Raw genomic sequence first — 144179 nt, 5'->3', positions numbered from 1 at the left:
TGTAGTATAAATAATAGTATAAATAATAAGATTAAAATCGCATAGAGTACTAGGTAGATTGACACTACACTTATAATTAAATGCATTCTATGTGTATCCTGGACACATTAAGAAATTAAAAACATGTATACAGAGATTATAAATATGCAGAAAGACACATAACCAGAATGACAATGTAATAGAATTTTAGTTCCAACAATCGCTTCTAAAATTTATGAGATCATTAAGACCTACTGTGTAGTTGCCATCCCAAGGACGGATTGAGACAGTATGAGGAGCCAGTATTACCACTTATGATTGGTTCGCTAGAATAAAAATAGCATGAGACCTTGATACGGTAACTACGACAGCATATGTTGCATCAATATAAAAAGCATCTTTGGGACTTAGAGGCAATGTGTATAACAATTGTATGTGTATATATATATGTATATACACAGACACAGTCCAATTGGCAGTATAATAGTTTTCTGTTCTGGTACTAGTTTTAGAGACCTTTCTCATGTAGAAGAGTGGATATAATTGTGTTAGTGGCATACTCGGCTTTAGATGTTTACTTGTGTTACATCTGACGGTGGGGAAGGGATCATTTTCTAGTATGTGTGTAATCCGACAGTTATAGGAGAGCTGTGGAAATATTCAGGACGAGGGAAGGGGGGGATTTGGAGGGGAAGGGTAAGAGGGGGAGGGGGGGGGGCGAAGAGGGAGAACGGGGGGGAGGGGGGGGGAGATAGGGAAATAGGGAGGGGGTAGTAAGGGAGGGGGGGGGAGGAAAGGGAGGGTATGCGGTGTGTGGGGGTGGGGACGCTGGGGGGGGGGGGGGGTTAGGACCGGGAGAAGGAAGGGGGGGGGGAGGGGAGGGGAGAGTGGGAGATAGGAATTCTGGAGGTAGAGGAGGAGGCCAGTGTGGGAGTCATGTTACAAGTTGTGCTCGAGGCAGATGTTTAGCCCCTCAGGATGCAGGGTCCTGAGTTTAAAAACCCAGTACATTTCTCGTGCTTTGAGTCTTTCTTTCCTATTCAGGACATCTGGAGGTATATGTTCAATTGGACAAACTTTTATCCCTTTATGGTCTTGATTGTGGGCTTCCTTGCAGTGTCTGGATAGTCCATGTTTGGTGAAACCCTTGTTGATGTTTCGTCGATGTTGTCCCCATCTTGTTTTGAGTTGTTGTGTGGTTCGCCCTATGTATTGTAGGCCACATTCGCATGTTAGTAAGTAGATGATGTAGTCAGATGAGCAGTCCATTTTCTGTGTAATGTTATAGATGTCACCTGTGGCCGTGGACTCAAAAGTCTTTTGGTGGTTGTGTATCGTCTGGCAGCACAGGCACATTTTTTGTTTGCATTTTTGAACTCCTGGGCTTTCTTGTTGTATCAGAGGCCCCTTAGATTGCCTATTTTTCAGTTTACTTGGGGCCAGTTCATTTTTCAGGGTTTTTGCCCTTCTAAAGATGCAATGCGGTTCTTCGTCTATTTCTTTCTTGAGATATGGATCATTTTTTAGTAATGGCCAGTGTTTTTTTAGGATATTTCTCACTGATGTGTGATTGTTGGAAAACTTTGTAATGAAATTGGTTTGGTTCTGGATCTTTTTTGTATCTGACAGTTCTTCTTTTTTCGTTAGAAGTAACGGTCTTTCCGCATTTCTCGCTTTTTTCCTAGCGGCTGTGATTAGTCTTGTTGGAAAGTTCTTTTCTTTGAATTTTTCTGTGAGAATTTTTGCTTGTTGATCAAAAGATTTTATATCAGTGCAGTTCTTGCGAATCCTTAGGAATTGTCCAAACGGGATATTGTTTTTCCACGGCTTGTGGTGATTGCTCTTGTAGTTGATGTATGCGTTAGAGTCTACAGATTTGAAATAGTTCATGGATTTTATTTCTTCCTTTTCTGTGTAGAGGGTTACATCTAGGTACGCGATCTTTTTTTCATCGTAATTTGAGGTGAAGGATATTCCCCAGTCGTTATTGTTCAGATAATTGACAAAGTTATCTATTGATGTTGTGTCGCCTCTCCAAATCAGGATCAAGTCATCTATGTATCTTTTGTAGTAAACAATGTTGGATGTGAAGGAATTTTCTTGTTGTATTAGTAGGAGTTCCAGGAGGCCCATTGTCAAATTTGCATAGCTGGGAGCCATGCTCGATCCGATGGCTGTTCCCCGTTTCTGTATATATATGGTATCCATGAATGTGAAATAATTGTGTGTTAATATGAACTTGATTCCTTCAATGAGGAAGATTTTTTGTTTCATTGGGATCTTATCGTTCGTCATCAGGAAGTACCAAACTGCTTTGAGGCCGATTTTATGGTGTATATTGGAGTAAAGAACAGACACATCTAGGGTTAGCCATTTATAGTCGGTAGTCCAGGGTATCTCTGTAAGTTCTCTGAGTAATTGTGTGGAATCTTTTAAGAACGAGGGTAGCTCTCTTACCATTTGTTGTAGATGATGATCTATTAGTTCTGACAAATGTGAGGATAATGAATTTATGCCGGCTATAATCGGTCTGCCGGGTGGGTTAACGATGGATTTGTGGATTTTTGGTAAGTGATAAAAATGAGCTATTGTTGGGTCTTGTATGAGTATAAAATCTTTTTCAGATTTGTTCAGGATTCCTTCTTCGAGAGCGTCCATCACTAAGTTTTTTAGTTCCTTGTTGTAGTTCTCGGTGGGATCTTGATCCAGGGTGCCATAATATTCAGTGTCATTCAATATTCTTTCAGCTTCTGTGATGTAATCTCCTTTGTTCATTACAACGATTCCTCCCCCCTTATCTGCTGGTTTCACGATGATTGAGGTGTTGTTCTTGAGGCTTTTTATCGCTTGTTGTTCTTTCTTGGTCAGATTTGAACTGTGGCTCTTTTTATCTAGATTCCTGAAGTCTTCAAGAACTTGATTGTAGAAACCCTCGATGTGGGGTCCTCTATACATGGTGGGATAGAAATTTGATTTGTTTTTTAGTTGGGTGTGTATATATTTTTCCATTTTTAGTTCTTCAGGGTTGTAGAAAAAGTTGGATGTGTCATCATTGTTCAGGATTATCGGTAACTCTCCCTTCGTGTTGTGATTTTTTGTGTTTTGGCCCTTTGATTTTTTTAGGGCGAAGTATCTTTTTAACGTCAGTTTCCGAGTAAATTGATTCAGATCTATAAATAGGTCGTATGTCTGTCTATTGTGCTAAATAAACCTTCTTAATCGTTTACCACGTGGAGTCTCTCTGTACAAAGAGAACACCTGATATACTACACGGGCGCCTCCTATCCTCTTCGGGAACCGATCTTGTATTACCCCACCCGTGGGGTTCTTCGCGACGCACGAGAAGCGAAGCCTTTTTTTCTAAGGAGCCGCGACCGACGACCATAAAAGACCGAGTGGGGACGGGACTTCCCTACACGCCTGTACAAGTGGTTGCCTTCAAGCAACCTACACTTGTGAGTATATCTACTCTTAATTTATTAATTTCATTATCTGAAGATAATACACCATAAGGGCTCCTGGTACCCCTGCGGGTTTTTTCTTTCCTTTTTTCTATACCGACCAGATCGTTTTACGGCGACATCCCTAGAGGACATCACCGTCACCGCAGAAGTTTCAAGTTGAGACCACAATCAAAAAAATACAAGATGGACCTAATTGAAGACCGCACTGCTCTTCGAGCGAGACTTCTCCAACAATTTAAGAGAACCAACTACAAACCACAAGAAGATCAGCAAGGTGGAGACACGGAAACAGCAAGTAGTGACATTCACACGACTCCTGATCTAAGCCCACTCTTCTTTGCTCTAGAAAGACTTTTAAAGACAGAATTTTTTAACATTGCGGATACAGAAATGCAATCCACATACATAGAAGAAGAGATCTCCCCAAATGGCCTGAGAGATCTCACAGAATCCCCTTTCCCTAATGATGAAACTTTCTCTAAAGAATGGTATGAATACCTAGAATCCTGCTCTAGAGGAAAGATGGAGCGCATTATAAAAAAACGTAAATCAATTATAACAGAACTACAACCACAGATAGCTGCCATAAAAACAGAACTTTCCCAATACAATAAAACTAACGAGTACAAATCCTTCTCACACATATTACATAACAAAATTACCAAGTTTGAGGTAGATATATCTGAGAACAAACTAGGTAAACTCAACAGAGACAGGGACCTATACATCCATAACAGACAGAGGATATACAATAAAAGAAAACCTAAACCCATCACCAACCCAACTGATGAAACCCCGACCATTACAGAAAATCGAAAAACCCAACTGCCACCTGTGCAGATACCCAAACACCAAAGAAGTAAACCTGGGAGAAGATACTCCTATAAAAGACACGACCCAAGACTTACAAACCTCCAAAGAGAGAGAGATGAGAGTGAAAACGAAGAACAGGAAAAACAAGCCGAACTGAGAAACAAACTATCATCAAAAGATCCAATCAACCGAATCCGAAACATAGAACACCATAAAACGCAGCAAAAAAATCCCAAAGACGACAGAATAGAAAGACATACAGGGACCCCAAAAAAGAGATGTAGATCAGCGGAGGAAGATGATATATTTAGTACCCCACTTACAGATCACAAAAACAAAGAAACAATACGTAATGATGAGCTATCTGTCTCACCCGATGATCTCCTGGATCTGAGCATCTATAACACACAGGAAGAACCCCTCACGTCAGAAGGAATGATATCGCAGTCACGGAAAAACACAGAGACTACACAAAAACCAGGAAGTAAAACAACTCCGAAATCTAGAATACCCCAACCAACAAGAGGGAATAAGAGAGCAAAAACTCATCAGACCAAAGAGATCAGACACATAACTGAATTTTTCACACCAACGCAGGAACCACTGAATCACAGCTCGGATTATAACACCACAGAAGGACCAACCACAAGCTCATCCTCTTCTTTTTTAGAGCTACCCACCATACTGGGGGGGACTACACCGCTGAGACCCATGATACCCTATGCCATAACCCACCTGGCAGCCCCGATAAACTCCTCACCACGGAAACCGCCGGGAGAAAATATGGAAAGCCGAGAAAGAGAGGGAAAAGAGGAGGAAGGAAAACCAAACGAAGAACGATGACTGACAGTGGAGAAAGAACTGATACCAAATCGATTTTCAACCTATCCTCTCACATATTGAACGAAGCTGAGAAAGCTGTTCTAGGCCGAGGCCTCTCCTTTTGCCCCACTAAACAAGCAAACCTATACGACCTATTTATAGATCTGAATCAATTTACTCGGAAACTGACGTTAAAAAGATACTTCGCCCTAAAAAAATCAAAGGGCCAAAACACAAAAAATCACAACACGAAGGGAGAGTTACCGATAATCCTGAACAATGATGACACATCCAACTTTTTCTACAACCCTGAAGAACTAAAAATGGAAAAATATATACACACCCAACTAAAAAACAAATCAAATTTCTATCCCACCATGTATAGAGGACCCCACATCGAGGGTTTCTACAATCAAGTTCTTGAAGACTTCAGGAATCTAGATAAAAAGAGCCCCAGTTCAAATCTGACCAAGAAAGAACAACAAGCGATAAAAAGCCTTAAGAACAACACCTCAATCATCGTGAAACCAGCAGATAAGGGGGGAGGAATCGTTGTAATGAACAAAGGAGATTACATCACAGAAGCTGAAAGAATATTGAATGACACTGAATATTATGGCACCCTGGATCAAGATCCCACCGAGAACTACAACAAGGAACTAAAAAACTTAGTGATGGACGCTCTCGAAGAAGGAATCCTGAACAAATCTGAAAAAGATTTTATACTCATACAAGACCCAACAATAGCTCATTTTTATCACTTACCAAAAATCCACAAATCCATCGTTAACCCACCCGGCAGACCGATTATAGCCGGCATAAATTCATTATCCTCACATTTGTCAGAACTAATAGATCATCATCTACAACAAATGGTAAGAGAGCTACCCTCGTTCTTAAAAGATTCCACACAATTACTCAGAGAACTTACAGAGATACCCTGGACTACCGACTATAAATGGCTAACCCTAGATGTGTCTGCTCTTTACTCCAATATACACCATAAAATCGGCCTCAAAGCAGTTTGGTACTTCCTGATGACGAACGATAAGATCCCAATGAAACAAAAAATCTTCCTCATTGAAGGAATCAAGTTCATATTAACACACAATTATTTCACATTCATGGATACCATATATATACAGAAACGGGGAACAGCCATGGGATCGAGCATGGCTCCCAGCTATGCAAATTTGACAATGGGCCTCCTGGAACTCCTACTAATACAACAAGAAAATTCCTTCACATCCAACATTGTTTACTACAAAAGATACATAGATGACTTGATCCTGATTTGGAGAGGCGACACAACATCAATAGATAACTTTGTCAATTATCTGAACAATAACGACTGGGGAATATCCTTCACCTCAAATTACGATGAAAAAAAGATTGCGTACCTAGATGTAACCCTCTACACAGAAAAGGAAGAAATAAAATCCATGAACTATTTCAAATCTGTAGACTCTAACGCATACATCAACTACAAGAGCAATCACCACAAGCCGTGGAAAAACAATATCCCGTTTGGACAATTCCTAAGGATTCGCAAGAACTGCACTGATATAAAATCTTTTGATCAACAAGCAAAAATTCTCACAGAAAAATTCAAAGAAAAGAACTTTCCAACAAGACTAATCACAGCCGCTAGGAAAAAAGCGAGAAATGCGGAAAGACCGTTACTTCTAACGAAAAAAGAAGAACTGTCAGATACAAAAAAGATCCAGAACCAAACCAATTTCATTACAAAGTTTTCCAACAATCACACATCAGTGAGAAATATCCTAAAAAAACACTGGCCATTACTAAAAAATGATCCATATCTCAAGAAAGAAATAGACGAAGAACCGCATTGCATCTTTAGAAGGGCAAAAACCCTGAAAAATGAACTGGCCCCAAGTAAACTGAAAAATAGGCAATCTAAGGGGCCTCTGATACAACAAGAAAGCCCAGGAGTTCAAAAATGCAAACAAAAAATGTGCCTGTGCTGCCAGACGATACACAACCACCAAAAGACTTTTGAGTCCACGGCCACAGGTGACATCTATAACATTACACAGAAAATGGACTGCTCATCTGACTACATCATCTACTTACTAACATGCGAATGTGGCCTACAATACATAGGGCGAACCACACAACAACTCAAAACAAGATGGGGACAACATCGACGAAACATCAACAAGGGTTTCACCAAACATGGACTATCCAGACACTGCAAGGAAGCTCACAATCAAGACCATAAAGGGATAAAAGTTTGTCCAATTGAACATATACCTCCAGATGTCCTGAATAGGAAAGAAAGACTCAAAGCACGAGAAATGTACTGGGTTTTTAAACTCAGGACCCTGCATCCTGAGGGGCTAAACATCTGCCTCGAGCACAACTTGTAACATGACTCCCACACTGGCCTCCTCCTCTACCTCCAGAATTCCTATCTCCCACTCTCCCCTCCCCTCCCCCCCCTTCCTTCTCCCGGTCCTAACCCCACCCCCCCCAGCGTCCCCACCCCCACACACCGCATACCCTCCAGGCATGGGCTTCCGAATTCCGCGGAAGCTAAAATTCCGAAATTCCGCCGGAATTGGGGTTTCCGCATGGTTCCGCGGAATTCGGAATTTGCAATCCGGAATTCGGAATTTGCAATCCGGAATTCGGAATTCCGGCAAAATCGGAATCGGAATGAATTGACCAATCAGGAGATGCGGAATGAGTTGACCAATCATAATCAGCGGAGAGTTACTGCGCTAAAATAACGGTTTCAACATTTTTTTTATCCAAATTTACAAAATACAAATCAACTTTATTAACAATAGATATTTCAAATGAGCGATTGAGTGTTTCCTCCTAAATTTACGGAAATCTGTTTAAAAATTACGGAAGTCCGTTTAAAAATACGGAAAGTGCACGTGGCGGAATACCGCGGAATTCCGCGGAATTCCGCGGAATTCCACCGGAATGTAGCGGAAGCGGAATTTCGGTAGTGGCGGTATGCGGAATTACCGCGGAATCGGAAATTGGCTCTTCCGACCATGCCTGATACCCTCCCTTTCCCCCCCCCCCCCTCCCTTACTACCCCCTCCCTATTTCCCTATCTTCCCCCCGTCCTCCCCCTTCACCCTCCTCCTCCCCCTCTTACCCTTCCCCTCCAAATCCCCCCCTTCCCTCGTCCTGAATATTTCCACAGCTCTCCTATAACTGTCGGATTACACACATACTAGAAAATGATCCCTTCCCCACCGTCAGATGTAACACAAGTAAACATCTAAAGCCGAGTATGCCACTAACACAATTATATCCACTCTTCTACATGAGAAAGATCTCTAAAACTAGTACCAGAACAGAAAACTATTATACTGCCATTCTGCCAATTTGACTTTGTGTCTGTGTATATACATATATATATACACATACAATTGTTATACACATTGCCTCTAAGTCCCAAAGATGCTTTTTATATTGATGCAACATATGCTGTCGTAGTTACCGTATCAAGGTCTCATGCTATTTTTATTCTAGCGAACCAATCATAAGTGGTAATACTGGCTAGTGATGCTCAAATACCCCTTTTTAAAATTCGAGTTTGGTCGAATTCGAATAGTAAATTATTCGAGGTCAGTCGAATATTCGAGTCGAATAATTTTTACTATTCGATTCGACCTCGGACTTCGAGCTCACTATTCGAGTCGGTATTCGAGCTAACTATTCGAGCTGACTATTCGAATTGGCCTTAAATAGCTTCCAACACTTGTTTTGAGGGTGAATGATGCAAGAAACCTCTTTTTTTCCAAGTAACAACAGCAAGTGATTATGTGGGGATGTTCCTTTAAAAAAAAATGTGGAAAGAGAAGTTGTGTCCTTAATTTTGTTCAGTAGTGTTACTGTATATACTTGTTCTTCTTCTTCTTTATCTTTCTTCTTCTTCTTCTCGATCTTCTTCTTCTATATCTTCTTCTTCTTCTTCTTCTATATCTTCTTCTTCTATATCTTCTTCTTCTTCTTCTTCTATATCTTCTTCTTCTTCTTCTTCTATATTCTTCTTCTTCTTCTTCTTCTTCTTCTTCTTCTTCTTCTTCTTCTTCTTCTTCTTCTTCTTCTTCTTCTTCTTCTTCTTCTTCTTCTTCTTCTTCTTCTTCTTCTTCTTCTTCTTCTTCTTCTTCTTCATCTTCTTCTTCTTCTTCTTCTTCTTCTTCTTCATCTTCTTCATCTTCTTCATCATCTTCTTCATCTTCTTCTTCTTCTTCTTCATCTTCTTCATCTTCTTCATCTTCTTCTTCTTCATCTTCTTCATCTTCTTCTTCTTTTTCATCTTCTTCTTCATCATCTTCTTCTTCATCTTCTTCTTCTTCTTCATCTTCATCTTCTCCTTCCTTTTCAATATCGTCTTCTTCTTCTTCACGTATTTCTCTTTTCAATTTTTTTTTTAAAGAAATGCAGCTATTTTTGAGCGTAACAAATAGCTGGTGGGCGCATGCATGTTGGAAGCGCCATTGTATGTGCTCCCTGGCAGTGGAAACACAAAGACAGCAGGAGGTAAATTCAGCAGCAGGAGGAGGAGGATGAGTGTGTGGCAGCAGGCAGTCAATGAGGCAGGCAGCTCGCCGTGACATAATAGCCCTGGTACCTAGCGGTGATACCAGGGCTGTAAATAAACACAACAGGAGGTCCCAGACAGCGGTCGTGCAGCCCACATTGTGTCCAATACACAACTGGGACAACACAGTTTTCAACCCGGGCACCTCAGAAAAATTAAACCTTTTTTTTTTTTTTAATGGTTTGTTTGGTTTTGGTTTTGCAACCAATATAGCTATTGTTTGACGTAATAGCTGGTGGCAGAGTGGCAGCAGAAGGTAATTCTGTGTACCCTGGCAGTGGGAAACACAGACAGACAGCAGCAGCAGGAGGAGGAATGGAGGAGTAGGCGAGCAGCTATTGTTTGACGTAATAGCTGGTGGCAGAGTGGCAGCAGAAGGTAAATCATCTGTGTACCCTGGCAGTGGGAAACACAGACAGACAGCAGCAGCAGGAGGAGGAATGGAGGAGTAGGCGAGCAGCTATTGTTTGACGTAATAGCTGGTGGCAGAGTGGCAGCAGAAGGTAAATCATCTGTGTACCCTGGCAGTGGGAAACACAGACAGACAGCAGCAGCAGCAGGAGGAGGTATGGAGGAGCAGTGTGAGTGTGGCAGCAGGTAGGCAGCGTGACATAATAGCCCTGGTACCTAGCGGTGATACCAGGGCTGTAAATAAACACAACAGGAGGTCCCAGACAGCGGTCGTGCAGCCCACATTGTGTCCAATACACAACTGGGACAACACAGTTTTCAACCCGGGCACCTCAGAAAAATTAAACTTTTTTTTTTTTTTATGGTTTTTTGGTTTTTGGTTTTGCAACCAATATAGCTATTGTTTGACGTAATAGCTGGTGGCAGAGTGGCAGCAGAAGGTAATTCTGTGTACCCTGGCAGTGGGAAACACAGACAGACAGCAGCAGCAGGAGGAGGAATGGAGGAGTAGGCGAGCAGCTATTGTTTGACGTAATAGCTGGTGGCAGAGTGGCAGCAGAAGGTAAATCATCTGTGTACCCTGGCAGTGGGAAACACAGACAGACAGCAGCAGCAGCAGGAGGAGGTATGGAGGAGCAGTGTGAGTGTGGCAGCAGGTAGGCAGCGTGACATAATAGCCCTGGTACCTAGCGGTGATACCAGGGCTGTAAATAAACACAACAGGAGGTCCCAGACAGCGGTCGTGCAGCCCACATTGTGTCCAATACACAACTGGGACAACACAGTTTTCAACCCGGGCACCTCAGAAAAATTAAACCTTTTTTTTTTTTTTTATGGTTTTTTGGTTTTTGGTTTTGCAACCAATATAGCTATTGTTTGACGTAATAGCTGGTGGCAGAGTGGCAGCAGAAGGTAATTCTGTGTACCCTGGCAGTGGGAAACACAGACAGACAGCAGCAGCAGGAGGAGGAATGGAGGAGTAGGCGAGCAGCTATTGTTTGACGTAATAGCTGGTGGCAGAGTGGCAGCAGAAGGTAAATCATCTGTGTACCCTGGCAGTGGGAAACACAGACAGACAGCAGCAGCAGCAGCAGCAGCAGGAGGAGGTATGGAGGAGCAGTGTGAGTGTGGCAGCAGGTAGGCAGCGTGACATAATAGCCCTGGTACCTAGCGGTGATACCAGGGCTGTAAATAAACACAACAGGAGGTCCCAGACAGCGGTCGTGCAGCCCACATTGTGTCCAATACACAACTGGGACAACACAGTTTTCAACCCGGGCACCTCAGAAAAATTAAACCTTTTTTTTTTTTTATGGTTTTTTGGTTTTTGGTTTTGCAACCAATATAGCTATTGTTTGACGTAATAGCTGGTGGCAGAGTGGCAGCAGAAGAAGGTAATTCTGTGTACCCTGGCAGTGGGAAACACAGACAGACAGCAGAAGGGCAGTACACAGCAGCCCACTGTAGGTGTAAAATGTGTGGCTGCAGGCGACGTAATAGTCAAAGTGAACCAGGCTGGCTTAGTGAGCAGGAGCCAGGAGGTGGTAAAGGGTGGTAAGGCACATTAACGATGGTTCCGGCAGCCAGTTCATGTCCCCCTCTCGCCGACAACAGGGGCCAGGAACTCGCCTTCCACCCACGCCTGGTTCATCTTGAGAAACGTCAGTCTGTCCACAGACTTGTGAGACAGACGTGAGCGTTTCTCGGTGACCACGCCACCAGCTGCACTGAAGCAGCGCTCGGACAGCACGCTGGAAGGGGGGCAGGACAGCACTTCCAGGGCGTACTGCGCAAGCTCGCTCCAGATCTCCATGCGCTTGACCCAATACTCCATGGGATCAACAGGGGCATCGCTGTCAAGCCCGCTGTACGACCCCATGTAGTCAGCCACCATGCGGGTCAGGCGCTGGCTGTGACCGGAGGAGGATGCTGCTGCATGCATCTCCTCTCTAGTCACTGCTGCCGGAGCCTCTACAGTCCTGTAGAGCTCGTGGCTGAGAGACAGCAGGTCTGTGGGGCGCTTGCTGCTGCTGGATGCAGGCACCTGCTGCTGCCTCTGTGCTGGCTGCTGGACAGTGGGGGTGGAAGGCTGGGGGAAGGCTTCCTCCAAGCGCTCAACAAGGGCCTGCTGCAAGCTCCTTATTTGTTGCGCTGGGTCTCCTCCTGCAGGCGGCAGGAACTGGCTCAACTTCCCCTTGAGGCGTGGGTCCAACATCATGCTGATCCAGATGTCCTCCCTCTGCTTCATCTGGATCACCCTGGGGTCCCTGCGCAGGCACGTCAGCATGTGCGCTGCCATTGGGAAGAGGCGGGCCACGTCTGCTGGCACATCGACGTCAGTGCTGTCCTCATCCTCCTCCTCTGCCGCCTCATCCTCTCTCCACCCCCGCACCAACTCAGCTGCGCTGTGCTGATCCCCCTCATCAGCAGCCAGGTCAGGGACCTCCACCAAGTCCTCCTCCTCCTCCCCCTCAGAGGTGGACTGCGCAGCTGGTTGCCGCTCCTGCTGGTCCAAGGCTGCCGCTCCCTGTTCCAGCAAAGCATCGAGGGCCCTGTTCAGCAGAGAAACCAGGGGCACCCACTCGCAGACCATAGCATGGTCCCTGCTCACCATGTTTGTGGCCTGCAGGAAGGGAGCCAGCACTAAGCACACCTGCTGCATGTGCCTCCAGTCATCATCGGGGACGATGGACGGGATTAGGGATGGTCGGAATGCCAATTTCCGATTCCGCGGTAAATCCGCATTCCGCCATTGCCAAATTACCGATTCCGCCTTCCGCTACTAATTTCCGCATTCCAATGCGGAATTTCCGTCGGAAATCGCGGAAATTCCGCCCGACTTTAACATCGATTTTCTCAAAAACTATAAAGTCTTTTTGAATACTTTTTTTTGCATCTTGTTCAAGAGATTCTGTTTAATAAACCCTGAAAATTTGGTGTTTCTAGGACTTACGGGGGCTTTGCTATTAACTGCTAAAATCGGCGGATTTTTACTGTAATGTAAAATGCAGAAAATAGGCAGATGCAGATTTTCTGTATTTTATATTACAGTAAAAATCCACCGACTTTAGCGGTTAATAGAAAAGCCCCCTTAAGTCCTAGAAACACTAAATTTTTAGGGTTTATTAAACTGAGTCTTGTGAACAAGATGCAAAAACAAGTTTTCAAAAAGACCTTATAGTTTTTGAGAAAATCGATGTTAAAGTCGGGTGGAATTTCCGCGATTTCCGGCGGAAATTTCCGCGATTTCCGGCGGAAATCCGCCTACCGCACTGGAATTACCGATTTCTGCATTCCGATGCGGAAATGCAATTTCCGATCGGAATTTCGGAAATTGCATTTCCGTGGAATCCGAATGAGCATCCCTAGACGGGATGTTGCTGGTCTTGTCCCTTCTCTGAGCTGCGGAAACAGTGGCCAGGGCAAGGTACTGTTTGACAGCGCGCCTCTGTTCAACCAGACGCTCCAACATCGCCAGGGTGGAGTTCCAGCGAGTCGGAACGTCAAGGATCAGCCGATGGCGTGGCAGATCCAGCTCCTTTTGCACGTCTTCCAGGCTCGCACAGGCTGCAGCCGAGCGCCGGAAGTGACGCACAACATTCCTTGCCGTTTCCAGCAGTTCGCCCATCCCCTGGTAGGTGCGCAGGAACTTCTGCACCACCAGGTTCAGCACGTGGGCAAGACAGGGGATGTGGGTCAGGTTTCCCCTGTCTATTGCGGCAACCAGATTGGCCCCATTGTCGGCCACCACCTCTCCGACTCTGAGGCCTCTGGGGGTCAGCCAAATCCTCTCCTGCTCCTGGAGTTTGGCCAACACATGGGTTGCCGTCAGCTTGGTCTTCCCAAGGCTGACCAAGTGCAGCAGCGCTTGGCAGTGGCGGGCCTTCACGCTGCTGCTGAGGCGGGGGGTTTGGCCAGGTGTGCCGGAGGATGGCAGAGGATCGGAGGAACCTGCTGCAGTTCCCCTGAGCCTGCGGGGTGGCACCACCCACTGTGTTGCTGCTGCTGCTGTGCCCGCTGCTGCTCTCCCATCCTCACCCCCTTCCACCAAGCTGACCCAGTGGACAGTGAAGGACAGGTAGCGGCCTGTCCCGAAGCGGCTGCTCCAGGAGTCCATGGTGACGTGGACCCTTTCACCAACCGCGTGCTCCAGCCCTCGCTCCACATTGGCCATCACAAAGCGGTGCAGTGCAGGAATGGCCTTGCGGGCAAAGAAGTGTCTGCTGGGGAGCTGCCAGTCTGGGGCTGCGCAAGCAAGCAGCGCACGAATGTCGCTCCCCTCCTGCACGAGCGTGTACGGCAGGAGTTGGGAGCACATGGCCCGTGCCAGCAAGCCGTTCAGCTGCCGCACGCGACGGCTGCTGGGAGGCAGAGCCCTAACCACCCCCTGGAAGGACTCGCTCAAAAGGCTCTGGCGTGGCCTTTTGCTGACACGGGAATCAGCAGACACAGCAGAGGAGGCCACTGAGGACTGGCTGCCAGAACAGGCCTCAGTGTCGGCGGCAGGAGTTGCAGAGGGGGGAGGAGCAGTGCGTTTCCGCACTCCTGCTGGTGCTGCTGGAGGAGCAGGAGGGCGGGTGGCTGCTGTTGCTGCTGCTGCTGCTGAAGGCTGTGCAGTGATGGGTGTGGTGCCACTGCCAGCAGCAGATGCCTTCAGCCTCTGGAACTCCTCATGCTGGTGGAAATGTTTAGCCGCAAGGTGGTTGATGAGCGAGCTGGTGCTGAACTTTAAGGGGTCTGCACCTCTGCTCAACTTCCGCTGACAGTGGTTGCAAGTGGCGTACTTGCTGTACACAGTGGGCATGGTGAAAAACCGCCAGATTGGTGACAGAAACTTCCCCCTACGGCATGGAAGCGCTGCTGCCTGTCTCCCTGTGGTGGTTGGGGGGGGGGCTTGGGTGCGGCTGGGGGTGGTACTGGCTGCTGCTGCTGCTGCTGCTGAGCCTGAGACACCAGCAGGCTGTGGGACGCTGTCAATGCTTGCAATGATGCGCCTCCTTGCAAGGCCCACAAGCGCATCCTCCTCCTCCTCCTCAGAGCTGCTGAGGACGACATCCCCTGGAGGTGGTGGCACCCAGTCTCTGTCTGTCACCGGGTCATCATCATCCTCCCCCTCCTGAAACATGTCCTGCTGGGATGAGGACCCCCCAAACTCCTCTCCTGATGCATGGATGGGCTGCTTGACTGTCGCCACAGTCTTGCTGTCCAATCCCTCATCCCCCAAAGTGCCCATCAGCATCTCCTCCTCAAGATCGCCAACAACAGCAGACAATTTACTCATGATGCCTGGGGTCAAAAGACTGCTGAATGACAGGTCGGCGAGTGACGGTGAACTGGCCTCCTCCCCAGACCCTGCTGGGCGGCTGCTGCGAACAGGGGTGGTGGTGGTGGTGAGGGTGGAGGCCTCGGATGCAGAGCTGATGGCGGGCTGCTCATCCTCCGTCATGAGTTGCACCACAGTGTCTGCATCCTTTTCCTCAATGGGACGTTTCCGACCCGGCTGGAGGAAAATGGGAGCAGGTGCTACACGCTGCTGCTGCTGTGTCTCTGCAGCGTGAGTTGCAGATGCTCCTGCTGGGCGGCGCCCAAGGCGTCCACGGCCAGTGGCTATGGGAGGAATGTTAGCCACTGACGCTGCTGCTGCTGCTGCGGAACTGTGCATGGTGGCGCGCCCGCGGCCGCGGCTTGCCACAATGCTGCTCCCTCTCCTCCTGATTCCCTTGCTGCCCTTCCCCTTGCCCAAACCGCGCTGGCTGCCACTTCCAGACATCTTAAATGTTTTGGGCGTATAGACAAAAGTTTTGTAAAAGGGCGGGTGAAAAGTGGGGTACTTTAATGGAGTGGGTTGGTTGGTGAGGTGACTGAGTGAGTGTCCCCTAGTACAGTAAGTAAGTAGTAACAGTCAGGAAGTACAACTAGCAGTTACAATAATCAGTAGTAATCACAAGTAAATTTAGTGTGTGTACACTCAGACAGTGAGTGCACGCACGCAGGAGCTAGTAGCCTATGGACAGTGACTGAGTGTCCTAGACTCCTAGTACAGTAAGAGTAAGTAGTAACAGTAAGTACAACTAACTAATTACGATAATCAATCAGCGATCAGAAGGAAATGGAGTGTGGGTGTGTGTACACTCAGACAGTGAGTGCACGCACGCAGGAGCTAGTAGCCTATGAACACAGTGACTGAGTGTCCTAGACTCCTAGTACAGTAAGAGTAAGTAGTAACAGTAAGTACAACTAACTAATTACGATAATCAATCAGCGATCAGAAGGAAATGGAGTGTGGGTGTGTGTACACTCAGACAGTGAGTGCACGCACGCAGGAGCTAGTAGCCTATGAACACAGTGACTGAGTGTCCTAGACTCCTAGTACAGTAAGAGTAAGTAGTAACAGTAAGTAGAACTAACTAATTACAATAATCAATCAGCGATCAGAAGGAAATGGAGTGTGGGTGTGTGTACACTCAGACAGTGAGTGCACGCACGCAGGAGCTAGTAGCCTATGAACACAGTGACTGAGTGTCCTAGACTCCTAGTACAGTAAGAGTAAGTAGTAACAGTAAGTAGAACTAACTAATTACAATAATCAATCAGCGATCAGAAGGAAATGGAGTGTGGGTGTGTGTACACTCAGACAGTGAGTGCACGCACGCAGGAGCTAGTAGCCTATGAACACAGTGACTGAGTGTCCTAGACTCCTAGTACAGTAAGAGTAAGTAGTAACAGTAAGTAGAACTAACTAATTACAATAATCAATCAGCGATCAGAAGGAAATAGAGTGTGGGTGGTGTGTGTACACTCAGACAGTGAGTGCACGCACGCAGGAGCTAGTAGCCTATGAACACAGTGACTGAGTGTCCTAGACTCCTAGTACAGTAAGAGTAAGTAGTAACAGTAAGTAGAACTAACTAATTACAATAATCAATCAGCGATCAGAAGGAAATAGAGTGTGGGTGGTGTGTGTACACTCAGACAGTGAGTGCACGCACGCAGGAGCTAGTAGCCTATGAACACAGTGACTGAGTGTCCTAGACTCCTAGTACAGTAAGAGTAAGTAGTAACAGTAAGTAGAACTAACTAATTACAATAATCAATCAGCGATCAGAAGGAAATAGAGTGTGGGTGGTGTGTGTACACTCAGACAGTGAGTGCACGCACGCAGGAGCTAGTAGCCTATGAACACAGTGACTGAGTGTCCTAGACTCCTAGTACAGTAAGAGTAAGTAGTAACAGTAAGTACAACTAACTAATTACGATAATCAATCAGCGATCAGAAGGAAATGGAGTGTGGGTGTGTGTACACTCAGACAGTGAGTGCACGCACGCAGGAGCTAGTAGCCTATGGACAGTGACTGAGTGTCCTAGACTCCTAGTACAGTAAGAGTAAGTAGTAACAGTAAGTAGAACTAACTAATTACAATAATCAATCAGCGATCAGAAGGAAATGGAGTGTGGGTGTGTGTACACTCAGACAGTGAGTGCACGCACGCAGGAGCTAGTAGCCTATGAACACAGTGACTGAGTGTCCTAGACTCCTAGTACAGTAAGAGTAAGTAGTAACAGTAAGTAGAACTAACTAATTACAATAATCAATCAGCGATCAGAAGGAAATAGAGTGTGGGTGGTGTGTGTACACTCAGACAGTGAGTGCACGCACGCAGGAGCTAGTAGCCTATGAACACAGTGACTGAGTGTCCTAGACTCCTAGTACAGTAAGAGTAAGTAGTAACAGTAAGTAGAACTAACTAATTACAATAATCAATCAGCGATCAGAAGGAAATAGAGTGTGGGTGGTGTGTGTACACTCAGACAGTGAGTGACCGCACGCAGGAGCTAGTAGCCTATGGACAGTGACTGAGTGTCCTAGACTCCTAGTACAGTAAGAGTAAGTAGTAACAGTAAGTACAACTAACTAATTACGATAATCATTCAGCGATCAGAAGGAAATGGAGTGTGGGTGTGTGTACACTCAGACAGTGAGTGCACGCACGCAGGAGCTAGTAGCCTATGGACAGTGACTGAGTGTCCTAGACTCCTAGTACAGTAAGAGTAAGTAGTAACAGTAAGTAAAACTAACTAATTACGATAATCAATCAGCGATCAGAAGGAAATAGAGTGTGTGTTGTGTGTGTACACTCAGACAGTGAGTGCAGTGCGCACACGCAGGAGCTAGTAGCCTATATGAACAGTGACAGTGAGTGTCCCTACGGGTACAGTAAGAGTAAGTAGTAAGTAAGTACAACTAACTAACAATAATCTATCAGTAATCAGAAGGAAATAGAGTGTGTGTACACACAGACAGTGAGTGAGTGCACACACGCAGGAGCTAGCTAGTAGCCTATAAACAGTGACAGTCAGTGAGTGTCCTACTCCTAGTACAGTATAACTACAATACTATTAGTAAAGGACAGCAGAAATACTGGTATAGATGAGAGAAATAAACAGAGGACAGCTGCCCACAGAGGCAAGGCCCCCCTGAGGCCTAAACCTGTAAGCTTGCAGCAGCTGCCTGTCTCTAATGTAACACACAAGCTACTAACTAAAATACAATGTCTATCTAACTAACAACAATATAGGTGTGTATGGCAGGTGTAGGTGAGCAAAAACGCTAGGTAAATGACCACAATAGAGCACTTGCTAAGCCAAAGCACAAAGGAGCAACTCTCTCTCTGTACAAGTCTCAGGCAAGCATGGAGAAACGGAACATGGCGGCCGCTATTTATAGGGTAGGGGCTGGCCAGGGTCCCCCTCTGTGATTGGCTGCCGTCAGAGGGCCTGGGAGCCCTCTGATTGGCTCTAAGGACATCAATCTGGGCTATGACGCTATTCGAGCTCGGTACCGAGCTCGAATAGCGCCGTTTGCTCGAATAGCTCGAATAGTGAATGGGCTATTCGAGTGTACTCGGATAGCCCATTCGAATAGCTCCAGCTATTCGGAGCTCGAATACCGAGCTCGAATAGCTGAAAAAGAGCTCGAATATTCGAGCTACTCGAATATTCGAGCTCTGCTGAGCACCACTGATACTGGCTCCTCATACTGTCTCAATCCGTCCTTGGGATGGCAACTACACAGTAGGTCTTAATGATCTCATAAATTTTAGAAGCGATTGTTGGAACTAAAATTCTATTACATTGTCATTGTGGAAACAGTAAATTCGGGCGCCTGAGGCTAGTGGACAAATCGGGCGCCGCCATTCACTCCTATAATAAATATCGTTTAATGGGCGCCCGATAGGAAAAAAGGGCGCCGGTGAAAAATAACGTTTTAAAAGCGGCGCCCGGAGACTTAATGTTTTATTACTGCTTCTCATGATTACACATTATTTAATGATTTATACATTTTTAAATATTATTTTTAAACGAAAAACAGTACAATATTTTTTTTCAAACATTATTTTTAAACGAAAAACAGTACATTTTTTTTTTTACATTATTTTTAAACGAAAAAACCAACAGGGGGGTCTTAGGTTTAGGCACCAACAGGGGGGTCTTAGGTTTAGGCACCAACAGGGGGGGTCTTAGGTTTAGGCACCAACAGGGGGTCTTAGGTTTAGGCACCAAAAGGGGGGTCTTAGGTTTAGGCACCAACAGGGGGGTCTTAGGTTTAGGCACCAACAGGGGGGTCTTAGGTTTAGGCACCAACAGGGGGGTCTTAGGTTTAGGCACCAACAGGGGGGTCTTAGGTTTAGGCACTAACAGGGGGGTCTAGGGGTTAGGGGTAGGTACAGGGAGGGTTACTTAGGCACCAACAGGGGGGGTCTTAGGTTTAGGCATCAACAGGGGGGTCTAGGGGTTAGGGGTAGGTACAGGGAGGGTTACTTAGTAATTTTTTTTTTTAACGTTATTATACGTTTCAGTATTTAAACGAAAGATTAACGTTTTTACAATTGCCGATTTAATGCACATTATTTAATGATTTATAACTTTAAAAAACATTAATTTTAAACGAAATACAGTACAATACATTTTTAAACGTTATCCATGCTTATCGTTAAAAACCCGGCGCCCTTTTTTCCCAGCGCCCCTTTTTAACGTACGCTGTCATTCTGGTTATGTGTCTTTCTGCATATTTATAATCTCTGTATACATGTTTTTAATTTCTTAATGTGTCCAGGATACACATAGAATGCATTTAATTATAAGTGTAGTGTCAATCTACCTAGTACTCTATGCGATTTTAATCTTATTATTTATACTATTATTTATACTACATCTATTATACTACACCTATAGCTACTCCTACAGTTCTCTAAACATCCAGGGGATGGCAGCAACACAGTAGTTCCTACGGACCTCACACTAATCTGGTTTATCTAACCTATGGAAACTAAGAGTTCTATAGGCATTTTTTACACTCTTACAGGCGTTTTCAGCCTGTGTTCATATACTCCTCCTCTCCCCCAAATAGTTCCCTTAGCAGCTCCCCTCGTTACACTGGCCAGGTTTGCCAGTGTCTAACATGGCGGAATACACTCAGGCGCATGCGCCCACCCCGAGACCTGACGTCAAGCCGCACAGCCAGCGGCCCCGTCCACTCTCGCATGAATGCGAGTCTTGAGACGCATTGCGCACCATCCTCCAGCCGCTACACCTATCGGCTGGAGGTATGGACTATGACCACGCCCTCAGGCCCTTCCGATTGGCCCCCGCTACACTCACGCCCCCATCCGGCCCTCTCCTTCCTCCGGAACTTACGTGGATATAAACCTGTATCCACAGAGCCCTCGGCTTGGCGCTCAGGCTCTCCTGAACCTACCTTAAGGTAAGAGACCCATTATACACTTCTACCGGTGCCCCTCTCAGACCCTATGTCCAATGCGGACCTCCTACATACCATCACACCACAGTATAGATCCCCACACGTACACCCACAATTTATATACCTATAGAGGACATTTGATCCCTTTTCAGATAACCTTCCCTATTACCACTTCCTAGGTCCTTCGACCGTATACCTGGATCATACAATATACACATATACCTTTAGGCATCCTGGCGATATCCCAGCCAGTCCGCTCCTAATACCAGGAACTGATACCCTGTACCATTAAACGTTGACGCCTAGCCGCTGCCTACATCTCCTCGCATCCATCCCCTTTCCCCCCCCCCTCCCCACCCTGACACCTCTGATCCATGTTACCTCCCTATATACTTAGTATACCTATACATTCATGGATTTAGATCCCACAGACACACACACCCCCCTCTCCCTACTACCCCCAGCCACAGGTGATATAGCCGTCTTACTACCTCCTTTTTTAAGCATTTTCCTCTTGTTACTCATTGGTCCTGTTTTATACATGGATATTATTACTACTAAGGGCTGGACCTCATGGACCCACATGTTTCGCAGTGGTAACCTCTATACTTATAATTTTAGGTATATTTTATCACTATATTACCACTATACTATCATATGTCTGTAATTATGTTACATGACTCTGAGCGCCTCTATTGATTTTATGTATTTGTTTTTAAAAAAAAAAAAAAAAGCACCTGTCATTGACCTGAGGAAGCGGCTTGGACCGCGAAACGCGTTGTCTGTCTATTGTGCTAAATAAACCTTCTTAATCGTTTACCACGTGGAGTCTCTCTGTACAAAGAGAACACCTGATATACTACACGGGCGCCTCCTATCCTCTTCGGGAACCGATCTTGTATTACCCCACCCGTGGGGTTCTTCGCGACGCACGAGAAGCGAAGCCTTTTTTTCTAAGGAGCAGCGACCGACGACCATAAAAGACCGAGTGGGGACGGGACTTCCCTACACGCCTGTACAAGTGGTTGCCTTCAAGCAACCTACACTTGTGAGTATATCTACTCTTAATTTATTAATTTCATTATCTGAAGATAATACACCATAAGGGCTCCTGGTACCCCTGCGGGTTTTTTCTTTCCTTTTTTCTATACCGACCAGATTTATAAGTAATTGTTCTTGGCTAGAGATGAGGTTTCCGTGGTAATTAATTCATCTTGAACTTTACCCTCATTAATAATAATTTGTGGTAGAAAAAGAATCCCAAGAGGTTGGACTCTAAATTCATCTAATACCATTATGGACAAATACTGAGCGTAACGTGGAATTAAAAAACCCTGAGATTATTTTGGAGCCAAAAGTTGAGCTACACTCCTCAGACTCAATAGAGAATAGTTATATGTTAATAGTTTAACAAAACCCTCCCATAAATTTTGAATAATAACTTGAGTTGAAGAAAGCGCTCCAAAAAGCACATGGCTCTGTACGTCATCCAAGGCCAGTTCTATACTTTTTTCTGCCTGAAGCAAACTTGTAAGGATATTATCTCCTCCCCCATAGGTAGTATATTTGTCCCCCAGTATAGGTAGCTGAAGTACAGTGGGCGGCATTGCAGGAAGTGATGTGAGCGGTGTAAAGCAGCACAGGATCCAGGAAGTAGGTGAGTCATTGCGCTCCCCGCTGCCAGGCTGAATGTAATTTAATTTTGAGCAAATCGCTTGAGGGGGAGAGCAGATGAGGGAGCCCTTGGTGAGGGGGGTCCGACACCTCTCCCTGCCGCTGTGCCTGCTGCCCCCCCCCCCCCCGTCCTGGCTTCTACCCCCTCCAGTTTGGCGGCCCCCACCACCCACGGCTAGGTGCTATCACCCCAGGGGGGCTCAGCGGTTCGAAAATTTTTTAATGTGTCTGCCTCAGATCGGAGCAATGCCATCTGTTCTCTCTGCCTCCAAAAACTGAGCCATGGAAAGGCCAACACTCACATAGGGACAAGTGCCTTATGAAGGCACCTGGAGAAAAGGCACAAACTGCAATGGGAACAGCACCTGAGCAAAAGCAGCACACAAAAGAAAAGCCACCCTCCTTCTCCTCTTCCTCCTTCAGGTGCAGCATCTTCAGCCAGTTTCTCCCTTGCACCTTCACAGCCACCCTCTTCCACTCCGCCTCTGCCCTTGAGCGGTTCCTGCTCCTCTGCCCACAGCAGCCAGGTGTCTGTGAAGGAAATCTTTGAGCGGAAGAAGCCAATTTCTGCCAGTCACCCCCTTGCCCGGCATCTGACAGCTGGCATGGCGAAACTTTTAGCTCGCCAGCTGTTACCATACAAGCTGGTGGACTCTGAGGCCTTCTGTAAATTTGTGGCCATTGGGACACTGCAGTGGAAGATGCCAGGCCGCAATTATTTATCTAAAAAGGCGATACTCAAACTGCACTGTGAAGTGGAGAGGCAAGTGGTGTTATCTCTGGCACACAGCGTTGAGTCAAGGGTCCACCTGACCACGGATGCCTGGTCTGCCAAGCACGGTCAGGGCTGCTACATTACTTACACAGCCCATTGGGTCAACCTGGTGGCCGATGGCAAGCAGGGAGTACGTGGCTGTGCAGCGGACCAACTTGTGACACCTCCACGGCTTGCAGGCAGGCCTCCTGCCACCTCCTCTCCGCCTGCTACATCCTCTTCACTGTCGTCATCCTCCTCCTCCTTGGCTGGTGCTGCGATCTCCTCTCCAGCTACACAGCCCCTGCTCCCCAGGGCCTATGCTGCATGCCAGGTATGATGGTGTCACACCATCTTAGACATGTCTTGCCTCAAAGCAGAGAGTCACACTGGACCAGCTCTCCTGGCTGCTCTTAACAAACAGGTGGATCAGTGGCTGACCCTGCACCAGCTGAAGATCGGCAATGTGGTGTGTGACAATGGCAGCAATCTCCTTTCCGCTTTGAATTTGGGAAAGCTGACACATGTACCCTGCATGGCACATGTGCTGAATCTAGTCATTCAAAGATTTGTGTCAAAGTACCCAGGCTTAGAGGACATCCTGAAGCAGGCCAGGAAGTTGTGTGGGCATTTCAGGCGGTCTTACACGGCCATGGCATGCTTTGCGGACATTCAGCTGAGAAACAACTTACTGGTGAGACGCTTGATATATGATAGCCCGACTCGCTGGAATTCCACCCTGCTCATGTTCTCTCGCCTGTTAGAACAGTAGAAAGCCGTCACCCAGTACCTCTACAATTTCAGTAGAAGGACACAATCTGGGGAGATGGGGATGTTCTGGCCCCCGAACTGGACACACATGTGAAATGCATGCAGGCTCATGCATCCGTTTGAGGAGGTGACCAACCTGGTGAGTCGCAGTGAAGGCACCATCATCGACTTTATCTCGTACACTTACTTCCTGGAGCATGCCGTGCGTAGAGTGGTGGATCAAGCTGTGGAGGAGCGTGAAGAGGAACGGTTTCAGCAGGAACAGTTGTGGGAGCAATTTACATCAGAACCAGATGTTTCCTCAACACCTGTGGCAGCACAGAGGGGGGAGGAGGAGGAAGAGTCGTGTGGGGAAGAAGAGTCAGACTCAGATGATGAGTAAGGTGTTTCTTTGGAGGAGGAGGAGGCAGGGGCAGAAGAACAACCGCAGCAGGCATCACAGGGGGCTTGTGCTGCTCAACGTTCCCGTGGTAATGTTCGTGGCTGGGGGGAGGAGGAGGACTTACCTGACGTCACTGAGGAAGAGCAAGAGGAGATGAAGAGTACGTATGGATCCAACTCTGTGCAGATGGCATCTTTCATGCTGTCCAGCCTGTTGAGGGACCCTCGTATAAGAAAACTCAAGAGGAATGAGCTGTACTTGGTGGCCACGCTACTAGACCCTCGGTATAGGCACAAAGTGGCGGACATGCTACCAAGTCACCTGAAGGCAGAAAGGATGCAGCACATGCAGAAAAAGCTGGCAAGTATGCTTTACAATGCGTATAAGGGTGATGTCACAGCACAATGCAATAAAGGTACCACTGCCAGTAATCCTTCTCCCATGTCCACGCAGGCAAGGAAAGGACTCTCCAGCGATCTCATGGTGATGTCGGATATGGACATTCTTTAGTCAAACGCCTCGCCTTAGCCCTTCCGGATCCACCTTCCACCAACACCTGGACCGGCAGGTAGCCGACTGCCTGGCCTTAAAGGAGTTCTGTTAGGGGTTTCTGAGGAGGAAAACAGACACTTACCATGGGCGTCTATCAGCCCCCTGCAGCGGTAATGTCCCATGGCGGCGTCCTCCCATCTGCCGTTCTCCGCCGCTGGCCCCGGTCTAGCGCGGCATGGGATCCAACTGCGGCTGCGCTACAGTGGCTGCGCACCCGCTCGCTTCCGCCTGCGTCATCGGAAGCTTACTACGCAAGCGCAGTACAAGGCTCCGTTGTACTGCGCCTGCGCAGTAAGCCTCAGATGACGCAAGCGGAGGCACGGCAACGCGCATTATTTGTCTGTGTGACAGACGAATAATTGCCCGGTGCTGGCTGCGGGGAACGGCGGATGGGAGCAGGACGGCGTGGGACATTACCACTGCAGGGGGCTGATAGAAGCCCCTGGTAAGTGGCAGTTTTTCTCCTCAGGAACTCCCACAGAACACCTTTAAGTGTGGATGAAGACACTTTGAGCAGCGATGAACCCTTGGACTACTGGGTGCGCAGACTTGACCTGTGGCCAGAGCTGTCCCAATTTGCCATCCAACTTCTGTCTTGCCCTGCCTCAAGCATCCTGTCAGAAAGGACCTTCAGCGCAGCTGGAGGCATTGTCACTAAGAAGAGAAGTTGCCTAAGTCACAAAAGTGTTCAGTACCTCACCTTTATCAAAATGAATAAGGCATTGATCCCGGAGGGCTACTGCCCACCCGAAGACTAAGTCAGTCCCCACACACAGCATCTCTGCCTGCAGGTCGCTTGCCTTCTCCACCACCACCAACAGGTTCCAGAACTCCAGGTCAGTGCTGGGCGTAATGGAAAAAACTACGCTTACGGATCATTACGCGTAATTTTACGCTATTACGCATTACGGAATTACGCTTACAGCATAGACATTCATTTACGGTACATGTCTGTAATTACGCATAGCCCTTACGCAATTACGCGTAAGAATACCATAATTCAGGTTGTTACGTTATTGGCTTACGCGTAAATTCCTACTAGCAATTAATGCGGTCATGCTGCCAAGCGGAAAAGTTGACGCATGGATCAATGTTAGGTAGCCGCCGACTTTAAGGGTTAATAGCAAAGCCCCCTTAATTGCTAAGAGCCTCAAATTTGGAGAATATATTAAGGAGCTCAGAAGGAATAAGAGGAAAAAATTTTTTTTCAAAAAGACCTTATAGTTTTTTGAGAAAATTGATGTTAAAGTTTCAAAGGAAAAATATATACATTTAAAAACCTGCCGACTTTAACGGTTAATAGCAAAGCCTGCTTAAAATTTAGGAACACCAAATTCACAGGGTATATTAAGGGGATCAGTGGGAATAAGAGGAAAAAAATTTATTTCAAAAAGACCTTATAGTTTTTGAGAAAATCGATTTTTAAGATTTTTAAGTTGGAGCCCAAATACAAAGATGCTTTAGAGAGCTCTGAGCTATATAGTTCAGAGCTCTGTCGGGTGAAGGACGCTAAGTCCTGCCGGCTCCGCTGCCCTCCCCGCCTCTCCCACATGTCACCTATATACATGCTGGCACCCATGGGTGCCAGCATGTATATGGGTGACAGGTGTGGGCAGAGTGGACGGCGGGAGCCGGCGGGGACTTAGCGTGTATGCGGCGGCCGGCGGGTGAGCGGCGAGTGACGTCGGGTGCGGTGGAGTTACAAAGTAACAAAGTTGTTACATTGTAACAACTTTGTTACATTGTAACTGATTAGTATATTTCCGAGGATATTGCGTGGGAACTGGCTTTTAAAGGGACAGGTAAGTATTAATGGTTAATTAAGAATATTAAAGGACTTTTTTCGTGGTTATGTTTTTTGTTCAATTAAAATACTTTTTCTATGTGTTTGTGTGTTTATTTACTTTTAACTCTTAAAGGAAATGGGTAAGGGGTACAAGTACCTCTATACTCATTTCTCCTGGGAGGGGGGGTGGGCATCTGGAGGACCCCTTTTTAAAGGGGACTCCCAGATGCCACCATGAACCCCCCCCCCAGGAAATTGCGGCCTCCACCTCCACCGCCCATCGGAGGTGGAGAAGAGCCCCTTGTCCTTGAATTGGACAAGGGCTCGGAGGGGGAGGGGAAAGCTTGGCTGCCCCTCCCCTTCCGAGACCCCCCAATCCATGGACCATGCGGGCTGGTATAGTCAGGGTGCGGAGCCCCACGCGGCCGGTGCTCCGCATTCTGGCTATCCCAGTCTGCATGGGGGACAAGGGGTTAAAGAGGTCTGGGAGGGGGGACCCCACGTGGTTTTTTTTTAATATTTCCCACACTCAGAACGAAGTAAGTAAAACTCTTCCCACTTGGGGGAATCTATGAAAATAAAACACTATTGTTACCTGTGCAAAAAAAACGGACATTTTCCGCATTTAAAAGACATTTTTGCCCTTGAAACTTAAAAATCGATTTTCTCAAAAACTATAAGGTCTTTTTGAAAAAAAAAAATTTCCTCTTATTCCCACTGATCCCCTTAATATACCCTGTGAATTTGGTGTTCCTAAATTTTAAGCAGGCTTTGCTATTACCGTTAAAGTCGGCGGGTTTTTAAATGTATATATTTTTCCTTTGAAACTTTAACATCGATTTTCTCAAAAACTATAAGGTCTTTTTGAAAAAAAAAATTTCCTCTTATTCCTTCTGATCTCCTTAATATATTCTCCAAATTTGAGGCTCTTAGCAATTAAGGGGGCTTTGCTATTAACCCTTAAAGTCGGCGGCCTTTTTACATTATACGGGAGCGTAATATTACGCGATTACGGCAGACTGTGTAATTTCAATGGGAGTTTACTGTCTTACGCGTAATTTGTTACGCGTAGTAACGTAACCTACGGTCTACGCGTAATTAATTACGCGTAATACCGTAACCTTACACGTAACGCTTACGGTGCATTTGTAGTGAATTACGATGCGTATTAGGCTAATGCGTAATTTCGGCCCAGCACTGCTCCAGGTGGATTCCTGATTTTTTAAGGCCGCTGCTGCCGCCTGCCACTATACTAATTTTTCTGGTGCGTGTACATGCCTGCCTAATTTTTCTGGCTGCAGTGCAGCTGCAACAACTAAACAAAAGGCATGTACATGTGCCAATTCCTCTTCGTGATCATTACCTTGCCGCTGTGAAGGGGCTTGCGTATCACAATGAAGCAATGACCGCCGGCTATATGAGTGTCTCGGGGGGTGACACACCAAAGAGAATAAGGTCGTTGCTTTATTGTGGACAGACCAAATTTGATCAGCTGGATAGTCACTGTTATATATGTAAGGGCCAATGTAGCGCTCAACACCTATCAGTAATCACAGACATAGTACACAACTTGCACCAAGATGCACAAAAACAGTGAATTCTGAATGCAAACAGTCCAGCATATAAAAGTCCACAATGCTAAAGCTTCTTCCGATTAAATCCTATAAGATAATGTAGGGTACGCTCACCAGATCCAATTGCTGATTAATTACGATCAGCCGAATCAGCTTGATAGTACATATAATCTTCTCGATCTCTGATACTTCTTCCTACAAAACACATAAAGGGGTACACATAGCGTAATTCAGTTACTTCTTAATGAACCTTGCACCCCTCACCAGTGCAATCACCTCCGTGCACCCACTGTGTGGTCCTCAAAGTGCAAATAGTAGGATAACACGCTCACCAGATACTTTTGCTGACCCAGCAACAGACCAGCCAAAATCGCTTGTTTGAATGAAGTCTTGAGCTTGTCTTTCTCAGAAATGCTCCTTCAAAGACTAATCCAGAGAACTGTGCTTGTCTTGTCTTCTTTGTCTAGGCAGGACTTTACCTTAACTGGAAGTATGGTTTCTGGGTGAGTGAGACCAATGTAAGGTGCAACTGTAATCACTGAAAAGTGACAGCAGTCCTCTATAGATGGGCTGGTCTGGCAGCATGCAATAACATGTTGAGAAACACTGCTTTAGTGTTCCCCTAGTGCTGCCGCTGCATACTGGTAGTTCATCTCACGCACACGCCAGCAGCGTTGCCAGGACTGTCCCACCTCTGCTCGCCCTGCAGCTGAACTTAGTGGGCTTGATTCAGTAAACGGTGCTTACCCAGTTAGCACGCCTAAAGACTTTGGGCGTGATAACTAGGGTGCTAACTGGGTTAGCACCGTTTACTAAATTCACATCGCGCGCAAAGTCCCACACTGAATACTTTGCGTGCGCACAGCACAGTGTGCGCGAAATGTCGCATCGTGGTGCGACGAAAACAGTGCACCCGATGCGCCTATAAGGTGCATTGGGTGCGACTTTAACGTCACATGGTGCGACGTTAAGGTCGCACCCAATGCGACATCGGGTGCGCTGTTTTCACGGTGCGCGCACAAAGTTTTGCGCGCGGGACTTTGCGCGCGATGTGAATTTAGTAAAGGGTGGTAACCCAGTTAGCACCCTAGTTATCATGCCCAAAGTCTTTAGATGTGAATTTATCATGCCTAAACTAACTTTAGGCGTGATATAGGGCTTTTCACAGGCGTGCTAACACTTAGCACGGTTTACTGAATCGAGCCCCTAGTGTTCCCCTAGCGCTGCCGCTGGATACTGGTAGTTCATCTCACGCACTGGTAGTGTTGGGCGAACAGTGTTCGCCACTGTTCGGGTTCTGCAGAACATCACCCTGTTCGGGTGATGTTCGAGTTCGGCCGAACACCTGACGGTGCTCGGCCAAACCGTTCGGCCATATGGCCGAACTAAGAGCGCATGGCCGAACGTTCCCCGAACGTTCGGCTAGCGCTGTGATTGGCCGAACGGGTCACGTGGTTCGGACCCGAACGCGCTCTGATTGGCCGAACTGTCACGTGGTTCGGGTAAATAAATACCCGAACCACGTCATATCTCCGCCATTTGTCTGTGGGTTTAGCTTTGGGTAGGCAGGCAGGGTAGTTCGCGCTCCAGCCACGCTAGCCAGGGTCCCCCCCAGTCATTGTGTGTCACTGCTGGGAACAGTAGTACACCGCTCGTTCAGCCACACTATATAGCATTCTGTGTACTGTTCTGTGTCTGCTGGGAACAGTGGTACACCGCTCGTTCAGCCACACTATATAGCATTCTGTGTACTGTTCTGTGTCTGCTGGGAACAGTGGTACACCGCTCGTTCAGCCACACTATATAGCATTCTGTGTACTGTTCTGTGTCTGCTGGGAACAGTAGTACACCGCTCGTTCAGCCACACTATATAGCATTCTGTGTACTGTTCTGTGTCTGCTGGGAACAGTAGTACACCGCTCGTTCAGCCACACTATATAGCATTCTGTGTACTGTTCTGTGTCTGCTGGGAACAGTAGTACACCGCTCGTTCAGCCACACTATATAGCATTCTGTGTACTGTTCTGTGTCTGCTGGGAATAGTGGTACACCGCTCGTTCAGCCACACTATATAGCATTCTGTGTACTGTTCTGTGTCTGCTGGGAACAGTAGTACACCGCTCGTTCAGCCACACTATATAGCATTCTGTGTACTGTTCTGTGTCTGCTGGGAACAGTAGTACACCGCTCGTTCAGCCACACTATATAGCATTCTGTGTACTGTTCTGTGTCTGCTGGGAATAGTGGTACACCGCTCGTTCAGCCACACTATATAGCATTCTGTGTACTGTTCTGTGTCTGCTGGGAATAGTGGTACACCGCTCATTCGCCACTGTATAGCATTGTGCTCTGTGTCGCTGCTGGGAATAGTGGTACACCGCTCACCCGTCACTGTATAGCATTGTGCTCTGTGTCGCTGCTGGGAATAGTGGTACACCGCTCACCCGTCACTGTATAGCATTGTGCTCTGTGTCGCTGCTGGGAATAGTGGTACTGTATAGCATTTCTGTACTGCCACTGTACTGCTGCCAGTCAGCGTGTACTGTAAGGATAAGTGAAATGAGGAAGAAATCCGGTGAAAGAGGGAGGGGCAAGGGAAGAGGTGTTTCCCCTGACGGTTCACGTACAGGCCACAGGGGAGCACCCAAGAAAACCCACTCAATACCGCCCATGTTGTCCAGGACAACAACCCTCACAAATCCAAAAGAACAGGACCAGATAATTACTTGGATGACCTCTCAAGCGTCCAGCAGTGGGTTAAGCAGCACCAGCACATCACGCACGAGGTCCGAGTCCTCAGCCAGTTACAAGGAGCCAGTGGGCACAAAGCTGACACAACCGGCAGCGACACCACGCACACAACTGCCAGATAACCAGTCCGATGAATTACCTCAGGACACAATGGGGTATTCGCAGGAGCTATTCCCAGCCCAACAAACTTCCACCTTTCAAAGGTCAATGGAGGAACAGCCAGAAATGTTGTGCCTGGATTCACAACCGTTAACTGTGGGAAATGCACCGCGCACTGAAATACAAGGCGAGTCCGAAGAGGACTCGGAAACCCAAATCCCAGAGCAATTTGGGCAGGAGGGGTTGCAATTGCAGGAGGTCGGCCGACAAGATCTGGAAGACGACGTTGGAGTGTGCTGCGCAGAGGTTGTTGTGGGGAGCTCTACTCCACGGCGGTGGCCCACAATGACATATGACGAGTTTGAGGAGATGGAAGAGGAGGGTATGGACAATGTGGACAGAGACCCAGATTTTGTTTGTGAACGAGAACATCGCCGTCGTAGCAGCAGCACAGATGAGTCTGTTGAAGAACACACTGCTGCACGAGTTCGCCTTGTGCCACAAGGTAGGCGGCGCGCAATTTCAGGCACCACAAGCGTGGAAGTTCAAGTGAGAGGCAAAAGAGGAGCAAACAGAAATCGCCAGCAAGGAGGCAGGTGCTCCAAAGTCTGGGCTTTCTTTGAAGACTGCACTGAGGATGTTACCATGGCGATTTGCAAGGTGTGCAAGACCCGCCTGAGCAGGGGGAAAAATATTAACAACCTCTCCACCACCAGCATGAGCCGTCACATGCTATCCAAACATCCCACTCTTTGGGCAAACGCGTCAGGACAGGGTACCAGAAACAACACTGCCTCCCTTGGGTTCACCAGACTCACCACCAGACCCGCCTCAGCAGCAGCAGTAGCCCAGCCATTGCGTGGTTCACAACATTCACAAACATCAGACGACGCTGACACTGTCACTTTCCGGAGTAGTGCTCTTGAGGTCTCCCAGTGTTCATCAAACACAACAACCAACAGCCCTTCCGTGTGCAGCGCTACGGTTCAGTTGTCTGTGTCGGAGATGTTTGAGCGCAAGAGGAAATTGCCAGCAAATGACCCCCGGGCCGTGGCAGTAACAGCCAGCATAGCCAAGCTTCTGGCCTGCGAAATGCTGCCATATCGATTGGTGGAGACAAACAGCTTCAAGGGCATGATGTCAGTGGCCATCCCACGTTACGTGGTTCCCAGCCGCTACCACTTTGCACGCTCTGCAGTGCCTGAGTTGCATGAGCACGTGGTCAGCAAAATAACCCGAAGCTTGAAGAATGCCGTTGCCTGCAAGGTTCACCTCACCACTGACACCTGGACGAGTGCGTTCGGCCAGGGTCGATACATCTCCCTTACCGCGCACTGGGTGAACCTTGTGGAGCCTGGCAGCGATTCCTCACCTGCTACGGCACGGGTGTTGCCCACGCCACAAACAGCTGCACCGCCGTCCCTCCCACTGGATAACAGCAGCACCTACCTCTCTGACTCCTTCTCCTCCAACGCATCTCAAAGCTGTACCTCATCCGGAAACGCTAACCCAGCAGCAGTAGGATCGTGGAAGCAGTGCAGCACAGCTGTTGGCATGCGTCAGCAAGCGTTGCTGAAGCTAATCTGCCTTGGGGATAAGCAGCACACAGGGGAGGAAATTTGGAGGGGAATAAAGGAACAGACGGATTTGTGGCTGGCACCGCTGGACCTGAAACCGGGCATGGTTGTGTGTGATAATGGGAGTAATCTCATTCGCGCTTTAAGGTTGGCTAAGCTGACACACATCCCTTGCCTGGCGCACGTGATGAACCTAGTAGTTCAGCGGTTCCTGAGGACATACCCAGGCGTGCCCGATCTGCTGTTGAAGGTGCGTCGAGTGTCCAAACATTGTAGAAATTCCAGTACTGCTTCGGGGGCACTCGCCAAGATGCAGGAGCGCTTCAATCTCCCCCACCATCGCTTGCTGTGTGATGTCCCTACGCGCTGGAATTCTACGCTGCACATGCTAGCCCGCTTTTGCGAGCAGAAGAGTGCAGTGGTCCAGTACATGACGGCGCAGTACCGAGGCGCATCCGGCCAGCTGCCAAGCTTCTGTGGATCCGATTGGGCCAACATGTTGGACCTCTGCCAAGTCCTCCAAAATTTTGAGCAATCCACGTTGCTTGTGAGCAGTGACAACTCTTCAGTCAGCATTACCATACCACTGCTGTGTTTACTGAAGAGGTCGATGTTAAAAATCAAGGAAACAGCTGTCATGATGCAACTGGGGGAATCTGAAGGAGAAAACGATCAGCGTGATGGTACCAACATCAGGCCATCCGCCTCAGGGAACGCTGGCCCCAGCAGCTATGACGAAGAAGAGGAGGAGGAACAGCTGGAGTTGGAGCAGGAATTTCATGCCACCACTGACGAGGGCCAGAGCGGTGCACGTTGGACTTCCACAATTCAACGCGAATGGTCAGCAGAAGCAGACCAGGAGGAAGGTGACGACTATGATGCATCACAACAACTATCACAACGCTCACAAGAGGATGATGAGGATTCTGGTAGGACTCTGGCACACATGGCTCAATTCATGCTAGACTGCATTGAACGTGACCCACGCATTGTGCGCATTCTGGACAACACCAATTACTGGGTTTATACCCTTCTGGATCCACGGTACAAACACAATGTTCCAAAACTGCTTGAAGAAAGAGTCAGACAGGTCAAAATGGAAGAATACCAGCAGGCCCTTGTGGAGACTTTAGAGAGGAGATTGACATCCTCCCCCTCCTCTAGCCAGTTGTACGCAGACAGACTGACTTCCGCAAACCCAGGACGACCAGGAGGGCAGCAAACAACGCAAGCCGCAGCTAGTACCCAAAAGGGAATGGTATCGGCAGTGTCCTTGGAGTGGGAAAATTTTCTGACACCCATGCAGCCGCAGCCCACTGAACAGCAAGCGTGCAGATCCACCTCCAACACCGATCGCCTGGAGAAGATGGTCAAGGACTACATGTCAGATGGCGTAGCTGTGTCGAACCATCCATCTGCACCCTTCAACTATTGGGTATCGAAGCTAGACACCTGGCACGAACTGGCAATGTACGCAATAGAGGTGCTGGCTTGCCCGGCAGCCAGCGTTATGTCGGAACGCTGTTTCAGTGCTGCCGGAGGCATCGTCACAGATCGGCGTATCCGCCTCTCTACAGAAAATGCAGACCGTCTGACTCAAATTAAAATGAATCAATCCTGGATTGGAAATGACTACGCAACACTCCAGGACCCCAACCAAGTAACATGACCAATGAACATCTGGGATGGTGTTGCGTTTCCGGGCCCTGTTTATTGAACCTCTCATCTGTATTACATTTATGACTGCATGGCGGCAAAAAGCATTGCTGCTATATCCGCACGCTTTTTGTCCACATGCAAGGCCTGGGTTGTTGTGTCTCACAAAGCGTGGCCTTCTCCTCCTGCGCCTGCTCCTGTTCCATCACGTCTGCTGCTGCTGGGTTAGCGTTGCCGCGTGGTCCCTGTTTATTGAACCACTTATCTTTATTACATTTATGACTGCATGGCGGTACAAAGCATGCTATCCGCACGCTTCTTGCCCTCATGCAAGGCCTGGGTTGTTGTGTCTCACAAAGCGTGGCCTTCTCCTCCTGCGCCTGCTCCTGTTCCATCACGTCTGCTGCTGCTGGGTTAGCGTTGCCGCGTGGTCCCTGTTTATTGAACCACTTATCTTTATTACATTTATGACTGCATGGCGGTACAAAGCATGCTATCCGCACGCTTCTTGCCCTCATGCAAGGCCTGGGTTGTTGTGTCTCACAAAGCGTGGCCTTCTCCTCCTGCGCCTCCTCCTGTTCCATCACGTCTGCTGCTGCTGGGTTAGCGTTGCCGCGTGGTCCCTGTTTATTGAACCACTTATCTTTATTACATTTATGACTGCATGGCGGTACAAAGCATGCTATCCGCACGCTTCTTGCCCTCATGCAAGGCCTGGGTTGTTGTGTCTCACAAAGCGTGGCCTTCTCCTCCTGCGCCTGCTCCTGTTCCATCACGTCTGCTGCTGCTGGGTTAGCGTTGCCGCGTGGTCCCTGTTTATTGAACCACTTATCTTTATTACATTTATGACTGCATGGCGGTACAAAGCATGCTATCCGCACGCTTCTTGCCCTCATGCAAGGCCGGGGTTGTTGTGTCTCACAAAGCGTGGCCTTCTCCTCCTGCGCCTCCTCCTGTTCCATCACGTCTGCTGCTGCTGGGTTAGCGTTGCCGCGTGGTCCCTGTTTATTGAACCACTTATCTTTATTACATTTATGACTGCATGGCGGTACAAAGCATGCTATCCGCACGCTTCTTGCCCTCATGCAAGGCCTGGGTTGTTGTGTCTCACAAAGCGTGGCCTTCTCCTCCTGCGCCTGCTCCTGTTCCATCACGTCTGCTGCTGCTGGGTTAGCGTTGCCGCGTGGTCCCTGTTTATTGAACCACTTATCTTTATTACATTTATGACTGCATGGCGGTACAAAGCCTGCTATCCGCACGCTTCTTGCCCTCATGCAAGGCCGGGGTTGTTGTGTCTCACAAAGCGTGGCCTTCTTCTCCTCCTGCGCCACCCTCCTCCTGTTCCATCACGTGTGCTGCTGCTGGGTTAGCGTTACCGGTCCCTTTTCCTGGAACCTCTTATATGTATTACATTTATGACTGCATGCCGACAAAAAACATGTTACCTGTGCAAAGAAAACAGACATTTCCCGCATTTAAAAGACAGTTTTCCCTTTGAAACTTTAAAATCGATTTTCTCAAAAACTATAAGCTCTTTTTGCTAATTTTTTTTTCCTCTTGTACCCACTCCCAAGGTGCACATACCCTGTAAATTTGGGGTATGTAGCATGCAAGGAGGCTTTACAAACCACAAAAGTTCGGGTCCCCATTGACTTCCATTATGTTCGGAGTTCGGGTCGAACACCCGAACATCGCGGCCATGTTCGGCCTGTTCGGCCCGAACCCGAACATCTAGATGTTCGCCCAACACTACGCACTGGTAGTTCACTGACGCCCACGTGACTGTCTGGTGTCAGGATGGAACACGGGTAGAGAGAGGAGTTCAGCTGCAGGGCGAGCAGGGGTGGGACAGTCCTGGGAACGCTGCTGGCGTGTGCGTGAGATGAACTACCAGTATCCAGCGGCAGCGCTAGGGAAACACTCTAGAGCAGTGTTTCTCAACATGTTATTGCATGCTGCCAGAACAGCCCATCTATAGAGGACTGCTGTCACATTTCAGTGATTACAGTTGCACCTTACATTGGTCTCACTCACAGCATGCAAAAAAATTGCCCCGCTTTTAGACTCTAAAATCCGGAAAGAGTCACCAAACGCCAAGGGGGTTAATATGCACAGAGCTCTCTAGACCATTGCTACATGAGATACTTTGGTATAAACTGCTGAATTTGCAAATGACTGCCTGCACCCATCTACCTGGAGCTGACTCAGAGGATAATTAATATGAATTGATATGACAAAATAAAACAAATGAAAGTTAAAGTCACAGAGGGTGCCCAACTTCCAAATCTGTTTTAATGACATAACTAGTGATAAGAAATTAATGATTAATGTATAAAGATGGATAAAATACAGAAAAAGGGCCAAAGTTTATAAATAAAAGCTCTTGGCTAGAGATGAGGTATCCATGGTAATTCATTGAAATATGTTGTCACTAATAGTAATTTGTGGTAGAAAAAAATCCCAAGAGATTGGTTGTAAACTTTGACCAATACAGAGTCATCTCTAGCCTTTTTGTCACCCCAGGGATTTACCATTGTTTTTTACACTGACCAATGGGGTCCCTTGAAATAGTTTAATTCAATTGATCAGTGTAAAAACCGATAGGAAATTCTGGCGACAAATTCAAAGTTGCTTTAGCCGGGGTTCCTTTGCTGCAGTGTCAGGACTCAGGAACCATGCACAACCTTCTCCTGCCTGCTGGTGGCAGCATTTGTGTGGACTGCCAGGACTTTCATAGTGCCACCAGCAGAGGGCTCTGTGGACTGTGAGCAGCCCTGATTTTGCATCACATGCATCCCATTATCACATGGACTATATAAGGGTTGCCTCTTCCTCCTGATAATTGCCAGAACTTTGTGCTTCCAGGCCTGAGCTTCTGGACACCCTGGTTCCTGATTCCTGTTTGTTGCCCTGAAATCTGTATTTGCCTTACTGTTGCCGAACTCTGTATATTCTGTCTGACCCTTATTCCTGCCTGCTCCTTTGTACTGCGATTGGTTTGTTGCCTGAATCTGCATTATGTTCTGACTGTGATTTCTGCCTGTCCCCTTTTTGTACTGCGATTGGTTGTGTATATATTGATCCTGTATATGTGTATATATATATATATTATACAATACAATACAATACAATACAATACAATAACATTTGTAAAGCGCTTTTCTCCCATAGGACTCAATATTAAGTTAGTTAGATAGATAGGGTCCCTGGTGTATTGCACATTGATTATCTTTGTATGGTGATCGCTCTGTTATGGTGTGTATGTATGTGGTTGCATCATATTTTCATTGTATATATTTGTCACTGTTTTCCTGGTTGTCTGTATATAGCGTGCTGTGCATGTGTTTTGCATCATATTTGCATTGTCAGTTGTATGCAGTATCTGGTCATAATAAACTTAATTTGCACCATATTCCTTGGACCAGTGTCTGTATTGCTGCAAACTGTGGTCAAATCAAATCCTGTTTTTCCATTCGGTAGAGAGTCGGTGATGAGCATTGGTGGTTTGTGATGTGGAAGTGTAAGGGGCTCTGGCAGGTGTCAGATGCATAGCTCCCAACTGTCCCTCTGTCCCTCTTTCCCCCTCATTTGTCCCTCTTTCAGGACTTTGTCCCTCTTTCTATATAAATATATATATTTCTCTACTAAAAAAGGTGATTGACTCTAAACTTTATTCCCATCCTTTACATTGATATATTACTAATTTTTAAATGTTAGTATGAAGGAAAATAGAAAGAACCAATGTGGTTTGAATTATAAAACAACATATTTTTCTTATGAAATCTATATGGTATGCGTGACTAGGGGTGTGACGGGGCGTGATCAGGGGTGTGGCAGGGGACGTGGCTTAAGTGTCCCTCTTTCGCATCTCAAAAAGTTGGGAGGTATGCAGATGTGCTGTGGGTTTTGGCAGGGGGTGCTCTGGGTGTCGATAGGGGGATGCTATGCACTTGCCGGGGGAAGGGTAGTGAGTGCCGATGGCTCTTATCTGAGGCTAGGGCCTTGCTGTATTAGAGTACAGCAAACCCTGGAAAAGCATTTTTATTTCCAAATTTCCACCAGGGTTCCCCATTGGTCCCTTAAGGAACCAATGGAAGCCCTCCTCAGGAAGGATTGCCATGGATCTGTTAAAGGAACAATGGGCAGCCCCAATGGCACATTTAACCACTTTTGACCGCGAGGTTGTTTTTTGCCTGTTATATACTACAATGGGCAGGGCTGGATTTACAGAGATGTGCAGATCTCCCCTGGGCCTAAATACACACCTTGAATACAAATCAGATGCAAAATATGTACTAATCACTAGTCTAAGAATTTGAATGCAAACTGAAGCCCATGGATGCAGCTAGCCTTAAGTATACTTATGTTTTTTGTACAGCAGACAGGACTGGCAGCGCTTCCAAACAGACGTTGCACCTGAATTGACTACCTGCACAAGTATGCAGAGCTTGAATAACGGGCAGATTATACACCTTACATTCAAAACAGGTACAGTAAAGGAGGGTGTTAGCTTCAGCAAAAATTGTGTACAAATTATCCCTACTAGACTCTGGGAGAGACCTATTATTATTATTTATTTATTTACATAGCACGGACATCTTCTGCAGCACTTTACAGAGTACATAGTGACTGTCCTCAGAGGAGCTCACAATCTAATCCCTGCCATAAGACAAGCAAACAGACAAATGGTAAGCGCTCAAGGATGCACCTGAATTGTAAGCCATCAGGCAATGCAGAGCCCCCTAGGGCTAAATACATGCCTTTAATGCAAAACAGATGCAAAATGATGTGCTAAATTCTAATCTAAAAATTTGAGAGTGAATTTAAAACAGTGAAGGCAGCTAGCCACTAGTATACTTACATTCAATTTTGCACAGTGGGAGACATGGCAGCGCTTTCAAACAAACCTCATACCTGGCCTGGGACAACTAATTAACTCTTTTGGCTTCCAGTATCACCTCTATGCGGATGACACCCAAATCTATCTCTCAGCTCCTGACCTGTCCTCACTACTATCCAGAGTCCCCGACTGTCTACGTGCCGTTTCTGCATTCATGTCCTCCCGCTTCCTCAAACTCAACATGACTAAAACGGAAATTGTGATTTTTCCACCATCGCTATCTACACCCCCACCAATTGCAACCATAACGGTAGACAACACCCCAATAACCTCAACCACTAAGGCCCGCTGCTTGGGGGTTATACTTGACTCAGAGCTCTCCTTTAAACCTCACATTGCCTCATTAACCACCACCTGCTATTTCCAGCTCAAAAATATAGTCCGTATCCGTCCCTTCCTCACACAAGAAGCCACCAAAATGCTTGTTCGTGCCTTAATCGTCTCCCGCCTAGACTACTGCAACACCCTGCTCTGTGGCCTACCAAAAAACAGGCTAGCACCTCTCCAATCCCTTCTAAATTCAGCGGCCCACCTCATTCGCTCTTTCGATGCAGCCCCACTGTGCCGTTCTCTCCACTGGTTACCCATTACCCAGAGGATCCAGTTTAAACTCCTGACTCTAACATACAAAGCCCTCCACGAGTTGTCTCCTCCATACATCTCCTCACTAATCTCAAGATATTGTCCCTCCCGCAACCTTCGCTCCTCCCAAGAAATTCTCCTGGCCTCTAAGCTGATCACCTCCTCTCATGCTCGCATCCAGGACTTTACACGAGCATCATCCCTTATCTGGAACTCTCTTCCACAGCCTGTACGTCATGCTCCAAACCTGGACATCTTCAAACGCACTCTTAAAACACACCTTTTCAGACAAGCTTATAACATTCTATAGCCCTTATTTACTTCTCTGTCACAATGTAATCAGAGGCAAAGAATCACTGCCTCATCCATCCTCCACCCCCTTACCTAGTGTGTCCCCCACAACCCATTAGATTGTAAGCCCGCAAGGGCAGGGTCATCCTCCTAATGTTTACTGTTCTTGTAACAATATTTGTGCTGCTTGGAACTCTGCTGTACATTTGTTAGTTGTATCTATGTTCCTTTTGTCGTCTTATTGTGCTTTGTAAAGCGCTGCGGAATATGTTGGCGCTATATAAATAAAAAATAATAATAATAATAATAATAAAATAATAATAATACCTGAATGGTTTATCTGCAATGGTGAGCAGAGCTCCAGAAACTGGACTATATTACACACCCAGCATACACTATAGACCAAGGGGGGGTGTTAGCTTCAGTGATAATTAGTGCACAAATTGTGACCTAATAGACTTCCCCACGGCGGTGATGTACCCCCTTGGGGAAGACCTACCTCTAACCTAGCAATACTAGTGGCTAGCTGCCTTCACTGTTTTAAATTAACTCTCAAATTTTTAGATTAGAATTTAGCACATAATTTTGCATCTGTTTTGCATTAAAGGCATGTATTTAGCCCTAGGGGGCTCTGCATTGCCTCTGATGGCTTACAATTCAGGTGCATCCTTGAGCGCTTATCATTTGTCTGTTTGCTTATCTTATGAAATGTGTATACCATTTATGAATAGCAGCACAAGGAATTATGTTTTTATTGCTAGGTTAGAGGTAGGTCTTCCCCAATGGGGTACGTCACCGCCGTGGGGAAGTCTATTAGGTCATAATTTGTGCACTAATTATCACTGAAGCCAACCTTCCCCCCCCACCCCCCTTTGTCTATAGTGTACGCAGGGTGTGTAATAGTCCAGTTTCTGGAGCTCTGCCCACCGGTGCAGATAAATCACTAATTCCCCTCCCCCTCTTTGCCTGCAGTGTATGCTGGGTGTGTAATATAGTCCAGTTTCTGGAGCTCTGCCCACCGGTGCAGATAAATCACTAATTCCCCCTCCCCCTCTTTGCCTGCAGTGTATGCTGGGTGTGTAATATAGTCCAGTTTCTGGAGCTCTGCTCACCATTGCAGATAAACCATTCAGGTATGAGGTTTGTTTGAAAGCGCTGCCATGTCTCCCACTGTGCATAATCCCTACCATAGTCATAGTCTAATGTCCTACCGTATTATTATTATGTATGTATACAGCGCTAACATCTTCTGCAGCACATTACAGTGTACATAGTCATGTCACTGACTGTCCTCAGAGGAGCGCACAATCTAATCCTACCATAGTCATAGTGTGATGTGCTACCATATTACTATTGTGTATTTATATAGCGCTAACATCCTCTGCAGCACTGTACAGAGTACATAGTCATGTCACTGACTTTCCTCAGAGGAGCGCACAATCTAATCCTACCATAGTCATAGTGTAATGTCCTACCATATTATTATTATGTATTTATATAGCACTGCCATCTTCTGCAGCACTTTACAGAGTACATAGTCATGTCACTGACTGTCCTCAGAGGAGCTCACACTCTAATCCTACCATAGTCATAGTCTAATGTCCTACCATATTATTATTATTATGTATTTGCATAGCACTGACATCTTCTGCAGCACTGTACAGAGTACATAGTCATGTCACTGACTTTCCTCAGAGGAGCTCACAATGTTATCCCCACCATAGTCATATGTCCATCATAGAGTTGTGTGAATGGGATCATGTGAGAGGTTGAATTGTAAGAGCAGAAAGAAGGCACTTAGTGGTATGAGACATCTGATTTGTGACACATAAATGGTAAAGTATGTTATATATTGTAATTTGAATGCACCATAATAAGAATGTAGATCATAGGTGATTTTTTCCTGAGTTTTCTTATGGCTACTCAGAATGTGTTAAAGAATGTATAAAGTATGCTGATTTATGATGTATTAGAATAAATGATACACTCAACAGTGACAGTTTGACACGAATTAGTATAACGTCTTACACAGAATAAATTTATTAACCAAGTTTCTTGTTTATGGTACTGTGTTTTACATCCCCAAAGAGAAACACTCCTGGTTTAACTTATCTAGTTCCCCATCCCTGGTACATAATAATAATAATAAAAAAAAAAAAAAAATGTGTACTGAATGATCACAGACATGCCGGTGATTATTTACAAAGTAACAGTATATATGCACATACACTACGCTTCCTGTGTACAGGATAGCATTGGCAACATCTAGTAGTCAAACATAAAGATGTGTAAGATACATTAACATACATAAAAAAATAAATCCCCTCAACCAACACCTCCCCCTTAGTTACCAAAATAAAGGATTTTTTATTTCCGAATAAAATATTGCCTGCGTATGTTGTACTAGGGACATCATTTAAATGTTATAATAACAGGGGCAAATGGGAAAATAAAATGTGTAGGCTTTGTCTACAGTTGCATATTTTATTTTAAAATGATAATGGCTGAAAACAGAGAAATTTTGGTTTTTCTTTTTCTTCATTTTTTTTTCTTGTTATCTTGTTATTCTCATTAAAATGCATATTAAATAAAATGAATACTTAGGAAAAAGTACCACCCAAAGAAATCCTACATTGTGGTGAAAAACAGAACAATATATAGATGATTTTGGTGTGGTAAATAGCAAGAAAGTTATTGGCAAATGATTGGGGGAGTGCGATATGTGAAAGTTGCTCTGATTTTTACAAGGAAATAGCCTGTGGTAGGGAAGTAGCACCTGAACTAAAAGGGATATGGGGGCTGCTGAATAAATTTCTAGGGCTGATCCGAACATCTGAATTCTGAATTAATTGAAATTTGGTGTTCTGCAGGAAAATTCAGAATTTCGTGTCCCGATTTTTGTGTATGGATGCTCACCGAATTCCGCGGAATTGATATTTCCGCGATTGCAATTCCGTTCCGATAAGGCGGAACAGAAAAGCCATAGCGCTAAACGGTAATTGCAGAATTCCGTCGGAATGTGAATTTTTTAAGCCAATCAGAAGGAAGACCCTAGACAGAAGCTTAAAAGTTAAAACAACAGGATTTCTGCATGAAAATCGGAATTTAAGCACTAATTAGAGTCTTAACAAAAACCAACCAATCCTACGTTAGCAACCAGCTCCCTAGCTACCTATCATCAGCTATCCCACCCATTTTGTATATAAGAGATGTGTGACAGACTGTCACGAATAGGCCTAGTAGTCACTCACGAAGCTTGTGGATTTCAGTCTGATGTTTTGGAGAGAGGAGAGACAGACCCATATTAGTTGTTACGCCAACTCCTGCTGCTCCCAAAAAAATTGTAATGACTGCTGTGAAACCACCTCTAGGTCCCGTGGCCTACAACCAGTGGCGTAGCTAAGGAGCTGTGGACCCCAGTGCAAGTTTTACATTGGGGCCCCCAAGCACTCTATACATAACAATTGATGCGGCACACTAAAACCACACCAAGGACAAACACAGTGTCAGAGGTGGATGGGGAACAGTGTGTTAATGATTACTACCATTCAAAGCATCTATAGAAGTGAATATTATCAGCACAGGACCAATAAAGAGCTAATACTGTGGTTGCGGTTGGGCCCCTTTGGGGCCCCTCTAGCCCATGGGCCCCGATGCAGTCGCTACCTCTGCACCCCTATTGCTACGCCACTGCCTACAACTTCTCCCTCTGCTCCCAAAAAATGTTAATGACTGCCGTGGAACCACCTCTAGGTCCCATGGCCTACGACTTCTCCTGCTGCTCCAAACAAAAATTGTAATGACTGCCGTGGAACCACCTCTAGGTCCCATGGCCTACGACAACTCCTCCTGCTCCAAACAAAAATTGTAATGACCGCCATGGAACCACCTCTAGGTCCCATGGCCTACGACAACTCCTGCTGCTCCAAACAAAAATTGTAATGACCACCATGGAACCACCTCTAGGTCCCATGGCCTACAACTCCTGCTGCTACCAAAAAAAAAATTGTAATGACCGCCGTGGAACAACCTCTAGGTCCTGTGGCCTACAATTTTCCAAAACGAGGTTTCAAATGAGATTACTGAAATTGTACCGCCAGAATGCGGAATTCCGCGGAATACCATCAGAATGTAGCGGTTACGGAATTTTGTTCTGACGGAATTCGGAAATTCCGCGATATTGGAAATCGCCCTTTCCGATCGTCCCTATTTTGTGTTCCGAAGGCATTTTCTATTGAAGTCAATGGCGCCTATTTCCGTGGTTAATAGCAAATCCCACATACAGTACATGCTATCATCACTAAATTTGCCACATGCAGTAGTAATAAAAAGTATGTGAACCCTTTGGAATCATATGGATTTCTGCACAATTTGGTAATTAAATGTGATCTGTTCTTCTAAGTCACAACAATAGACAATCACAGTCTGTTTAAACTAATATCACAGAAATAATTATATGTTTTCATGTTTTTACTGAGCACACCATGTAACATTCACAGAGTAGGTGGAAAAGGTATGTGAACCCCTAGACTAATGACATCTTCAAGAGCTAATTTGAGTGAAGTGTTAGCCAGCTGGAGTCCAATCAATGAGATGAGATTGGAGGTGTTGGTTACAGCTGCCCTGCCCTATAAAAAACACACACCAGTTTTGGGTTTGCTTATCCCAAGAAGCATTGCCTGATGTGAATGATGCCTCGCACAAAAGAGCTCTCAGAAGACTTACAATTAACAATTGTTGACTTGCATAAAGCTGGAAAGGTTGATAAAAGTATCTCTAACAGCCTTGCTGTTTATCAGTCCACGGTAATAAATTGTCTATGCATGGAGAAAGTTCAGCACTGCCGCTACTCTCTGTAAGGCTTGGTGGTGTATTCTCCACAGTCAGCATGCAACGCATGAGCTGACGTGAAGGAGGTACACACACTAGCACAAGGAAACAGGCTATCCCTAGTATAGTGGAGGGGAGAACTGACTCCAATAGGAGATTGTGGTGCACAGAGCCGGTGCAGATCCGACAGCCACAAACAATACTTTTGCTATAACGTCTCAGTGCAAAGTAGCGCTGAGCGCATAAACCAGAACTGAGGAGATCAGGACAGGTAGACAGAATGAACGCTTGCTTGCTAGCCGCTACTTAGTGACAGCAAGCGTCCACAACAAGACAGACTGGAATGAGGCAGCCAATGCGTTTGCAGCGATGGCGTGCCTCACAAAAACAGGACAGGATAGTCAGAAAATAGCAGGATCAAGATAGATGTACGTAACAGACAAATATACAATAAGTATGTTTTCCTAGCGTATTACAATTACAGCTATCAATGAAACTATTTGTAACGTCTGACTAACATATGTATATATCGGCAATGAACCGATATATGACATAAGCAGGAACACTGACTAGGACTGGAGCAATACAGGGAACAGGACTCAGAAGGATTCGCTATCTCTTCGCAGAGATGAACGCAATCCACAAACGGTAACAGAACAGGATTCAGAAGGATTCGTTATCTCTTCGCAGAGATGAACGCAATCCACAAACAGAACCAGGAGCAGGGTAACTAACTCAGCACGGGTGATCACGATACGCGCAAACTACCAAAACGTGCTGGAAAGCTGACTAACTGAACACAGGATATAAACAGTTCGTGTACGTATACATCAGCGACACTGATGTATCAACGTAACACGAATACAAGGAAAATAATAAACGTGCTGGTATGCATATATATTGGCAATGAACCAATATATGATGCAAGACCAGCAAAGTATCTTTAGAACAAGAAACACGATCTGGGGCTGAAGCGACAGCAAGGCAGGCTTAAACTGAAGCTATGATAACCCGAGGAGTCCTGCAGGAAGCAGATCTTTATACTGAGGTCATCCAATGGGAGCAGACATGCAGATTCCCACACAGGTGAATGATAATCAGTCACAAGCTGACAGCAGGGAAAGGCAGACAAAGCTATGCAGCTTGCATGGAAAGAGATCAGAACTGCCTGAGCTGCAGCACTACTACTTCCAGCAATACCTGCTGCAGCAGCGATCATGACACTCTCCCTAGGAGTGGCTATCCTGTAAAGATGACTGCAAGAGCACAGCACAGTATGCTCAATGAGGTGAAGAAGAATCCTAGAGTGTCAGCTAAAGACTTACAAAAGTCTCTGGCATATGCTAACATCCCTGTTAGCAAAACTACGATATGTAAAAACATTAAAGAAGAATTGAGTTCATGGGAGGATAACGCAGAGGAAGCCACTGCTGTCTAAAAACAAAAATTGCTGCACGTTTAAAGTTTGAAAAAGAGCACCTGGTTGTTCCACAGCAGTACTGGCAAAATATTCTGTGGACAGATGAAACGAAAGTTGAGTTGTTTGGAAGAAACACAAAACACTATGGGCTTGATTCACAAAGCGGTGCTAACTGTTAGCACGCCTGTGAAAACCCCCTTAGCACGTCTAAACCAGCTTTTCGCACACAAAACTTTATGCGCATAAAAGTTTACACGCGTAAAACTTTACGCGCACACTGCACAGAGCGCAGGGCGCTCCGCGCGAAGTGCCCATTAAAGCCTATGGGACTTAGCGCGCGCATAGGACTTTGCGCGCGTAAAACTTTGCGTACAAAACTTTGCGCGCAATCTGATTGAGAAATCCGGTGCTAACCTACTTAGCACCCTGGTTAGCGCGCCTAAAGACTTTAGACGTGTTAAGTAGGTTAGCACTGCTTTGTGAATCAAGCCCAATGGGCCTGATTCACAAAGCGGTGCTAACAGTTAGCACGCTGGTGAAAAGCCCTTTATCATGCCTAAACTCAGTTTAGGCATGATAAGTTTAGGTGTGATAAGTTTAGGCATGATAAGTTTAGGTGTGATAAGTTTAGGCATGAAGTTTAAGCACCAACTGCGTTAGCACCGCAGTGCACAGCTGATCAAAAGGTTTGCGCTAGCAAAGTCTGGTGCACATCGCATAGAGTTTAATGGCGCTACTTTGCGTGCGGGACTTTGCACGCTATCTACACTTATCTAAACTTAGCATGCCTAAACTTATCACACCTAAACTTATCACACCTAGGGCTTGATTCACAAAGCGGTGCAAAGTGTTTGCACGCCTGTGAAAAGCCCTTTATCACGCCTAAACTCAGTTTAGGCGTGATAAGAAGAAACTCGCGCGAAGTTTCCGCGCGCAAAGTTTTCCGCGCGCAAGCGCGCGCGCAGCACCCGGCGCTTCGCGCGAAACTCCCATTAAGCCCTATGGGACTTTGCGTACGCGCGTACGCGCGGTAGCTTCGCGCGAAGAGCAGCACAAATCGGTGATAACTCAGTGGTGCAAAGGTTATCACGCCTAAAGTCTTTTAGGCGTGATAACTGAGTTATCACCGCTTTGTGAATCGAGCCCCTAAACTTATCATGCCTAAACTGGCTTCTCACCAGCGTGGTGCAATGGTTATCACGCCTAAAGGGCTCGATTCACAAAGCGGTGCTAACCCAGTTAGAGACTTTAGGCACGATAACCATTGCACCACGCTGGTAAAAAGCCAGTTTAGGCGTGATAAGTTTAGGGGCTCGATTCACAAAGCGGTGCTAACCCAGTTAGAGACTTTAGGCATGATAACCATTGCACCACGTTGGTGAAAAGCCAGTTTAGGCGTGATAAGTTTAGGTGTGATAAGTTTAGGTGTGATAAGTTTAGGCATGATAAGTTTAGATCGCTTGCAAAGTCCTGCACGCAAAGCAGCGCCATTAAACTTTATGCAAAGTGCACCAGACTTTGCTAGCGCAAAACTTTTGATCAGCTGTGCACCGTGGTGCTAACTAGTGTTGGGCGAACACCTAGATGTTCGGGTTCGGGCCGAACAGGCCGAACATGGCCGCGATGTTCGGGTGTTCGAGCCGAACTCCGAACATAATGGAAGTCAATGGGGACCCGAACTTTTGTGCTTTGTAAAGCCTCCTTACATGCTACATACCCCAAATTTACAGTGTATGTGCACCTTGGGAGTGGGTACAAGAGGAAAAAAAAATAGCAAAAAGAGCTTATAGTTTTTGAGAAAATCGATTTTAAAGTTTCAAAGGGAAAACTGTCTTTTAAATGCGGGAAATGTCTGTTTTCTTTGCACAGGTAACATGCTTTTTGTCGGCATGCAGTCATAAATGTAATACATATAAGAGGATCCAGGAAAAGGGACCGGTAACGCTAACCCAGCAGCAGCACACGTGATGGAACAGGAGGAGGGTGGCGCAGGAGGAGAAGGCCACGCTTTGAGACACAACAACCCAGGCCTTGCATGAGGACAAGAAGCGTGCGGATAGCAATTTGTGTTTTGTCGCCATGCAGTCATAAATTTAATACAGATGAGAGGTTCAATAAACAGGGACCGGAAACGCTAACCCATCACAGATGTTCATTGTTCATGTTACTTGGTTGGGGTCCGGGAGTGTTGCGTAGTCGTTTCCAATCCAGGATTGATTCATTTTAATTTGAGTCAGACGGTCTGCATTTTCTGTGGAGAGGCGGATACGCCGATCTGTGATGATGCCTCCGGCAGCACTGAAACAGCGTTCCGACATAACGCTGGCTGCAGGGCAAGCCAGCACCTCTATTGCGTACATTGCTAGTTTGTGCCAGGTGTCTAGCTTCGATACCCAATAGTTGAAGGGTGCAGATGGATTGTTCAACACAGCTATGCCATCTGACATGTAGTCCTTGACCATCTTCTCCAGGCGATCGGTGTTGGAGGTGGATCTGCACGCTTGCTGTTCTGTGTGCTGCTGCATGGGTGTCAGAAAATTTTCCCACTCCAAGGACACTGCCGATACCATTCCTTTTTGGGCACTAGCTGCGGCTTGTGTTGTTTGCTGCCCTCCTGGCCGTCCTGGGTTTGCGGAAGTCAGTCTGTCGGCGTACAACTGGCTAGAGGAGGGGGAGGATGTCAATCTCCTCTTTAAAGTCTCCACAAGGGCCTGCTGGTATTCTTCCATTTTGACCTGTCGGACTCTTTCTTCAAGCAGTTTTGGAACATTGTGTTTGTACCGTGGATCCAGAAGGGTATAAACCCAGTAATTGGTGTTGTCCAGAATGCGCACAATGCCTGGGTCGCGTTCAATGCAGTCCTAGGCCGAAGAGGTCATAGCCTAGGGTCACAAAAACCTGTTTATTTGGGCTATTTCAATGGTAGTGATGGTGACGTACATAAATCTCAGCCATGGCCGTTAGCAACGTCTGAATTTCACGAAATGTCTCATGCAGGTAGAAGACATATTGTTAGACTTGGATTCCAAAGATGGGGTCCCTACATCTCTGCAAACCAGAGTTACAGGGGTCCAAAATTGGTAAAATCCCCCATAGACTTTCATTGCCTCCCTATTTCACTGTCCAAAATCTCACATCTTTTCAAAGGGCAAAGGCTCAGCAGTACCAAATTTTCTAGCATTGTAGGGACCCTTAGGGGGAACATTACTGGTGAGTTTCGGGCCCCTAGGCCAAAGAGGTCATAGTCTAGGGTCACAAAAACCTGTTTATTTGGGCTATTTCAATGGTAGTGATGGTGACGTACATAAATCTCAGCTATGGCCGTTAGCAACGTCTGAATTTCACGAAATGTCTCATGCAGGTAGAAGACATTTTGTTAGACTTGGATTCCAAAGATGGGGTCCCTACATCTCTGCAAACTAGAGTTACAGGGGTCCAAAATTGGTAAAATCCCCCATAGACTTTCATTGCCTCCCTATTTCACTTTCCAAAATCTCACATCTTTTCAAAGGGCAATGGCTCAGCAGTACCAAATTTTCTAGCATTGTAGGGACCCTTAGGGGGAACATGACTGGTGAGTTTCGGGCCCCTAGGCCAAAGAGGTCATAGCCTAGGGTCACAAAAACCTGTTTATTTGGGCTATTTCAATGGTAGTGATGGTGACATACATAAATCTCAGCTATGGCCGTTAGCAACGTCTGAATTTCACGAAATGTCTCATGCAGGTAGAAGACATATTGTTAGACTTGGATTCCAAAGATGGGGTCCCTACATCTCTGCAAACCAGAGTTACAGGGGTCCAAAATTGGTAAAATTCCCCATAGACTTTCATTGCCTCCCTATTTCACTTTCCAAAATCTCACATCTTTTCAAAGGGCAATGGCTCAGCAGTACCAAATTTTCTAGCATTGTAGGGACCCTTAGGGGGAACATGACTGGTGAGTTTCGGGCCCCTAGGCCAAAGAGGTCATAGCCTAGGGTCACAAAAACCTGCTTATTTGGGCTATTTCAATGGTAGTGATGGTGACGTACATAAATCTCAGCTATGGCCGTTAGCAACGTCTGAATTTCACGAAATGTCTCATGCAGGTAGAAGACATATTGTTAGACTTGGATTCCAAAGATGGGGTCCCTACATCTCTGCAAACCAGAGTTACAGGGGTCCAAAATTGGTAAAATCCCCCATAGGCTTTCATTGGGCCTACTATTTACCGTTCCAAAATCTCACACCATTTCAAAGGGCAATGGCTCAGCAGTGGCAAAACTCACCAGTCATGATCCCCCTAAGGGTCCCTACAATGCTAGAAAATTTGGTACTGCTGAGCCATTGCCCTTTGAAAAGATGTGAGATTTTGGAAAGTGAAATAGGGAGGCAATGAAAGTCTATGGGGGATTTTACCAATTTTGGCCGAACAGTTTGGCCGAACACCATCAGGTGTTCGGCCGAACGCGAACATCACCCGAACAGGGTGATGTTCTGCAGAACCCGAACAGTGGCGAACACTGTTCGCCCAACACTAGTGCTAACCCAGTTGGCGCTTAAACTTATCACGCCTAAACTTATCACGCCTAAAGTTATCATGCCTAAACTTATCACACCTAAACTTATCACACCTAAACTTATCATGCCTAAACTGAGTTTAGGCATGATAAAGGGCTTTTCACCACCGCTTTGTGAATCAGGCCCTATGTGTGGAGAAAGAGTCACAGCACACCAACATCAAAACCTAGGGCTCGATTCACAAAGCGGTGATAACTCAGTTATCACGCCTAAAAGACTTTAGATCAAATCCAAAAGAAACGTAGAATCCGGGCACCATGAACTGCTCCTAATGTGGGTATGGACCCATTTTAAATCTGCCCCGCTTAACTGGAGTACTGGGTAGGGCTTTCTTTAGATAGATCGTATGGTCTATGGAGCCTGGATAAATGATGTCGATTTAGACCTCCCCTTAATGTTCAAGTGCGGATGCCAGCTTCTCTATGTATTTATATATGTTTAACTTTTCTCTCTACAGGTCGCCTGTACACACATTTTTTAGAATGTTTTTTATATATATAAAAATGTATTTCCAGTTTTAGATTGTATTAAGTATGTTCCTCCTCTCTTTCTATTGTTTCCAGGAGGAGGTGGGGCTCGCCGAGGCTTGATACGCGTTCCCTAGGCAACTGGTGGAACGCGGAAGTCAGCTCATTGATACCCCCGGCGGCTGCACGCATATGGACGTCACTATGCGACTGACGCAAGTGACCAGGATTGGAGGAAACTCCCGGATATACCTTCCCCGAGAGGGGTGGAGCCTAAATGCAGTGCGCGCCGGGAGGCTCGGGGCAAAGGATCGGAACGATACACGCCCGGTAATGAGCCGCCATGGCTGAGCGGTGAGTGGACCACTCCCTTCCCTCTAATCTCCTCCCACTCTGTATGCAATTATGTTTTGGGATTTAGGTATTTAATGTGTCATTTCGTGAGGGTTCTTTGTCTCTGAGGAAGCGAGCAACTTTGCTTGTGAAACGGCTGTTAGACCAGCCCTATACACCTGTATCTGTCTGTGATTGGGGATGCAATAAAGTGTGGTAACTGCAGTTCATGGTGCCCGGATTCTACGTTTCTTTTGGATTTGATCTGATGCACTGAGCCCATCCGAGGGCACATTGAACTACCCACCAACCCCCAATCAGGTTGCCGTCAGCACTAGTGCCGACTCCTCCACTCTTTTAATTCACCTAAAAGACTTTAGGCGTGATAACCTTTGCACTAGCAAAGTTATCACCGCTTTGTGCTCTAACTCGCACGACTTAATGGGAGCTTTGCGCGAAGTGCCGGGTGAAAATTCGCGCGAGTTTCTTCTTATCATGCCTAAACTGAGTTTAGGCGTGATAAAGGGGTTTTCACTCGCGTGCAAACACTTTGCACCGCTTTGTGAATCAGGCCCCTAATTTCAACCGTGAAGTATGGTGGTGGTGGCATTATGGCTTGGGGCTGCTTTGCTGCATCAGAGCCTGGACGGATTGCTATTATTGAAACAAAAATGTATTCCCAAGATTGTCAAAACATTTTGGAGGAGAACTTAAAGGGAACCAAAACTGAGAGGGCTATGAATTGTTTTCTTTTAAACAATACCAATTGCTTGGCAGTCCTGCTGATCTCTTTGGTTCAGTAGTGGCTGAATCACACACCTGAAAGAAGCATACAGCTAATTTTAACTTTCCTAGCCATTGAGTTAAAGCGGACCTGAACTCAGAACTTCCTCTCTGTTTTAAAAGATAAGTGTAATGATCAGTACTAGCTCTAACAGCACAATAGTCAGTACTTTATTCAGAATGTAATACACACGTGATTGGTGCACAGTAATGTTCAAGAACACACAAAAGTGACAGCCCTTGATTACTGGGACTCACTGATACGAGAGAGGTCGTTCAGGCTAGGTCGGCAACAGATCAGACATACAAGGTACAATATCGGCAGGCAAGATCAGAGTATAAATTCAGGCAGAGGTCGGTAACAGATCAGATAGGCGGAAGTACAGAATCGTGAGGCAAAGATCAGAGTGAGTAATTCTTGAAAAGGTCGGCAACGGATCAGATAGGCAGAGGTACAGAATCACTAGGCAAAAGAGAGGTCAGAGAGCAAGGCAGAAAGTCATACACAGAAATAAATAATCAACAGTAATAATATCCTTAGCTAAGTGCGAATCCCCGAGGTCCTGTCGGTTCAAACACACACGATCTGACTAGGTCTGAGAGCTTTCACTGTGAAGTTTAAGCAACAACAGACACCGGGCAAATGACAGCTCAGGACTTAAATACACGCTGTCGGATCTGAAGCCCAGCCCAGAGGCAAGCACCAATCAAGAGTGATGACGGGAAGGGCTAGTGTCAGCTGATCGCAAGGTCAGCTGACCTGTCTTCTGCATCCATAAAGGTCTTGCCGCTCCGTGCGTGAGCGAGCAGAACTGCCCCTAAATGCCACAGTCTTGCGTGACTTCCCTCGGCCGGCGAGAGACGAGCTGGATGACGCAGCTGTGGCGATACCCGACCCGGAAGTCGCGCTGCCGTCCACGGTGAGCTCGCTACTACTGACATTAAGCAACAACATGCTAACCTTTAAAGAAACACATTTCTTTGTTACAGCTCATACAAATCATGCAATACATCTGTTTCATGGAAGTAGACGTATTGCTAACATCCTGTGTGTACCAATTAGCTGCTCTGCCATGGCAGCCAGCTGACTCAGCTGAAATCAAATTACATCTTGTGACTAACCTCAGATGAGGTGAAATTAGACAGGCTAAACTCTCTAAATACATACAGTGTGCATTTCTCTATGCTTTTCCTTCTGTCCTGTGCAAGCGTTCAGGTTCACATTAACATCGTGTTTGCTGAAAATTCTAGTGTCTGAAGCAAATTTTTGGAATGGAACGCGGTACTCGAAACAATGTAATTTCCGATTTTCATGATTTTTATTGAAAATGCCCAAATACTCGAATCTTGTAAAAGATTAGAGATTTGTGGATTCGGAACCCAACGCCATTTACTCCTTGTTGATTCCTCTGAATCCCGACACTGCATCCCCGCGCATACGCCGTTTCCCCTGCTTTACTTGCTCGCCCTCTTCCTCCTCCACTCCCCCCCCCCCCCTCCGTGCCTCCTCCACTTGCCCCTCACATAGATTAATGCATCAGCTCACCTAGGCACCTATACCTAGCCAGCTATACTGAAAGCACCTATACCTAGCTAGCTATACTGAAGGCACCTATACCTAGCTAGCTATACTGAAGGCACCTATACCTAGCTAGCTATACTGAAAGCACCTATACCTAGCTAGCTATACTGAAGGCACCTATACCTAGCTAGCTATACTGAAGGCACCTATACCTAGCTATCTATATTGAAGGCACCTATACCTAACTAGCTATAATGAAGGCACCTATACCTAGCTAGCTATACTGAAGGCACCTATACCTAGCTAGCTATACTGAAGGCACCTATACCTAACTAGCTATACTGAAGGCACCTATACCTAGCTAGCTATACTGAAAGCACCTATGCCTAGCTAGCTATACTGAAGGCACCTATGCCTAGCTAGCTATACTGAAGGCACCTATACCTAGCTAGCTATACTGAAGGCACCTTTACCTAGCTAGCTGTACTGAAGGCACCTATACCTAGCTAGCTATACTGAAGGCACCTATACCTAGCTAGCTATACTGAAGGCACCTTTACCTAGCTAGCTGTACTGAAGGCACCTATTCCTAGCTAGCTATACTGAAGGCACCTTTACCTAGCTAGCTGTAATGAAGGCACCTATACCTAGCTAGCTATACTGAAGGCACCTATACCTAGCTAGCTATACTGAAGGCACCTTTACCTAGCTAGCTGTACTGAAGGCACCTATACCTAGCTAGCTATACTGAAGGCACCTTTACCTAGCTAGCTGTACTGAAGGCACCTATACCTAGCTAGCTATACTGAAGGCACCTATACCTAGCTAACTATACTGAAGGCACCTTTACCTAGTTAGCTGTACTGAAGGCACCTATACCTAGCTAGCTATACTGAAGGCACCTTTACCTAGCTAGCTGTACTGAAGGCACCTATACCTAGCTAGCTATACTGAAGGCACCTATACCTAGCTAGCTATACTGAAGGCACCTATACCTAGCTAGCTATACTGAAGGCACCTATACCTAGCTAGCTATACTGAAGGCACCTATACCTAGCTATCTATACTGAAGGCACCTTTACCTAGCTAGCTGTACTGAAGGCACCTATACCTAGCTAGCTATACTGAAGGCACCTATACCTAGCTAACTATACTGAAGGCACCTTTACCTAGTTAGCTGTACTGAAGGCACCTATACCTAGCTAGCTATACGGAAGGCACCTTTACCTAGCTAGCTGTACTGAAGGCACCTATACCTAGCTAGCTATACTGAAGGCACCTATACCTAGCTAGCTATACTGAAGGCACCTTTACCTAGCTAGCTGTACTGAAGGCACCTATACCTAGCTAGCTATACTGAAGGCACCTTTACCTAGCTAGCTGTACTGAAGGCACCTATACCTAGCTAGCTATACTGAAGGCACCTATACCTAGTTAGCTATACTGAAGGCACCTATACCTAGCTAGCTATACTGAAGGCACCTATACCTAGCTAGCTATACTGAAGGCACCTATACCTAGCTAGCTATACTGAAGGCACCTATACCTAGCTAGCTATACTGAAGGCACCTATACCTAGCTAGCTATACTGAAGGCACCTATATCTAGCTAGCCATACTGAAGGCACCTATACCTAGCTAGCTATACTGAAGGCACCTATACCTAGCTAGCTATACTGAAGGCACCTATACCTAGCTAGCTATACTGAAGGCACCTATACCTAGCTAGCTATACTGAAGGCACCTTTACCTAGCTAACTATACTGAAAGCACCTATGCCTAGCTAGCTATACTGAAGGCACCTATGCCTAGCTAGCTATACTGAAGGCACTTATACCTAGCTAGCTATACTGAAGGCACCTATATCTAGCTAGTTATACTGAAGGCACCTATACCTAGCTAGCTATACTGAGGGCACCTTTACCTAGTTAGCTATACTGAAGGCACCTATACCTAGCTAGCTATACTGAAGGCACCTATACCTAGCTAGCTATACTGAAGGCACCTTTACCTAGTTAGCTATACTGAAGGCACCTATACCTAGCTAGCTATACTGAAGGCACCTATACCTAGCTAGCTATACTGAAGGCACCTATACCTAGCTAGCCATACTGAAGGCACCTATACCTAGCTAGCTATACTGAAGGTACCTATACCTAGCTAGCTATACTGAAGGCACCTATACCTAGCTAGCTATACTGAAGGTACCTATACCTAGCCAGCTATACTGAAGGCACCTATACCTAGCTAGCTATACTGAAGGCACCTATACCTATCTAGCTATACTGAGGACACCTATACCTAGCTAGCTATACTGAAGACACGTATACCTAGCTAGCTATACTGAAGGCACTTATACCTAGCTAGCTATACTGAAGGCACCTTTACCTAGTTAGCTATACTGAAGGAACCTATACCTAGCTAGCTATACTGAAGGCACCTATACCTAGCTAGCTATACTGAAGGCACCTTTACCTAGCTAGCTATACTGAAGGCATCTATACCTAGCTAGCTATACTGAAGGCACATATATCTAGCTAGCCATACTGAAGGCACCTATACCTAGCTAGCTACACTGAAGGCACCTATACCTAGCTAGCTATACTGAAGGCACCTATACCTAGCTAGCTATACTGAAGGCACCTATACCTAGCTAGCTATACTGAAAGCACCTATACCTAGCTAGCTATACTGAAGGCACCTATACCTAGCTAGCTATACTGAAGGCACCTATACCTAGCTAGCTATACTGAAGGCACTTATACCTAGCTAGCTACACTGAAGGCACTTATACCTAGCTAGCTATACTGAAGGCACCTATATCTAGCTAGTTATACTGAAGACACCTATACCTAGCTAGCTACACTGAAGGCACCTATATCTTCTTCTATATAGCAAAACTTTTGATCAGCTGTGCACTGCGGTGCTAACCCAGTTGGGGCCTGATTCACAAAGCGGTGCAAACAGTTAGCACCATGGTGAAAAGCCCTTTATCACGCCTAAACTCAGTTTAGGCATGATAAGTTTAGGGGCCTGATTCACAAAGCGGTGATAACTCAGTTATCACGCCTAAAAGACTTTAGGCATGATAACCTTTGCACCACACTGGTGAAAAGCCAGTTTAGGCGTGATAAGTTTAGGTGTGATAAGTTTAGGTGTGATAAGTTTAGGCATGCTAAGTTTAGATAAGTGTAGATAGCGTGCAAAGTCCCGCACGCAAAGCAGCGCCATTAAACTGTATGCAAAGTGCACCAGACTTTGCTAGCGCAAAACTTTTGATCAGCTGTGCACTGCGGTGCTAACGCAGTTGGTGCTTAAACTTATCATGCCTAAACTTATCACACCTAAACTTATCACACCTAAACTTATCATGCCTAAACTGAGTTTAGGCGTGATAAAGGGCTTTTCACCAGGGTGCTAACTGTTAGCACCGCTTTGTGAATCAGGCCCTAGGGGCTCGATTCACAAAGCGGTGCAAAGTGTTTGCACGCTGGTGAAAAGGCCCTTATCACGCCTAAACTCACTTTAGGCATGATAAGAAGAAACTCGCGCGAAGTTACCGCGCGTACGCGAGTACGCGCGTAAGTGCGCGCGCAGCACCCGACGCTTCGCGCGAAGCTCCCATTAAGCCCTATGGGACTTTGCACGCGCTCTCACGCGCGTACGCGCGGTAACTTCGCGCGAAGAGCAGGAAAAAGTGGTGATAACTCAGTGGTGAAAAGGTCATCACGCCTAAAGGGCTCGATTCACAAAGCGGTGCTAACAGTTAGCACGCTGGTGAAAAGCCCTTTATCATGCCTAAACTCAGTTTGGGCATGATAAGTTTAGGTGTGATAAGTTTAGGTGTGATAAGTTTAGGCATGATAAGTTTAGGTGTGATAAGTTTAGGCATGATAAGTTTAAGCACCAACTACGTTAGCACCGCAGTGCACAGCTGATCAAAAGTTTTGCGCTAGCAAAGTCTGGTGCACTTCGCATAGAGTTTAATGGCGCTGCTTTGCGTGCGGGACTTTGCACGCTATCTACACTTATCTAAACTTAGCATGCCTAAACTTATCACACCTAAACTTATCATGCCTAAACTTATCACACCTTGGGCTCGATTCACCAAGCGGTGCTAACCCAGTTATCACGCCTAAAGGACTTTAGGCGTGATGACCTCTTCACCACTGAGTTAGCACCGTTTTTGGCTGCACTTCGCGCGAAGTTATCGCGCGCAAAGTTTTGCGCGCGCACCCGCACAGGCGCGCGCGCAAAGTCCCATAGGGTTTAATGGGCGCATCGCGCGAAGTGAGGGGCGCTTCGCGCGCACGCACGCGGGAGCGCGCGCAAAACTTTACGCGCGGAAACTTCGCGCGAAGCCTTTCTTATCATGCCTAAAGTGACTTTAGGCGTGAAGAGGGCCTTTTCACCACGGTGCTAACACTTTGCACCGCTTGGTAAATCGAGCCCCTAAACTGGCTTTTCACCAGCGTGGTGCAATGGTTATCACGCCTAAAGTCTCTAACTGGGTTAGCACCGCTTTGTGAATCGAGCCCAAAGTCTTTTAGGCGTGATAACTGGGTTATCACCGCTTTGTGAATCAAGCCCCAGGGGCCTGATTCACAAAGCGGTGCTAACAGTTAGCACGCTGGTGAAAAGCCCTTTATCACGCCTAAACTCAGTTTAGGCATGATAAGTTTAGGGGCTCGATTCACCAAGCGGTGCAAAGTGTTAGCACCGTGGTGAAAAGGCCCTTATCACGCCTAAAGTCACTTTAGGCATGATAAGAAGAAACTCGCGCGAAGTTGCCGCGCGTACGCGCGTAAGTGCGCGCGCAACACCCGACGCTTCGCGCGAAGCTCCCATTAAGCCCTATGGGACTTTGCGCGCGCTCTCACGCGCGTACGTGCGAACGCGCTTACGCGCGGTAACTTCGCGCGAAGAGCAGGAAAAAGCGGTGATAACTCAGTGGTGAAAAGGTCATCACGCCTAAAGTCTTTTAGGCGTGATAACTGGGTTATCACCGCTTTGTGAATCGAGGCCTAGGTGTGATAAGTTTAGGTGTGATAAGTTTAGGCATGATAAGTTTAGGTGTGATAAGTTTAGGCATGATAAGTTTAGGCACCCACTGCGTTAGCACCGCAGTGCACAGCTGATCAAACGTTTTGCGCTAGCAAAGTCTGGTGCACTTCGCATAGAGTGTAATGGCGTTGCTTTGCGTGCGGGACTTTGCACGCTATCTACACTTATCTGAACTTATCACGCCTAAACTTATCACACCTAAACTTATCACACCTAAACTTATCATGCCTAAACTGGCTTTTCACCAGCGTGGTGCAATGGTTATCATGCCTAAAGTCTCTAACTGGGTTAGCACCGCTTTGTGAATCGAGCCCCAGGTGTGATAAGTTTAGGCATGATAAGTTTAGGTGTGATAAGTTTAGGCATGATAAGTTTAAGCACCAACTGCGTTAGCACCGCAGTGCACAGCTGTACAAAAGTTTTGCGTTAGCAAAGTCTGGTGCACTTCGCATAGAGTTTAATGGCGTTGCTTTGCGTGCGGGACTTTGCACGCTATCTACACTTATCTGAACTTATCACGCCTAAACTTATCACACCTAAACTTATCACACCTAAACTTATCACGCCTAAACTGGCTTTTCACCAGCGTGGTGCAATGGTTATCACGCCTTGGGCCTGATTCACAAAGCGGTGATAACTCAGTTATCACGCCTAAAGTCTTTTCACCACTGAGTTATCACCGCTTTTTCCTGCTCTTCGCGCGAAGTTACCGCGCGTGAGAGCACGCGCAAAGTCCCATAGGACTTAATGGGAGCTTCGCGCGAAGCGTCGGGTGCTGCGCGCGCACTTACGCGCGTACGCGCGGTAACTTCGCGCGAGTTTCTTCTTATCATGCCTAAAGTGAGTTTAGGCGTGATAAGGGCCTTTTCACCAGCGTGCAAACACTTTGCACCGCTTTGTGAATCAAGCCCCTAAAGTCTCTAACTGGGTTAGCACCGCTCATGGGGCTCGATTCACAAAGCGGTGCTAACCCAGTTAGAGACTTTAGGCATGATAACCTTTGCACCACACTGGTGAAAAGCCAGTTTAGGTGTGATAAGTTTAGGCATGATAAGTTTAGGTGTGATAAGTTTAGGCATGCTAAGTTTAGATAAGTTTAGATCGCTGCAAAGTCCCGCACGCAAAGCAGCGCCATTAAACTTTATACGAAGTGCACCAGACTTTGCTAGCGTAAAACTTTTGATCAGCTGTGCACTGCGGTGCTAACGCAGTTGGCGCTTAAACTTATCATGCCTAAACTTATCACACCTAAACTTATCATGCCTAAACTTATCACACCTAAACTTATCACACCTAAACTTATCATGCCTAAACTGAGTTTAGGCGTGATAAAGGGCTTTTCACCAGCGTGCTAACTGTTAGCACCGCTTTGTGAATCAGGCCCATGGGGCTCGATTCACCAAGCAGTGCAAACCCAGTTTTCGCGCGCCCTTGCGGTTGCGCGCGGACAGGCGTACGCCGTGGCTCGCGATGTGCGGACTCGCGCGGGAAATGGGTGCTCGCGCGCTAAATTGCACACGCGCGAAGAGCGGTGTGCTTCGCGTGAACAGGGGCTCTTCACGCGAAGTACTGCTCTCCACGCGATGCCTGCAAATGTGAAAATCTCGCCGGCGCGTGCTTGCGTGGTAGCGTGCACGCGTGCTCGTGTGCGCGCGTTCTGCGGCTTCGCGCGAGCGGCTTCGCGCGAGCGGCTTCGCGCGAAAATGTGTGCAATTACATGTAATTAATTCTATTGGTGATTTCAATTGAGCTATGTAGTGTGTGTATTAAAGGATTAGTTGGAGGCTGCTTTGTTGTGGGTTGACATGGATGCAAATAGGAGGAGAAGCTTGCGCCTCTCTTCCCAGGTGCAGTCGCCCACCCCTGCTCGTCATGGCCGTAGTGGCCGATCCGATCGGCCTGGCTCTGACCGCGACCGCAGCCGCAGTCCCCGTCGCCACAGTCCCCATCGCACCAGTCCCCGAGGTGGCAGTTACCGCCACCACCGCAGTCCTAGCCCCCATCCTGGCACCTCCGGCACTCAGAGGACCACCAGCCAAGAGCCCCGGAGAAGGGGGATCCGTTTCTCAGAGGCCGAGAACTTGGCACTGTGTGAGGAGGTTGTGCTGCGCTTCGATCAGCTGTACGGGCGAGATTCTGGCAAGACAGATGTGGCTACCAAAAACCGCCTTTGGCGAATTATTTGCGCTGAAGTGTGCGCTGTGGACCATCAACAGCGGACCGAGCAGCAATGCCGCAAGCGTTTTGCCGACATCAAGCTGCGGCTTCGCAAAAAATTGACCAAGCTGCGTCAATACGCGTAAGTTTTGAAAGCATGTGTATTTTTTACAACAATGTTAGTTAATTAACCCTGTGCTAAACTACAATAATGGTCAATGTAATTGGTGGCATGTATATTATTTGTCTTCCACAACGGAAGCAAGAAATATGTCGTAGTGTAATTGCTGTTGGCCATCCATGGTTAAAGTAAATTTGATCCAATCGAAACCGTTTATATGTAGTATAATGGGCAATGCAATGTAGTATAATGGGCAATGCAATGCATAAACACTTTTTTTTTTTCTTTGCGGCCTGTCACATAGCAAAACCAGATATCACATCCACTAAATGCTAGAATATGTTTCAAGTGAATCTGAGCTGTGCAAATGTGTGTGAAGTGTAAGCTTTGCGATATATTTGGGGTGTTAAAGGCCCATAAGCCAGGATTGCTATCACCAGTATTGGCAACTCATCCCTTTAATTAGTCTCATATGTAAGTTATACCGGTTCAGGGGCTATTTGGACATAATCAGTGCCTTAACTGCATCCACCTAGCCCCAAAACCAGCATAATTCATGTGTCATTAATTAAAGGGATGAGTTGCCAACACTGGCTCCCACGCCGCCATCATCCACTTCCTGGATGGTCGTTACCGGCTCCAGTCACTTTTGGGGGACCCGGCGGATCCAACCAACAAAGGACGGCGTTGTGGGAGTGATCCGTGTCTATGGGGCTGGAAGTTATGTATACAATCTTTGGCTATGGACTCTGGTTCCCTTTAATAGGTTTTGTTTATGTTTTGTGTAGCGCTTCACCTAGCGTTTAGTGTTTTTCTGAACAGTCTTAAGGCTCATACACACATCAGACTATAGTGTTTGGGAAATGAAAGATCACAGACCAATCTTACCACCCTTCATGTAGTATGAGAGCCATACTCTACACACTCTTTTCTATGGAGCAGAACTCCACATCAGATAAAAAACGTTGAAAGATGCTGCACACACAGATGCTGTACACACCCAAAAGATCAGTATCTGCAAAAGAGGTGTTCTTGCAAAAATGCATTCCTGCAAATTGCAATGCTCGTCGATGAGATTGCCAGATCAGCATACACACGATTTAGCTGTCATTCATCTGCAGATCAAGCAATCTTCCGCAGATCTGAAAATCCATCCTGGTGGATCTGATCTGCAGATGAATGTCAGTGAAATCATGTGTGTATGGTGTTCTGCATATCTCATTGACTATTTTTGCAATTTGCAGGAATGGATATTTTGCAGGAGCAGATCTTTGCCAGCTACTGATCGCTTGAGTGTGTGCAGCATCTTGCAAAGATTTTGGTCTGATGGGGAGTTCAGCTACATACAATAGACTGAGGCCTGGAACCCACTGAAATCAGCAAACGCAAAACGCAACCGCTAGCGTTTTGTCTGAACGGTTTGCAAGCGGATTCATGCGCGTTTTTGGTCATGTTTTGCAACATTGTATATTTTTCCCCAGCGGGTGCCTAGCGTTTTGCGTTTTGCGTTTTTATCCTGATTGGTCCTGTGAATTATTTTTCATTTTGTTACAGTGTGCTGAACCGCAAAACGCTAGCAAAACCGCTCAGTTTAGGTTTTGCTGAGCGTTTCTGCTAGCGTTTCAATACTTTACATTGAAGCGCTAATGCTCCCAAAGGCCTAGTGCACACCAAAAACCGCTAGCAGATCCGCAAAATGCTAGCAGATTTTGAAACGCTTTTTCTTCTTTTTCTGTAGCGTTTCAGCTAGCGTTTTGCGGTTTTGTGTAGCGGTTTTGGTGTAGTAGATTTCATGTATTGTTACAGTAAAGCTGTTACTGAACAGCTACTGTAACAAAAAACGCCTGACAAACCGCTCTGAAGTGCCGTTTTTCAGAGCGGTTTGCGGTTTTCCTATACTTAACATTGAGCCAGAAACGCATCCGCAATCCAAAATCTGCAGCAGCCCGGGAGTATGCGTTTCTGCAAAACGCCTCCCGCTCTGGTGTGCACCAGCCCATTTAAATACATTACCCTAGCGGATCCGCACCCGCAAGCAGATCGCAAACTGCAGCGGAAACGCTCCGGTGTGCACTAAGCCAAAATGCTGCAGGTCCTGCGTTTGCGTTTCTGGGAAACGCAAACGCTCCTGTGGAAGTTGCCCCATCCATTAACATTAGCCCAGCGTTTTGGCAAACTGCTAGCGTATCGCAGTGCTGCCAAAACGCTGCCAAAAGCGCTCCTGTGGGTTCCAGCCCTCAAGGTATGTCTCTCATACTACATGGAAGGGGGTAATATTGGTCTGTGAGCTTTCATGTGGCCCACACTTTGAACTGACGTGTGTACACACATTAAAGGCTGCAGTAGTGTGTGAATTCGACATTACAAAGGTGCATGCAGTATGTGTCGGCTTTAAATACTAGCATGTGAAGTGTATGTTGAATGTTTGCCACTGGATCACAGTCACACAGACAGGATTATCAGGATAGTGCAGACTGGTTAGTTGTAGTGGTCTAATTATATTTTTTTTTTTGTTTGTTTGTTCAACATAGCCTTGGTACCGGTGGTGGTCCCCCCGCATCACTGGCGTTGCTCGATTATGAGCAGGTGGTAGAGCCGCATTTGATGACCGTGGCCCTGCATGGCATCCAGGGTGGGTACGATGCCGACGCGCCAACTTCGGATGAGGGTAATTCATGATGCTTTTTTCTTGGAAAGTGAACACGTGTTTGAGTATGCTTATGACATTTATAATGCTTTGTTTCTCTATGTCAAAATTGTAGGTGAAGGTGGGTCTGGCCTTCAGGCTCCTGCTGGAGTGGCACCTAGCATCCCACAATCAGAGGGCCCATCACGTTCTGCCCAAAATGCTGGTGAGTTTGCAGTGTATGTACAAACTGCTGTTGAACAAGGCAGTGGAGGAGCTGGCTGTGTTGCCTAGTGTCCTAACCTTTGTGTTCCTCTTCCTTTGGTGTAGCTGTTGTTGGCTCTGCTGCTGCCGCACGGACTGATGCTGGACTGTCTTCTGTGGACTTAGCTCCCTCCGGACTAAGTGCTGGTGAGTTTGCAGTGTATGTACAAACTGCTGTTGAACAAGGCAGTGGAGGAGCTGGCTGTGTTGCCTAGTGTCCTAACCTTTGTGTTCCTCTTCCTTTGGTGTAGCTGTTGTTGGCTCTGCTGCTGCCGCACGGACTGATGCTGGACTGTCTTCTGTGGACTTAGCTCCCTCCGGACTAAGTGCTGGTGAGTTTGCAGTGTATGTACAAACTGCTGTTGAACAAGGCAGTGGAGGAGCTGGCTGTGTTGCCTAGTGTCCTAACCTTTCTATGTGTGCTCCTTTTTGTGTAGCTCATGTGATTTCTGGGTCCAGTCTGGATGAGGGCATGCAGTCTGACTCATGGCAACATGAGGAGGCTTCCCATGGAGCAGCAAGTGCTGGTGAGTTTTATGTGTTAGTATATGTCCTTGAGGCCAAAGGATATGAAGAGGGATTTGCTGGCTAACATATCTTCCTTGTGAAAACACTGTGACAGTGTAGCATGTGGCCGGTGGAGAGGTGTGTGGGTAATGTTCCGAGTCTATACATCTCAAAGCATGCAGCTAATCTGCCACAAAGGACCTTTCAATGGCTCTTGAATGGCAAGTGACACATGGGTTGGTGAGGTAGTGAGTGCACATGAGCATATACGCCTTTGTTAAGGATTTGCTAGTGCCTGACTCCATTATTTTTCTTGTATGATCTACAATGCTCCATGTCCAACCACACCTACATGGCATGGCATTTTGCAGGGACTATCAATTTTGACCAAAAGGAATGCTGCCATTGGAGGTTAGATGTTGTAATTCACATTGAAAGAAGGAATCTGTGAATCCAAACATTGATCCTCTACATGGCGTTTGTTTTTGTGTAAGATATGTTGTTGGTATGGTGAAATAAACACACAACATTCACTATTAAGTTTCAGCAATGCATTGGTACTGACCTTGGGTGTGTGAAGCCTCATCAGCCTTCAGAGGCTTCCCACCTTTTCCTCTGTCGTTGGTGGTGCAGGGTAGGGAACCCAGAGCTGACCATTTTTTTTATTTGGCCAATGTTACCCTTTTGGCCCTCCAGTGGGGGCACTTTAGTGAGGATTATAATTGTGATTGTTGTGAATAGGCATTTTCCGTGCTTCACACTATAGTATGCTGGCCACTTGTGTCTGAGCATTATAGTTGCTGCATGGCGAATGCCTATTGTAGTCAATTTCTGTCAAGAGGACCCGTACTGTGCATGTGGTTGCGTGTGCTAGGTTCCGAGGTCAATAGCAGTTGGTTGAGGAGGATAGTGTCCACCACCATGGGACGGAGGAGGGGGGAAACGGTCAATAGGATCCAAAGCCTTGATACACCACAGGTGGTTCCCCCCCCCCCCCCACGGTAATGTTTTGCCAAGACTGGTTCAATGTAACCACCATGGAGGCTGTCCATGTACTTTACAGTGAGAAGCACATACAAATTAGATTTGTGTATTTTGTCTGTATGTGCTTCTCACTGTAAAGTCCATGGCCAGCCTCCATGGTGGTTACAGTGAACCAGTATATATGTATGTCGATGTCTCCAATCAAGGCAATTGTGAAGAAAATAGTACCATGTACCTGAGTCTGCAAACCTTACATTAAAGGGTGGCAAAAGGAACAGCTGGCATATACTGGTATTTTTGAGAGCACATCCAACCAACAGATCACTCAGGCCAAACATTTGATGATACAGGGATTGTATGGCTGGCTTCACTGGCAACAGAATGTGATTGTATTTCAGTATGAAAATGAACAATATCTGTGGAGATGCTGCCAATGCCTTGTGGTTTCCACAGACACCACTCATACATTACCAGCTCTGCTGAGCGGTAGTCCCCCTCTGTCCCTGTTGCTTCTTCTCTGCGCTGGCCTCCATCTGCACTTATTGCTGCTTTACTTTTAAACAGAGGGTGGTGTAGTGTGTCAAGTTTGAGCGGTGCCAGGAAGTTATATGAAGCTGCAGTCAAGTGCTGCCCAAAAAGCTGGGGGGGGGGGACACAGGGTGACTTGTGCTGTCAGTAGCCGGGAATGTTTTGGTGCTACTGTCATCCATTTGAGTGCCACTATAGAGACACTCCCAAAGGCCCCGTCAATTTTTGAAATTTGATGTATGGATGGATTGATTGAAAGTAAAGATTTTACTTCAACAATGGTGTAGGCAGTGTTTGGGCACTGATTTCACACCATATTCCATCACACTCAGGGATGCAGCTGTATATAACCGGCACTCTAGTTTTGTGATTTGTGGCCTTCAAAAGTCAATAGCGTTTCCTTTGGAACTAAATAACAGTTGCATGACTTTGCTGTTTGTGTGACCCTAATATTTAGTGCAACTGCCCCTGAAGAAGCATGTAGATCATGTGCTGTGGTCAAAGTTATCAAGGATTTGAGACATCACATTTGACCATGAAGACAGGCAAATACATCATCAGCACTGTTAAGCAACTGTTATTGTTTACAAGGAAGCATCCATATTAGTCCATATCCCTCTCAATCTGGTTTTCATTTAAAGCCACATCACACGCTTTGCAATTTAATGCAGTACATGAACTTTCGGGTCAGGAAACTTATTTGTTTGTATTAAACATTGCGGGCCATTGTGACAGTATGTAAATGCAAAAGTGATGGTTTGCATTTGTTTTCAGTTCATTTTAAACTATAGCTCACACTGACTCTAATCATGATGTTGTCATTGTGTTGGAGCCTGTGCATGCTGACCCTATTTTTTTTGGTTTCTTGAATTTGTAATGTCTAGTTTTGTGTGAAAGGTTGTTTGGGTTGTTGCAAACTTCTACTTAGAAACCATTTACTCTTCTCTTCCTAGGTGAGGAAATGTCACTGCATAGTGGTTCCGATGTGATGGTTGAATTGCCAGGGCCAACACTCAACCTTCATGTCTCTGCAGAAAGCAACACCACGATACCTATTATGTCACCCACTTCTGACCCGGCCAGCTCCGGCACCTCCTCCCATTCCACAAATTACACCAGGGCCGACTATAATAACGACCGGTGGCATTCCCAGCACTTTCTTCAAGCCCAAGAGGACTATCGTAGACTAATGGAGGAACACATGGCCCGCTTCCACCAGGACTTTGTCACCTTGAATCGGACTTCGACAGACATGGGTGGAAATGTGCAGAGACTGGCCAATGCCGGAGTGGGCCTTGAGGCGAGCCACGTGCGTTTGGCCGAGGATCTTCATCGCCAGAACTTGATTCTGAGCCGGATGGCTCGGGTTGGCGAAACCCAAAATCAGATCTTGGGGCGGTTGGCTAATGGTCAAGAGCTACAAAACATCACTCAAGCCAGAATGGCTGAAGCCATTGAAAGACACAATGAAATAGCTGAAAGGCAGAATGATTTGCTGCTCCAAATTTTGAATAAATAATTTTTGGGGCCACACATTGCAGTTCCATTTTTTTTCTTTTGGGGGTATACCTTATTAAGAGTGTTAATCTTTAAAAAACATGCATCTGATTAGGTTCCTACATTAGTGTCCTTTGAAGAGTACTTTATTGTTCAAACAAAACAATTCAGACTGAGGTATGGCCACCAATAGATTAGTTCACATTGTGTAGGGCCACTTGTTTCCCCTAAATTTTTAAAAATTATTCACTATGTCCTTAGTTACACATTGACTATTGCAATATTATAATGCTGTCTGAGTGTGAAGTTCTCAGCCATCATTGTAGTTGGGCGCTTGGGACTGTGACCATGCCAATAGGTTATGTATAACAAGTTGACCACACACTGCAGAAAGCATTGGCCTGAAGGCCCACAAACAGTGAAATGGATGTAATTTAAAATCTGTCTCACTTTCATGCATATTGCCCATGTATGTTGCGTGAGAATACATGCACTGTTGGTGGGCCGTGTGGCGATGGAGTTGGAACTGTGCATTATGCTGGATACACACGTTGCTTTTGCGCGCTCGATTTTCCCGTCAAATTTTTTTAGGCAAACATTTCCAAGGAGGAAAATCAAGCGCTAAAACGCACCGTGTGTATCCAGCATTAGGTGTTTGGAGAAAGATAATTAGGCCAGTAATGTAACCAGAATCTCCAAAACATGTGTAGTGAAGGAAGCCTAAGTTGTAGCAACTATAGACCAACAACACAATGCTAACCACAAGTGTACCATTTGAAACATATATTTGAAAATGATCGAGCAACATCAAACTATATACACAATATATACACGCAATAGACAATATACAAATATACACACAATATCAAAATATATACAACTATGTACACAATATACAAATATATACACACACAATATCAAAATATATACAACTATCTACATAATATACAAATATATACACACACGATATCAAAATAGATACAAATATCTACATAAAAATATATACAAATATATATACACACACAATACAAAACTATCTACACACAATCTCAAACTATATACATCAGCTACACATAAAACCAATAAAACAAATTAAACAAATAAAATTATGTACATTACTCCGAGTCGGAGAGGGCCCCCTGCAAAGCAGCAGCCATTTGGGCCATTTGTCTGGCTATGGCTGCCAATTGGGAACGTCCTGTAAAAAAAAACACAACAAAACAAAAGTTAGGTTAAAAACAAGATGCATGGAAACTTTCTTGAAGTAATAAGAATGGTTACACTTACTCTGGCGTCTTCGGCCAGGTTGTTGGGCTGCAGGTGGGGCTGGGGGGCCTTCCGGGCCCACAAGATCTGGTGGGCCTCCCAGGGCTTCGCCCTCCAGAGCTGGGGGATCAACATCAGGTGGGTCCTGGGATGGCCCACCTTCTTCACCCACATCCAACGGAGGGGGCTGGTCCGGAGCCTCGTCCGAGTCCTCATGTGCCGGGTCCCCGCGGTGTCGGCGGGGTGGCATTGGTGCTTCTATAGAGAGCAAAAGAAAAACATAGGTATTTAAGGCCCATGCTACATGAAAGGTGGTCATTTTTTTGGGGCCTAATGGTTACCTGCCATTATATAGTAGAGAGTCAGCAATACAGCCATTCAGAATGCTCCCTCCCTAATAGTGGCTCTGAAAGCAGACATGTGGCAGATATGTACATCTATTAGTAAGGATTCCATCAGCCTGTAGGTACCTTCTTGGATCATTAAGGGGGCTGTGACGGATGGTACTTAAGTGGTTCAGCCACTTAAGGGTGATCAGCACTGTTTCACACAACACAATTCGTATACCTCTGTATTGTGTAAAGAAGTATATTGCTAACTAGATGTAAGATTACACAATGCTTACTAAATGTACTATGACATTGTGCACAATCGATGTCGTATAAGGCAAGTTGATTCAATGAATTACGTAGCCATTTCCCTTATCTTCATTTGAAATAGTTTGAGTGACAGAAACAGATTTAATCATCAGTGGGGCCCATTCCAATAATAAGCCATCAATCAAACCTAGCCTATAACGTTTCTCACTGTTACTTTGCTTTATAAATGCACATGGATGTGTGTGAAATAATTTGTATATTCCCACAAAGCAAGTTATGGTTTGAGAATGATGGTGCAGAGAACACACCTGTAGTACTGGTGTATGGCCAATCACACAAACACTCGCTGCTATATCTGTAGTGCTATTTCATGGTTAAATGCAATGGTGTGTCCAAGGCATGAAGGGATCTGCTTGGCCTATAACGAATATTCACAATTTCTTACACAACAGTGTACCAAACATAGGTTTCTATATCACTGTAATGGTAATAGAGATGCATGCTCGTTCCTGTGCTCTAGGTAATGATCCCACATAAAACCTACTTAAGCTACCCCTGCAATATGCATTGAGGCTCCTTCAGTCCCCAATTTGGGCCACATAAACACAGAAAGCATGGCACACACTTACATAGGGACCTGTAAATTACATATTTAGCTTACCAGCGGCCAGCCATCATAATGCTGATCGTTCGTATACATTACTTACCAGGAACATGCTCCCGGCGGACCTCTCGGACGAAGCTCCGCTCACGACGCTTCATGTCGGACCACCTCCGCTGGATCTGGGTAATGCTGTGGTGGCCCTGGAAGTGCTGGCGGAGCTCACTCTGCAGCTCCTCCATCACACGCCTTTTGGCGTACATGTCCGCCAGCCCGTCATAGTTTGTACGGAGGAGTGTCTGTAAGAGAAACAAGATTGGGAAAAAATTATCTTTTCAAATGAAAGTATAGCTGAGATAGACATGTGTATGTACAGTGGGTAGCACACAAATAACCAACTATGCTGTGTTCCTTTTCACTTTGTGTGTGAAAGAGTGACATATGTGGTATTTTAAGTGGGTGACTCACTCCTGAGTCTGTAGTGACACTGATTGGATTGTTGTTAACTCTAATTTAATGTATTTTATTCAAACTCATTATCTGGATAGTAAGTAGTTAATATAACTTTGCTTGTTGCAGTGAGGCAACTCTCACTTGCTGTCTGAGTCTGAAATGAGTGAGCCACTTAACAAACAACAAATGTTTCAAGCACAGAATGACAACAAACACAGCATTGTTGTGTGTATGCTACACACTGTACATTACACATGTTTGACATGAGACTTTGGGGACCTTTATGTTGGCTATTGCAAATAATGTTAATTGATGAAGTTAATACATACATTTCCTAAAATGTCATACCGTCTGTTTGAGAAAAGAGTGAAAGTTTGGTTAAGTTACACAAACATTACCCACACACAACCAATTCCTCATATTTGATTGAGGACCTTTTCTCAGTGTCAGCTTGCCAGTGATACAGTAACCAAGATAAGGAGTTCTGTTGGCTGCTGCTAGCGTGCCATTACCAGCGGACACACCCATTACATACAAACTATTACTGCCTAAAGGACACTTCACAAATCCCACCCAAGTCAGCAGTACAAGGAGGGTAGAGTCATCTGTCGCCACAGTATTACTACGATCAGCCTACTAGGCACAAACATCATTTACAACACAGAACCCCAAGGGAGAATAGGTTTGTGGTGGGGGTGCCCTCAGTGACTTAATAGCCTAAGTGACCTCAAGCCATTCTCACACAACCAAACATTCCTCTAAAGGTCGCTACAGGGGCATGAGTATTAATGGAATGGGTTAGAAACCCTTGCCTTCAGCAACTCCACATACCATGGTGTTGAAATTGTGTTGTCTGTGGCATTGACAAATGTTTCACCAAGTTGGTGACACAGCCTTACAGTGTGTGCCAAATACCCAGCTACATTGCCTTCGTGCATCAACAAGGTCAGCAGCTAATTAACCACTTCCCCCCCCCCCGGTGTCGGTATTTATCTGCCCATTTTTCTATGCTTTCACTAACAGGGATGGCCAAATCCCTCATTCCCCCAGTCCCAGGTGCTCATGGGAACGCTCACATGCACACTGCCTGGTGAAATGGAGATCAATGAACGGGCAAAACTATTAACGGTCGTTGATATAACCCTTGCAATGATGCGCTGCTTCTATGAGAAGCAGTGCAATTATTGTGACCTTACAAATTTGGGCTCAGCATCGTACTACTTCCTGCAAGCGTACTTAAGAACGCTTGCAGGGCGCATCAACCAAAAGTTACTGTGGACATCTTGTGGGCAAATAGTCCAACCACACCCTAAAGCATTTTTCACATACCACTATTTTTTTGGGCCCACACAAACATTCCATAATTCCCGGCCACAGTTCCGCAAATGTTAGGATTTCAGATGAGCAAAGACAACAATAAAATATCTAAAATACCTTAGGGATTGAATGTGGCAAACTGGTCTGTCAAGAGGGGATAACACTGTTACTTTCCAAACTATGCACTTGGAATTATGGATGGAGGCCAAATGGGAAAACATTCTCCTTAATTAGCACATGCAATATTGGGATCAAAAAATGAGATCAAGACCCAAATATCATTGTTTTCTAGCCGGGACAAATGTGCACCTAAATTTCACGGTCTTTAAAGGGACTCCAAACAGGGCATAGCCTATGGAAACATGCAGCTAATTTGAAAGCTCTCTTTCTCCTCTTTGCAATTATATATAAACCAGCGCCCTACACCTTTTATTGTTGAGTAGTTTTGCTATTGTAATGTGCGCGGGCCACATTTTGTTTGCAAAGAGTGTGAAAAAAAAAGGGGTAGAATGTGGATTGAGCTGTCGGCAGAAAGAGTCAAACAATTACTTTACAATTCAACCCATCTTTCCATACTTCAATAGGATTACACACGGCGACATTTGTGGCTGAATGGAGCTGTTGACTTTCAGAAAATGTCGCCCTGTGTAATCCAAGATCACTATGGCAAGATGGGCATGATTGGAAAGCTATCTTTCGGCGCTTTCATACAACACCTAATTTGTCATTATACGCCTTTTATTTGTCTCGATATTTGCAAGCCAAATTGTTGCCGCGGCAATTACAATCATGAACATAGCAAAACTGAAAAGGCATAGGGCGGCGGTATATATATAATTTGAATGAGGAGAAAGAGCTTTACATGATATTCATCTTTCCAGAGGTTATGCACTGCTCACAGTCCCTTTAAATACAGTACCACGCTTGTTTTAACTACTATATTTGGCCTAATCAGGCCAAAACTATTGGAACACACATTTTGGGCAAATTCCCCATTACAAGATATGAAAATAAGCAAACAACAATTGCCATAATGTCACACCTCCAAAAACATGCTTTTGTGTGTGGCAAACAAAGATTGAGTTCATTTAATTGCAAAAAGTAAAGCTAACGTTCTAAACAATTGAATGGAAGTAGCACAGAAAGGTGAAAAATGCTCTGTTGCTCAAGGGGTAACATCACTCATGGGAACAAACCATTTCACAAAGGACAAACCATTAACCACTGCCACATAATTAGCCTTACAATACAACACTTTTCCATCCCAAAAATATACTGTGCACTGGCCCTTTAAGTACTACAAATAATTAAAATAAGCTTCTGCTTCCCCAATGCCACATAACAGCACCAGACATTTTCCAGCATTACCACATGACAACTTAATAACCCAACACATTTATAATACTGTCCAAAAAAACATGCGGCAGAAATTGACACTGATCAAAATGTATAATGTAGACAGTCAATATCAGAACTCAGATCTACAGACATGTCAACATTTACAAAAACTACAGTCTGTGATAGAGCCAGGTTGGAACCACACCCTGATATACAGTAATGAAGAAACAAAACAACAAACAACTACATACAGACATATATACATACAGGCAAGACAACAGATACATGTAATACACAGGCACAAACTCAGATACTTACGGTGGCCAAATAAACGCGCTCACGCCTGGTGAAGTGCTGCACCATGTTGCCTCTTCAGTCTGCTTCCCTCTCACCAGATGAGTCACTTCCTGTCACTTCCTGTTTCCTAAGGGCGCCAACGCGCGCGTACCACGTAGCGCGCTATGCACATGTCATTGAACGCCGCGCGCACACGGTGCCTTGCGGCGTGCGCGCATACCACCTTGCGCTATACGCGCATAGGACTCTGCGCTATACGCGCATATTGCACACAACACAGGAGAGGCTGAAGTAAAATTTAAAGGGGAACTTCAGCCTAAACAAACATACTGTCATTCAGTTACATTAGTTAAGTTAATTAGAATAGATAGGTAATATAATTTTTTAGCCACCCGGTTTTAAAAGAACAGGCAAATGTTTGTGATTCATGGGGGCTGCCATCTTTGTCATGGGGGCACCCATCTTTTTGCTTGAAAGGAGGTGACAAGGAGCAGGAGACACAGTTCCAACTGTCCTGTGTCCTGATTACCCCTCCCAGCTGCACACGCTAGGCTGCAAATGTCAAATTTGAAATGTAAAAAAAAAAAAAAAAAAACAGATAAACCACATCTGAAATCCCATCATGCTTTGCGCAGCATTAGGGGAAAATAGCACGGGCAGTTTTCTTCTGTGCAGCTAAAAATGAGGCTTGGATAAGAGAAACAATGTTCTGATGGTGTGAAACTGGTAAGGACACACCAGCCCTTTTCAGTGCTGAGGAGTAGATTTTTTGTCCGGAGGTTCACTTTAAAGTTAAACATACAGAGCTAATAATTAGCTACTTAGGGCCCATTTAGGCTGCTTGCACCCAGGGACGTTACTGGCACACGTTAGGGCAACCTGTAAGTAAGGCACAACAATGTAACACGTGGCCTGTTCACACTGGCCACGTTGCATTACATGTAAGTCTGCACGTTGTAGTTAAAGTGCTGCCTGCAACGGCATTTTTCCGGCCGCAAAATGCATTGGCAGCTGCCTTTGCCGATAACTATTGTGAGCAGATTCAATCCCAGTGAGCACACAGTTGGACAGTGTCCAACTGTGCGATCAGTGTTATTTTTTCTGGTGGTAATAGTTTGTGCAAAAGGCACCTGGCAATCCATTTGGCAACAGAAATGATTTTGTGGGCGTCTATTGCGCCGTGCGTGATTTGTATGTGGATCGGCTGCGGCCAGGGAGCGCAACGCTAGTGGCGGTCATTCCAATACAGGTAGCCATCACCTGAGACTGCCCAATGGTCACATGCAATGGCATGCAGTGTGCAAATGACATACATTATGCAGTAATTTGTGCCAAATACACGTGTAGGCCACAATATACATGGACAACAGCATTGCAAGCCTATGTCCAGCGTACTATTGATAGGCCAAAGATTTACTCTACGCTGCAACAAAGGGAGCCAACAAATAAAAACAAATTTTAAAAAAAAAATCACTCAAAAAACTCTACAATGACTCTTCCACGCACTACATTGCCAGCCTCATCTGGCTCCTCCTCCTCATCTGGCTCCTCGTCCTCAAAGTCATCGGATTGCACTGATAAGGGTGTGTGTGGAAGCCTGTAGCCAGGGAGGTTTTGCTTAATGCAAATGTTATGTAACACACAGCAGGCCACTATAATGTCAATGACCTTCTGTGGTTTGTATAACAACGCACCTCCACTGTTGTCAATGCAGCGGAAACGCGTTTTTAAGTGCCCAAAACAACGCTCTATAACAGAACGGGTACGCACATGTGCTCTGTTATAGGCCTCTTCCGCATTATTGCTTGGATGGCCAAGAGGTGTCAGAAGCCAGGGCAGGCAAGGATATCCTGCATCACCTTGAATATAATACAAAGCAAACAAATTAGTAGGGCAACATTACACATACCGATATATATCTGACAAATGCAAAACTCCCCAAACAAAAACAAAAAAAATAAGGATCAACTTACCAAGCAACCAGCCGCCTTCACGATAAAACGCATGAAAAAAATTAAAAAGGGCAGATTCACGCAAAATATGGGCATCATGACACGAACCAGGGAATTTAGCGACAACAGAGAATATTTCCATGTCAGGGCCACACACTACTTGGACATTCAACGAATGGCCAAGCTTCCGGTTCCGATACATGTATTCATCAGCACTTGGAGGAACAAGTGCAACATGGGTGCAGTCAATGGCCCCGATGACATTGGGCATTTGGGCAAGATGGTAAAATGCCACTTTGACTGCATCCCATTGGGCACGGGACCGAGGAAAGTGGATAAACTCTCTGCTTATCCGCCGCATGCCTATCAGGAACTGGGATATAATCCTGCTCATGGTGGACTGGGACACCCCACAGGCAAAGCCACCCAGCCGTTGAAAGCTCCCATTGGCCAGGAACTGCAGGCAGGCAAACAACTTAGTTTGCCCACTCACAGCATGACTTCGAGATGTTAATGGCCTGAGATAGGTCTCCAAACGAGCATACAGCTCATCAAAGGCTGCCCTGTTCAGCCTTGTCAGCCTCAGCAGTTCTCTGTCTGAAAGCAACGCAACATCAATGCGTTCCGGGATGAGACGTGGAATCCGTCTCCTGCGCAGATTATAGCGGCTCATGCGGTCAACAGCCCGAGCCTCGCTCAACCAACTAGCATAAGGCTCCATCTGCAAATGAAATTGGAAAGGAAATAACAATAACAACTTTGTACTAAGTAACACTGCACATACAGGACATTTTTGACCTACCAAGGCTCAAGGCATTCACACTAGCAGGGGCCCATGAGCAGAGGGACCCCTCAGGACATCATAGTCAACTCACTGCAAATCAGCATAAAAAGACACATTCATTCCAGTGTTGCCAACTCATCCCTTTAATTAGTGACACATATGAATTATACAGGTTTTGGGGCTAGGTAGATGCAGTTAAGGCAATGATTCTGTGCAAATAGCCCCCGAACCTGTATAACTTAGAGTCAACTCACTGCAAATCAGCATAAAAAGACACATTCATTCACATTGACCACCTTGAAAAAAAATGGAAGGCACAACATCAAACAGCACTTACTTGCTCAATCACAAAATGATTCCTCACTGAATCCTCTCCTCATAAGCCAAACTTATAAAGGCCAAAAACACCTGTTAGATGTTAACTACATAATTGTATTAACATCATTAATTGATTGGGCATGCGCGGCGCCTACTGCCCATCGCGCGTAGTAGCAATGGCGCGCGCGCGCGCACCGCCGAACGCGCGAAGTCAACGCTGAAACAGATGTGATTTTATTTCTAAGTTCACTTCGCGTGATGTGGACGCAGTACGCGCGATCGGAGGCATGTTCACGCGGAAGCATCTGCTTCGCGTGAAGCGCCGCGTTTGCGCGCGGAGCGAGGTGCGGTTCGCGCGCACGCCGGTACGCCCAAACTTTGCGCGCGAGGCCTCCTTTATCATGCCTAAAATGACTTTAGGCGTGAAGAGGGCCTTTTCACCATGGTGCTAACACTTTGCACTGCTTGGTGAATCGAGCCCCTGGTGTGCAGAAAACGCATACAGAAAACTGACAGACGTGTGCTCCCAGCTTCAGCTTATTACACTCACTCTGTCCACCGCTGATCCACCGCTGATGTAGCAGAACTGGCTCTGCAGACTTCTCCAGCATCACTACAGTTCACAGCACTTGGGAAGGGTTTGAGAGGTTGGAGGCCTGGCACTGTACAGAAGAGCCTGCTGCACACTAAATACCGACTGTCTACAAATCTTTGTCTACAAAACTTTGTTATCAGTGGCTGACCAGATGCAGTCACAAGAACAATTGTGCAGAGAGCAGAAAGCTTTTCTCTCCTTGCCCTTAGTTGTCAGTCTCTCAGGACGGGCCCCCTGTGGCTTCTGCCCAACGGATCCCTCCCCCGTGGCTCCCTCCCTTGCAGGGTCTATTGTTACGCCCCTGGTAACTACAAAGAAAAAAACAGGAATCAGAAAAATGGACAACCAGTCTTGTGCTTGGTCTAAGGCTGCTTTCACAGTGGGATGTTACAGGCGCACGTTAGAGCAGCCTGTAACGCAGCTCACCGCACAGTAATGAAAAATCAATGGGCTGTTCACAGTGCCCACGTTGCTTTACATTGTAACACTTCACGTTATTTTAAAGTGCTGCATGCCGTGCGTTCACCATGGCTATGCCACGTTAGACTGTTTGCACATGCTCAGTAGTATTGAAGGAGGAGGACTCCCCCTCCTCCTCCTCGGCCAGGCACATGGCTAATTAATATTCACTGCACGGTGTGACGTGTGCAGTGTTTACTTCCTGGAGTGGCCACTCTGTGCGGCGATTGGCTGGCGGGACCACGTGATGCCGCATGCGTCCAAGAGTACGCATCACAGCATCACAGGACGTGTGAAGAGCCTCTCAATGCGGCTCAATGTAACGTCCAGCTACAACCCCACTATGCGTTGCGTTAGAGGCACGTTATGCGACCCTAACGTAGCACCTAACGTAGCACCTCTTGGGGCTCGATTCACAAAGCGGGGCTAACCCAGTTAGAGACTTTAGGCATGATAACCATTGCACCATGCTGGTGAAAAGCCAGTTTAGGCGTGATACGTTTAGGTGTGATAAGTTTAGGTGTGATAAGTTTAGGCATGCTAAGTTTAGATAAGTGTAGATAGCGTGCAAAGTCCCGCACGCAAAGCAGCGCCATTAAACTCTATGCAAAGTGCACCAGACTTTGCTAGCGCAAAACTTTTGATCAGCTGTGCACTGCGGTGCTAACCCAGTTGGTGCTTAAACTTATCGGGCTCGATTCACCAAGCGGTGCAAAGTGTTAGCACCGTGGTGAAAAGGCCCTTATCACGCCTAAAGTCACTTTAGGCATGATAAGAAGAAACTCGCGCGAAGTTGCCGCGCGTACGCGCGTAAGTGCGCGCGCAACACCCGACGCTTCGCGCGAAGCTCCCATTAAGCCCTATGGGACTTTGCGCGCGCTCTCACGCGCGTACGCGCGAACGCGCTTACGCGCGGTAACTTCGCGCGAAGAGCAGGAAAAATCGGTGATAACTCAGTGGTGAAAAGGTCATCACGCCTAAAGTCTTTGGGTTATCACCGCTTTGGGCTTGATTCACAAAGCGGTGCTAACAGTTAGCACGCTGGTGAAAAGCCCTTTATCATGCCTAAACTCAGTTTAGGCATGATAAGTTTAGGTGTGATAAGTTTAGGTGTGATAAGTTTAGGCATGATAAGTTTAGGTGTGATAAGTTTAGGCATGCTAAGTTTAAGCGCCAACTGCGTTAGCACCGCAGTGCACAGCTGATCAAAAGTTTTACGCTAGCAAAGACTGGTGCACTTTGTATAAAGTTTAATGGCGCTGCTTTGCGTGCGGGACTTTGCAAGCGATCTAAACTTATCTAAACTTAGCATGCCTAAACTTATCACGCCTAAACTGGCTTTTCACCAGCATGGTGCAATGGTTATCATGCCTAAAGTCTTTTAGGCATGCTAACTGGGTTAGCACCGCTTTGTGAATCGAGCCCTTTGTGAATCAAGGCCCTCATGCCTAAACTTATCACACCTAGGGCTCGATTCACAAAGCGGTGCAAAGTGTTAGCACCATGGTGAAAAGGCCCTTATCACGCCTAAAGTCACTTTAGGCATGATAAGAAGAAACTCGCGCGAAGTTGCCGCGCGTACGCGCGTACGCGCGTACGCGCGTAAGTGCGCGCGCAACGCCCGCCGCTTCGCGCGAAGCTCCCATTAAGCTCTATGGGACTTTGCGCGCGCTCTTAAGCGCGTACGCGCGAACGCGCTTACGCGCGGTAACTTCGCGCGAAGAGCAGGAAAAATCGGTGATAACTCAGTGGTGAAAAGGTCATCACGCCTAAAGTCTTTTAGGCGTGATAACTGGGTTATCACCGCTTTGTGAATCGAGGCCCTAAACTTATCATGCCTAAACTTATCATGCCTAAACTGAGTTTAGGGGCTTTTCACCAGCGTGCTAACTGCTAGCACCGCTTTGTGAATCAGGCCCTTGGTGTGTGAGTAGCCTAAAATTAGAATTTTTCTTTAAAAAATTCTGCGTTCTCTGATTGGTGCTTCCGAGTTCTGTGGTTGGGCTAAAATGACTGAGTTGCGGTAAATCGGATTACTGCGGAATTTGGATTTCCATTTTCTGATTTCCTTTTTCCTATTTCTGGATTCTGAACGGAATCCCGACACCTAAGTGAAAAGTCCTGCAAGCCTTATCAGGTGGGACTGTAAGAATTAGAATGTATCTATAATCTATAATCGTGGAATGTAGATTTTGGGTATATTTGTTTGGAAGTCTTGAAATCCAGCCTACACTTTCACTATGGTTCAGAAGTTGTTTGTGGGTTGATTTCTGCAGAATATAGAGAAATCTTCCACACCTTAATTATCTTTTGATTATACTTTGAACCGTCCAAGTTCTAGCAGTTTATGATTATGATAAGAGTTAATAAATTAATGAGTTATGTATTTTCCATGAGTGTGTATTGGCTATTGAAATAGGAGCTGATATTATGTAATGCTCTAAGGTAAACGCATACTTTATATCAGGAATCAGATATTGATGAATAATAGCGAGACCTTTGTATTAATATGCAAGGAGGTCCATTGCTACTGTGAGGCTGGTGCACACTTAGGAGTACGGGAAACGTTGTGTTTTTATGCATACGCTTTTGTGCATTTGTATTGCGTTTTTCATGCATTTTCTATGCGTTTTCTATGCATTTGCATTTTTTTTTGTTCCTGCGCGTGCAGTTTTTTTTTTTGCATATTGAGTGCATTTTAATGCGTTTGCAATTTGCATATGCATTTTGCATATTGTATTCTATTGCGTTTTTACGCAAATCACTAGGTAGTCAACAGAAAGTGGTAATACATCAGAAAACATAGTTTAAAAAAAAAAAAAACAACGCATTTAAAAATGCATGAAAAACGCCTACAAAACGCATTACATTGCATCACTATTGACTTTCATTATGTGCGTTTTTTGATGCGTTTTTGAAAAATATGCAACAAAACCAGGGTTTTTAAAAATGCAAATGTCAAAACGCATACACATGCATTTTTTGATGCGGCCCATTGACTAACATTACATGCATAAACGCTGCATTTTCCGCAACGCTAGCGTTTCTGCTTAGTGTGTTCCCTGCCTGATACTTTGGAATACATTGCTGAATACACATATGTCAGCATACACCTGTCCATGTGCTGCTGCTGACTAAGAGGATAATTTAACTACACCTGAAGTGAACGGGATATGGAGGCTGCCATATTTGTTTCCTTTTAAACAATACCAGTTGCCTGGCAGCCCTGCTGATCTATTTGCCTGCAGCGGGGTCTGAATCACACCAGGAACAAGCATGCAGCTAATCTTGTCAGATCTGACAATAATGCCAGAGACACCTGATCTGCAGCATGCTAGTATGGGTAAAAGTATAAGAGGCAGAGGATCAGCAGGGCTGCCAGGCAACTGGTATTGTTTAAAAAGAAATAAATATGGCAGCCTCTGTATGCCTCTCACTACAGTTGTCCTTTTAAATCCTTATAAGCAAAACCAGTTGCCTGGCTCTCCTGTGGTTCTCTTTGGCTGCAGTAGTGGCTGAATCACACACCTGATAAAAGCATGCAGCTAATCCAGTCTGACTTCAGTCAGAGCACCTGATCTGCATGCTTGTTCAGGATCTATGGCTAAAGAGGCAGAAGCTCAGCAGGACAGCCAGGCAATATGCATTGTTTAAAAGGAAATAGATATGGCAGCCTCCACATCCCTCTCAGTTCACGGAGGTGCTATGAAGGTTGCAGCCAGGAAGGAAATTTCAGACTATACCCTCTGACGAAGGGATTCTCCCGAAACAGCGCTGTCAGGGTATAATTCTCCCCTATGGGTCTGCATTACATCCCGACTGGACTACTGCAATGCTCTCTACACTGGCCTTCCAAAAAAGGACTTGTACCGCCTACAGCTGATACAGAATACTGCTGCCAGACTGCTAACCAACCCCGTCACTGCCACATAACGCCAGTCCTGCACTCCCTTCACTGGCTACCTATAGAATGGAGGGTCCTATTTAGGGATGGGACGAATCCACAATTTCTTCGAATCCGAATCCGGATCCGAATCTAAAAAGGTTCTCGAATATCTCGAACCTTTCGAATCCCGAATCTAACGAATCCTGCACATACGAATTGTGCGATCCGTGGTATAGTTGCCCGCAGTATAGGTAGCGAGGTAAAGGTGCCTTCAGTATAGCTAGCTAGGTATGGGTGCCTTCAATATTGGTAGCTTTCAGTATAGGTAGCAAGGTATATGGGCCTTCAGTATAGGTAGAAAGGTATAAGGGCCTTCAGTATAGGTAGCAGGGTATATAGGCCTTCAGTATAGGTAGCAGGGTATATGTCCCTTTAGTATAGGTAGCAGGGTATATGTGCCTTCAGTATAGGTAGCAGGGTATATGGGCCTTCAGTATAGGTAGCAGGGTATAGGGGCCTTCAGTATAGATAGCAGGGTATATGTGCCTTCAGTATAGGTAGCAGGGTATATAGGCCTTCAGTATAGGTAGCAAGGTATATGTGCCTTCAGTATAGGTAGCAGGGTATATGGGCCTTCAGTATAGGTAGCAGGGTATATGGGCCTTCAGTATAGGTAGCAGGGTATATGGGCCTTCAGTATAGGTAGCAGGGTATATGGGCCTTCAGTATAGGTAGCAGGGTATATGGGCCTTCAGTATAGGTAGCAGGGTATATAGGCCTTCAGTATAGGTAGCAGGGTATAGGGGCCTTCAGTATAGGTAGCAGGGTATATGGGCCTTCAGTATAGGTAGCAGGGTATATAGAGGCCTTAAGTATAGGTAGGTATGTAGGTAGGTATAGGGGCCTTTAGGTAGGTAAAGGGACCTTCAGTATAGGTAGCAGGGTATAGGGCCTTCAGTATAGGTAACAGGGTATATAGAGGCCTTAAGTATAGGTAGGTATGTAGGTAGGTATAGGGGCCTTTAGGTAGGTAAAGGGACCTTCAGTATAGGTAGCAGGGTATAGGGCCTTAAGTATAGGTAGGTATGTAGGTAGGTAGGTAGGGGGCCTTTAGGTAGGTAGGTAGGTACGTATAGGGGGCCTTTAGGTAGGTATAGTGGCCTGTAGGTAGGTAGGTAAGTATAGTGGCCGGTAGGTAGGTAGGTATAGTGTCCTGTAGGTAGGTAGTTAAAGGGACCTTCAGTATATGTAGCAGGGTATAGGGCCTTAAGTATAGGTAGGTATGTAGGTAGGTAGGTATAGGGGCCTTTAGGTAGGTAGGTAGGTAGGTAAGTATAGGGGCCTTTAGGTAGGTAGGTAGGTATAGGGGCCTTTAGGTAGGTAGGTAGGTAGGTAGGTAGGTACGTATAGGGGGCCTTTAGGTAGGTATAGTGGCCTGTAGGTAGGTAGGTAGGTATAGTGGCCGGTAGGTAGGTAGGTATAGTGTCCTGTAGGTAGGTAGGTAGTTAAAGGGACCTTCAGTATAGGTAGCAGGGTATAAGGCCTTAAGTATAGGTAGGTATGTAGGTATAGGGGCCTTTAGGTAGGTAGGTATAGGGGCCTTTAGGTAGGTAGGCACGTATAGGGGGCCTTTAGGTAGGTAGGTAGGTAGGTATAGAGGCCTTTAGGTAGGTATAGGGGCCTTTAGGTAGGTAGGTACATATAGGGGGCCTTTAGGTAGGTATAGGGGCCTGTAGGTAGGTAGGTAGGTATAGTGGTAGGTAGGTAGTATAGGGGGCCTTTAGGTAGGTATAGGGGCCTGTAGGTAGGTAGGTATAGTGCCCGGTAGGTAGGTAGGTACGTATAGGGGGCCTTTAGGTAGGTATAGTGGCAGGTAGGTAGGTAAAGTGGTAGGTAGGTAGGTAGGTGTCGCTCCCCCCCCCCGTGCCTCCTCCGCTCACCCCCATGGCCTCCTCCGTCCCCCGTGCCTCCTCGCTCACCCCTGCATAAGTATCAACTCACATGTCCAGTGGAGCGCAGACAGAGCGGCAGACCTCGTCCTTACTTCTCGGTTCCCTCTAGTGGCCGGACCGGCTTTTACTGATGACGTCATTGTAAAAGCCGTCACTAGAGGGAACCAGGAAGTCAGCGAGAGGTCTGCCGCTCTGTCTGCGCTCCACTGGACGGGTGAGTTGATACAAAGTATGCGGGCGACCGGGCGGAGGAGGCGCGGGGCGGTCGGAGGAGGCGCGGGTCGGAGGAGGACGAGTGCGAGCGGCGGATGCGCGGCGATGCAGCGTCGGGATTCGGCGGATTCGTAAAGTGGAAAATGGCGTCGGGATTCGAATCCACGAATCTCGAATATTTCCCAATATTCGAGGGATTCGTGGATTCGCCGGATTCGTCGTCCCATCTCTAGTCCTATTCAAGATCGGCCTACTGACATTTAAATCCCTAAATAATCTGGGCCCTGGATACATGAAAGATATGTTGCAGCTGCGTAGCAATCCCCGCATTCTCAGATCAACAGGTTCTAATAATCTAGTCATACCCAGAGTCCACTTGGAAACTTTTGGTCCCAGAGCATCTGTCCTGCTGCCCCTACGTTTTGGAACTCCTTACCTCAACAGATCAGGACAGCTCCATCCCTGGACATGTTTAAATCCAGACTGAAAACCCACCTGTTCAGTTTGGCATTTTCAGAAATATAACTTTTGTTGTGTGAATACTTCATCCTACTAATTACTGAATCTGAGAGAGCCTAAGCGCTTTGAGTCCTATGGAAGAAAAGTGCTATAGAAATGTTATTGTATTGTATTTATGTAGCTTTCATGCTGTTTGATGTATACATGCATTGATCTGACCACTATATTGTTTGTTATTGTATTCTGCTGTCATGGATTTCTTTGAATACATAATTTTTGCCCTTAACTCTTGCTGATATGTGAGTTAATTTTTATTACTTGGAGCTATGAAGGCTGCCATATGTATTTCCTTTAAGCAATACCAGTTGCCTGGCTGTCCTGCTGATTCTCTGCCTGTAATACTTTTAGCCATAGCCCCTGAACAAGCATACTGCAGATCAGGCATTTATGACTGAAGTCAGAATGGATTAGCTGTATGCTTGTATCAGGTGTGTGATTCAGACACCACTGCATCCAGAGAGACCAGCAGGACTGTCGGGTAACTGGAATTGTTTAAAAGGATTTAAATAGGGCAGCCCCCATACCTCTCTCAGTTTAGGTGTAGTTTAATTGTCCTCTTAGTCTGCAGCACCACATGTCAGCTATGACGAGATTAGCCACATGCTTGTTTCTGGTGGTATTAATACACTATTGTAGCCAGTAGATCAGCAAGGCTGCCAGGCAACTGGTATTGTTTAAAACAAAATAAATATTGCAGCCTTTATACCCCGCTCACTTCCGTTGTTCTTTAATATGATCAAAGACTGAGATTATCTTAATGATTGATTTCCCATTAAAACCTATGATGGGACAAACAGAGTTGTAAAGTAATTAATTGCAGGGTAAGCTGAAAAAACTTCTATCTCTGTTCCTATGTTGGGCTACCAGAACTATAAATTTCCCTCTCACTCAGCACAATAAAGTCTGTTGGACGGACGGCACAGTGTAGAGGGAGCAGCTGTGACCAGTGATGAAGATGTGGACCATACCATTGATGCTCCTGATGGCCTTTCTCAGTGATGCTGAGGACTCGTCATGTCGTGGTAAGTGTCTCAAACTTTTGTTCAAGTTTTAAAAATATTAGTTTCCTCATGCCTATTGACTACACATTTTTATAGAAATATTTGGTGGAGGCAGAAATGCCCTTTAAACAGTCTGACAACCAGGGGAAGCTTTCAAGGAGGTGAGATGGTTCCCCAAAGGGATGCTCATCCGGATTCCGGATATCCGGGTAACCCGGATATCCGACCATTTTTCAGCTATCCGACCGGATTCGGATTCCGGATACCTGGGCCCAAATCCGGATAGCTATCTGCGGATAGTTGGCTGGCAATGCGGATATCCGCAGATATTCACAGAAATCCTACTATTGAGATACTGTATGATGTCCAGTACGTCATTGAGCCAATCAGAGGGCTCCCAGCAGAAGCCCTAGCAACCAATCACAATGGGGAACACTGGCCAGCCCATCCTGACCTCATTGAGACAATCAGAGGGCTCCCAGCCTAAGCTCAGGCACCCAATCACAGAAGGGAACCCTGGCCAGCCCCCCTGTGGGTGCCATGATGAGAAATCTCATCCTGTGTGAATGCTCAGTCACTGAGAGACATGCTGCAGTGCTGCTGGCCTAGCAGTGCTTACACAGTGATAAACCTAAAGCTGTTCAGTGATTAACACCTTCACTATCACTACACTATTGTTAAATTGTTAATTGGCTTGATTTCCTTGAGTGACATTCAGAGTGTGTGCAGGAGGGCTGTTGCAGCTGCTATGTGTCTGTGTGTGTGATGTGCAAAGACCAGGCCAGCTGCTGCCTGCGGGCCAGCTATTAGCCTTATGCTAGGTACACACCATACAATTTTCTGTTAGATTCTTCTGTTAGATTTACCTACAACATGGAAAAAAGCTATCTGGCAGGTAAATCTAAGAGAAAATCTAACAGAAAATTGTATGGTGTGTACCTAGCATTAGCTAGCTACAGTATAGGTTAGGTTAGGGATTAGGGAATAGGATTACTGTGTTATTGTGTAGTTAGTACTGTAGTACTGCAGTCAGTGCTAGTAGTTGTTAGAGTAGTAGTACTACTGTTAGCTTACTACAGAACTGCTGTGCTGCTGAGCAGTGCCAGTGTGACCGTTAGTGTCTTCTCCTTTGCTGTCTGACTGTCACTCGGGATGTGGCTCTTGGCATGTGGCCCTTGGCACTTGGCATGTGGCCCTTGGCACTTGGCATGTGGCCCTTGGCACTTGGCACATGGCCCTTGGCACTTTGCATGTGGCACTTGGCACTTGGCACATGGCACGTGGTACTTTGCACGTGGCACTTTGTGCCACCTGCCATGTGCAAAGTGCCACGTTCAAAGTGCATAGTGCAAAGTGCCACGTGCAAAGTGCCACGTGCAAAGTGCCACGTGCAAAGTGCCACGTGCAAAGTGCCAAGAGCAAAGTGCCACATGCCAAGTGCCATGTCCAGCATGCTCCTGGCAGACGTTACACCTGCTGCTGCTGCATTGCCCTGCTCTTGCTGCCTTTGCTGCTCCCACCGCCAGGGTGCCACAGGCCACTGCTGCTGTGCTGATACCACCTATATTTAACCCAAAACACAATTGCTGCATAATTTTTTGGATGTGTCTGGGCTGAAAACGGTCCCAGTTGTGCGGTTGGACTTTGGACACAATGTGGGCTGCACGACCGCTGTCTGGAACCTAGTCTTGATGTTAATTGACAGCCATTTTTTTTTTTTGGGGGGGGGGAGGATTTTAACCACCCTGGCGTTCTATTGATTGCGCCAGGGTGGCTGCGCAGCAGTATTTTTTTTTCTTAAATTATGTAGCTAGCCTAGCGCTAGCTACATGATTCCACCCTCCCTGGGACATCCCTCCCACCCCTCCGATCGCCACCGGCGATCAAGCCCATCCGGAAAACCCGTTCTGAATAGAGTTGGGCCGAACGGTTCGCCGGCGAACGTGGTTCGCGCGAACTTAGGTGGTTCGCGTGCGGGTGTCGCACGCGAACGTTTTGCGGCAAAAGTTCGCAAAAAATCGGTTCGCCCCATAATGCACCTGAGGGTCAACTTTGACCCTCTACATCACAGTCAGCAGGCCCAGTGTAGCCAATTAGGCTACACTAGCCCCTGGAGCCCCACCCCCCCTTATATAAGGCAGGCAGCGGGCGGCCGTTATGGCCACTCGTGTGCCTGCATTAGTGAGAGTAGGGCGAGCTGCTGCAGTCTCTCATAGGGAAAGATTAGTTAGGCTTAACTTCTTCCTGGCTGCATACCTGTTCTGTTCAGTGAGCCCTCAGCCCACTGCATACCTGTACTGTGATCCTGCCACAGCATACCTGTTCAGTGATCCTGCCAGTGCATACCTGTTCATTGATCCTGCCACTGCATACCTGTTCAGTGATCCTGCCAGTGCATACCTGTTCATTGATCCTGCCACTGCATACCTGTTCAGTGATCCTGCCAGTGCATACCTGTTCATTGATCCTGCCACTGCATACCTGTTCAGTGATCCTGCCAGTGCATACCTGTTCATTGATCCTGCCACTGCATACCTGTTCATTGATCCTGCCACTGCATACCTGTTCATTGATCCTGCCACTGCATACCTGTTCAGTGATCCTGCCAGTGCATACCTGTTCATTGATCCTGCCACTGCATACCTGTTCAGTGATCCTGCCACTGCGTACCTGTTCAGTGATCCTGCCACTGCATACCTGTTCATTGATCCTGCCACTGCATACCTGTTCAGTGAACCCGCCACTGCATACCTGTTCTGTTCAGTGAACAGTTTGGTGTGTCAGTGTGAAGCAGTACCTTAATTACACTACCTGATTGATGTATACACATGCAAGATGTTTTAAAGCACTTTAGGCCTGTCATTTAGCATTCAATGTGATTTCTGCCCTTAAAACGCTGCTTTGCGTCAAATCCAGATTTTTCCCGGGGACTTTTGGCATCTATCCCACTCCGCCATGCCCCCCTCCAGGTGTTAGACCCCTTGAAACATCTTTTCCATCACTTTTGTGGCCAGCATAATTTTTTTTTTTTTTCAAAGTTCGCATCCCCATTGAAGTCTATTGCGGTTCGCGAACTTTAACGCGAACCGAACCTTCCACGAAAGTTCGCGAACCCGGTTCGCGAACCTAAAATCGGAGGTTCGGCCCAACTCTAGTTCTGAACGGGATTTCCTTTAGTGCTTCCCCCGTCGCCATGGCGACGAACGGATTGACATCATTGATGTCATGACGTCACAGGGAGTCCCGATCCACCCCTCAGCGCTGCCTGGCACTGATTGGCCAGGCTGCACATAGGGTCTCGGGGGGGAGCGGCCCGGTTACGCAGTGGGTAGCGGCGCATCGGCAGCTAGCGGCGGTGATCGTCCCCAACACGCATCTAGCAAAGTGCTAGCTGCATGTTTAAAAAAAAAAATACGAAAATCGGCCCTCCAGGGCCTGCGGCGGCTATGGATGAGCTGAGCTGTCATTGGCTAGCGGGTGGAGGGAGGCCGGGATTATTATAAAATAAAAAAATAGACTAATTTATTGATTAAAAAAATAAATAAATAAGTAAACATGCAGGCAGGGATCACACCCCACCAACAGAAAGCTCTGTTGGTGGGCAGAAAAGGGGTTGGAATCACTTGTGTGCTGAGTTGTATGGCCCTGCAGGGAGGCTGCAGTGGCCTATTTAGTAAAAAATGGCCTGGTCACTAGGGAGGTTTAAGCCCATGGTCCTTAAAAAGACTCTGTAACAAAATTGTAAGCCTTATTTCTTCTATCCCATAAGTTCCTATAGCTGTTCTAATGTGCTCTGTCTTACTGCAGCCTTTCCTAGTTGCACAGTGGCTGTGTTATCTCTGTTATAGTGTTGTCCGGATCATGAACGATTCGGATCTTTGATCCGAATCTATTTTGTGAGTCGAATCATCCGAATCATCAAAATGAGTGATTCGGATCGCAAAAGGGGCGGGGCCAGGAGCGACACGCCCCCTCTCAGCGGGCAGCGGGGTCCTGGAAGCAGAGCAGAGATGGATCGCTCTGTTGGAGGGGACTCAGGGGAGCCAGCCTTGCACAGGGACAGGTAGAGAGGACATGAGTGCCACTGCCAGATATGTGTAGAGCACACATACTGGCTGAACTGTGCGGCTCATTATAGGCTGTCTCTGTTCCGTAGCTGTGCACAGTGAACACATTGGAAACTTTTGGCTCAGCACAGCTCAGTAACTTTGCAGGCACTGTGATTGCCGGGCAATATGATCCTCCTGCACTCGCTCTAAACAGCTGCACTTATCTTCTGGGAATGCTTTGGGCAATGCTTTCTTTCACTGTGCGACGTTTCCATTCAAGGTATACAGATGAACATGTAGGTGAAATATATGTAAAGCATATGATTGCAGCATGTGGGTATTGTGTGCAAACAAACATTTATGCTCTCTGCTCATCCCTCCTCCCTTCTCTGTCCACTCCCTGCCCTCTGTCCATCTTCTCCCCTTCTCTGCGTGACCACCCCCCTCTCCTTCTCCTGCCCTGCTAGTCATTTCACCCCCCGAATGCTTCCCTTGTAAAATGATACGAGATTCGGATCAAAGATCCGGATCTTTTCAATGATCCGATTCGAATCATCCGGATCATTGAAAAGATCCGAACTTCCCATCTCTACTCTGTTATATGATCTAATCTTCTCTCCTTCAGCTCTGTCGGGTTCAGGCAGTCTTGTTGGAATGTGCTGTGCTGCTTGTGATTGGATAGAAGCTATACACACCCTCTCCAGGCCCCCTGCACACTCTGTATGACTCACATACTGAGCTACTCTCAGCCTATCACTTGCTATGTCTTTTGCTTGTAAACACTTCATAAACTGGCAAGTACAAGCCAGGATTGCAGCAGGGAGTGGCAGAAACAGCACAGAAGGGCCCAGGAGAACATAATGGATAGAATGGTATGCTTTTTATTGTAAGAATTTTACAGTACTGATTCTCTTTAAGTAGTTAAGATGGTGCTGGGTCACTTCTCTTCACACACTACAGTGCCTTATGGTAAATTTGTTCCTGGTTTTCCCTGACACTTTTTTTTAGTGTTCATATTGTGTTGTCACTCATCCTTTGCCTAGTGATCAATTCACTTTTAGTCCAGGACCTGGGTCCATTTGCATCAGAGGAGATTATTCTCCTCTGAATGCAAGCGTGTCAGTCAGAGGGATTCATTGCTTAGTAACAGTGGGACTACCTTTGTTTTGCTGCCTCCACCTCAGGTGTAGTAGGTCATGAGATGCAAGCATTTATGTCCATGTTCTAAATGGTATATTTTGTACCCCTGATTATTCAGTAAAGTTTTGGATTTGATTACATAAGTGGGACAGCCTTTTTTCAGTATTTTCTTTCCGAAGCAGGTAACTTTGGCGCACAGCGCTCAGCGGAGAGCACCTTCATAGCAGCGATGCTATGATGAGCGCCCTGCACAAGACTTATTCTGGGATCCGGCTATCACCAGACCCCAAATGTAATCTCCCTCCAAGTTGCTACAGCTTGGAGGAGGAATAGTATTTAACGCGAGTGAGGAGTTTAGCAGCAGCAGGGAGAGCTGTCATTTGGCTCACCCTGCGCCCAACTCACTGGTGACCGAACAATATGTACACTTTCTTTTTTCTTTGCTCAATTGTACTTATTCTGTTCCCAACCTCACCTTTGTTTAGCAGCTTCTGCACCAGGCTATTGTGGAGATCACAGTCAAAAGCTTTTGCAAACTCCAAGCACTCTACATCTATAGCTTTCCCAAGATCTAAATGTGCATTCGCCATTTCATAAAAGCTGAGCATGCTGGTGAGACCAGATCTGTCTTGTCTTTAGTAATGCCATGCTGATGAGCTGAAATGGATTATTCTGTTTTATAAAATTTGTATAGCATCTCTTAGAATATTTTTAGACAGTTTACAAACAACTGATAAGCTTACAGGTCTATAGATGCATACTAGAGATGTTGCCGCCGGTAGACTTGGGCGCAAGATGCAGCCGGTATGGCTTATTCTGCTGTTGCCCAAGTTCCCGGCCGTGTTAAATACTATTCCCCCTCTAGGCCGCCATGGATGGTGGGGAATGAAATAATTTGGCTTCCAGCAATTGCTGGAGGCCGAATTATAGCGTTTTATAAGCAACTTCAGCTCCATCTTCTGACGGCACTGAAGTTACTTACTATGAGCCCCTGTAGCCATATTTCCAATTACGGTGTATGCTGGCACCAGCTGCGCCCAAGTCTCCTGCACTGGATTGCCAGTGTTTGTTATAGATTCCTGGTTCTGATCTTTTTCCTTTCTTAAAGAGGAACTGTAACGGCAAAACGTCCCCTGGGGGTACTCACCTCGGGTGGGGGAAGCCTCCGGATCCTAATGAGGCTTCCCACGCCGTCCTCCGTCCCTCGGGGGTCTCGCTGTAGCCCTCCGTACAGCCGTGACGTAATATTTACCTTCCTGGCTCCTGCGCAGGCGCTCTGACGGCTGTCGGCTCCGAAGTAGGCGGAAATACCCGATCGCCGTCGGGTCCGCTGTACTGTGCAGGCGCAAGTCTCCGGCGCCTGCGCAGTAGAGCGGACCCGACGGAGATCGGGTATTTCCATCTATTTCCGAGCCGAAAGCAGCCACAGCGCCCCCGCTGGAGCCAGCAAAGGTAAATATTGAATTGACAGTCGGGTCTGTCGCCGGCTGTTCAGAGGGCTGCAGCGAGACCCCCGTGGGACGGAGGACGGCGTGGGAAGCCTCATTAGAATCCGGAGGCTTCCCCCACCCGAGGTGAGTACCCCCCAGGGGATCTTTTTGAAGTTACAGAGTCTCTTTAAACAAAGGAAAAAAGTCAGCTTTATGCCAGTCGTAGGAAACCTGCATGATAGAGAATGACCTGCATGAAACAATCATAGAAAATAAGAGTGGCCTATCAATAACTGAACTCAGATAACTTAAAGGAAAACTAATAATACCCAAGTGTTCTAAAATGATAATATACAAATAATGTCTAAGTAGCTGTTTTAACATTTTCCTACTTTTCATGTTAAATATCAGAGGCAAAAGCTTTAATTCATTGTGTGTAGGATGTTGCTGTATTGGAACAAATCATTCTCAAAAGGGGTGTCTGTTTCAATGCACAGCCAGTTTTTTTTTCATATCAGACTACAGAGTATTTTTCTCTGAAAGCAAAAAAAAATATGAAAAGCTGTGGTGTCGCATACAATTACAAATGTTTACAACAAGTTACATTTTTTCTGCTCTCTGCAGACAGTTCAGTCAGAGACACAGGGCACAGGCAGCTGCAGCTGCCGAAAGCTTTCTCACACACACAGGGTTAAAAGATGCACTGTGAGAGATTCCCCCTCCCCTCATGGTTCACTGGGCCATCAGATTTGGCCAGACTTGCCGTCGCTTAAGAGTGAAAGGAATTTGATACAGTAAACAAAAAGAGATACAATCGGAAATGCGCTCAACAAAGGTACATCTGCATATATAATACTCAGTAATCCATTTAAGGCTAAAAGTCCATTTCACTAGACCCAATTTTTGCTTTCAATCAGGCACAACCAGTCTTTTAATTATACCATAAAAGTCTCCTGTAGGTCTTCAGTATTCTAAGAAACATACTACGCTCACCAGATACTTTGGCTGACCACCTCACAGATCAGCAAATGCACTTAAGTAAGGTTCTCCCTCAGGCATCACCTTCATGCTGTTCCCTGTGTTCCTTCAGTGGTCATATGCAACAGAAGAAAAACACTCCACAGAGCGTAATATTGTCTGCATAAACATAACACCTCCAGTGCACTACATGCAGGGATCCATGACTTCACTGGGATCAACCCACCACCAATTGTAAACAAAGGCCGCCTCTTTCCAGAACCAGCAATATCGCTTGTAATTCCCCAAATCGATCTCTCTTCAAATAGTACCTTTTAAAAACTCAAAAATAGATCTACCAAAGGGTGATAACGTTTTTTTAAAATAATATCAATTAAAAACTACACTCACAATTCTGTTGTAAAAATGCGCATATAAGTAAAACCATGTGGACTCGGCGTTCTCACACTGCACTCCAAGCTCCGCCCCTGTGTCAGGCAATTCTTGTTGAATGAGGTAGAGTGGGAACAACAACCCAGGGCTGTATCATGGGACAAGTCACAAGGGCATCGCCTTAGAGAATTCTGAAGCAAAGCAAGCCTTTAAAATTTCAGGTTCAGCTTGGTCTGCCACAATTACGTTCCAGCTTCCAATTTTGCAAGACTGATTACTTTTTTACAATGTTTGTTACATTCTTTATATTTATTTAATGCAGATGCAGTCCCCTTTTGCTTTAGCAATATAAACCAAAAAATGGGTAAGCACCATCAACCCCATGGCCTTTGTTTTTAGTGTTTTTATTATATTGCTATTTTGAATAAAGATGAATTTGCATTGATTTGTATGGAGTGGTGCGGTTTTTGCAGGGAACATCTTGTCTTGTTTGTGGCCCTTTTGCTTTAGGCCATGAAAAGCATTCCTTACACTTAATCATGTCAAAAAAGGGATTATTTAACCCTGCTGGCCTTTTTCTAGATCTAGAATTGTTATTCCTATATATACATTTTGCAATAGTCATCGCAAAAAAATTTTTTTAAATGTAAAATACATGTAAACACATACAAATTATAAGTGTGTTTCTTCCAGAGTAAAATGAACTATAAACGACTCTCCAATGTTGCTGTCACTTACAGTAGTTAGTGGAAATCTGACGGAACTGAAAGATTTTGACTAGTCCAACTCTTCACGGGAGTTTCTCAGAATGTAATTTATTCTTTACAAAAGCACCCCCTGGAAATTATCTATACAAAGATGCAGGCCACCCCCCTATCTGTTGCACGCCATTTTGGCAGTTGGACCGAGCAACTGCCATGCACTGAGGGCCCGTTCACACTTAGAACCGCAGAACGCCGGCGATAAGCGACGGCGTTTTGCGGGAGTGATTTTCCCACGATTAGCGCAGAAAAATCACTGGACACTGCGGCGGTTTTGGAGCGATCGTGATTAGCGTGCTGTGCACGCTAATCACGATCGCTAATCGCGGGACGCTCGTCGCCGGCAAACCGCAGCATGCAGTGCGGTTGCGGTTATCACTAACCGCAACCGCGGCAGTGAGAACACTGCCACTCGCTACATTGTGTAGAACCGCTGGCGGTTTGCCGTGAGCGGGAATCGCGCAATTCCCGCTCAGGTGAGAACAGGCCCTAAGTGCTTTTGAAAATTATTTTTAAAGAAACTAAGAATCCCACATGAGGGGATGGGCTAGTCCAAAACCCGTCAGTTCTGTCAGATTTCTACTACCTGCTGTAAGTGACAGCAACATAAGAGAAAAATAATTTATAGCACATTTTACTCTGTGAAAAATGCATGTACTTTTTTGGGGGTATTTGATGTAGTTAATTTTTTTTGAATTTTTCGCAGTAGTGGTCCTTTAACCTCTTGACGACCAGCTAACGCCGATTGGCGTAAACTGGTCGTCTGCGGGTTACCATGGAAACTTTCCATGTCAGTTCACGGAGGGTGTCTCCGTGAACAGCCGGAGAGCCGCCGATAGCGGCTCGCCGGCAAAATGTAAACAGGCGGGGAAGAAATCCCCGCTGTTTACATGATACGGCGCTGCTGCGCAGCAGCGCCGTAAGTCAGATCGGCGATCCCCGGCCTCTGATTGGCCGGGGATCGCCGGCATATGATAGGCTGAAGCCTATCCCACAATGCGCAAGATGGATATCCGTCCTGCGCAGCCCAGGAAGGGAGAGGGAGGTAAGGGGAGGAAGGGAGCGCACAAAACGCTGCGGAGGGGGGCTTTGAGGAGCCCCCTCCCCGCTACCCACTAATGGCCGACGGCGATCAGACCCCCCCAGCAGGACATCCCCCTAGTGGGGAAAAAAGGGGGGTAGTCTGATCGCCCTGCTGCACTGCTGATCGGTGCTGCGGACTGTAGAGCCCACGCAGCACCGATCAGTGAAAATTCCCCTGGTCGGCAAGTGGTTAAAAATCTGATTGAAAGTTAGCCATTTGCTTTCAGTGTCCTTGTCTGCAATTGACTATCCAGGTCTACCAGACTTAGTGAGTCTCCAAGAATCTTAAAGTTGGCTTTTCAAAAATTCATAGTTTTATGTGTCCCCCTCCTTACATCTGTTATGTTGCAGGTCAAATGTTACCATATTATGTCACTGTTTCCCAAATGTTCTAGAACTTGCTAATTGGATATACGGTAGTATCTGGTCCATTTGAAATGACCAAATCAAGCAGAGCATCTTCCCGGCTTGTTTGGTTACCATTTGTGTCACGTATCGGCCTTGTAATGCAGATAAAAATCTGTCACTTTTTCTAGGGCAAAGTGCTTCAATATCTCAGTTGATGTCTGGATAACTGAAATCACCCATAACTATGACCCTATGACCCCATGTCTGCTTGCAGTTTGTTGAATCTGTTGCAGTAATTGTATTTCTCCCATGCCGTTTACGTGTGGAGGTTTATAACAGACACTAATAAGCAATTGACAATCCTTGCTTCATACACACTTACCAATATAGATTCCACGACGTCACAGTCTTCAGCCAAGTCTTCCTTCATAACTGGTCCAGTTAAACTGGAGACAAGGAGTAATTAACAAATACACAGCCCCTCCCCCCTTCCTTTTTATTTGGTCTGTCTTTCCTAAGGACAGTGTAACCCTCAAAGTTTACTGATAGCACTAATGGAAATGGCCACTGCTGTTTCCATTAGTTATACTGTACCCTGTGTGTTGTGATCCATTAGGGATTGCGATTGCAATTGAGCAACTATACTCAGTATAGTAGAGCTCAATCGCATCCAAAATGCGGCAGGATGGCGAATGTGCTCAGGACATGAGTCTGCTGCCATCCACTCCCATAAATCCAGCAGACCTAGTGTAAAATGGACCTTATCAGTGGTGGGCAGAAGTTACGCCTATGCATAAATTACACATCGTAATTGGCAATTACACATCATAATTGTATAGCTTAACCACCCTGGCGTTCTATTAAGATCGCCAGGGCGGCTGCGGGAGGGTTTTTTTTCAATTAAAAAAAAACTATTTCATGCAGCCAACTGAAAGTTGGCTGCATGAAAGCCCACTAGAGGGCGCTCCGGATGCGTTCTTCTGATCGCCTCCGGCGGCCAGAAGTAACACGGAAGGCCGCAATGAGCAGCCTTCCGTGTTTTGCTTACCTCGTCGCCATGGCGATGAGCGGAGTGACGTCATGGACGTCAGCCGACGTCCTGACGTCAGCCGCCTCTGATCCAGCCCTTAGCGCTGGCCGGAACTTTTTGTTCCGGCTACGCTGGGCTCAGGCGGCTGGGGGGACCCTCTTTCGCCGCGCTGCGGCGGCGATCAGGCAGCACACGCGGCTGGCAAAGTGCCGGCTGTGTGTGCTGCTTTTTATTTGATGAAAATCGCTCCAGCAGGGCCTGAGCGGCAGCCTCCGGCGGTGATGGACGAGCTGAGCTTGTCCAGACCGCTCAGCTGGTTAATTTGCAAATTACGGGTAATAAACTTTGTGTAATAACACTATTGCAAAACATAATTACGCCTGTGCGCGTAATTTTTATGTGTTTTGCGTAATTACGTTGCCGTAATTTCATAAGCAAATAATTCAACCTTATCCATGTTTGTTTTATATCTTGAAACCTTAATTTATAATGTCTTCTTTTTTATTTATTTTTTAACCCACAATGTTACTCTTTTCTCAGAGGTGAATATTAATGGAGTGGAGTGTTCAGAACAGCTCACCTTCCTCAGAGGATGTCCCGGCAGTGCTGGACCTCCTGGGCAGAAAGGAGATGTTGGAGCTCCTGGTGAGAAAGGTAAGTCTAATTGGTCACACTATATCTGGCATTATCCATGTGAAACTACTGTCCCATTAGCCACACTCATAGGGCTTGATTCACAAAAGGGTGATAACTCAGTTATCACGCCTAAAAGCTTTGCACGTGCAAACTAGGGTGCTAAGTAGTTCGCATGTGCTAACCACGGTGCTAAGTAGTTTGCACGTGCAAACTACTTAGCACCCTAGTTAGCATGTGCAAAGCATGTTAGCACGTGCAAAGTGGATTTTCACTGGCGTGCTAACACTTTGCACCCTTTTGTGAATCAAGCCCATAGTCTTCTGGTTACAACCACTTCCTTTTTTGAAATAAATAAATAAAAATAGTTGTTTATCTTTCTCCAATGTTCCTTTACCGTTCCCTTCTTTAAAAATACTTGCATTGTAACAGTATTATTTATATTAACTTTTTTAATAGGAGAAAAGGGTTCTCCTTGAAAACCTGGGAAGGTAGCACGACCCACCAGGACAAAAAGTCAATTGAAAATTGATATCATGCAAATAATTCAATCAGGTCTAATGTACAATTTAATAGGCCTCATATTCCATGTGGAGAGCTCAATTTACAGCAGGGTATGAAGCATCTTTCTCCCCCAAATTAGACATCATTGGGAAAGTCTATTTTTGTTATTGTAGCCTAAGCTTATTCAATGTTTACCTGCAGGCCTGGATTTAGATCACAAGAGCCTATAGGCATAGATGTCCTGGCACCCTGGACTTCGCCCTCCATGAACTTACAAACGCCCCACCTAACCACACCACAAGTGCACTGGCTGTCCAAGCTGTCACTTCGCCGTCACTTACCTTGCCTGTCATAGGTACCTACAGGTGTCCCATAGCATTAGGTAGCCAGAGGTACCCTCAGCATTCAGAAGTTAATGGTGCGCCCCCCCCCCCCCCCCCCACCTACAAAGACTTTCTGGCCACAAAAGTGATTACAAAGTTGTTTCAAGGGGTCTAACACCTGGACTGTGGCATGCCAGAGGGGGATTCATGCCAAAAGTCTCACCAAACATTACGGAGTTGACGCAAAGTCGGGTTTTAAAGCCTAATGGGCAGAAATCACATTATGCACAGCTCTGGGTGTCAGTGGGCTGTGGAGTGTCTCGCACACAGAGAAATGCAATAGTACTATCAGAATACAGTGAAATAATAATGCAGTGGTTCTGTGCCTACAACTTAATGAGGCAACAGCAGTAGTGAGCACACAGCTCTGGGTGTCAGTGGGCTGTGGAGTGTCACACACAAAACAAACACAGAAGACCGATGTGCTAGCTCAAAAGGCCTGTTTTAGGATGCTTTCACAGCAAATGAGGATGAGGAACAAGAACACAGACCTAGCTAATGCTTTCCCTAGCTATCTGCAGCAAGTCTGACCCTGCTCTCACTAACAGTCAGCAGCCAGTAGAGAATTGTTCCAGTGTGGCCACCGCAACTGCTTTTTGATAGGGTGGTGGGGGGTCCAGGAAGGGGTTCTAGCTGATTGGAGCTGATTGGCTGCCATGTGTCTGGTGACTGTGAGGTAAGGGGGTCAAAGTTTAGCTCAATGATAATGTATAGGGTGCAAATTGAGATTGAGATGGGGAGAAAACACCACCAAATGCCAAAAGAAAGCCCAGCAAAAGGCTGTTCTTCCTGAGTCAACTGAAAAGGTTTGGTATGCCCCAAGAGCTGATGACATGCTTCTACATGGCTACAATCGAGTCTATCCTCTGCTCCTCTATCATTGAATGGTATGCAGGCACTACCGCAAGCGACAAGTACAAACCTCAAAGAGTGATCAAGGCTGCATAAAGAATCATTGGGTCACCCCTGCCACCTGGACCTCCTTCACGCATCCAGGCTAACAACCAGGGCAAACAGGATTGCACAAGATCCCCGCCACCCCGGCAATCGCCTCTTCAACTGCATGCGCTCAGGCCGCCATTACAGAACTATTCCCACTAAAACTTCCAGGCACAGGAACTAATTTTCCCCCCAAGCTGTGCTCCTTCCCAACTAGTGCCCCTCACTCAACATGTCCTCCTAGCATGGCCCAACGGTCACCTTGCATAACTGTGAAATGCTAATCAGGCCCGTATATCTGCATGTTTGTTTTTATACTGTCTGTGTTTTACGTATTTTTGCACTATGACAGTTTTTTTCTGCTTGTAATTTGCTATGTCCAATGCTGATGTGTACCACAAACAATTCTGGGTGCGGCATCTGCCACACTTAGCAAAATAAATCTGATTCTGAAATCGAGCATGCCAAATGTTTGCTGTTCGCCACGAATGCGAACAGCCGATGTCCGCAGAATACTGCTCCAGGCAAACTGTTTGGGCCATTCCTAAGTGTAAGTAACAATGCCATAGGCAAAACTTAATCTACAGTGAATTTACAGTGAATTTTACATTTTATATGTACTGTAAGTTTTTTTTTATATTTTACATTTTGCGTGACAGTTGTCCTTTAACTCCCATATTAATTTCAGCTGCAGGATATTGAGCTTCATGTAATTCATGTCAACTACTCTGACTTTCAGGGGACACAGGAAGTCTTGGCATGAAGGGGGAGTCGGGAATCCCTGGAATACAAGGTGATTAAAATCTTTGTTACTGTATAAGAAGCTGTTACATGGTGGGCTCATTTGGGAGAGTTGGCCTCCAACTCTTGTCTTCTGTGCCACCCAAGCAACAGTAGGTTTGTTATGGATGTAAAGGGACACTGTTGTAAAAAATATTGTTATTCCCAGGGGCGTAGCAATAGGGGGTGCAGCGGTAGCGACCGCATCGGGGCCCTTGGGGCAGAGGGGCCCCGAAGGGCCCTCCCTCAACTACAGTATTAGCTCTCTATTGGTCCTGTGCTCATAATAATCACTTCTATAGATACTTTGAATATTGGTAATCATTAACAAGCTGTTCCCCATCCCATTCTTGCACCTCTGACACTGTAGTTACCATTGGCAGGTTTTGGTGCGCCGTATCAATTGTTATGTATAGAGTGCTTGAGGGGCCCCATTGTAAGACTTGCATCGGGGCCCACAGCTCCTTAGCTACGCCACTGGTTATTCCTACACCTATCTTTCTCCACTTTTTACAATGTTTGGTATACTGCTCTCCAACTCTCCTAGATCTGTTGACGCCTTTAGATGAATTGTGCATGTGGGAGTGTTGGGAGGAGCATAACCCCATCCAGCTAGGCTAATGTCCCTATACATACACAGGAAGATTTTATCACTGGTTGTCAAGAATAGTTTTAGTTTGCTAGAAGGTGCACATATTTCATTTCCTCTGTTGTAAATAGCTTACCTGGCTTGCCTCAGTTGTGTGTGATCTCTGACTGCTCTGCTTTTGATTATAGTATGGCCGCAATCTATAAAAATATAAGCACCAATTTTGCCAATTGATTTCTGCAGATCAATAATGGCCACTTCGAGGCCGGCTTCAGATTAAGTATTGGCAGCCGTGGTGCGGTGCCCCCCGGGCCGGGACCACACCTCACTGCCAAAAAACAGGCCTTTAGGGATTACCACGTTACTTTGCGCTAATCCCCTTCTAGCCAGGATCTAAACAGGAAGTAATGCTCCCTTTGCACGCACTTCCTCTTTTAAAATTACGGAAATGCGTGGAAACCTATTGGAAAAATTACGCTTCCGCGGGCCACAACAGCAACATTTTTGTAATCCAGAGTCGCCATTGACTTACATGGCTTCTGGTCCGATGTAGATCACCGCAGGTGTGTCCGCGCATTAGATAGGGCACTTCCGGTGCAGCGTATCACAACATAGGTAGTATGAACTACCCCACAGACTTTCATTTGGCTGCAGTGGGGTGCAGTAATCTTACCACACCGTCTCAGTGGGGCCCTGAGGCAGTTTATCATTGAAAAGTTTGGTAAGATGTTAAAAAATCTCTGTGCAAGGGGAGTTGGGCAGGAATGGTGGTGGGTGGTGAGGGGTCAATGGCTCATAGTGCTGAACTGCATTGAGCAATGCAACAATTGCAGTTAAATCAATGCTTAACTCCTTAGATTGCCTGATATTCTTTTTTAACCTTCCTGGCGGTAATGTTCGGGGTAAGCCGAGCAGGAGGTTTTCTCAGGCCCTGCTGGGCCGATTTACTTACTTTTTTTTTTTTGCTGCACGCAGCTAGCACTTTGCTAGCTGCGTCGGCACACCGATCGCCACCGCCCCGCGCTCGATCGCCGCTATCCGTCGCGCCGATGTCAATGACGTCATCCCGCCCCCTCGCCATGGCGACGGGGGAAACCCTTCAGGAAATCCCATTCTTTGAACGGGATTTCCTGATCGGAGATCGCCGAAGGCGATCGAAGCGGGCGGGGGGATGCCGCTGAGCAGCGGCTATTATGTAGCGAGCCCTGGGCTGCACTTTGCTAGCTGCGTCAGCACACCGATTGCTGCCGCCCCGTGCTCGATCGCCGCTATCCATCGCGCCGCCCCCCCCCCCCCCCCCCCTCAGACCCCGTGCGCTGCCTGGCCAATTAGTGCCAGGCAGTGCTGAGGGGAGGATCGGGACTCCCAATGATGTCACAACGTCGGTGACGTCATCCCGCCCGGTCACCATGGCGACGGGGGAAGCCCTTCAGGAAATCCTGTTCGTTGAACGGGATTTCCTGATCGGGCTATTATGTAGCGAGCCCTGGGCTCGCTACATGATTTATAAAAAAACAAACTGCCCTTCTGGCGAAATTAATTAGACCGCCAGGAGGGTTAAAGCTACATATCAGTGCCATCTAAGAATTGTGTTTAATGAATGTTTTTCCCAAATCTACATGTATCAAAGTTCACAATCGCTAGTAGGGATATTACTGAGCTTGCTACATTTGCTGTTACAAATATAAGTATATATATATATATATATATATATATATATATATATATATATATATATATAAATATATATATATATATATATATATATATATATATATATATATATATATATATATATATATATATATATATATATATATATATATGTGAAAAGACACCCCAAAGCACATTATACTACATCTCCTGAGTACGGCGATAACGCATGTGTGACACTTTTTTGCAGCCTAGCTGTGCAAAGGGGCCCAATTAAGTCCAATGAGTACCTTTAGGATTTCACAGGTCATTTTGAGGCATCTGGTTTCCAGACTATTCCTCACGGTTTAGGGCCCCTAAAATGCCAGGGCAGTATAGGAACCCCACAAGGGGCCCCATTTTGTAAAGAAGACACCCCAAGGTATTCCGTGAGGGGTATGGTGAGTTCATAGAAGATTTTCTTTTTTGTCACAAATTTGTGGAAAATGACACTTTATGAGAAAAAAAAAACAAAAAAATATCCATTTCTAACTTGTGACAAAAAAATAAAATCTTCTATGAACTTACTATACTCCTCATAGAATACCTTGGGGTGTCTTCTTTCCAAAATGGAATTACTTGTGGGGTTCCTATACTGCCCTGGCATTTTAGGGGCTCTAAGCCGTGAGGAGTAGTCTGGAAACCAAATGCGTAAAAATGACATGTGAAGTTCTAAAGGTACTCATTGGACTTTGGGCCCCTTTGCACAGGTTGGCTGCAAAAAAGTGTCACATGTGGTATCACCGTATTCTGGAGAAGTAGTATAATGTGTTTTGGGATGTATTTTTACACATAACCATGCTGGGTGAGATAAATATATCTGTAAATAGACAATTTAGTGTAAAAATTCGAAAAATGTATCATTTACAGAGATATTTCTCCCTCCCTGCATGGGTATGTGTGAAAAGATGCACCAAAACACATTATACTACTTCTCCTGAGTACGGCGATACCACATGTGTGGCACTTTTTTTGCTGTCTAGCTGCGCAAAGAGGCCCAAAGTCCAATGAGCACCTGTAGGCTTTACAGGGGTTCTCACAATTTAGCCCTTCCCCCCAAAAAATGTCAGGGCAGTACAAGTACCCCACAAGTGACCCAATTTAGGAAAGTATATACCCCAAGGTATTTACTGGGGGGCATGGTGAGTCCGTGGCAGATTTTTTTTTCTTTTTTTTGGGGGGGGGGGGGGGGGGGGGGTCACAAGTTAGCAGAAATGGAAACACTTTTCTTTTTCTTTTTTTTTCTTTTTTGTCACAAAGTGTCATTTTTGTGCTAACTTGTGATAAAAAATAAATAAATCTTCAAATGTATGTATATGTATTATGTACATATACAAATTTATGTATACAAATGTATGTATGTATACAAATGTATGTATATGTATTACTATGTATTACTAATGCTACCTGCTTCACTACTGAGCCTGTACCATTGGTTGTCAAATTAACTAAATTGGCTTTAACTTTGTGGTATCAGACAGTTCAGAAGGAATGGTCCATCATCCTAGGAGGACACGATGGTGAAGGCCAGGTGCCACTTAGATTGTAGTGACATATTAAATGTAACCCTGAGAATACCTTAACCCCCCTATCCCCAGCCCTAGCGCACCACCCAAACTTGCAACCTCCAGAGGGTAACACGTGCCACTGAACGGAAATGGAGGAACACTAGACTTAACCAGGATTTCCAACAGTACAAGGCTATTCTGCTGCATTTCCACACTGCCCTTACTGATGCAAAGCAGGAATACTTCACCAAGCTCATCGGAGCTCAAGCTTCCCAACCCTTGGCATCTCTTTGCCACTTTCAACTCCCTGCTTAAATCCACCCTCCGTTTCCTCCCTCTCTGTCGCGGATTTAGCCACCCACTTCACCAATAAAATTGTCTCCATTCGTCAGGAAATATCCAGCCTTCAATCCTCGCCTCCCACCCCCTCCCATCCAGATCCTCCTCCATCCTATCCTCCCCTATCCTATCCTCCTCTCACCACTACCATTAAGGAAGTCAACCTCCTATTGCAGACTTCCCATTCCACTACCTCCCCCCTTGACCCCATCCCTTCTAACTTACCCCATCCTCACTTCCCGGATTTGGCCCCAGTCCTCACTGCCCTGTTTAACCTCAGCCTATCCACAGGCACCTTCCCCTCAGATTTCAAGCAGACTACTATACTGCCCCTGCTCAAGAAACCCTCCCTCGACCCTTCATTACCCTCCAACTACCGCCCTATCTCCCTCATCACCTTTGCCTCAAAACTCCTTGAGCATCTGGTTCGCAAACACCTGACCCAGTACCTCAATGGAAACTCCCTGCTAGACCCACTGCAATATTGATTTTAGCCTGCCCACTCAACTGAAACCACTCTCACCATAGTGGTCAATGACCTCGCCTTAGCTAAAGCTGAAGGCAAATACTCTATTCTCCTACTCCTTAACCTTTCAGCAGCTTTGACACAGTGGACCATCCTCTACTCCTCCAGTCCCTCAGTCCATGGGCATTCATGACCTCACCCTGGCCTAGCTCTCATGCTATCTCTCCAACCGCACCTTCATGACCTCCTTCAATGAGTCCTTATCCACCCCCAACCACCTCTCTGTAGGAGTCCCCCAAGGCTCGGTCCTTGGCCTCCTACTGTTCTCCTTATACACATCCTCCATTGGCATAGTTATCTCCTCCATGGGTTTTAACAATCACCTGTATGCAGATGACACCCAGATCTACCTCCACCCCCTGACCTATCCACCACTACAATGGATACAATGGACAAGGTCTCCTCCTGTCTATCAGCCATCTCCTCCTAGATGTCCGCTAGGTTCCTGAAACTAAACCTGGACAAAACAGAATTTATGATATTCCCACCCCAGCCATCCCTGACCCTCCCAGATGAAGCTTTCTTGGGCTGATGTGTGTGTGCTGTTTTGTGCTCACTAGAGATGGTCTGAACCTCCGATTTTAGGTTTGCGAACCCCGTTCGCGAACCTTCGCAGAAGGTTCGGTTCGCGGAAAAGTTCGCGAACCGCAATAGACTTCAATAGGGATGCGAACTTTGAAAAATATAAAAAATTATGCTGGCCACAAAAGTGATGGAAAAGATGTTTCAAGGGGTCTAACCCCTGGAGGGGGGCATGGCAGAGTGGGATACATGGCCAAAGTCCCGGGGAAAAATCTGGATGTGACGCAAAGCAGCGTTTTAAGGGTAGAAATCACATTGAATGCTAAATTGCAGGCCTAAAGTGCTTTCAAACATCTTGCATGTGTATATATCAATCAGGGAGTGTAATTAGAGTTCTGCTTCACACTGACACACCAAACTTACTGTGTAACGCACCGCAAACAGCTGTTTGCGTAGTGACGGCCAGGCTGGACTGGTGCGCACCGCGGCCAGAGTAAAGGCCGTGTCGGTTTTCAAGCCCATATGGTCGCCGGGCTGTGGTAGCTCAATGATAGAACAACAGTGACTGTCCAGCTGATCAAATTTGGTCTGTCCACAATGAAGCAACGACCTTATTATCTTTTTGTATGTAGGTAGGCATAGGTAGGAGTCCCAGTATAGGTAGGTAGGCATAGGTAGGTGCCTCAGTAGTTAGCTAAGCATAGGTAGGAGACCCAGTATAGGTAGGTAGGCATAGGTAGGTGTCCCAGTAGTTAGCTAGGCATAGGTAGGTGTCCCAGTAGTTAGCTAGGCATAGGTAGGAGTCCCAGTATAGGTAGGTAGGCATAGATAGGTGTCCCAGTAGATAGCTAGGCATAGGTAGGAGACCCAGTATAGGTAGGTAGGCATAGGTAGGTGTCCCAGTAGTTAGCTAGGCATAGGTAGGAGACCCAGTATAGGTAGGTAGGCATAGGTAGGTGTCCCAGTAGTTATCTAGGCATAGGTAGGAGACCCAGTATAGGTAGGTAGGCATAGGTAGGTGTCCCAGTAGTTAGCTAGGCATAGGTAGGAGTTCCAGTATAGGTAGGTAGGCATAGGTAGGAGTCCCAGTATAGGTAGGTAGGCATAGGTAGGTGCCTCAGTAGTTAGCTAGGCATAGGTAGGAGACCCAGTATAGGTAGGTAGGTATAGGTAGGTGTCCCAGTAGTTAGCTAGGCATAGGTAGGAGTCCCAGTATAGGTAGATAGGCATAGGTAGGTCCCCTAGTATAGGTAGGTAGGTAGGTGTCCCCGTATAGGTAAGTAGGTGCCCCAGTAGTTAGGTAGGCATAGGTAGGTGTCCCAGTATAGATTGTTAGTCAGGGCCTGGCTGGCACAGTAATAACAATTACCAAGGTCCGGCTGCAACAGATAGGGCTGTATAATGTCAGTGTCAGTGAGCAACACACACAAAAAAAACACATCAGGAAAACATTAGCTCTCAAAAGAGTTGTTGAGGGGTGCTATTATAGCAATAACAATTAGTCAGGAGCAAGCTAAGAGCCTAACTAATATTTCCCTAGGAGAAAAAATCTGCAGCAGCTCTCCCTAGTCTGTCTATTTGCAGCAGGCACACGAGTGAGTGTCATGGCCAGCGAGCCTGCCTTATATAAGGGGGGAGGGGCTCCAGGGCTTAGTGTAGCCTGAATGGCTACAATGTGCCTGCTGACTGTGATGCATAGGGTCAAAGTTGACCCTCATAGTGCATTATGGGGCGAATCAAATTTCCGCAAAAATTTGCCTGCTCCAGGCGAACGCGAACCACCAAAGTTCGCCTGGAACCGTTCGCCGGCGAACCGTTCGGCCCATCTCTAGTGCTCACAGCAGCCCAAGGAAGCCTGGTTTACACTATACTCTGATGAAGGACAATTTGTCTAAAACAGCGTTGTCAGGGTAATGGACTTTCTGCTTGTTTTCACTTAGCTATGATCTCTTGCATGTATTCTGCAGTCCTGCTCATTTCTTCTGACATTATGCTGCACTGACCACTGTCATTTGTATTTTGCTGACATGCAACCATCTTGTACATGCTGCTGAGTGATTACTATTCATTTGTTGTATCTCCATTGTATCAGCTGTTCCTTTATGTACATTTGTGATGTTTAGCATACTGTGTTTTTAATACATATTGAATAGCATTTCTTAGCCTGGTGTGATGGTCTTTTTCTTTTTTGATGGCTTACAAATCTGTCCACAAAACCTGCCCAACCTACACTTCCAATCTTACCCAGAGGTACACAACTAGCTGCTCACTCCGCTCCTCCAATGAACTTCGCCTGACCGCCCCCCGCATCACCCAGTCCCATGCACGCCTCCAGGACTTCTCAAGAGCTGCTCCAACACTATGGAACTCCCTACCTCCCACCATTAGGGTTTCCTCCTCCTTTAACATCTTCAAGAAGGCCCTCAAAACTCACCTTTTTACTCTGGCCTTCCCCCGACACTAGCGCTCTACACCCACAGCTGAACTCTGGTCCCCTACCTTTCGTGTCCCCACCTCTCCCTCTAGATTGTAAGCCTTTAGCAGGGTCTTCCTCCTTATGTCGCCTACCTGTCCATGCACATCCATTACCATACAACCATCCTATGGATCTGAGTGAGCTTGACTTGCCTAATCTCCATGCTCCCATCCAGTGAGTGACTGACTAAGCATTACCTGGTACTCATACTGTGCTGTGTGATCTGGTTTTCTTGTATTCCTGTATTGTCATATTGCTGTTTGTCACCCCTAAATATTGTCTGTAACCTAAACTAATGTTCAGCGCTGCGTAATATGTTGCCGCTTTATAAATACAATAAATAAATAAATACCTTTAGTCATGGCATCTCTAGACGAGACCAATCGATAGCGACTAATTTAGCCACACACCTACTGCACCTAATGGGAAATTTAGCCTTAAAGGTTGGGATCCACTAGGTGAATGATCTGTGTTAGGGTAGGCACACAGCTCCTTAGCTACCCCACTGGCTAGATGTGTTCCCCCAGATTAAGTTGCCTTCCCAACCCTATATGCAGTACGGTGGGCATCGCAACAGAAGGACTAAGGGTACTACTCACCTGTCAGCGTCATCAGAAAGTCCAGAAAGTCTTCTTCACTTCACACAGTCTGACTGCTCCAGCGGTGCAGTACTCAGAGACGCCACTAGAGAGGAGACACTGTGACTGAATGAAGTGGAAAAGACTTTCTGGACTTCCTGACAACGCTGACAGGTGATTAGTAACCCTGGGGCCCTTAGGGGGAGAGTACTCATGGAGCTCCTGCCTCCTTTCCCTGCCTGTCGCTGCCTAACCTCTCCTACCCGCACAGCCCATGCCCATGGGCATCCGCACATATGGCAAATTCGGGCGTCTGCCCGACCCTGGCCGCCCACTGCCCCCTCTGGCCGCGTGCCCGTGCGGCCAGCAGGAGGGGAGCAGCGCAGAGAAGAGGGAGAGCTATGGGCACAGTGGGGAAGGGCGGACATCTCCCCCCCCTTCCCTCACCTTAGGGGGCTCTCCCTCCCTTGCTCTCCCCTCCGGAACGAAGTGCTGTGCAGCGGCTGGGCAGCGGGCGGAACTCATCTCCGTCTCGCTCCAAGTGCCGAAAGTTCTGGTGCCGCTGGTCTGGACCAGACCAGACTAGCAGCAAATCCATCCGGCGCCTGAACGAGACCGAGGTAAGTTCCGCCCGCTGCCCAGCCACTGCACAACACTTCGTTCTGGAGGGGAGAGCGAGGGAGGGAGAGCCCCCTAAGGTGAGGGAAGGAGGGGGGAGACATCCGCCCTTCCCCACTGTGCCCATAGCTCTCCCTCTTCTCTGCGCTGCTCCCCTCCTGCTAGGGGCACACCTGGCTACTTATTCTGGGGACATATACCCCTCTCCTGCCTACATATACTGGGCATATATACCCCTGGCTACATATACTGGGCACATATACCCCTGGCTACATATACTGGGCACATATACTGCTGGCTACATATACTGGGCACATATACCTCTGGCTTCATATACTGGGCACATATACCCCTGGCTACATATACTGGGCACATATACCGCTGGCTACACATACTGGGCACATATACCCCTGCCTACATATACTGGGCACATATACCCCTGGCTACATATACTGGGCACATATACTCCTGGCTACATATACTGGGCACAAATACCCGTGGCTACATATACTGGGCACATATACCCCTGTCTACATATACTGGGCACATATACCCCTGGCTACATATACTGGGCACATATACCCCTGGCTACATATACTGAGCACATATACCCCTGGCTACATATACTGGGCACATATACCCCTGGCTACATATACTGGGCACATATACCCCTGCCTACATATACTGGGCACATATACCCCTGCCTACATATACTGGGCACATATACCCCTGCCTACATATACTGGGCACATATACCCCTGGCTACATATACTGGGCACATATACTCCTGCCTATGTATACTGGGCACATATAGCCCCGCCTACATATACTGGGCACATATACACCTGCCTACATATACTGGGCACTTATAACCCTGACTACATATACTGGGGACATATACCCCTGACTACATATACTGGGGACATATACCCCTGGCTACATATACTGGGCACATATACCCCTGGCTACATATACTGGGCACATATACCCCTGGCTACATATACTGGGAACATATATCCCTGACTACATATACTGGGGTCATCTATACCTCTGGCTACATATACTGGAGACATATAACCCTGGCTACATATACTGGGGACATATACCCCTGACTACATATACTGGGCACATATACCTCTGGCTACATATACTGGGCACATATACCCCTGCCTACATATACTGGGCACATATACCCCTGGCTACATATACTGGGCACATATACTCCTGGCTACATATACTGGGCACAAATACCCGTGGCTACATATACTGGGCACATATACCCCTGTCTACATATACTGGGCACATATACCCCTGGCTACATATACTGGGCACAAATACCCGTGGATACATATACTGGGCACATATACCCCTGTCTACATATACTGGGCACATATACCCCTGGCTACATATACTGGGCACATATACCCCTGGCTACATATACTGAGCACATATACCCCTGGCTACATATACTGGGCACATATACCCCTGGCTACATATACTGGGCACATATACCCCTGCCTACATATACTGGGCACATATACCCCTGCCTACATATACTGGGCACATATACCCCTGCCTACATATACTGGGCACATATACCCCTGGCTACATATACTGGGCACATATACTCCTGCCTACGTATACTGGGCACATATAGCCCCGCCTACATATACTGGGCACATATACACCTGCCTACATATAATGGGCACTTATAACCCTGACTACATATACTGGGGACATATACCCCTGACTACATATACTGGGGACATATACCCCTTGCTACATATACTGGGCACATATACCCCTGGCTACATATACTGGGCACATATACCCCTGGCTACATATACTGGGAACATATATCCCTGACTACATATACTGTGGTCATCTATACCTCTGGCTACATATACTGGGGACATATAACCCTGGCTACATATACTGGGGACATATACCCCTAACTACATATACTGGGCACATATACCTCTGGCTACATATACTGGGCACATATACCCCTGCCTACATATACTGGGCACATATACCCCTGGCTACCTGTTCTGGGGACATCTCTACCCCTGGCTACCTGTTCTGGGGACATCTATACCGCTGGCTACCTATTTTTGGGGAACCACTGCTGTCAGATTGAGTGTATTTTGGGGAACTGCTGCCAGGAGAGAGGTGTCTACCATATTAAGGGGGCATTCTACCTATTTATGTGAAATGCTGTCTATTTATGTGCTCATGACTGCTGAATTTGTCTTGTTGAGGGCCTCATGGTTACTGAATTTGTCTTGTTGGGGGCCTCATGATTTGTTGGGGACCTCAAGATTGCTGAGTTCGTCTTGTTGGGGGCCTCATGATTGCTGAATTTGTCTTGTTGGGGGCCTCGTGATTGCTGAGTTGGTCATGTTGGGGGCCTCATGATTGCTGAATTTGTCTTGATGGGGGGGTCTCATGATTGCTGAATTTGTCTTGTTGGGGGTCACATGATTGCTAACTGCGAGACTATGGAAAAAGCTGAATCATCATCATATGAGACAATAGCATTAAACCTACTTTTTTCAGCTTTTTAAAACCAAAAATGAAAGTCGGATGGATGAAATTGTTTATCTTCATAGTTTATTTTCAACTTGGATTTTCCATAATGTTCATGTATGAGTTAAAACGTTTGAATTTAGTTTAAATTGCTGTTGGCACTTTGCGATAGTAAAGTGACTTTTGGGTTGCAGTTTGGGCACTCGACCTTCAAACGGATCGCCACCACTATCCTAATCTAATGTCCCACCATTGCTAAGTTCATGTAAACTTGTCTCCACCCGCGACCACATCTACATTCTGGTTCATGACCACACCCATTTTTCGGCGTGATGTAGCCCCATTAATTTGGGGTGGAGTTGTGTGGCGCGCTACGAGCGCCACACAACTCCACCCCAAATTTTCGGTGCAGTGCGCGCCACTTCTCCCTCTCCCCCTTTTTGCACCCCCCTGGAAAATTTTCTGCGGACGCCCATGTCATGCCGCATACCTGCAGCTGACCAAATCAACTTGCCTGTGGGGGCCCTATGGACTCTGGGGCCCGGGGCAATTGCCCCCCTTGCCGGCATTGTAGCCTCCTCTCTGAGGGTAGATTCCCACTTGAGCCAGACCTCAAGCGGACTTAGAGTGAATAGTGTCAAGTTCGCTTCAATGGTCCTTTGTGTTCTGGTTGGTGACTGGGACAACTGGGGCAAATATGTTTCAAAAAAGTGCGGTCTGCTTACTGCAACAGATCACACAAATGCATTGCAGACAGCCAAGTGTGAATGGATCCTGTTTATAAAATAGGATCCATTCACTGTCAGTTTTTTATGCCATAAAATGGACAGACTAGGAACTGTTTTAAACTGTAGGAGGAACACAGCTTGCCAGATGTCTGAAGTAATGCATTATCATTTGCAAGCTTTCATTATTTAGTGAAGTGGCTGATACTACTTATTACACCTTTGGATGGTTGAACTCACTGTTTGCTATTGCTTTGCAGGTGAAAAGGGACAAAAAGGAGACTCAGGGAATCGATATGGAGGTAAGATGCATCCTGTAACATGGTACAAGTGAGGTATGGAGGTGGGGAAGAGGGAACACTGGGGAACATAAAAAAATATTCTTAACTGTGTAGCTTGATTTAGTACAAGCAATCTGAGAGAATACTGAACCCTCATCGAGACGAGAGAGACGGTAAAGGGAACTGAACTCCTCATTTATAAAAATATTTAAAATAAACCTCCCCTGAAGGGAGGTTCATAAATGATGTATACTTTGTGTGCGTTCTGTGTTGGATTAACTTACCTAGGACAGTTTCTCTATAGCCTCCGTCTTCATGAGGGCATCTATCTTAAGCTGTCACTGACACACGGTCACAGTTCAAAATTACCACAAGTCCAGTGTGTTCCTGGATGCTGGTATATGCTGGGAGATGGAGCATGTCCAGCCACTAGTGCATATCAGGACATGAAGTGCGCTCAGCCACTGCACGCTGGGCATGCTACATCTCCAGGCATGCATCAACGAACAGACACGCTACATCTCCCGACGTACACCAGTGGTAGGACACACTACACCTACCGACATACACCAGTGGATGGGCACTCAACATCTCCCAGCATACACCAGTGGCTGGGCACGCTACATTTCCTGGCATACACCAGTGGCTGGGCATGCTACATCTCCTGGCATACACCAGTGGCTGGGCACACTACATCTCCCGGCATACACCAGTGGCTGGGCACACTGCATCTCCTGGCATACACCAGTGGTAGGACACACTACATCTCCTGGCATACACCAGTGGCTGGGCACTCAACATCTCCCGGCATACAACACTGACTGGGCACACTGCATCTCCCGCCATACATCAGTAGCCAAGCAATCTACATCTCCCGGCATACACCAGTGGCTGGACATGCTACATCTCCCAAAATACACCAGTGGATGACCACCCAACATTTCACTGCATACACCAGTGTCTGGGCATGCTACATCCCCAGGTAAACACCACTGGCCAGATATGCTACATCTCCTGGCATACACCAGTGTCCAGGGATTCTACATCTCCTGGCATACACCAGTGTCCAGGGATTCTAATCTCCCGGCATACACCAGTGACTGAGCACGCTACATCTTTCAGCATACACCAGCAGCAGGGCACATCACATCTCCTGGCATACATAAGGGGCCGGGAACATACTGGACTTACCATGGGCACTTTGAAATGCAGCCGTATGGCATTGACAGCTGTAAGATTAATGCCCTTGTGGATACAAAGGCTTTGGAGTTGCTGCCCTAGGTAAGTTAAATTAATGCTTCTCCCAGACCCCCCCCATCTCGACACCCCTGCCCCAAGGAAAAAAGTGAACATCATCTACAAACCTTCTTTATGGGGACTTACATTAATTAAATACTTTTATATATGATGTGTTCAGGTCACTTTAACTGTAAGAGGAAGGCAGCACAAGTAGATGGGAAGATGAGAGGGTCCTCTGGCTAGACAACCCTTAGAAGAGTAAATGAAATCGCCTAGCTGTGATCTCACGGTAGACCTTCAAAGTGCACTGGGTTGGTTATTAGGTCTATCCATAAGGACTTCAGAAATTAAAGAGATTTGCTCTTGGATTCAATACAGTCTTATTTGTAGCCCCAAATAAATAGTTTTTGTTACATGCTTATTGACCTTGTTTACTTTTGTATATGCAGTGTATTTGGATTCTTCTCAACGTCCTTAAACTGGCACTGGATAAACTACAGCCTGCAGGCTGGATACGGCATTGTAAATCCAGCCTGCCGACAGGCGGCTGGATTCCCCCCCCCCCCCCCCGGCATACAAGCGAGTGGGTAATAAGAGTGGGTTTAAACTCACATGATTACTAATTCCAGCGCAGTGTTTCCATGGCAACAGGTCTTAATATGTTGGAATGTCATGACAGTGTGTCATGTAATGCCCTGTTGCCATGGACACGTGATACGGGAATAAGCAATCAGGTAAGTTTTAACCCACTCTTATTGCCCGCCCTTGACTCTGCAGGGAGGGAGGGAAGAGGGAAAATATTTTAGGAATGCGGTCCATGGTTCGCAGCATGCGGTCCGGTGTGCGTTAAGTTAGCCTAGGCCTGCTTTAAACTGTACATGTGATAGCATTATGACTTACTCCAGTGTGACTAACTTTTCCTGTTTCTTTAGTTGTGAGGAGCTGTAAGGAGTTGCTGGATAAAGGCTTCACCATGAGTGACTGGTACACCATATACCCGGATGGAGAGCGGCCATTGGAGGTCCTGTGTGACATGGACACTGATGGAGGAGGCTGGATTGTACGTACCGCTACTTTCATAATTCTAATAAAGATAAAGGCCAGATAGGTTGCAGTGTAGAGGAGCTGCTGTCCAGTAGGGACAGGAACAGATTTCTGAAAAGGCTACAAAGGCCTGGGCCTTCGGCGGCTGCAGCACATGGGGGTGGCTAAACATGGAAGAGGAACAGCTGGACATATAAGATCAGGATACGAATTGAAAAAAGAGGCTGTAAATGGGGAGCAAGACATAGAAGAGGGGTTCTGCTGTCCAAGTGTTTAGTGTTGTAGTATTATAATATACAGGGTGGGCCATTTATATGGATACACCTTAATAAAATGGGAATGGTTGGGGATCTTAACTTCCTGTTTGTGGCACATTAGTATATGTGAGGGGGGAAACTTTTCAAGATGGGTGGTGACCATGGCGGCCATTTTGAAGTAGTCCATTTTGAATCCAACTTTTGTTTTTTCAATAGGAAGAGGGTCATGTGACACAATAAACTTATTGGGAATTTCACAAGAAAAACAACGATGTGCTTGGTTTTAACTTAACTTTATTCTTTCATGAGTTATTTACAAGTTTCTGACCACTTATAAAATGTGTTCAATTTGCTGCCCATTGTGTTGGATTGTCAGTGCAACCCTCTTCTCCCACTCTGCACACACTGATAGCAACACCACAGCAGAAATGCTATCACAGGCTTACAGTATCTATAGTTTCAGGTGCTGCACATATTGTATTTTCACAGCATAGTCAATTGCCTTCAGATGACCACAAAGGTAAAAGTCTAAGGGGGTTAGATCGGGAGACTTTGGGGGCCATTCAACTGGCCCATGACGACCAATCCACTTTCCAGGAAACTGTTGATCTAGGAATGCTCGGACCTGACACCCATAATATGATGCACCACCACATTATGGGTGTCATGTCCGAGCATGAAAAGTTTCCTGGAAAGTGGATTGGTCGCTGTGGGCCAGTTGAATGGCCCCAAGGTCTCCCGATCTGATGATGATGATGATCCTGCCATGAATGTCACGTGGGTTCCCAATAGACGAACAGAGATGAAAGATGAACAGGGGGACACTTCAGAGAGGGAGTCAGAGAGGAGTAGAAAGGGGACGAGTTGCTGTAAGAAGCAGGGGGAGCTCGTCGTCAGAAACAGCTCGTGGCAGTGTCCAGCGGCATGTATTGCCACCTATGGCCAGCCAGCCAACATGCCCTTCAAGGTCAGCTGCTGCCGCCACCACCAAAATGCCATCATCCCAGACCTCACCGGTGTGGAAATTTTTTTTGTGTGTCTGCCTCAGATGACAGCAATGCCATCTGTACTCTCTGTCCCGCGTAGGGACAACTGCCTTACGAAGACATATGATGAAGAAGCACAAACATCAATGGGATGACCACCTGAGGAAAAGCAGCACACAAATGCAAAGTCACTCTCCGCCTCCTCTTCCTCCTTCAGGTGCATCTTCAGCCACTTTATCCCTTGCACCTTCACAGCCACCCTCCTCCACTCCGCCTCTCACCTTGAGCGGTTCCTGCTCCTCTGCCCACAGCAGCCAGGTGTACATTAAGGAAATCTTTGAGCGGAAGAAGCTAATGTCTGCCAGTCACCCCCTTGCCCGGCGTCTGACAACTGGCTTAGCGGAACTGTTAGCTCGTCAGCTGTTACCATACCAGCTTGGGGACTCTCAGGCCTTCCAAAAATTTTGGGCCATTGGGACACCGCAGTGGAAGATACCATGCCATAATTATCTTTCTAAAAAGGTGATACCCAAACTGTACCATGATGTTGAAAGGCAAGTGGTGTCATCTATGGCGCACAACATTGGATCAAGGGTCCATCTGTCCACAGATACCTGGTCTGCAAAGCACGGTCAGGGCAGGTACATTACTTATACAGCACATTGGGTCAACCTGGTGACCGCTGGCAAGCAGGGAGTACGTGGCTGTTCAGCGGACCTAGTTGTGACACCTCCATGGCTGGCCGGCATGCTTCCACCTCCTCTCCTTCTCCTCCTGCTACATCCTCTTTGCTGTCATCCTCCTCGGCTGAGTGACAATGGCAGCAATCTCATTTTGGCTTTGAGTTTGGGCATCTTGACACATGTACCCTGCATGGCACATGGGCTGATTATAATCCAAAGATTTGTGTGAAAGTACCCAGGCTTACAGGAGGTCCTGAAGCAGTCCAGGAAGGTGTGTGGGAATTTCAGGCGTTCCTACACGGTTATGGGTGCTTGGCCGATATTCAGCAGAGAAACAACTTGCCGGTGAGGTGCTTGATTTACGATAGCCCGACTCGCAGGAATTAAACGCTCCTCATGTTTGACCACCTGCTACAACAGGAGAAAGCCGTCAAAGAGTATCTGTACAGCTACGCAGTGGCGTCCCTACCATGGGGCGGCCAGGAGCGCTCCGCTCCGGGTGTCAGCTCCAGGGGGGGTGTCATCAAGGCCTCCCCAGAAGCCTTGATGACACAGGAGGGGAAGCAGCGCTGAAGGAGGGGTGGCAGCGTCGGCGGGGAGGGGGGAAATACCCCCCCACATCTCCCTCACATGGGTCCCCTCCTTCGGCGCTTCCCCTCCACGGGCGCCGGCAACGGGCACTGACAGGGCGGCTGATAGCCGCCCTCAGTTTACCCGAGCAGGCGAGCAGGGCTACGGGAAGATGGCCGTCGAAGCCCGCACTGGAGACAAAAATAGACGGCAAGATGGCCGCCGACGCCATCTTGCCGTCTATTTTTGTCTCCAGTGTGGGCTTCGGCGGCCATCTTCCCGTAGCCCTGCACTGATGACGCAGCAGGAGACGGCGCGGGACATTCAAGAGGAGCTGCGGAGGCTGCCTGGGACTCGGAAGAGAGGTTTCATCTGCAGGTAAGGTTTTTTCTTTTACAGGTGCAGCGGCCCGGCCACCCACCGCTGCTGCCCACCTACCCACCGCTGCTGCCCACCTACCCACCACTGCTGCCCACCACCTAACCCACCACTGCTGCCCACCTACCCACCAGGCTACCCACCACTGCTGCCCACCTACCCACCACTGCTGCCCACCTACCCACCGCTGCTGCCCACCTACCCACCAGGCTACCCAGCAGGCTACCCAGCAGGCTACCCACCGCTGCTGCCCACCTGCCCACCGCTGCTTCCCACCTACCCACCGCTGCTGCCCATCTACCCACTGCTGCTGCCCACCTACCCACCGCTGCTGCCCACCTACCCACCACTGCTGCCTACCTACCCACCAGGCTACCCAGCAGGCTACCCACCACTGCTGACCACCTACCCACCACTGCTGCCCACCTACCCACCAGGCTACCCAGCAGGCTGCCCACCTACCCACCAGGCTACCCACCACTGCTGCCCACTTAGCCACCACTGCTGCCCACCTACCCACCACTGCTACCCAGCAGGCTGCCCACCTACCCACCAGGCTACCCAGCAGGCTGCCCACCTACCCACCACTGCTGCCCACCTACCCACCACTGCTACCCAGCAGGCTGCCCACCTACCCACCAGGTTACCCAGCAGGCTGGCCACCTACCCACCACTGCTGCCCCCCTACCCACCATGCTACCCACCTACCCACCACTGCTGCCCACCTACCCACCAGGCTACCCAGCAGGCTACCCACCACTGCTGCCCCCCTACCCACCACTGCTACCCAGCAGGCTGCCCACCTACCCACTAGGCAATCAGGCTGCTCACCCTTCACCACCTACCCACCAGGCTATCAGCTTGCCAACACTCAAATCTGCTACCGATATTGTGTATTTTGTGGTCAGATCTGCTACCGACATTGTGTATTTTGTGGTCAGTTTAACTACCGTCATTATGTATTTTGTGGTCAGTTTAACTACTGATATTGTGTATTTTGTGGTCAGTTTAACTACCGTCATTGTGTATTTTGTGGTCAGTTTAACTACTGATATTGTGTATTTTGTGGTGAAATCTGGTGCTGACATTGTGTATGTTCTGGTCAAATCTACCACAAGATTGAATGATTTTTTTCTGGTCAAATCTGCCGACATGATTGAATGTATTTTCTTGTGAAATCTGCTCACATAACGTGTAATGTCTGGTGAAATGTTCTCGCATTACGTGTATTTTATGTTGAAAGCTTCTGACATTTTGTGTATTTTCTGGAGAAAAGCTGCGCAATGATGTGAATTTTCTGGAGAAAGGTTGACTAAAACTTGGGTGCACTTTTAAATTAGCTCCGCCCCATCAGGTCATAGCCACGCCCATTTTTTCGCTGCGGCGCGCTTTGCGCGCCGCAGGTGGTGTACCGTGGGGGGGGGGGTGTCTTTCAATACCTAGCACCGGGTGTCAAATGCCCTAGGTACGCCACTGCAGCTACGGTTAAAGGTCAGGCTCTGGGGAGCTGGGCATTTTCTGGCCGAAGTACTGGACACTCATTCGTAATGCCTGCAGGCTCATGCGTCCGTTTGAGGAGGTGACAAACCTGATGAGTTGCAGTGAAGGTGCCATCAGCGACTTGATCCCATATGCTTTCTTCCTGGAGCGTGCCATGTGAGAGTGGTGCATCAAGCTGTAGACAGGGCCGGCCTGCTCATGAGGCGCGGTGAAACGTTTGCCTCAGGCGGCAAACTTCTAGGGCCGGCACCCGCCCGTCCGTGGGGGCGGGGGGGGCGCCGAGCCGGAGGGGTAGCGGGCAGGACGGGGGTATTGGGCCTAGCGGTGGGGAGGGGGGTCGGATCCCCCCTCCCTCGCCTGGGTCCCCCCATCTGTGCTCCCCTCCAGCTGTAATGGGAAGCAGCCGATGCCCAATAGTATGAGGCACGGGCGGGGAGGACTCACCTTATCCACGTTCCAGCGTGCGTTCCACTGACGTCACTTCCTGCATCGCCGTCCACTTACAATACCGCTAGGCCCAATACCCCCGTCCTGCCCGCTACCCCTCCGGCTCGGCAGCCCCCCAAGGGGAGGAGGGGGTATGAGATCGGGCGGCGGCGGCAATTTTTTTTATAAATTTGCCTCAGGTGGCAAAAAGTCTAGGGCCGGCCCTGGCTGTAGAGAAGCATAAACAGGAAGAAGAGGAAGAGTTGTGGGAGCCATTATGACCTGAACCAGATGTTTTGTCAACACCTGCAGCAGCACAGAGGAGGGGGGAGGAGGAGTCGTCTGGGGAAGAGGAGTCAGATGAGGAAGGTGGCTTTTTGAGGAGGAGGTGGAAGAAAAATCACAGCAGGTGTCGCAGGGGGCTTGTGCTACTCACCTTTCCCGTGGTATTGTTCATGGCTGGGGGGAGGAGGAGAACTTACCTGACATTACTGAGGAAGAGCAAGAGGCGCTGACTATTATGTCGGCATCCAACTTTGTGCAGATGGTGTCTTTCATGCTGTCCAGCCTGTTGAGGGACCCCCGTATAAAAAAAACCCAAGAGGAATGACCTGTACCTGGTGGCAATGCTACTAAACCCTCGGTATAAGCACAAAGTGGCAAAGATGTTACCAAATAAACACAAGTCTAAAAGGATGCAGCACTTGAAACACCATTTGGCAAGTTTGCTTTACAGTGCGTTTAAGGGTGATGTCACAGCACAACGGAATAAAGGTGCCACTGCCAGTAATCCTCCTCCTCCTCCCATGTCCACTCAGGCAAGAACAGGAAGCTCTAGCAATCTCATGGTGATTTAGGACATGCAGACATTCTTTAGTCCAATGCCTCGCCTTAGCCCTTCCAGATCCACCCTCCACCAATGCCTCGACCGGCAGGTAGCCGACTACCTGGCCTTAAGAAACTCTGAGCAGCGATGAACCCCTGGACTACTGGGTGTGCAGGCTTGACCTGTGGCCAGAGCTGTCACAATATGCCATCCAACTTCTGGCTTGCCCTGCCTCAAGCATCTTGTCAGAAAGGACCTTCAGCGCAGCTGGAGGCATTGTCAGTGAGAAGAGAAGTCGCCTAGGTCAAAAAAGTGTTCAGTACCTCACCTTTATCAAAATGAATGAGGCATGGATCTTGGAGGGCTACTGCCTGCCCGAAGTCAGTCCCCACACACAGCACCTCTGCCTGCACGTTGTTTGTGATTACCTGCCTGAAGACTAAGTAAGTCTCCCCACAGGACACAGCGTCTCTGCCTGCCTGCCGGCTGCTGCTGCCTGCCCCAAGACTAAGTCAGTCCCCACACAGCATCTCTGCCTGCAGGCCGCTTGACTGCCTTCTCTGCCACCAGGGTCCAGGACTCCAGGTGGATTCCTGAATTTTTAAGGCTGCTGCTAGCAGTGGCCACTAACAAAAAGAATAATACATGCCTGCCTAATTTTTCTGGCTGCACTATGGCTTCAACAACAAAACAATTGTGTCAATTCCCCTTCATGATCGTTACCTTGCCACGGTGAAGGGGCTTGTGTATCACAATGAAGCAATGACCTATATGAGTGTGTTGGGGGGCACACCCAAGATAATAAGGTTGTTGCTTCATTGTGGACAGACCAAATTCGATCAGCTGGACACTCAGTCACTGTTGTTCTGTCATTGAGCTACCTCAGCCTGACCATATGGGCTTGAAAACCGCCATTGCCTGCACTCTCGTCATGGTGCGCACCAGTCCAGCACGGCCATCACTACACAAACAGCTGTTTGCGGTGCGTTACACAGTGAGTTTTGTCTGTCAGTGTGAAGCACTGCAGTACACTACTTACACTACCTGCTGATCCATGTCTACTCACGCAAGATGTTTTCAAGCACTTTATGCCTCCAATTTAGGAATGCAATGTGATTTCTGCCCTTTAGGGATTATAACCCTGCTTTGCGTCAAATCCGTAATTTTCCCTGGGACTTTTGGCATGTATCCCACTCCGCCATGCCCCCCTCCAGGTGTTAGACCCCTTGAAATATTTTTTCCATCACTTTTGTGGTCAGAAACAGTGTTTGTAGTTTTTCAAGTTTTCCTGCCCATTGAAGTCTATTGCAGTTTGCCAAGTTCGCCGGTTTGCGAACTTTTGCGGAAGTTCGCGTTCGTGGTTTGAGGTTTGGGCCATCTCTAATCAGCAGGAGAGTCAGGCAAGTGGTATTATTTTAAAGAGACCTCCCCTGGGGGTACTTACTTCGGGAGGGAGAATGAGGCTTCCCCCATCCCTGTAGCTACAGGCAATCCAGCTTTGGCTCCCCTGAAACCACCCGCAATTCTCCCCCGACAAGCCTGACAAGTGATAATATATTTACCTCTCCTGGATCCAGCGCAGACGCACTATCGGCTCTTCCTTGGGGCTAGGTGGAAAGAGCCGAGCCCGATCGTATCCGATTTACAGCGCAGGCGCAGAGGACTCGTGCCTGCGCAGTAGAGTGGATCGATCAAGTTCAGTTATTTCTGCCTTAACCTGAATGAATTTGGACCTAAAATTATGCCTACTGGGGATCATAGGAGATATTCCATGTAATAAACATCAATTGTCCTTAATTCGCATACTCCTATACTACGCTAGGAAATTAATAATACTTAACTGGAAACTCTCTGTGCCACCTTCCCTATCCAACTGGAAAAAGTTATTAATGATGCTTTACCACTATACAAACTCACATATCAATCACGTAACCAGTTTCAAAAATTTGACAAAGTATGGAATAGATGGGTAAAAGCAACAGACTCCATTATCATGAATCTTAACATCACGGCCACTGTACAGGACCTTATACAAGCTTAATTATGGTGATACTTATGCTGGAAACGCATCAAATACTAATTCTATAATCAATATACCTCTGATTTATGTAAATCTTTCCTCAGACATATCTCTTCAATAACTATTGAATGTATCTAGATAGTTTTGTCACTGCTCTGATTGATGTCACGGTTAGAGATGTGGCGAACGGTTCCCGAACCGTTCGCCGGCGAACATCTCTAAATCCATGGGCCTCTTACTACTTCCGGGTCGCAATGACCCGGAGTAGTACGCCTGCGCTGCCCGGCGGAGCGCGTCCTAGATCGCGCTCCCGTTACCGGACACTCTCTGCGCATGTGCGTGACATCATGAGTACGTCACACTCATGCGCAGAGAGTGCCCGGCAACAGGAGCGCGATCTAGGACGCGCTCTGCCGGGCAGCGCAGGCGTACTACTCCGGGTCATTGCGACCCGGAAGTAGTAAGAGGCCCAGAGAGGTTCGCCAGGCGAACTGTTCGGCCCAACACTAGTCACGGTAATTATAATGCATTTATGTAACCCCGCTGAATTACTAAACCTTCTGAAATGACATGATTTGTTACTTGTTTAAAAAATTTAATAAAAATTCTCTTTTAAAAAAAACAAAACCTGAATGAATAGCCACTAGTACGCCATGTGCAGGATCACGGAGAGGTAAATATTTACATTGCTGTACCTCGGGGGACTCGTACACTTAACGGAGGGACACCAGAGGATGGGGGAAGCCCCGTTAGGATCCAAAGGCTTCCCCCTCCTGAGGTAAGTATCCCCCAGAGGGGTCATTTTTATTACAGGATTTCTTTAAAAGGAAAAATCCATATCCTTCTCAGTTTAGGTTCCCTTTAAAGAGAATCTGTATTGTTAAAATCGCACAAAAGTAAACATACCAGTGTGTTAGGGGACATCTCCTATTACCCTCTGTCACAATTTCGCCGCTCCTCGCCACATTAAAAGTGGTTAAAAACAGTTTTTAAAAGTTTGTTTATAAACAAACAAAATGGCCACCAAAACAGGAAGTAGGTTGATGTACAGTATGTCCACACATAGAAAATACATCCATACACAAGCAGGCTGTATACAGCATTCCTTTTGAATCTCAAGAGATCATTTGTGTGTTTCTTTCCCCCTTCAGCTCTCATCCACTGAAGTGTCAGGCTGTTTCTTCCTGCAGAGTACAGACAGCTGTGCCTGTTTGTAATTCCTCAGTATGTGAAAGCCCAGCCAGCTCAGAGGAGGATTTATCCAGCTTGTAAAAGATAAGAGAGAAGAGAGAAGCTGTCCTAATCTAAATAATACACAGGCAGTGTGCAGAGAGGGGCCTGGAGGGGGAAGATGCATCACAGAACCACAACACTGAAGAACTTGGCAGCCTTCCAGACACAGGCCGACAAGTCTGATAAGAGAGAGATAAGTTGATTTATTACAGAGATGGTGATAGTAGAACGTGCTGCAGTAAGCAAAACACATTAGAATAGCTTTTGGAACTTGTAGGATGATAAAAAAAACAGGATGCAATTTTTGTTACGGAGTCTCTTTAAAGGTATTTTTCACAGAGGTTTTTTCATGCATAAATGCTGAAAAATAGTACCAATAAATGACATACTGTGATACTAACTTCTGCGTGCTAGGTGACTTTGCTTGTCTGTCATGTCCCTCCAGCTGCACTGAATGTCCGATAACAAAAGAGACCCCCCCCCATGCTAACTATTTACGTGACCATTCAGCCATGCGAGATCGAGCACTTACGCTGGGAATACTCAAGTTTTCCTGGAACATTTATTTTCAGATCGATTTTCTGATTGTTTTCCCAATTGATTTGCCTATTGTTTTTCGGATCGATTTCCATTCACTTCCATGAGAAAACTGATCAGAAAAATGATCAATATTATACCAGGCCTGTGAGAAAATTATCTATCGAGCCGTATATCTGCCGAAAAAACTCCCAGCATAACAGGTCCATGATGTCCTCTCGGGATCAGTGAATAATGGCGCACAGCGCCTATGCATAAAAATGGCGCCGCATTAAAAAGATACGCTTATCGCTATTTATCGTTAGTACTGCATAATAATGGCGCACAGGGAAAAAAGAAGAAAACCGGCACACACTAACGTTATTTATCAATAGTGGCACACACTAACGTTATTTATCAATAGTGGCACACACTAACGTTATTTATCAATAGCGCCCTACATAAGCCAAACTGCAGACGTTATTTAACTGCAAAACGGGGAAGGGATTTAATGTAACACTGTCAAGGTTAGGGTTAGGCACCACTGGGGGGGTCTTAAGGTTAGGCACCACCAGGGGGGTCTTAGGGTTAGGCACCACTAGGGGGTCTTAGGGTTAGGCACCACCAGGGGGGTCTTAGGGTTAGGCACCACCAGGGGGGGGGTGTCTTAGGGTTAGGCACCAACCAGGGGGGTCTTAGGGTTAGGCACCACCAGGGGGGTCTTAGGGTTAGGCACCACCAGGGGGTGGTTAGGGTTAGGCACCACCAGGGGGTGGTTAGGGTTAGGCACCACCAGGGGGTGGTTAGGGTTAGGCACCACCAGGGGGTGGTTAGGGTTAGGCACCACCAGGGGGTGGTTAGGGTTAGGCACCACCAGGGGGGTTTAGGGGTTAGGAATAGGTACAGAGAGGGTTCTGTGTGTTAACGGTAAATAACAATAAGGCTTTAACGTTAAATAACAATAAGGCTTTAACGTTAAATAGCGATAAGCGGCAAACGGATTAGTGGCAACACCGTGCGCCATTATTCGCAGGCGCCATTTTCAGATGGATGCGTCCTCTCCCTTAGATGTACAGTGATGCACGTGCACAATACTGAATAGACCAGTGTGTGTTTACCCTTTGGTGACAGGTGCTAGTACCTAGATGAAAGCACCCTTGCAGACTTTGCATGAAGAAAGCAGTGCTTTTTCTTTGATCTATGTTTCTGTGAGGGGGTTGCTTGCCCTGAATTCCCATTTAGTTGCGCGACCGTTCAGCCACGCGAGTTCAAGCACTAACAGGTCTGTGATGTCCTTGCCCTAAGATGTCTAGGGCTGTACATGACCAGCGTGTGTCCTTTGGTGACTGGTGTGGGTAGCCCACTGAACTCTATTGGTGATAGGGATCAGGGATTGGTATTGTTTCCCAGTAAGTCCTTCTTTCCCCACCGTCACCACCATGTTTACCCATTGTGCAGTTAAGTTCATCTAACTTCCCTGCTTGTGTTTTAAAGATGAATAGTCTCAGGCTGTGGTCAGATGGCCCTTAGCACCAACGCTTAGTAGTGCCAGAGATTGGTTGACTTGCTGGCCTGGTGTAACAGGTCAAGTTTTTATATTTCACTTAATGAATGACATTTAAACAGTTTTTTTTTTAATTTCTGGCAGGTGCCAGGCACACGATGTGGTGGAACAAATGACATACTGAGTGATGAAAGAGGGTTTCAGGATAGCTGTCCCAGTGGCCAAGGCGGGCATATGGTCTGGTGTAACAGGCCAAGTTTTTAACATTTAATTAATGGCATTTATTTATTTATTTATTCATATCTGGCAGGCCCCAGGCACACAATGCGGTCCACTCCAATTGTAGTAAGAACAAATGATATACTGATTGGTGAAGGAAGGTTGCAGATGCAGGTTAGAATAGCTGTCCCGGTGGCCAAGGCGGGCATGAGGCCTGGAGTAACAGGACAAGTTTTTACATTGGCACTAAGATGTTGGCACTATGTAAATAAATATGAAATGATAACAATGATATTTAGAGAGATAACTAGAGGGAAAGATAACTTGACTTATAGATTCCAAACTTAAAGTGTCACCCAGAGGAACATGAAAAAGTTGTATACTATGTTTAATTTTCACAAAGTTTTGTGCACAGTTTAATTGATCACACTCACTCTAGGTTTTCCAGAGACGTATGGATGGATCTGTTGATTTCTATAGAAATTGGGAGGCTTACAAGACAGGGTTTGGCAGTCATCTGACAGAGTTCTGGTTGGGGAATGACAATATCCATCATCTAACATCTTCAGGTAATAGCCGCTTACGCTACAGTCTCGGTTCTGGTCTTATAGACATCTACAAGGTTTCTACAACTTCTGGAGGGGGGAAACATGGTGGTGGTACATAAGGAGGGGGGAGGGTTTATGAGCAGATTGCTAATGCCTATACAAATCTTATATTACCACTTTACATAAATGGTTGTTATAAATGTTCCCACCACAGTTGATCCTCTCAGTTGGAACTGCAAAGCAACCGGTTGCTACTTATATATACTAACAGGCCTTGTTTTGGTGTGCGCCTGGTGGTGATAACATTTATAACAACCATGTGAAGTGGCAATACAGGATTTGTATAGGCATTTGCCGGACGATCCTTGTGTGCAATTACTTCATTAAGGTTGTATGCAAGTCATCAGGAGAGCGTATTCTCAGTATTGTTTTTAACTAGCTGACGACTGCTCAACGCCAATTGGCATGAGCAGCGTGGCAGCCCCAGGACTACTCCACACCAATTGGCGTGAAGTTCTAGGGGCGGAGATTGCAGGGGATCGCATGCGCCGATGCGCGCATCTCCGCATGAATGACGGAGCTCCGCTTAACCGTGTACATCGCTGCGATCTAAGGCAGAGCTGTACTGGGGACAGTCGTGTGACACGGCTGTCCCCCTGGGAAACAGGAAAGCGATCGGCTCTCATAGGCTGAAGCCATCATTGGCTGGCTGGGGGAGGGTGTTGAAAAAATAAAAATAAATGAATTGGGAAATTTATTTAAAAAATATACACATAAATATTTATAAAAAAATAAACATCCTGGGAGAGATCATTGCCCACTAACAGAAAGCTCTGTTGGTGGGCAAAAAAAGGGGGTGAGGGGATCACTTGTGAGCTGAGTTGTATGGCCCTGCAGCGAGGCCTTGGGTATTGTCACTATAAAAATCAAATTTCAACAGCAACTGGTCTGAGTGTATTAAGTGATAACGATGCTAATCCTGCATTCAAAACTTGCAAAACTTTTTCTGCTGTTATGATTTGGAGTTATCACATACTTTAGGAGCACTGACCCTTTAGTAGTCAGTGCCATTCAGTTGAATGCTGGGGGTTGTTTTTATCTATAATATATTCCTCCTCTTCCATTTATTTCCCTGCCTAGCCTATCTGAAACATGATCCTTTGCTCACTTGTGTTTACAAGCAAGGCTGAGGTGACTCAGTTATTGGATGTGTAAATAAAAAAAAGACAGTGCAGTTCCTAGTATACACCTTAGTGGGAGTGTCTGAAGACTCTGATAGGAGGGCAGCTAATGAATGCACAATGAGCAAGAGAAGGGAGGTGGGGAGTCAGGGAGGATATGATGTCAGTGTTAGCTTGGCAAGATGGCCACTGCATAGAATAGGATTTTCTGCTTTTCCTTTATAAAATTCATAGGAATTACGTGGATAGCACAATACTTTTGTTATGTAAGTAGAACTAGTATTTATCTACTTATATATGTGCTTTTTTTATTTCTAGGTTAGCATGGGTGTCACTTGTTCTTTAAAACTGCAGTGGCCCATTTTGTAAAAAAAATGACCTGGTCACTAGGGGGGGGGGGGGGGGGGGTTAGGTCCTTGTTTTTTAAACAGGGTTGATGATTCATGACTCTTATTCAGGTGTCATTTAATACATTTGTACTTTTTCAAGCATGATTCAGTATTTTTGATAGCTGTTTCTGAGCTAGTTAATTGCATTGATACTGCTTCCGGCATCGCTGAGTGCTTTTTTTTTTTTTTTTTTGGAATGGTGGCAACTTTATTCCATTGTATGCCTCCATATAGTCTAGTGTCCCTCCTGCCACCCCTATACAGTTCCCTGGTGTCTAGTGGTCCTCCCTGCTTCCTCTATACAGTTCCCTGGTGTTTAGTGCTAGAGTTGAGCCGAAATTTTCGAAATTTCGCGTTACTATAATCACGCATGCGAAATTTGCTATTACGGCGTGAAATTATGGTAGCGTAAGTGCCATTAAAATCGAAATTGATATTACCATAAGCGTAATTTTTAACGCGTAATTTCACGTTTTGTTCAAAACGTAATTTCACGTTAAACCATAACGTAATTTCGCATTTCTTCGTAATTTCGCGAATTCCGTAATTACTTGTTAGCTATATAAAGAAATACATTTTAATTTTGAAAATGAAAGTAATTTCGTTTATAATAGTAATTACTAGACACAGGAAAGTGTCTGGGTATTGGAGATTGTCCAATCATATTACAGGCTTCTTTTGAAATACATCCTAAACAACCAATTGTAGTTTGACCCACCCTCCTAGCATATAATCTGGCAGCCATGTTAGTTTCACTTTGTGGGTTGTTGTTTCTGTAGGAGAAGGAGTGAGAGAGAGCACATTGCAGAACTCATATACTGTACACCATTTCTTTGCCTTTTCTAGCATTTTGCTTTATTTCAGTCATTGCTATAGACTGTGAGGAAGTTTATTTGTTTATTTAACTATTTTAGGGCATTATTCGCGTTAAATAATGTAAAAACTAAGCATGCGCAGTTCAAGGGTGTATTGACAAGAATGTTTCTACGCATAGAGCGAGCTTTTTCGCAATAATTACCCTGTGATCAATGAGAATAATATGAACTATCGCGAAATTACGTAACGTAACTACTCTTACAAACGTAATTTCGCGATACCCACCGTAACGCGAAAACTATGCGAAAATTAACACTTACAGTAATATGAACTATCGCGAAATTACGTTACGTAACTACGCTTACAAACGGTTGCATTCAAGGCAAACGTAATTTCGCACTACCCACTGTAATGCGAAAGCTACGCGAAAATTACGCTTACGCGGAATTTCGCGAAATCCTTCTTCATTACGATTATGTACTTACGGCCATAATCGTACTTACACTAATAACGCGAAATTTCGCGAAATCGTAATTAAGTAATTACGCTCACCTCTATTTAGTGCCCATCCTCCCTCCACTATATACTGCAGTTCCTTGGTTTCCATTGGTCCCCCTTCCTAGGCCCAAACAGTTCCCCATTGTCTAATGGACCATCTCATACACCTAAACAGTTCCCTGGTGTCTAGTGACCCCCTCCCTCCTCAAAACAGCTCTATAGCATCAAGTGATCCTCCTCCTTCCCCTATACAGTTCTTTGGTGTTTTGTGACCCTCCTCCCTCCCCTATACTGTGTTCAATGGTGTCTAGTGCTTCACTTGCCCATATGGTTTCTCTGGTGAGGTGATATTTGGCTTTAACTATAATATAGCTTTGCTGATGGTCTACAGTGGGCCAAACATGCAAAGTGGGGAAACCGCTTGTGGGTCAAATTTGATGGCTCTGTGATCCACCTTTGGCCCATGGGCTTCTGTATGCTCTGAAGACATTTGTAGAATGAAGAGAATACACCATCCACATAGGCAGTGCTTGTTAGAACTTGAATTTATTGTTATTGTTGAATTGTGTTACTGTTGGTATCACAAAATCATGTGATGTCATTTCAGGGACCTGGGAATTGAGGGTGGATCTCCAAGACACTGATTTTGTGCGATATTCTGCCAAATACAATTCCTTCAAAGTTCTGGGAGCATCTGAGAAGTACAAGTTGGTGCTGGGAAGCTTTGCAGGTGGCAATGCAGGTGAGTAAGCCAGGCAATATATATTACTTATTACTGCTATGTCTAAAATTACCACCTCATTATTCTGAAGAGGTTATCCATTCTCCTTGAGGTGTTGGAAGACCGTAAAGATTTATTCTTGATTTTTTTTTAGCTACCTCATAACTGAGATCGTTCATAGAGATGAGTGAAAATATTCTTTTCATATTATTTTCACAAAAATAATGTTACATGTAATTTTCCTGTGAAAATGGCATTTCAAATAAGTTTTCTAATTTTTTAAGTTTTTCACAAATGTTTGCGTTAAAAATACAGATTTTTTAACTTTTTTTGCGGTAACAATTTTCACACTAAAAAATGTTAATGTAAATGTTAATTTAAAAAATATCCTTTTTCTGTGTTTTTTGACTTTTCACGAATTATCGCTGCAAAATATTAATTTTTACGTCTCTCAATCGCAAAAATATACAAAGCAGGAATCAAGTCAGTAGTGGTAAATATGACAGAATGACAACATTTATTCCCCTTACCAAGGTAGTTAATACCCGCCGGGTTAGTGGCAGTAGGGAGAGACGTCATTTGGCTCACTCTGCGCCAAACAGCCCGGCACCAGGTTAACATGTACCCAGAAAATGCTCTCAGTTTTAAAGAGACTCCAAGCAGTAAATAAAAACAAAATCTGAACCCAGCCCACCGTAGGTCGGGAGGTCCCTCGGCATCCTTCTGGCTCCTCTCCCACGCCTTGCTCAGAAATGGCTCCCGGCGACACTGGGACAGAGTGTCGGGCTCCCTCTTCCGGAAAGATGATGTCATTTGTCACCATGCCAGCTGACTCACGTCATCACGGCGGCCGGCATGACAGTACTGCGCATGCATGATTAAACCGCGCATGCACAGTATTGTCACGCCAGCCACTTTGAGCAGGGCCTGGGAGAGGAGCCAGAAGGACGCCGAGGGACCTCCCGACCTACGGTGGGCTGGAGAAAGCCCCAGGTAAGTTCAGATTTTGTTTTTATTTACAGGTCAGAGTCCTTTTAAAGGGGTTGAAGTCTGTACAAAAGAGCCTCCAGATCACCCCTGTAGTAGAGAAACTAAAGAGATTGGCTGAAAATGTTTAGCTTGGCCAATCCTCAAATAACAATCATGTGGGGAATTCTATGCTTGAATTAAAATGAAACCATGTTGATTTATAGGAATGTAAAGAGAGCAGATATCTTTTGTATACTCTTGAACAGTTTATACACAAATTTGCACACGGAATACCTGAGCTGTAGATGGTCATTGACTAAAAGTTTAGGCAGAAGTCTTGAGAAGTCCAAGGCCTATATGCAATTAACATTTTCTCCTGTGAGATCAATTTTTTATCTTCTCTCTAAAACACCATTTTCAGCACTTTTCAAATGAAAAAAATATCAAAAAGTTGAAGAAAAAGCTCTATGAAATCTATTTTGAGTATTTTCCTGCTTGCTGGGGGTTTAAAAGAATTATATTGGCAAGGTAGGAAAATATCCCCTGGGAGAAAACCCAGGAGAAAGTTAATTGCATATGGCCGAAGGGTCCTTTCCAAAAATAAAAAAAACAGCGCCCCCAGGAGCCCTGCATAGCGTAGTATTTATGTTACACCAGGTAGTAAATATATGCAAGCAAGTGAGTAAGCACCGTCCCCACTCGGGCTTTTGGGTCTTCTTTGAAGATGTGGAGTGTCGCACTCTAGAAAAAGAGGTTGACTAAAATATCCAAGGGACTAGGAGTACATAAACCCTGGCCACAAAATGGGGGAGTGAGAGTAATATTTGGAGGGAAGAGGTCGCCCACAAATTAAGTAGGTCAAGTATGATGATAAATAATGTAAATTCACTTACCCCAAAATGAAGGAAGCAACTTCTGTATAGTGAACACGTTTTTTAATCGGAAAATAAACAGATTATATGTTTAGTGTCCAATCAAAAACGTATTCATTATACACAAGTTTCTTCCTTCATTTTGGAGTAAGTGAATTTACATTATTTTTCATCATGCTTGATCTACCCAATTTTTGTGGTGCCTCTTCCCTCCTAGTATTGACTAAAAAGTTGTTTTACTGTACGGGGCAGAACGCTCATAGAATCCACTACTTAATACTGAATGTGTTGTCTTCATGTCATGATTGAAGGTAACATACATATGTCATGGGGTGCTCCATCACACCAATCACTGGGTGCACCATCCTTCGGGAAAAGCTGCCAAAGCAAGGTTGATCGTACTAAGCACTGAATAATATATTTTCTCTGTTCATGGTGGGGGAGGGTTTGGTTTCTTGTGTCCATATGTCATGGGTCATCAGGATCAGGCTTTGTGAATGATAAATGTTATCTTCTGTTCCAGGGGATTCTTTGTCCACCCACAATGGGATGATGTTCACCACTCTGGACCAGGACAACGACATACATGATAGCTCCGTCAATTGTGCAATCAATTTTAAAGGAGGCTGGTGGTACAGAAACTGCCACTATGCAAACCTGAATGGTTTATACCTGCCTGGCAAAGTGGATCCCAAAGGCATGAGTTGGTACCATTCCAAGAATAGCCACTATGCGTATAAACAGTCTGAAATGAAGATTAGACTCATATAATGTGTAACATGTACTCGGAATACACTCGGTAATAAATTGACATAGTTCAGAATCAAAACCTAATATAGGCACACAACCCACTGATAGCAGATTTACTATCAGATACCCTCAACCCCATTTAAGGAAAGGTTTTTAACTATCTGAAAATTGAGTTGAAATGTGTGGTCACGTGATCTATACTCCGTTTATTAGTTAATATATTTTTCCATCTGAAGCAAGACCTCGCTTCCCTGTGACATCACATCCCAACTTAAAACTTTTCTCAAAGTAACACATTTGAGTCAGTGCAACAGGCACTGGGTGTAGCTGGTCATTTCCTAAAGGTGGACATACATCAGGTGACTTGGCGGCCAATCGACCATGCAATTTGATTATTATAATCAAATTGGATGAAAATTGTTGCCACAAAGTGCATGCCCGACCGACGAAGTGACCAATTTCGTGACAGAAATTGGTCGCTTTGTCTATCGCGCATGCTGCAAGATGTCAGGCCGAGGTTGCTTGATTGGGAGTGCGGCGATTTCCAGAACGAGCGACGTGACAACGAAACCCCAGCTGCAATGTATAAATGTGCCCCTGTGGGCATTTATACATTATTAGTCCTGTTGCAGCCTCCGCACAATGTCCTGTAACCTGCGGGCGGTTATCAGTACATGCTACTGGTGCCTAGCGTCGACCGACGTCAGATGCTATGCGCCAGTAGCATGTACGGAAAACCACCCAGAAGTTACGGGACACCGCGTGGAGGCTGCAACAGGACAGGTAATGTATAAATGCACAACATACATTTATACATTCGGGGCAGTAGCGGTGCGGACGCAGCGGGCTCAGCCGATTCCCTGAAGATTTCATGCTGAAATCGGACGGGAATCGGCCTGTAGTGTATGGGCAGAATCAACAAGAGACAAATTTATCTGTAATCAGATTCGGTTAGAGATAAATGTGTCTCTTTGTCTAATTCTGCCTATAATCGTCAGGTGTATGGCTACCTTAAGACTAGGTTTACAGTGGTGAGTTGTGGTGCATCATAACTTTTGGTTTGTAACACTGCTTGCCACACTGCAATACACCAGCTATGCAACAATCACAGTGCAAATGCCATGCGTTCAAATGGTGTGTGGCCTTTTAAGGCACTGCATGCAGTGAAGCATACTTTTCAATGGCCGTATGCTTCACTGTATCCAACACAGTAATGCGTGGGCAATGTGTGGCATCATGTTCCCGATCTGTTGCATTGCCTTCCTGCTGTCACAGGAAACACATCACAATGGGCTCGATTCAGTAAACCGTGCTAAGTGTTAGCACGCCTGTGAAAAGCCCTATATCATGCCTAAAGTTAGTTTAGGCATGATAAATTCACATCTAAAGACTTTAGGCGTGATAACTAGGGTGCTAACTGGGTTAGCACCCTTTACTAAATTCACATCGCGCGCACAGTTCCGCACGCAAAACTTTGCACGCGCACCGTGAAAACAGCGCACCCGATGCACCTATAAGGTCGCATTGGGTGCGACCTTAATGGCGCACCATGTGACGTTAAAGTCGCACAAAATGCGACCTTATAGGCGCATCAACGCACTGTTTTCGTCGCACCGCGATGCGACATTTCGCGCACACCGCGCTGTGGGCACGCAAAGTTTTCAGTGTGGGACTTTGCGCGCGATGTAAATTTAGTAAACGGTGCTGACCCAGTTAGCACCCTAGTTATCACGCCCAAAGTCTTTAGGGGTGCTAACTGGGTTAGCACCGTTTACTGAATCAAGCCCAATGCCTACTGTGAACATAGTCTCAGACTTTCTGTAGCAGAAAGTGCTGCATTTTGTAACAATGCAGGGTGAGGAGGTCATTTTGACTGAAGTTTCTCATTTTTACTTACTTTACTAGTAACAATAACTAACAGTAACATGATGAAGAAGAATATGAGAAATCCCAGCTGTTAGCAGAGATCTGTCTCCTCATTGAGCTGCTTGCTAGAGCTGACTCCGCCTTCGTCTCTAGGCTGGGTGTAATGCTAATACATTTTAGGGATCAGAGCTGCCTCTCTGACCAGGAAAACCCCGCCCACATGAAGTCAACAATTTGTATGTACTTATATGTATAATATTCCTGTAAACTAGAGAATCACTTAAAACCTGCATTGTATGCTCTGTAATGATCTCTAACTGTGTGTCCTATAACAATAATAAATCAGCTCTCGTTTATGATGAATGTGTTTGTTTTTACGGCCGTCTGTATCTGTTCCATTTTAAAAGTCATTTCTGGCCATTTATGTGCCCTAGGCATTATAAACAACCTTCCCCTCCTTCACCTCTTACCCAAGGGGAAAAAAACTATAATATTTGAAATCTGATACTACCATTTAATTTAAAGAGGCTCTGAAGTCTCCACAAAACACTGTTTTTACTTTACAATGCTGTTAAGCATGAATGCCCTACCTGAAACGCAGCATCCGGGCAGCTGAAATCACAATTAATCCTCCCAAAATCCCAGGGCAAAAATCCACAACTTTCCAGGTTGTGGATTTTGCTACCCGGGGGAGGCAGAGCTTTGGGCTGTAGCTCTGCCTTCAGTCCAATCAATCTGCACTGATCGCAGCCTCTCCCCGCCCCTCTCAGTGAAAGAAGACTGCGATGGGTGGGTGGAGGCGGAGATACGTGCAGATTGACGGAGTAGAGGCAGAGATACTGCTCAAAGCTCTGCCTCTACAAGGAAGCGACCCCTTATCTTCCCCAGGGGATTTCGGGGGGATTAATTGCAACTTCAGCTGCTAGGATGCGGCGTTATAGGTAGGACATTCATGCTTAACAGCTTTGTAAAGTAGAAACAGTGTTTTGTGGAGACTTCAGAGTATCTTTAATTTATAGTTACAAAAATAATTTGATGGCAATTGTTACTGCTTAAAGGAATGCCGCAAAGGTAGGGAAAGTTCAGATTTATTTACCTGGGGCTTCTTCCAGCCCCCTGCAGTATACCAGGTCCCCCACTGTAGTTGTGATCCTCTCCAGAAAGAACCCCGACCAGAAATCTGCTTGCGGGCTACTGTGCATGCATATCCTTGATTGTGCACACACAGCCAAGAGCATTCTGCGCTTGCACAGTTTACAAAGACTTCACAAGTGCAGAATGTCTAAGGCTTTGAAAGCACAATCAAGAAGGCGCATGGCTGGGTAGGCGCATGCGCAGTAACCTGCAGCCTGCAGAGTTCTAGTTGGGGAATTTTCAGAGTGGAAAGCAGCACCCTAGGGCATTTCAGCGAGAGACCTGGAAGAAGCCCCAGGTAAGTAAATCTTACCCCCCCCCCCATCCATCTCTGTATTCCTTTAAAGCAGGAGGGTCAGCTATACTAACACATATATAAGTATATAAGTAGATAAATACTTGATCTACTTACACAACACATCTATTGCACTGTCCACATTTTGGTTTCAGTGGATTTTATATAGTAAATGAAGAGAATTCTGTTCCTGGCAGTCGCCGTGTCTTTTTCCCACAGTCTGAAGCTAAATCCTGATGTCATTTCTTCCCTTAGTTCTCCTCTAATCTGCTGTCATTCTGGCTTTCTTTCTAACCATGTGTGAGCACAGCATAAGATTTCAGCCTCAGTCTGTCATTCAGCCCAATCAGAGAGGAGTAGGAAAGTGGGAGGGGAGAAGACAAGCTTCCCTATCTCTCTGTCTTTGGCGATGGTGAGAGAATAGGACTTGGCTGTGGCTGACTGAGATAAGATAATTATAGCAGAGACATTTCTGAATAGATTGGAGAGCTTGTACTGCAGGGTGAGATTCCTGGCAGCATTATAAACACAGTGCAGTGTTTAACCACTCTGCGACCGCCTAACGCAGGATGGCCACAGAGTGGCTTTCTCATTCCACAGTCCACAGAGCCGAGATTTGCAGGGAACGAGTGCTCGCTCGAGCGCACGTTTCCTGCACTGCACATAGCGGCGCACAGAGATCAGCCTGCCAGCCGCGAAAAAAAAACATAAATAATTTATGTGTACAGTGCTGCGATCCAGCGCAGCGCTGTACAGAGGACAGCCCTTCCACTTAACTGTCCCTCCCAATGGCTCACAATCTAATCCCTATCATAGTCGGATACCTATTATTATTTAATATTTATATAGTGCCAACATCTTCCCCAGTGCTGTATAGAGTATATATAGTCTTGTCTCTAACTGTCCCTCAAAGGAGCTCAGTATCTAGTCCCTACCATAGTCATGTGTCTACATTGTGTAGTGCATGCATATTTTAGTCTAGGGCCAATTTTTTTAGGGGGAAGCCAATTAACTTATCTGTATGTTTTTGGGATGTGGAAGGAAACCGGAGTGCCTGGAGGAAACCCACACAGTCATGGGGAGAACATACATACTCCTTGCAGATGTTGACCTGGCTGGGATCCGAACCAGGGACCCAGCGCTGCAAGGCGAGAGCTCTAACCACTACGCATCCATGCTGCCTATGTACTTGTAGTGTATGTTTTGCAGTCTAGGACTAATTTGTTTGTTTTCTTGTTTTTTGTTTTTTTTTAGATAATTTTTTTTATTAATAAAATAAAAACATAAACATCGCAGCAGCAATCGGAGACCACCAAAAGAAAGCTCTATTAGTGGGAAGAAAAAGAAGGTAAATTCATTTGAGCGCTAAGTTTTATTACTGAGCAATAAACCATTAAAGGGACTCCGAGCGCCTCTCATGGGCATGCTTTTAAGACTCTGACCAGTACTGCAAAGTACTTAAAGGAATACTGTAGGGGGGTCGGGGGAAAATGAGTTGAACTTACCCGTGGCTTGTAATGGTCCCCCGCAGACATCCTGTGCCCGTGCAGCCACTCACCGATGCTCCGGCCCCGCCTCTGGCTCACTTCTGGAATTTCAGACTTTAAAGTCAGAAAACCCCTGCGCCTGCGTTGCCGTGTCCTCGTTCCCGCTGATGTCATCAAGAGTGTACTGCGCAGGCCCAGTATGGTCTGTGTCTGCGCAGTACACTCCTGGTGACATCAGGTCAGCCAATGCTTCCCCTACCTATCTGCAGCAAGTCTGACCCTGCTCTCACTAACAGTTAGCAGCCAGCACAGTATTGATCCAATATGGCCACCGCAAAAGCTTTTTGATAGGGGGGAGCAGAAGTCCAGGAAGGGGTGCTAGCTGATTGGCTTCCATGTTTCTGCTGACTGTTAGGTAAGGGGTTCAAAGTTTAGCTCAATGATGATGTATAGGGGATGAATCAAACACGCCAAATGTTTGCTGTTCACCGCAAATGCGAACAGCCGATGTTCGCAGAATACTGCTCGCCAGCGAACTGTTCGGGCCATCTCTACACACACACTCACACAATGAACAATGCTGAAAAAAGCACAAACAAGCCATGCAGGGGCGTAACTAGTCATCACTGGGCCTCCCTGCGAAACTTTGGATGTCCGCCCCCCCACCCGCAAAACTTTGGATGCCCCCCCCCCCCCTCACTTTCTGCACAGGAAAATTGAGGACCAATGTGTTTTCCCTATGCAGATAAAAACACTTAGAACTGAAGAGAGAGGTATATGGAGGCTGCCATGTTTATTTCCTTTTAAGCAATACCAGTTGCCTGGCAGCTCTGCAGATCCTCTGCCTCTAATTCTATTAGCCATAGCCCCTGAACAAGCATGCAGCAGATCAGGTGTTTCAGACTTCAAAGTCAGATCTGACAAGACTAGCTGCATGCTTGTTTCTGGTGTTATTCAGATACTACTGCAGAGAAATAGACCAGCAGGGCTGCCAGGCAACTGGTATTGCTTAAAAGGAAATAAACATGACAGTCTCCATATACTTCTCTCTTCAGTTCCCCTTTAAAGGAAACGTCAGGCAATCTATGCTACCCCCAGATCTACTTACCCAGGGCTTCCTCCAGCCCCTTGCAGCCGACAAGTCCCTCCCTGCTCCCAGTACACACATACACACACAGCCTTATTATTTTACTACATAAGAGCACATGCTATATGGGGGAACAACAATGACATGCTGAACATATGATATATTCAATGTAACTTTGGCAAAACATTCAGAATGTCACTGATTGATACGGTTATTACGGGATCTTATGAGACAACAAGCTCTCAATGAGGCAGTGACAGTCAGACATCAATCTCCACTCTGCTGTGTTGTAAAAGTATTCAGAGGCCATAAAGTCATTAGCCCCTGTGATAAGCATCTAGGAATTTCCTTTTGCTGAAAGGGAAAGTCTACAAACAAAGGAGTCAAATTTAGAAAAAAAGTTGTAAAGTCTTTGACAAGTCTTTAGAACTTTGCTGCAGTGAGAGACAGATGTTTTTTACAAACCCTAGGGAGCAGGGACAGTGTACAAATTCCAAAGTGTGTGTGAGTCCTTATCTGTGTGGTGGAAACATGCAGTCAATATAACAATGCTGTGAGAGCAGAATACATTTATTTTCTCCATGCCCTTAGCTGTCAGTCTCTCAAACTTTTCCCCCCACGACCCCCTGTGGCATCTGGGCCCCCCTGTGGAGGCATCCCTTGCAGGGTCTATTGTTACGCCCCTGAGGCCATGTGTGCTCCAGAAGCTTCCCTCCCATTTCCGGTGTTGGGCTACAAGAATTATAAATTTCCCTCTCACACAGCACAGTAAAGTCTGTTGGACGGCACAGTGTAGACGGAATAGCTGTGACCAGTGATGAAGATGTGGATCATACCATTGCTCCTTCTGCTGCCCGCTCTCAGGGATGCTGAGGACTCGTGTCCTGGTAAGTGTCTCACACTTTTGTTCAAGCTTTAAAATTATCAGTTTCCTCCTGGCTACACATTTTCTCCAATAATAAAATTTGTAGAAGCAGAATTGTCCAATGTCCATAACAAGAAGGTGAGATGGTTCACCAGGTATTATCCTAGTCTTCTCCATGCAGCTGCTCTAAGGGGCTGAAGTTAGTACTCTACTCAATGCAGATTCCTACTTTCTTTGAGGGGTATATTATATTTTCCCCTAGGGATTATTACTTTTTGCTCAGGATGCTTTTACATTTTCTCTCCTCAGGCTCGATTCACAAAGCCGAGCGAATGCATACCACGGCCGTGCTATGTGTGTAGTGCGCATTGTTACTCACGTGAAGTTTTACATGCGCAAAGTTTTACATGCAGGCACTAACAAAGCTCTTCACGTGTTAAGGTGTCACAATGCGCGCATGGTGCCATGTAAACAATGCATGCGTAAAACTTCTAGCGCGACCGTGATAACGGTTATCACAGCTTAGTGAATCAAGCCCGGTATGTGGTGCAGCATATTGCGGTGGGTCCCGTTGCACCACTGCAAGAGTAATGCTTGCGATGGCATGGTTATCCCGAAAGTTTGGCATATTTTCAATGCCTTACTGTTTTGGTTGCACTGGGGCTGTAACGTGTCTTGCCAATTTTCACCCGTGGTGCAGTGTGATCGTTAAAGTGAACCTCCAGACTAAAAATCTACTCAGCAGCACTGAAAAGGCTTGGTGTTTCATTAACAGTTTCACAGCATCAGAACATTGTTTTTCTTACCCAAGCCTCATTTTTAGTTGCACAGAAGAAAACTGCCCAGGCATTTTTCCCCTGATGCTGTGCAAAGCATGATGGATTTGTGATGTTGTTGTTCTTGTTCTGCTGTTTTGGCACAATTTTTTTTTTTTATTTGAGATTTGAAGCCTAGGGTGCGCAGCTGGGAGGGGTGATCAGGACACAGGGCAGTTGGAACTTTGTCTCATGCTCCCTGTCACCTCTTTTCAACCAAAAAGATGGCTGCCCCCATAAAAAAAGACGGCTGACCCATGAAATCACAAACGTTTGCCTGTTCTTTTAAAACAGGGTAGGTAAGAGATTATATTACCTATCTATTTTAATTAACATAACTAATGCAAATTAATGACAGCATGTTTGTTCAAGCTGAAGTTCCCCTTTAAAGATTGCACTGCAACAAAGTGTATAAACACTCCAAAAGATCCAGACCAGCCACACAACATTCAGGTTTCTTAAATCACTTATAACATCAACTAGACAAAGCTTCCAAGATATACAGTATGTATCACTTCAAAGCCAGTTCTCTGAGAAGAAGCCTCTGAGAAGTCGCTTTAGGGAATCTTCACACTCATCCCTGTGATTTTTGAGCCATATTTTTCCCCATTTTTCTTTTGTTTGTTTTTTTCATAATTGCAATTCAGCATTTTGAGATTTTTCAGTTCTGAATCTACTTTTGTTCTTGCATGTTTTTTCATACACATCTTTGGATTTTTTTTTTATACATAGCAATGAAGGTAATTTACATGAAAATGTATCTAGATAACTTCAAATTTGTACACAATTTTTTTTGCATTGCTAATATGAAATTTGCAATTCCCATTTGCTTGCATTGAAATGTTAATTGCATGTCCATTGCGAAAAACCCACACATTTCGGCTGAATCTCATCTGCAGAAAACTTGCGTCCTTAAAATTGCACAACATAAGTCTCTGTAAGATATCATTGATTTGCATGAGATGTGCAGCAAAATCACACAAACACAAATCACGCTCAAATTCTGTTATGTGTGAAAAGGGCCTTAGAAATTCTGAGAAAAGGAGTCTGACCAGACAACTAACTGGTGTGACCTCTTCTCTTTTTTCTGAGTAAACAGATATATACCTGCCCATCCCCTCCAGTCCTCCAATGAGCTCCGCCTGACCTCCCCACGCATCTCTCATTCCCATGCACGCTTACAAGACTTCTCAAGAGCTGCCCCCACCCTATGGAACTCCCTTTCACTCCCCCCCAGACTCGCTCCTTCCTTCAACACCTTCAAGCAAGCCCTCAAAACACATTTCTTTAAAATAGCCTACCCCACATCTACCACACTCTAACTCTCTGTCAATCACCCTTTCCACAGTCCTACCTTATGTGTCCCCCCACCCTATAGATTGTAAGCTTTAGCAGGGCCTCCCACCTCCCTTAGTGTGTCCTTCTTAATTTTACTACCCCAGCAATGACACCCTTCTCATGGACTAACTCGTACTTGTTTAGCCGGGTCTCTGTAAACTGCATTTTACACCCTAATTGCATGTATAACCTTGTGCCATGTTGTATAACCGTTTGCTACCTCTCTGCCTGTCACCCCTTGTTGCAATGTATATATCCCTATTTACTGTCAAGCGCTGCGTAATATGTTGGCGCTTTATAAATACAATAAATAATAATAATAATAAAATTAAAGTGCAAATCCAATTCTCAGATCATCTTTGTGGTAATTTCTATAGAAATACAGTGTAGTGCAGTTATCAACAACCAAATTGTCTGTGAGTATTACAGCCCCTATCATTAGGAATCAGTGAGAATGTGTCTGACATGCTTACAAACATTTCTTCAGGCTGGGTGCACACTTAGCAGAAACACTAGCGTTGCGGAAAATCCTGCGTTTTTGTCGCTAATGGAAGTCCATCCATGGGCCGCTGGAAAAAATACATCACAAAAAAGCATGTGAGTTTTTAATGCATGCTTTTTCAAAATGCTGGTTTTGTTGCATGATATGCAAAAATGTATAAAAACCGCTCATAATGAAAGTCAATGAAAACGCAACGGTATGTGTTTTTCATGTGTTTTTATATGCGTTTTGTTAAAAGAAATTGTTTTGTGATGTATTTCCACTTCCTGTTATCTTCCTATTAATTTGCATAAAACGCAATTGTAAAAAGCATGAAAAACGTATACAAAACACATATATGTTTTGTATGTGCAAACCGCAAACACATTAAAATGCACACAAGATACATCTGCAGTAAAGAAAAAAAAAAGCTAATGCAAACGCAGTAAAAACGCAGCAAAAACGCACAAAAAACACAACATAAACTGAAACATGACATAAACCGCAGCCTTTCATGTTATGTTATGTGTGCACCCAGCCTCAAGCTTCTAATGGTTCTGCCAATTTTTAGCAATCTAGTTTCTTGAAATTGCATTGAAGTCAATAGTGTTGAATTCTGTGGTTAATAGAGATGGCCTGAACGGTTCCCCGGCGAACTTCCAGGGGTTCGCGATCGCGGAGAACCGCAAACTTTACCTGAAGTTCGGTTCGCCCCCATAATGCACCATTAGGGTCAACTTTGACCCTCTACATCACAGTCAGCAGGCACATTGTAGCCAATCAGGCTACACTCCATCCTGGAGCCACTCCCCCCCCCCCCTTATAAAAGGCAGGCAGCGCTGGCCATTTTACTCACTTGTGTGCCTGCAGTAAATAGAGAAGAGACAGCTGCTGCTGTTGCTGCTGCAGACTCTCATAGGGAAAGATTAGTTAAGCTCTTGTAGGCTTGTTAGCTTGCTCCTTGCTGATTCTTTTTGCTAAAATAGCACCACACAACAGCTCTTTTGAGAGCTAATCTTGTTCTTGTGATCTATGTTTTTTTTTCTGCGCGTCCCACTGACACTTGTGTTGCATAGACAGCCTTGCTAATTCATACTGTGTGTGTGCCACTGCTAGGCCCAGCACATTCAGTGACTACCTGTGTGTGTGACAGGTGCACATTGTAATACCCAGTACTGCATATACCTACTTACCTGTTGTTCACAGTCAGTGCAGTTTCTAGGCTAAAATGCACCCAGGGCGAGGGTGTAAAAATTGAAGCAAGGTATGGGTGCCCGCAGTATAGTTTAGCCAGGTCTAGTTGCACTCAGTATAGATTCCCCCAGTATAGGTAGCCCAGAATAGGTACCCCAGTATAGGTAGCCAGCTATAGGTCCCCCCAGTATAGGTAGCCAGGCATAGGTGAGCCAGTATAATTGCCTCCGGTATAGGTTAGCCAGGTAGGTGCCTCCAGTATAGGTAGCCAGTATAGTTGCCCCCAGTATAGGTTAGATAGGCAGGCACCCCCAGTATAAGTTAGATAGGTAGGTGCCCCCAGTACAGGTTAGCTAGGTGGGTGCCTCTAATATAGGTAGCCAGAATAGTTGCCCCAGCATAGGTTAGATAGGTAGATGCCCCCAGTATAGATTAGTTAGGTAGGTGCCTCCAATATAGGTAGCCAGTATAGTTGTCACCTGTATAGGCTAGCTAGGTAGGTAGGTAGGTGCCCCCAAAAAAGGTTAGATAAGTTAGTGCTCCCACTATAGGTTAGATAGGTAGCTGCCCCCCTGTATAGGTTAGATAGGTAGGTTCCCCCCAGTATAGGTTAGATAGGTAGGTGCCCCCCAGTGTAGGTTAGATAGGTAGGTGCCCCCCAGTATATGTTAGATAGGTAGGTGCCCCCCAGTATAGGTTAGATTAGCTATCTGCCCCCTCAGTATAGGTTAGATTAGGTAGCTGCCCCCCAGGTTAGATAGGTAGCTGCCCCAGTATAGGTTAGATAGGTAGCTGCCCCCCAGTAAAGGGTAGATTAGGTAGGTACCCCCCCCCCAGGGTATGGGTTAGACTAGGTAGCTGCCTCCCAGTATAGGTTAGATTAGGTAGGTGCCCCCCAGTATAGGTTAGATTAGGTAGCTGCCCCCCAGTATAGGTTAGATTAGGTAGGTGCCCCCCAGTATAGGTTAGATTAGGTAGCTGCCCCCCAGTATAGGTTAGATTAGGTAGCTGCCCCACCAGTATAGGTAAGATAGGTAGGGTTTCCCCAGGATAGGTTAGATAGGTAGCTGCCCCCCAGGATACGTTAGATAGGTAGCTGCCCCAGTATAGGTTAGGTAGGTGCCCCCCATAATGGAGGGGGGAGCCGCAGCCACGGGGAGGGCAGCCCGACCTCTCGCCGGGCCTCCCCCCGTGCTCCCCCCTCAGACTGCAAAGCAATGCGCAGGGAAGCGCAATACAAAACTACTCACCTCCC

The 144179-nt window shown here is 46.2% G+C and overlaps 2 protein-coding genes across 2 annotated transcripts in view; both read left to right on the top strand.

The window, feature by feature from the left end:
• The first annotated feature begins 91464 nt into the window (after positions 1-91464).
• On the top strand, positions 91465-132383 carry LOC137527497 (ficolin-1-like). The gene is made up of 8 exons (XM_068248014.1): positions 91465-91471; positions 97136-97249; positions 99794-99847; positions 112197-112238; positions 114389-114516; positions 126058-126187; positions 129658-129792; positions 132136-132383. Exons 1-8 carry the CDS (start codon positions 91465-91467, stop codon positions 132381-132383), a joined length of 858 nt encoding a protein of 285 aa, XP_068104115.1.
• A 6668-nt stretch (positions 132384-139051) lies between these two features.
• Positions 139052-144179, top strand: part of LOC137527918 (ficolin-1-like) — a 47625-nt gene continuing 42497 nt past the window's right edge. The window contains exon 1 of the mRNA XM_068248984.1: positions 139052-139118. Coding sequence (XP_068105085.1) covers positions 139055-139118 — 64 coding nt within the window. The 5' untranslated portion in view covers positions 139052-139054. The remainder of the gene's footprint in view (positions 139119-144179) is intronic.

This window comes from Hyperolius riggenbachi, chromosome 8 (assembly GCF_040937935.1).
Source record: "Hyperolius riggenbachi isolate aHypRig1 chromosome 8, aHypRig1.pri, whole genome shotgun sequence".
Classification (NCBI taxonomy): domain Eukaryota; kingdom Metazoa; phylum Chordata; class Amphibia; order Anura; family Hyperoliidae; genus Hyperolius; species Hyperolius riggenbachi.
This window is presented reverse-complemented; position numbering and strand designations above follow the sequence as displayed.

What these genes read in the sequence shown, in the direction of transcription:
- LOC137527497 (XM_068248014.1), top strand. An exon ending in GGGAATCCCTGGAATACAAG is followed by an intron (nt 99,848 to 112,196) that starts GTGATTAAAATC and finishes ATTGCTTTGCAG; the next exon opens with GTGAAAAGGGACAAAAAGGA. An exon ending in CTTTGCAGGTGGCAATGCAG is followed by an intron (nt 129,793 to 132,135) that starts GTGAGTAAGCCA and finishes CTTCTGTTCCAG; the next exon opens with GGGATTCTTTGTCCACCCAC.